The 140,675-nt window shown below is 50.2% G+C and overlaps 4 protein-coding genes and 2 long non-coding RNA genes across 12 annotated transcripts; 2 read left to right on the plus strand and 4 right to left on the minus strand.

The window, feature by feature from the left end:
- Nucleotides 1-9,866: 9,866 nt before the first annotated feature.
- On the minus strand, nt 9,867-43,364 carry LOC109497595. 2 transcript variants are annotated; one of them, XR_002740596.2, is made up of 5 exons: nt 41,783-43,364; nt 38,109-38,279; nt 31,687-31,882; nt 17,755-17,864; nt 9,867-16,139 (listed from the first exon to the last, which is right to left on the minus strand). It is a non-coding gene; the product is annotated as an uncharacterized LOC109497595 (long non-coding RNA). The 2 variants fall into 2 exon arrangements; XR_002740595.2 differs by lacking the exon at nt 41,783-43,364 and adding an exon at nt 38,694-40,055.
- Nucleotides 10,955-14,963, plus strand: LEP (leptin). The gene is given in 2 exon segments (NM_001009850.1): nt 10,955-11,127; nt 12,204-14,963. Coding segments are annotated over 2 exon segments (504 nt in total). The 5' UTR covers nt 10,955-10,983; the 3' UTR covers nt 12,564-14,963.
- Nucleotides 43,365-47,777: 4,413 nt separating the features above from the next.
- Nucleotides 47,778-57,710, plus strand: LOC123384021. The gene is made up of 3 exons (XR_006594516.1): nt 47,778-47,962; nt 48,814-48,944; nt 57,513-57,710. It is a non-coding gene; the product is annotated as an uncharacterized LOC123384021 (long non-coding RNA).
- Nucleotides 57,711-58,899: 1,189 nt separating this feature from the next.
- RBM28 (RNA binding motif protein 28) lies at nt 58,900-89,853 on the minus strand. Of its 2 annotated transcripts, none has more exons than XM_019825765.3 (19): nt 89,612-89,853; nt 85,540-85,698; nt 85,133-85,227; nt 84,635-84,710; nt 84,020-84,112; nt 82,850-82,921; nt 81,873-82,023; nt 81,568-81,731; nt 79,343-79,415; nt 76,406-76,515; nt 73,745-73,818; nt 72,695-72,830; nt 71,603-71,667; nt 69,409-69,567; nt 67,130-67,279; nt 66,743-66,817; nt 63,957-64,213; nt 63,237-63,336; nt 58,900-60,633 (listed from the first exon to the last, which is right to left on the minus strand). In XM_019825765.3, the coding sequence occupies exons 1-19, from the start codon at nt 89,727-89,729 to the stop codon at nt 60,499-60,501; spliced, it is 2,262 nt and encodes a 753-aa protein (XP_019681324.1). In that variant the 5' UTR covers nt 89,730-89,853; the 3' UTR covers nt 58,900-60,498. The 2 variants fall into 2 exon arrangements, with proteins under 2 accessions (XP_019681324.1, XP_011278838.1); XM_011280536.4 differs by having other exon boundaries at nt 81,568-81,710; nt 89,612-89,852.
- A 5,829-nt stretch (nt 89,854-95,682) lies between these two features.
- On the minus strand, nt 95,683-105,885 carry PRRT4 (proline rich transmembrane protein 4). 2 transcript variants are annotated; one of them, XM_023250534.2, is made up of 5 exons: nt 105,611-105,885; nt 103,613-104,334; nt 103,423-103,527; nt 102,954-103,073; nt 95,683-98,054 (listed from the first exon to the last, which is right to left on the minus strand). In XM_023250534.2, the coding sequence occupies exons 2-5, from the start codon at nt 104,256-104,258 to the stop codon at nt 96,229-96,231; spliced, it is 2,697 nt and encodes an 898-aa protein (XP_023106302.2). In that variant the 5' UTR covers nt 104,259-104,334; nt 105,611-105,885; the 3' UTR covers nt 95,683-96,228. The 2 variants fall into 2 exon arrangements, with proteins under 2 accessions (XP_023106302.2, XP_023106303.2); XM_023250535.2 differs by lacking the exon at nt 105,611-105,885 and having other exon boundaries at nt 103,613-105,502.
- A 15,979-nt stretch (nt 105,886-121,864) lies between these two features.
- Nucleotides 121,865-137,853, minus strand: IMPDH1 (inosine monophosphate dehydrogenase 1). Of its 4 annotated transcripts, none has more exons than XM_023250538.2 (16): nt 137,601-137,853; nt 133,367-133,465; nt 131,230-131,278; nt 129,138-129,239; nt 128,935-129,009; nt 128,449-128,655; nt 128,214-128,301; nt 127,215-127,414; nt 126,477-126,567; nt 126,133-126,228; nt 124,733-124,876; nt 124,482-124,626; nt 124,022-124,165; nt 123,808-123,891; nt 123,225-123,241; nt 121,865-122,611 (listed from the first exon to the last, which is right to left on the minus strand). In XM_023250538.2, the coding sequence occupies exons 1-16, from the start codon at nt 137,768-137,770 to the stop codon at nt 122,511-122,513; spliced, it is 1,812 nt and encodes a 603-aa protein (XP_023106306.1). In that variant the 5' UTR covers nt 137,771-137,853; the 3' UTR covers nt 121,865-122,510. The 4 variants fall into 4 exon arrangements, with proteins under 4 accessions (XP_023106306.1, XP_023106305.1, XP_023106308.1 ...); XM_023250537.2 differs by having other exon boundaries at nt 133,367-133,468; XM_023250540.2 differs by lacking the exon at nt 123,225-123,241 and having other exon boundaries at nt 137,601-137,852.
- Nucleotides 137,854-140,675: the final 2,822 nt, after the last annotated feature.

The raw sequence follows: 140,675 nt of genomic DNA on the forward strand, positions 1-140,675 counted from the left end.
GCTCTGTGGTGCATAGTGTCCCTGGGGCTCCATTCGGGAAACTTTTCCTGGGACCCCACATATGCCTGGCACTGTGAAGGCACCAGGACTTAAAAGGAGGATGGCCAGACCCCTGCTTTCCACTGACAGCCCTAGGAGGAAATGGAGGAGCTCACCCAAGCCAACGGGAAGGAAGGGAGTTGGCTGGGAAGGCCACCAGGACAAGCTACTTCAGTGAGGGAGGAAGAGACCCCCCAGTGCAATGGGGCGATTCCACTTGGAGAAGGGCTGGATGAGCAGTCCTGCAGGCCCGCCCATGACTGGCAGGAGCCAACGGGCAGCGTATTCTCTAGTTCAGGGCTTGGCAAACTTTCTCTCTAAAGTGCTGGATAATAAACATTTTAGGCTTTTCAGACCAAGAGGCAACATCAGAGATACGTGGCTGCAAGAGGGGAAAAATTCCCCCCCCCCCCTCAATTTTTTTGGACAAAATTCAAAACTGTATTTATGGTCCCCAAAATGTAAATTTCATATTGTGTCACAGGGCCTTAACTGTTCTTTGTATTATTATTTTTTCAACTCTTTAAAATGCAAAACCCGTTCCTAGCTCAGGGCCATACCAAAGCAGGTGGGAGCAGGATTTGGCCCACCCATGTAACCTGCCAGCTGCCACCTCAGGAGATGGGTTGGTTCTTAATGGAAGGGTTTGATGTCAGAGCCGCACTTTGCGGTGGGGACGGGAACGGGCCGGATCTCGTTGTTGGTGCCTGGGCTCCCGGCCCATCTCTACTTACCAGCTAGGGGTTCTGGGGCAATCACTTAACCACCCTGGACGTCAGTTTCCTCGTCCCCGAAGCCCGACAGAGGCTCTCAGGCTGGGTTTTGTACATTCTCCTGGGTACGTGGGAAATACTGGACTCACGGGCGCGCAGAGCATCCCCAAAGGCTGCGGTGCCCGCTCCTCTTCACAGCCCTCCGGAGAGGGCAGCGCACCCAGTATAGCGCGGGGGCGGGCCCCTCACCACCCAGGTCCGCGGGCCTGAGCACTGGCAGCCGGAGCAGACCCCCATCCTGGGCGGGGGCGCGGGGTGTGCCCCGCGGGGCCGCTCCAGCTAGCACTGGCCTCCCAGGCGCCCGGGGGCCGTCGGGTCGCGCGGCCCGCCCAGCTGTCGGTGCGCCTCCGCTTAGTGGAGGGCGCCGTCCGAGCTCCCGGCCGGCTTAAGGGAGCTCCTCGCCACCACCCTGGCCCCGAGAGGTCGGGATCTCAAGGACTTCCCGCTCCCGCCAGACGTCCCCAGCCTTCCGGGCCGTACCCGAGGGTGCGCGCGTGGCTCCCGGCGCAGCGGATGCCTTCCCTCGAGGCCCCGGACCCGCCGCCGCCCGGCCCTACGGTGTCCAACGCTGCCCGGCAGGGCGGGGCCGGAGCTGGCACTCGGGGTGCGCCCGGGCCTGCCGGCCAGTTGCGCAAGTTGTGCTCGGCGGCTATAAGAGGGACGGGCAGGCATGGAGCCCTGGAGGAATCGCGGTGCCAGCAGCTGCGAGGTAAGGCCCCCGCACGCTTCTTTTCCATTCTCCGCGGGTCTTTCTTGGCAAGCGACCCCACCCCGCCCTTCCCTGAACGCCGGGGGAAACTGAGGCGGGCGAGGGGCAGGGCAGATGCCCTGGTTCTGGCCTGTGGTGGCTTTGTACCAGAGTTCTATCGGGAGAGAAGGCAGCCGGGCAGATCTGGATTCGTGAGCTGTGCCGGTGCCCATGGGGCAGGAATCTGTGCCATGGAGCCAGCCAGGGTCCCAGGAGACTGTCAGAGCAGCCAGCCCCGCTGCTGAGATGCTTGGGAAATTGCCTTGAGCACACCCCCAAAGATCAGGGTACCCTGCCCCCATCTGGAGGCGATAAAGTTGAGGGTGCTGGGGAATTCTGGTATGAGCGTTCAGTTCCTGAAGTCTAGCTTCGCTCTGCGTAGAAGAATTCAGGCATCATTTTCCAGTGGGGGTCTTGATCGCCGAAGTCTGAATGCCAGTGGCTGAGGCGGAGGCCTAGAAACAGGACCACTGCGGAGTAGAGGTGGAGAGAAAACTGTCAGGAAGAACCTAAATATCTCAGAGAAATTGTTCTGAGTCTCACCACATCTGGCCTCAAAGCCAAGCAAATTGCTTTCTTCACGATGGATAAAATTGGGGTATTCTGAGGTTATAGAGCAGCAGCTCACCGGAAGTCCTATGGTATGTTTCTCATTGTTACCACCTCTCTGGTCAATACTGCTAATGCCCATTGTTGGCAGGTGAGACCTACCAGGCCTGCCTATAGTCCGCCTTCTCTCCTGGCTTGGTTTAGATTTCACTGTGGGTGTGATTGCCTTTACATTTCAGTTTCTATAGCTTCAAGATGGTGGCATTTTGGAATTGTGAATCTTTAAATACAGTTAGATCCAAGACAAGTGGCCTGCTTGTCATTTGAGAATAGCAGTTTTGGAAAGGAGGAGATAGAGGATTGATTTCTGCTAGAAGGGTGGTCTTGCGGGCAGAGGGCGGGTCCTTGCAGGCACCACCCCGGGAGCACGACGGCTCCCCTTTGTAGGAACTGACCTCTGTCATCTCTCTTATGTTCATTCTGTAGAGTTCCAAGGTGGGCGGCAGTCAGCTGGGACCGCTGGGAGCGAGGGTACCCAGTCTCTTTCTCACCAGGTTCTGCAGAACGTAGTGCCTGCCATTCTGTGTCCTCAGGAGCAGAGAGGATGCCATGCTGACCATTTCTCTTATTTAGGTAGGGGGAAAAGGCAAGAGAAAAACAGTGGATGTTTTTAGGTTCTTCCCTCTTCAAGTGATTGAGGACATTGGGCTGAGGGGAACATTTCCATGTTGGCCAAAGGAGCGTCCTTCTCATATTTTGTACATCTTATGCCCAAAATAACTCTTCTTGGTATTTGGGGGAAATATTTTCCTCCCCCTCCGTTCCAGGAAATGTCTCCAAGCGCCAAGGACAGAGCCAGGGAGATTGCAATGAATTCCTGCCTCTCGGCCCCAGGCAGATGCCTCTCGTGTCTGAGTGGCCCATGCAGGGTGCGGAGGTGGCCACTTGGGAGAGCCCTCCTCACAGAACGCAGGTCTTTGTCCCCGCTCCAGCCTAGGTGCCGCCCAAGGGAACAGAGAGGAGGGGCTTCAGGGGAGTAGAGTCCTTGTGTGTGTGCATCCTTGAAGAGCATGCATGTGATTTAAAGGAAAGTCGAGCCAAATTGTCCTGCAGTCAGTCAATCAGTAAGCCCTGTCCTCCCCAGCAGCAGGATTCCAGTGGCCATAGCTCTCCATTCTGGCCTGCCAGCCCAGAGCCTTGAAATTCTTCTTTGTCCGCACAGTTGTCTCAGAGAACTAGAAAGAGGTTGTGTCTGCCGAAAAACAGCACACCTGATGCCGGGGCTCATAGAATTCTTTGCACTGATTCCATGTGTGACAACGGATGTGCCTTACTTCTCAGCAAACTGCATTTTACAGTCTTTCCTGCTCAGTTTGTCAGCTGCCTGGAACTGGATCGGTGATCGATGCCCAGGCGGACATCTTACTGATGTCCCTGAAGATTTCATCCCGCATCTGTGTGCACCTTGAGTTTGTTCTCTGGGGAGAAGCGCAGACACAGTGGGAGAAGCCACGGTGGGGAGAGAAAGGAGGGGCAGCAGTCTCTGAGAAGGAAGGGCTGGAGGCCCAGAACGCTTCCTAGGGATTCCTGCTGGGCAAAAGCAAATTCTACGATGTGACTTTAAGATAGGGGCAGGCGAACCACGGTAGAGGTAGTTTAACCTGGTGAGACAGGGAAGATCAGAGATGGGAGGGATTTTGTTTATTCTTTCAACAAATATTTAATGAGCACCTACTCTGTGCCCGGCCCATGGGAGATGCTGGAAAAGTGGCATGCCCACGGCTCCTGCGCCCGACATCACAGCTGATGGAGGCACCCTCTCCCTCGGAGTCTGGAGGCAGCTTCAGACTTCCCTCCACACGGTGCTCCAGGGAGCCGCTAAAAATTGATCAGACTGACACCAGAATTGAAACCAATTTGTAATCCTTGATGGGATCAGATCTAAGGGTGGTGTGTGACGAATGGGAAGAATATAATCCCCACACCCACACCCCGGCTGCTGGTTAAGTACGTTACTGTTTCTCAGACAAGGCTCTTGATTGCAAATAAGAGAAAACCACTCATGCTAGCTCAGTGTGTCAAACAATATACGGCAACCAACATCTGAAAAACCAAACCCTTAGCAGGGCATCACTCATGGTAAGGGGGAATTTTCTTTCTTGATACTTGTTCCTTTTGCGTGTGTGCATCTATATGTCCCTTGGATATAGAAAAATATATTCAGAGGGTTGACATATACTCAAGTGAGTGTAAATAGAAGAGTATCTCACACTGGAGGCTAAGGACAGGGAGGGCCCAGAACCAAGAAGGTCAGGAAACAGAAAGAAGGTCAGGAAGGAGCACAGGCACTGACTGTAACTCACCTGTCAGTGGCTGAATGAACTCTGATCTTTCTCAGCCACTGCATGCACTTGAAGGCAACTGTGGCTACCCCGGAGCTTCTGAGCCCTCAATGGAGACAAACTGGGCTCTCTGAAACCTACTTTAAATTCCTGGGAGAGATGCTAATTGACTTAATCAGGGTTTGGAGGAGGAAGAGGTAAGGAAAGAGAGAAGAGTATTCATGGTCTCTTGCCTATCACTGGTCATGCAAACATGGATTCCAGGGCCTGTGTGTGTGTGTGTGTGTGTGTGTGTGTGTGTTATGAGTAGGGCAGATGCCCCACAGGTGGAATCAAGCCTGGGACATTGCAGCTCTCTAGCCTCACATGCTCTACCCTTCCGCCATATTGAGTCTTCCTGAACCCACCCTAGTTTTCCCCAACTCCACACTGTCGCCTTGGCCTGGAATGCCTTCCTTGTCCTCTTCCCCTTGGGGGAACTCCTGTCCTTAAAGTCTCAGTTCAAATACTGCCTCATTTGCAAAGCTGTCTTCACCTCCCCAGAGTCACCCCCTTCCTCTGTGCTCCCCAAAGTCTATGCTCATAACCTTTATGGGATTGGGTTAAGATGAGTTATTTAAGCTTCTGTCTGTTCCACGGAATTCTGAGTAGCTTAAATAACCAGGATCCAGTCTTCCCTGTCTCTATTCATCCTTTGTTTTTTCCTTGTCCCCAAGTCCCTTCCAACTTGGAATTATGGAGAAAGGAAGGAAGGGAGAGGAAAAGGAAAGGATGGGAGGGAGCCCACAGGAGGAATTTCTGCCGGGAGAAGCACAGACCATCCAAAGCTTTCCCTCATAATTAAAAGCAAATACTACATTATTTGAATTTAATTCACACCAGCACACTAGAAATTATTGAAGAAAGGGGTGTAGAAATCCCAATAGCTGGAGGAGAGAAGAAGGAAGAGAGAAATGTGTGCTGGGCTCCTGCTAACCTCTGACACTTTAAACCAGGAGATGCATGGGACTCAGGATAACTCAAGGCTAGCAGCCTCCGCCAGCAAATTTTTCTGTGACTCTAAGGTCTCCCCATCGCCCCGACTGCTGTCATCAGAAGGCTATAGGCAGCCTGACCTTGGCCCAGCAAACCCTCCAGCCTGTATAAAGAGAAGCACCCCCCTATCTTGACATAACAGGCCCCACATGGTCTGCCTCATCCTCTAGGACCAGAGGGAAGGTGAAGGAGGTCACATGTGGAGGCCATCAGCTTCTTGGGGAAATGGGAGGTGAGCTTGTCTAGGAGGAGAAGGCAGAAGTGGGGGGGGGGCACCTGCAGAGACATAGAGCAGGGCTGGGAGGAGTCCGCTAAGGATGAATACATGTGGGGCCAGCACTCAGGACCTGGCTGAACTCGGAGAGTGGGAAATTATGGGGGGATCGGAGGTGTGGTTATATGAGCCTCTCCTGCTGGCCTTGGAACTGTTTTCTGTGATGACATTCCCTTATCTAGTGCTGCCCTGGGAGGCTCCATTTTCTGGCTTCTCTCTTTTCTTCTCCGATGCACCCATGACAGGGGATGCCAGTAGAGATGACAGGGAGTGGCAGGGTCTTAATTAAAGGAGAGGGAAGGCAGCAGGAGGCAAAAACTAGTGATCAGGAGGCCCAGAGGATGAGCAGAGAAGTGCGGGGTGGGGAGCCAGCAGAGTGGAGGGGAGGCCACTGACCATGCCTCCCCCAATGGTACCCATTTCCTCCACAGGCTCTGCTTGAATAATGGTCAGAGAGAAATAAAAGAGACAGGATGTTGTATCAACATTTCAGCGGCTCATCTTTTAACTAGCAGAAAATGACAGCTCCTAAATGTTCAAAACCGTTTTGGAAACTTCTAGAGGGAAAAGGTTTTGCAGCCCAGGCAGCTGGCTGACATTCGCCTTTCTCCTCCCCATTTCTCTCACCTCAGCTCTCTCCAGCTAGGCACTCCTGGGTCTCCATCTGCGGCCCCGTCCATCTGACTGTGACTCCCAACCCGAACTGTCAGCTGGATGGGTCCCCCTGAGGTCCCACCAGTCGCAACGAGCAAATCGGCAACGTCGCACCTCCCTCCTGCTGCCTTTGCCAATTTCCACCTCCATCCTTCACGTCATCTGGGCTGAAAGCATTAGCCTGGGGACAGTCAGAGCCCCTCACTTCTGCAGAAGAAGCCTAGCCTCCCTACGCGGCACTCGGTGCCCAAGCCCTCCCCACCTCCTGGCCCTTTGCACCTCCCGTGCGGGCTGTGAGCCCCCGTGTCCTCAGCTCATAAGTGTTCTTCAGCCTCTGAGTCCTCGGCCGGGCTGCTCCTCTCCTCCACCTTCACGAACCCAGTTCCTCCTCACTCTTACGGCCCTTAGCAAATGCCACCTCCTCCAAGATGCCTCCTTGATCTCTTAGCTGGAAATGGTGGTGACAACAGCTAACGTGTTGACCATATGCCAGGCAAAGAGCTAGCACTTTACCTACGTTACTTCATGTCGTCCGCCGAACGGCCTCAAGTGGGAGTTACGATTTGTATCATGCCCATTTTACAGCTAAGAGAAATGAGTCTGAGAGAGTTTGGCAAACTTACCCACGGTCCTGTACGCCCACTCAAGCAGAGTTCTGCTGAAGTTCACAGCCCATCCTTGTACACGCGACTCCCTCCCCTCAGTTACCCAAGGCGTGCTCTCTGTTTAAACATTCCTCCTTGCGTTGTAGCTAATTATATAAGCCAGTTGTTCAAGAGCACAGTTTTGTTCTTCACTTTTATCTCAAACAAATAATTCATGTTAATGTTTAACCACATGAAATACTGCGGTATATTCACTGGGCTTCCGGAAAGACCAGGAGTCTTCAGCCGGTCCCTCACTAGTCCTGATTCCTGACTTCCTGTGGCTCCATGCATGTCTTTTTTGTCTTCGAACCTGGTCCACAGTGGACGATTAATACATGTTAGCTGTCAACTGTCAGCTGTCCATTGAGTAATTACTATGTATAAGGTGCTGGGCTCAGTGAAGTTATAGTCGCCGTCTTAAATTATCCCTGCCCTGTCCAGTCCCAAACTGTGCTCTCACCAGCCACCTGTACCACCTTCTTGGACCACAGCCAGACCCCACTCAGGTATTGACACTCAGATGAACCCAGGAAGACTTGATATCCACTCTTTTCTGATGCCCACATCCAGGTGTATAAATTAACTAGCATTAAATTTGGCTGCATTTAGCAGAGACCCACAGCGGCTTAAACAAGACAGAGGTTATGTCTCTCTCACACACACAACACAAGTCCGGGGATGGGCAGTCTGAGGCCAGTATATCACCTTGGCCCCACAAAGTCCTCAGGGAACGGGGTTCCAGCTCCCTACTCCATCATTCATAAGGTGAGGCCCTCGTCCTCATGATCCAAGATGGCGTCAGAATGCCGGCTGCTATATCCGCAATCCAGGCATGGGATGGAGGAAGGGATGAGAAAAGAAGAGGCAAAGGCACATAACCCGAGAGCTGCCACAGAGTACCTCTGCTGAAATTTAATTGGCCAGACTTTTTTTTTTTTAATCTTTATTTTTGAGAGAGCCAGAGACAGAGTGCAAGAGGGGGAGGAACAGAGAGGGAGGGAGACACAGAATCCAAAGCAGGCTCCAAGCTCCGAACTGTCAGCACAGAGCCCCCCTTGGGGCTCGAACTCACGAACCACGAGATCATGACCTGAGCCAAAGTCGGACGCTTAATGGACTGAGCCACCCGGGCACCCCTGATTGGCCAGACTTTAGTGGCGTGGCCAAATCTAGTTGGGAGAAGCTGAGAAATGCTGTATTTATTCTGGATGGCCACATCCCCATCTAAACTTGGATATAAATTACTTGTAAAGAATGGAAGAATAGATATTGGAGACAACTAGCAGTCTCTACTAAAAGGGTTCGGTCTGTTCATGTTTGTGTACGTGCACATGATGTGTGTTATGTGTGTGAGCACGTGTGTTGTGTATACTGGTGGGCCACGTTCTCTCCACCACTTTGATCCCAGATGGGCTTGTTGTGAGTCCTCTGTGGAGCTCCTCTAGATCTGGCCTCTCCTCTTAGGCAGATTGAGCCTCAGCTTCTCAATTCAAGGAACTACAATGTATTTTCTGCATCCACCGAAGCATGTTATCAGTGGTGAGAGAGGGGCTTGTAAAACTGTTTTCCCATTCAGGTGTTACAGGGTGGCCATTATGTGAGAGCGACTATGACCAGAGTTAATCTGGCAATAAATTCTCTTGGGAAGGAGGGTGTCATTAACGCGAGAATCCTAGCAAAGGGTACCCCTCAATCTTGTGCCGCAGGGGAAACGCCCCGAAATACCAGGCACCCTGTTGAGATGACCCAAGGCGAGGAAAATGCTAGATTCAGCGTTGGTTACAGGTAGTGTTGCCCCAGCGTTTTAAGCCCTGCCCAGTAATCACGCAATTCCAAGAAACTGCTGACCTTTCCTACCCCCACCCCACCCCCCACCCACCCTTCAGCACATACACACACAATATGCAGGGGCTTGACGGGTTCATCTCATTTACTCTTTTGAGCCAGTGGGTATTATTCCGTTTTACTAATGAGAATGGGATGCTGTAGGGAAGTTAAGTATTTGCCTAGAGACTCATAGCTAAAAAGGGCAGAGCTGCTGCTGAACCCTCGGGGCCTGACCACTATTCTCTCCAACTTTATTAGGATTTCGTGGAACCCTGTTGGGGGTTAGCGCCACTGAACTCCCTTCCACAAACATTTGGCGCCAAGTGTTTACTCAGGTAATCGGTAGGTAATAGAGGGGGTGTCAACTTCTTAAGAAAGAAAACAAACACAAAAACGCCTGAAGGGCCCCTCCTGAATTACCTAGTATTTTTCATATTTGAAGTTGATTTGGTGGCACAGTCTCATAGCTTCATCCTAGAGCCGGGTATTTGTTTCCAAGGGCCATGGTCTCTGGAGGTGCCTGGGTTGAACATTGGGGTGGTTTGTAATTTGGGGCTCTCTTTAAAGGCTGGAGAAACCTTAGGGTGGGGGGAAGGCACCCCAGGCTTTCTGCGTTAAGCAGAACCCTGACTCTGCCGCTTACCTGTTTGACTTTGGGCAAGTTAACACATCTTCTCGACCTTCGTTTTCCCACGTCTATGAAATTCAGATGAAAAGCATACCTTTGATCAAGCATTATAAAGAAAGAATATATAAACAGCCACTTTTTTCTATTATATTGCCAGCATACGAATTATACTAATATTGCCACCTGTGGACAGAAAATGTACAGTCTATTTTTATCAATACCCAGATGAGGCAGAACATAAAAAGCAGAGATTAACTTTTTGGCCATCTCCAGCACCTTCATGCTAATATTTACTTACATTTGATTATCATTTCAGGCTCATGCACACATACTTAGCATGGATCACAGGCTCGCATACATTTCACTTTATTACCTTTTGTCTTTCGTGTCTCCTTAAAACTGCTGCTTATTCAAGGATCTGCATATTATTAATATTAGAATTCATTGTTCCATGACTTTGAAAGTGTCAAACATTCTGGACGAACATGTTAGATAGTCTCTCCTGCCTCCACCAGCTGTTTTCTGGCCACTGTGCCCACCACTGTCCACTCTTACTGACAGCCGCTCGGTCTTTAATACCCAGCTCAGGTGACACCTCTTCCAGGGAGCTCCCTTTGTACTCCTGTGATATCTTGCACTTGTCCTTCTTGTACGGTTTGTTCTGCCTGTATTGGAATGGACTGCTTCCCTGTTTATCTCTCCTATTAAAGCATAAGCCACCTGAGAGTAGAGAACATCTATTATTCACCACTGTATCCTTGGTGCTCGGTGCTGTATCCGACACATTTGAAGACCTTCCACCAGTGCCGGGTGGGTTCAGGCTCCCAGTGGGAGAGAAAGGAAGTTATAAAGCCAGTGAGAAATGCCATCACAGAGATATCAGCAGGCCGCTGTGGGAGAGTAATGGAGAGGACAAGTAACGTAATCTCTAGTAATAAGGGCAGTAATAGAGTACATTTCACAACACCTTTAAAGCTCTTGCACATGCATTATCTAATTTGATCCTCATAAAAGCCTCGAGGTAGGTATATTGCAGGAGATGGAGGTGGAGGTTTTCGTGGTTATGTGATGTGCTTAAAGTCATGCAGCTATTAAATGGCTGGATTCAGACCAGACCATAAAAGCTGGTTCTTTTCCTCGCAGCATGCAATCAAGTCGAATCGTCACCACCACGTCCATTTGCTCAGGCCCTGGCTTACTGCTCTGTGATCTATCCCACACCGCATCACAGAGTTGGTCAGGTCTTGCCTCCCCAAGGAAATGCATTTCATTAATGTACTTCTAGATAATGAATTGTCTTTGACTCTGAGGAGATGATCACTATGGCACAAAGCGAGTCTCCTTTTTATCCACGTCTGAAAATATGGTTGGTCACAGGGCATATGGGTGTTTTCTGAGATCACCAGCGACTTGCTACGTGTGGCTCCTTCTGTTTGCAGGCCCGAGACGTACATCCTGGGAAGGAAAATGCTTTGTGGACCCTTGTGCCGATTCCTGTGGCTTTGGCCCTATCTGTCCTATGTTGAAGCTGTGCCAATCCGAAAAGTCCAGGATGACACCAAAACCCTCATCAAGACGATTGTCACCAGGATCAATGACATTTCACACACGGTAGGGAGAGCCTGGGAAGACAATAGGTTTGCCCATGGGGGAACCAGGACCTCAGATGTCAGCTGAAGCCTGTGCAGCCACATGCAGGGGCCATGGTGGCCTTGACTCCTCCCTACCTCACAAACAGCCGCTTCCTACATGCGGGCTGTATTTAGAATTAGGAAGACTAAATGTGAATCTCCACACTTTGGTTCTCTATCTGTAAAACCTTAAGCTAGTTCCTCCATGTCTTTAAGGCTTGGTTTCATCAGCTAGCTAGTACAGTCCTCACCCAACTAGATAAACCCTCTCATAGAACCAGACCACAGTGTGCCTTCTTTAAAGGTTTTTCGTTGTGGGTTTGGTAGCCCCCAGTCTTAAAAGCCTGCTTGCTTACCCAGCATGGGGCAATCTAGAGACTTCCACATCTCCTGGACACCATACATGTCTAACAGTGGCCTCGGACAGCTCAGAACCAGAGTCTTGGGCATTTTATGGAGAGCAGCGTGTGAGTGTCCCTGCTTTCACGGTAGCTATCCGACAAGGCCACACGGGGTAGATCCAGGGTGTCCCAGTTTGGGTGGCGCAGAAAGTGAGGGCTGCAGGCCACCCCCTCCTGGTATCCAGCGTTATTGGAGCAGAGGAGTGAGGCAGGGCCGGCCTTGATCCCTGAGGGGCCAGAGGCCTTGGAGGACCTGACTGGGAAGGAGGAGTCCTCTGGGAGTGGAAGGGTGTGAGGCTAGGGAAGGGGCACTCAGGGAGGACCTCAGTGCCTGGGGAAGAGACTTAACTAAGCAGGAATCAGGCCTCATGGCTGGTTCTACAGCAGAGGTCATTTGGAGGAGGGAACGATCTTCAAAGATCCATCTGGAAGGGGAGGGCAGGGTGATTCGGGAAGGACAGGAAGATAGAAGTCCAGGAGATCAGCTTGGAAGCTTGGCAGTCACCGGGGCACAAGAATCAAGGGCCTGGGCCAGGGCGGTGAGGAAGGGGAGAGGAGGCAGCCAAGAGAGCGGGCCTCCACATTCATGGGAAAGGCGAGAGCCTTGCAGAACCAACTTCTCTGAGCCCCTGCTCTCCCTTTTCCTCTCGCACAGCAGTCTGTCTCCTCCAAACAGAGAGTCGCTGGTCTTGACTTCATTCCTGGGCTCCACCCTGTCCTGAGTTTGTCCAAGATGGACCAGACATTGGCCATCTACCAACAGATCCTCACCGGTCTGCCTTCTAGAAACGTGGTCCAAATATCTAATGACCTAGAGAACCTCCGGGACCTTCTCCACCTGCTGGCTTCCTCCAAGAACTGTCCCTTGCCCCGGGCCAGGGGCCTGGAGACCCTCGAGAGCCTGGGCGGTGCCCTGGAAGCCTCACTCTACTCCACGGAGGTGGTGGCCCTGAGCAGGCTGCAGGCTTCTCTACAGGACATGCTTTGGCGGCTGGACCTCAGCCCTGGGTGCTGAGGCCTGGAAGACCTCTCGTCCCAAAGTCGAGGAGAGAACCCATGGCTCCCAGGTGTCTTCAGCAGAGAGCCTGTGTGGGTGTCCTTTATCCAGGCCCCAGGCCATTAGTCTCTCACACCTTTGAGCCACTCTTCCAAAGGCATAAGCCTTCAAGGCACGAAACCAAAGATAGAATGCATGATTCTGTGCTCACCGGGAAGGGAGACCCACCCGGCAATGAACCGGACCTGAGGATCTCACAAAAGCCTTCCTTCCTGTGCCACCTCCCCTCTCACCGCATGCTTCAGCGTGACCTGGGGTGATTTCAGGAGGCACCCGCTGAGCCTTTGGACCATCAAGCGAGGTTCTGTCTGAGAATTCTGAGAACACCATGACGGTTACATCCACATAGCTGCAAACTCCCAAGCAACACATTATTTATTCTGCGTTTTATCCTGGATGGATCCGAAGCAAAACAGCAGCTTTTCCAGGCTCTTTGGGGCCAGCCAGGGCTAGGGATGCTGCTTCCAGCCCCGCTGGTGGGCCTGGCTAAGGCAAACCCATTTCTATGTGACTTGAGGGCTCTCAAGTTAGTTCTTTGGTAACTGGTTTTGTTTCTACCGTGACTGATGTGAAATTACAGTGTTTGCAATGGCATTGCCCTGAGCAGATCTCCAAGGACCAGGTTCTTCCAAAAAGAAGATGAATTTTGTCAAGTGTGATATATAGATGTGTGCACCTGGAGGTGGGGGAACGTGTTAGTGGGAAGGGGAAGGATCAGAATGTATTTTCTGAATTACATTTGTGTGATGGGCTCTTCGGATGGGGTGGAGTCATTTTCTCATCTCTGCAGCCACTTAGTGTGGTTTTCTGGAAAATAACAAAGGAGATGACTCCTTTGGGAGGGGGGGGTTGTGGGGTTTTGGCAGCCACCTATGGAGGGAGGCTGGGGACTGTCTATTGGGACAGTTGTGAGCTCTGGCCTTCTCCAATTGCGAGAGAGAGGTCTTTCTTATCAGGGAGTGAGGATCCCTCACTGGAGACCATGATCCCCAGAGCAGGGGTCCTTGGAATGGCCCTTGGAATGGTCTGGGGATGATCCCACACTGGATTTATTACATGGCAGTACCCCTACTTGGGATTTGCATGCCAAATTGTGGTTCTCATCAGACTGGCCCACCCAAAGCACGACCATGTTTCCTACCCATTTGGTGTGGATTTTTATTCCAGTGGGAAGGTCTGTGGGCTTTGGCGGGTGGTCCCAAAACTTGGGCCAGCAATGCTGAGTGCCAGGACTCCCGGGCCGGGCTGCCAGGAGCGCCTTTCCCACTAGAGGTCATGGTTGGTGGGATGAATGAACAAGGAGGCTTGGGTTTTCCACCGTCCTGCCACTGTTATGAGGCCATCACGTGACCGGGGGTGGCTCTGTCCAAGGAAATTCGAATCAAAGCTATCAACGTTCAGACTGAGCACCTACTTCGCGCTCAGCCCTGATTGGTGCTATGGGCTAGAGAAGCTCACCAAGTAAACGTTAAAATCCAGTCTTGCCCTCAGGGACCTTGCATTCCCGATGGTAAAAACTTTACACAGCAGCGCTAAGGCTGGCCTTTCACCATGGTAACCAAGCTGCTAAAAGAGCGAGCTCCTGAGCAGGTGGGAAATGCTGGGCGGAGGGTGGCAGTCCTCAGGGGCCCACTGGCTAACCCTGCTTGCACTTGGTAGCATTTTTGCTTTTCAGGGCCCGGCAGCATTAATTACCGTGTAGCCACATCCCTTTGAAGCAGCTTGGCTGACAATTTAAAAATGAGAACATGCCTGAGACCATAACAGCTGATAGGTAGCTGGGCCAAGACTAGAGCTCAGGTCCTCTGGCTCCCCAGAGTGTCCCCGCAGCCAGGTCGTGCTCCCCGGAGGTACAAATAGGCACTGGGCAAGGGAGACAAGGAGTGATTGCTGGGAGCGAGGAGCTGGAGGCAACTTTGCAGGAGGTGAGGGATGTGAATTGCCTGGAGGGTGGAGGCTGTTTTGTTGGCGCTGAGACACCAGGGTGAAGGCAAGTGCAGCCAGTTACAAAGAAAGGCAGACAAAGGACAGACGAGAGGGAAAGGGACACCTGGAAGAGGCCTTCTGCGGCAAAGAAGTTTGATATCGAAAGGGTTAAGAGTTGAAAGTTCCAGAGCAGAGCGATTCATGAGATGGACAGAGTAAGGCCCGTTCTGGAGAATACGACCTAGATAATCACTACCACCCAGTCAGGCTGGGATCTTTTAAGCCTTTCATTCACCAAAACCGGGCACTGTGGCTTATTCTCAGAGTGTAAAAGTTCTAAAATGTAAATGATTGTCTTTTTTTTGTAACTTCAAAAAATTTTTTTGGTTGTTAAAAAAAAAAAAAATCCAAATAAATTAACTTTGCCCCCTGGTCTTTGTTCTGTGTCACCCTTTGTGGAGGGGCTTTAGAAGAGCTATTGTGGGTGACAGGCCACGGCCTGGCTGGCCTCCAACCCCCACTGGGTTCAGCTCTGCCCGGGCTTGGCCACAGCCGGCCGCCAGTTATTCAGGCTAAAGGATTCCCCCAAAGCACAGAGCTGGCAAAATGAGCACATTCTGTGGGTCTGCAAATCAGCCTTGAGAAGCGCCAAATTGTTTTTTAAGCAAAAAAGAACGACAACAACAACAACAAAGCTGTAAGCAAACAAACAACGTGCGGCCTAACAGCAGACCCAAGCAGGTGCATCGACCCTGGGAAAGACAGGACTCCTCTTGTTCCGGGCGCAGAGCACAATCGTCTCTGCGGTGCAGCTAGAACGTGACAGTTCCAACCCAGGGAGGACTGGAGGTGGGGGTGGGGGGCTGGCCCATCCAATAATCACTTCCATGGGCAATTTCAAAGTATAGTTGACAGCGGCCAGTCCTTTTCCTGAGTACTCGTTTAAGTGGTGGAGGAAAGGGAGACAGAGCTGCAGAATGAGGAGAAACCACAGCTGGGGGCGGGTATCGGATAAGGCGGGAACGGCCTAAATGGGTCACTTGGCAACTCGGGAAGTGGCTGGCCTCTGTACCCGTGAAGACTCCTGTAGTTGCAAGTGACGGAAACCCAACGCAAACCAACTTAAACATAGAAGGATTTGGGGCCCACATTGCTTAGAAGTCCAGCATGGTCTCTTACAAGACTTTCCTCTGCACTCATCCCCAAGGACCTAGAAAGGTACCAATACCGTGACCTCTCCAGTCCCTGCCTGCCTGAGGTGGGTAGCAGGGGCTTGGGGACAATGGGTTTGCCCCTTGGTGGCCATCTGGGACTGTCTGAGATGTCTTGTTTCTGAGTAGGCACGAGCCTTAGTAGCTCCCCGAAGTGGTCTGGAAGGCAGCCCGCAGTAACAGGGGTCTCGGAGCAGAGGCCTGGAAATGTCGTTCCCTTCTCGGTGAGGTGGCTCCCAGGGTCAGAGTGGAAGGGTATGTTCTTCAAGTATCCTTCCAGAACCTTTCCCATCCTCGGGCATTCTCTTGCTCTCCCGCCGAGGCTGAGCTCACATCTCCCAAACAGCTGGCAGCGTCTGACCACGTCCAACCTTCAAAGGCAGGTCTTTTGCAGAGTCTGGTGAGAAAGAAGTCAGGTCAACCCAGCAGGACCTTTCAGAAGAACCCCATCTCAGATTCGTGCACAGCAGCATACAACCAAAAACATGACGCCCCGTTTCCCCTCAAAGAATTTAGAGTCGTTCATTCCAGGCTTTTACCATCAAGATCTGAGTCTAGTGCTGACTACCCAGAGTCACTGATTAGTTCACTGGTACACTGTCACCCTCAGCTCTTTGGGGTCCTTCCCCAGGAATGCACTATCTCAGACCTGAGATGGTTGAGTCAAGGATGGAAAGAAGGTGATGGAGCCTCCACGCCCAGCCCTCATCTCAACCCCAGCTCCCAGCACAGAGGGTGCCTAACCCTTAGGCCAGTTACTTAATCCCTCTTAGCCTCAGTTTGTCATCTGTACAATGGGAATGTAATATAGCACCTTCATCAGAGGTCTTTAGAAGATAGGACGATAAAATATTTGGGAAGCGATTAGCCCCATGGGTGAGGTACAAAAAGCAGTCAAAAAATCATGTTGTTGTTATCGGTACTAATGAGTCAAGGAAGCAAAAGGAGTGAGAATTGCTTTCGCGGACAGCCCTCCTTGAGATAGTCACAGCTTTGGTAGGGATGCCCGGGCACAGGGCTCCCCTGTGGCTCCTTAGGAAGCCCTCTCAGCCCCCACGGGGCAGCCAGAAGGTGAGGGGGAGAGGGAAGGTCCCCGTGGAGCAAATCTCAACCAGTGAGGAATGGGGGTCTGTGGATAAATCCCCCAGCCTCCCACCCTCCGGAGGGGCAATTTTAAGGGGCAATCTGTAGGACTGGGGCCTGGGTGCACACACCAGTCACATCCAAGGGGCATTCCTGATTGGCTTTTCCCCTTGCCTGGCCCCGCTGTCCCTGCTCCTCGCTCCTGCTTCCTAGCGTCACCTCCTAAATACGCCTCCTGCACCAGAACCCTGGTCTCCAGCGCTGCTTGTGGAGCAACACAGATCAGGCAACTACAGAGCAAATGGAGATAGATTTGGATGCTGGGAGAACTGTGAAGCCAGACTCCAGAGAGGTGTAGGAACCACACGCCAGAACTCAGAGAACCGTCCCTAGGAGCCCAAGGGAGAAAAGGAGAGAGGGTTCCTGAGGAGAAAGGAAATCCACTTGGGGAAAGTTTGACACGGGAAAGAAAGCGAGGACAGGAAAAGGAATCTACTAAATGGAAGAATTACAAGATTAATAAGGAAGGGAAGGGAAGGGGAAGGGGGAGGGAGGGGGGAGGAAAGAGGGGAGCAGAGGAAGGAAGGAAGGGAATGAAAAGAGAAGAAATAAATATAAAGTTAACATTGCCAGGGTCACCTGGGTGGCTCAGTCGGTTGAGGGTCCGACTTCGGTTCAGGTCATGGTCTCACAGTTCATGAGTTCAAGCCCCGGGTCAAGCTCTGCGCTGACAGCTCAAAGCCTGGAGCCTGCTTCGGATTCTGTGTCTCCCTCTCTTTGTCTCTCTGCCCTTCCCCCACTCGCACTCTGTCTCTCCCTCAAAAATAAACATTAAAAAGCAAACAAAAAACGTTGCCTGTCTTAGTGCATGTGGGCCGGCTAGAACCGAATACCTGAGGCTGGGTGGCTTGTAAACAACAGAAATTTACTTCTCACAGTTCCGGAGGCTGGAGCTTCAAGATCAAGGTGCCAGCAGCTTCCATGTCTGGTGAGCACCTGCTTCCTGGTTCGCAGACCACATCTGTGACTGTGTCCTCACCTGGTGGAAGGGGCAAGGGAGCTCTCTGAGGTCTCTCCTATAGGGCACTAATCTCCTTCATGAGAGCTCCACCCTTACCCTAAGCACTTTCCAAAGGCCCCGCCTCCTAACACCTAACCTTGGAGGTTAGGATTTAACATGAATTCTGGGGTGACACAAATATTCAATCTGTGGCATTGCTTTACGATCGCTGATTGGAGGAAAGATTAGGTCAAATCAAGGGAGTCTCAACCACTGACTATTTCTTGCATAAAATGTCTTCTTACAATAAAGGGACCTAATATTAGCATTTCTTCCTTCTACTGAGTTCCCATAGCCCTTGGTCACTCAGCGCAGCTCACGGGGAATCCTTTCTGTTGAGGTCTCACCCCTACACCCTTCCCTGCCCCTGACTGTAAGCCTGTGCGGACAGAGTCGCCTCGTCCCGGGCCTGGCTGTTGTGTGCGGCTCAGTACAGGCCCCCCGCTCTTACTTGGTGACCAAAGGAACTGAGACGCCTATAGTAACAAGCCTGTTATATCAGGTCAGCAAATTCTATAAAAAGCCTGAAAACAGCCCTACCATGAAAGGGTAAACTTCTTAAAATTCTGCTTACTCTTGGGGTGCCTGGGTGGCTCAGTTAGTTAAGCATCTGACTTTGGCTCAGGTCATGATCTCATGGCTCATGAGTTCGAGCCCCATGTCGGGCTCTGTGCTGACAGTTCAGAGCCTGGAGCCTGCTTCAGATTCTGTGTCTCCCTCTCTCTCTGCCTCTTCTCCGCTTGTTCTCTGTCTCTCTCTCTCTCAAAAATAAATAAAGACATTAAAAAAATAAAAATAAATTCTGCTCACTCCTAACTTGCTCAACAAACTTCTTCCTTTTTAGTTCGAAGATACCGTCCGTAAAAGACAACGTGAGACAATGATGGAAATCTGAGCAGGAATTCTATTTTAGATGATGAAAGGGATTATTATTAATTTTATTAGCTGCGGTGATGGCATGGTGGTTCATTATTTTTCAATGCTTCCTTACTCATTAGAAATTCAAACAGAGGGGTGCCTGGGTGGCTCAGCCGGTTGAGCGTCTGATTTTGGCTCAGGTCATGATCTCATGGCTCATGAGTTCAAGCCCTGTGTCAGGCTCTGTGCTGACAGCTAAGAGCCTGGAGCCTGCTTCAGATTCTGCATCTCTCTCTCTCTGTCCCTCCCCTGCTTATTCTCTCTCTTTCTCTCTCTCTCTCTCTCTCTCTCAAAAAAAAAAAATAAACATTAAAAAAATCTCTAAAAAAAAGAAATTATACATATATATATATATATATATATATATATATATATATATAGGGTTAGATAAACAAGGTCAATACCGTGTTGATAATTGTTAAAACTGGGTAATAGGTACACAAGACTTTATTACAGCAAACTCTCTACTTTGGGGCAGGATTTCCAGATCAACACTTTAGGGTAAGGTGCAGTCCAGCCTGGCCCCTCCACGGGTGGAAGCAGGAGGGGGTGAAGGGAAGAGGGAGAAGGAGAATACGATGTGGAGCTGAGTTGTATTTAACTTCACATTTGATTTCACTGCCTGGCAGATGTCCCAGGGCCTGGGGGGCTATGACAGACTGTCAGTGTGGGTGTGAAACAGCGAACTAAAACAGAGATTTAACAAATCAAACAAGGAGACAGTGGTGAGAGCCAGCTGCAAGATATTGGAGAGGCAAATCCTGATGCTTATAAGAAAAAGCCGAAGGAGTGGAAATTAGACCCTCGGGCGTTGCCCTAGCTCTGCTGGGCCTTGGGGTGCCCCATGGAAGCCACGGAACTCCCCTTCTCCCTCCCCAACAGGGAATCGTGGTGTCCCCACCCCATGGCTGTCCCTCTGTATTAAATACAAAGTATAAGGTGAGAAGCCCTGAGACCATTCGTGAAGGATAATGGGATTCCTGTGTCTTTTCCCCAGCTTAAGTTATTGTAATAAAAAAACACTTCATTCCTACCTTCAAAACCTTGTCCCCGGGGCTCTGGATCTGGCTGCAGCCTAGAGCAGGGTCATCCCTTTTCTCCCCTGGCTTATGGCAGACCCGCCCGGTGTAGGAGCAAATCTCTATTCCTCTCCACCCAGCCACCCGCACACCTGCTACAGAAACTTCAGGAGATTCGGAGGGTTCAGAGCGGGGCAGGCCAAGGGACCTACTCAGAGGGAGAGTGAGGCTTCCCCCTTTGGGTCTAAGCCAGAGCCCTTGGCACTGAATGCTATTGAACCTCAGACAGGCCCTTCCTGTCAAAGGCCAGTGTTTCATCTCAGGCAGATGTCCCCGAGGAATATCACAGACCAGAAAACCAACCCTGAGATCGCCTCGACTGTCCCATCCTATTTTTGGCCGTAATTCCTGAGGAAACACCAACCCTCGTAGTTTCAACTTTTCTGTTTATAAAATCTGTGTATTTATCTGAGGGAAAACTAGCAGGTGCAGCACGAGTGAAGCTCCCCACCCCCACCCTGCCAGGCCTGAGACAGTGACAGAAGGGGACACCCCTGCTCCCTTCCACACTTGGGCTTGGACCTCCCATAGGACTCAAAATCTGGACCTGGTCTCCACAGGCCAGTAATTATTTGGAGATCACGGCAACGGCCCAGAACCCCCCTCCTTACTTCAGGATGGAGAGATTTGTGACCTTTCATTCCTTACAAGAGCAAGGCAGTGTGTTTGTTATTTGTCCCACATACTGGATGATGGCTTAGAGATTTGGCCCAAGACTTGCCCAAAAGCTCGTATCTGCGGATTAGAACCTGAGCCTCCAGACTCGCCAGACCCAGAGGGATATAAGTGTCTATCTATCCCCCACCCCACCCAAGCCCACACCCACGTACGGATTTCCGGGTATCTTCTGTTTGCTGTCCCACCGCCTTCCCTCCCCATCAGAGGGACAGCCGTCTGGAAAAACACTCGCTGGCCACGTCACTGTCCTAATGTGAAGAGCTCGCAGTGTGGGTTGCTTGTGCACAGACACACACGGCGTGGAAGCAGACGCCTGTGCAGAGGGCTCCAGGGTTCACCCTCCGTGTGCTTACCTTCCACCAGCACTCCTGAAGCTCCCCGCGTTAGTCACCTGTCCTGTTACTTTTCCTGGGCAAGGAGCCCTTTAAACACAGATCAGAAGGAGCACCTGGGTGGCTCAGTCAGTTGAGCATACAGCTTTTGATTTTGGCTCAGGTCGTGATCTCCTGGTTTGTGGGATCAAGCCCTGAGTCGGGCTCTGAGCTGACAGTACAGAGCCTGCTTGGGATTCTCTCTCTCTCTCTCTCTCTGCCCCACCCCTGCTCCTACTTGCACTCTCTCCCTCTCAAAATAAATCAAAAGCTTTAAACAAAATCGCAGACCAGAAAACCAACGCTTGGGGCTCCTGGGCAGCTCAGTTGGTTGAGCGTCTGACTTTGGCTCAGATCATGATCTCGCAGTTCGTGAGTTCAAGCCCCACATGGGGCTTTGTGCTGACAGCTCAGAGCCTGGAGCCTGTTTTGGGTTCTGTGTCTCCCTCTCTCTCTGCCACTCCCCTGCTCACACTCTGTGTGTGTGTCTCTCTCTCAAAAATAAATAACTTTTAAAAAAAGTTTAAAGAAAAAAGAAAACCAACCCTCACCCGTCTACGTCCCCTCACTTGTATATATTTTATTTACACATTTGTTAACATCTCCCTCCTACCTCCACCCACCCCACCCCACCCAACACATACAAGCCCCTGACAGGCAAGGATGCTCTTTGGGTCTGTTTTCTTTTCTTTTAATGTTTATTTATTTTGAGAGAGATAGCATGAATAGGGGAGGGACAGAGAGAGGGAGAGAATCCCAAGAAGACTCCAAGCTATCATCAGCCAAGAGCCAGGTGTGGGGCTCGATCTCATGAAGCATGAGATCATGACCTAAACCGAAATCAAGAATCAAACACTTAACCCACGGAGCCACCTAGGTGCCCTGGGTCTGTTTTATTTTCTACTCTATCTCTAGCACATTGGCCAGATCCTGGCCCAGAGTAAGTACAAAACAATTATTTGTTGGCTGAATGGGTATCCGACTTCAAGAGCTGAATGCACATATACGCTTTGCATTTGGGCCATTAAATTTAAGAACAGAAGAACACCCATGAGGGGAGGCAGAATTCTGGGCAGTCTGTCTACTTAGATGATCCCAAGACAGATATGGTTGCTAAAGCCTTGCCGTGTGGACAATGCTGGAGGAAGATTGGAGGTCAATAGGTAGAATTTAGCAGAAGGCAAATTCGGGCTTAAACTCACAGTTGGAGCTGCCCTACCATAGGGGTATGGGCGAACTTTTGCAGGGAAGCATCCCATGAGTCATGACTTTTAGTCTCCATTCCCTTAAGTAGTCTCCTTCCACATGACTCAGAGCCTGGCCATGTGACTTGCTTTGCCCAATGGGATAATTACCATTCCATTGCCAACCATTCCGGTTGTATTAAGCATATTTTTTTATTGTTTATTTAGTTTTTTATTTTTGATTAATGTTTATTTATTTAAAAATTTTTAATGTTTATTTTTGAGAGAGAGAGAGAGAGAGAGAGAGAGTGCAAGCAGGGCAGTGGCAGAGAGAGAAGGAGACACAGAATCTGAAGCAGGCTTCAGGCTCTGAGCTGTCAGCACAGAACCTGACGCGGGGTTCAAACCCACAGACCCGTGAGATCATGACCTGAGCCGAAGTCGGACACTTAGACTGAGCCACCCAGGTGCCCCTATTTTTTTGTTTTGTTTTGGTTTTGGTTTTGGTTTGGTTTTGAGAAAGAGAGAGAGAGCGCACAAGCAGGGGAAAGGCAGAGAGAGGGAGACACAGCAGGCTCCAGGCTCTGAGCTGTCAGCACGGAGCCCGACGTGGGGCCCGAACCCACGCACTGCAAGATCATGACCTGTGCTGAAGTTGGATGCCCAATGGACTGAGCCCCCCAGGCGCTCCTAAGCATGTTTTTAACTATCTGTATTTTCTGATGCTTTGACATTTAGGGGCCTTGTTGACGCTAGAGGGACTGCACCCTCCATGGTTAGCTAATGCCCAGAGATAACAAACAACTCTGCAGGGAGCATTCCTCCCAAATGCAAACTAACCAATCAGCCACCACCTCTGCTGGGCTCTCACACTCAGGGCCACAACCCCCTGCTCTAATCACCCCAGGGCCAGGTAGCAAATAACTAGAGCTAGCCCCTGTGCCTTAAAATCTGCCAAGATCATTCAAACTGGCCAATCCTAAACCTGCTTTCCCTGCCTGGCCTTGCTTTTCTGGTGTGGTTAAACCAGTGCCCAAATCATGTCCATAGGAATCATTCTCTAACTCTCAGTTTTGCTTCCTTCAAAATTGGGGCCATTCTTAGGTGGTGGCAATGGTGACCACCAAAAACTCCAGGCTTCTGCTCTGCAGCTTGGCAACTCCCCAAAGAAGAGAACTTCTCCTTCCTAATTATTCCAGCAAAAGTCTCAGGGCTGACTCTCATTGGCTTAGCTTGGATTACATGCCTCTTGCTGAGCCAATCGCAGTGGCCAGGGGGATACAGTACTCTGGTTGGAGAGATTTGAGTCATCCCAGAAACTGGGGAAGGGCTCAATCCCACTTGGAATGAAAATGGGTAAAGGGTAATTTCCCAAAGGAAAAAAGGGTTCAATTGCCAAAAAGAAAGAGGAATGGATTCTGGGAAGGCAGCAACAACAGACAACCTGTTCAGGAATGCTCTGAGCTTTTCTGTCCTGGCCTCTTTGATAGCCTTCCAGAGCCTTGTTCCAACATGGATTTCTTTCTATGAGAGCAAAGAGAGGGGGGGTTCACTTTGACCCTTTACTTACTCGTGTGAAGAACCAAAACCAGTTACAACTGGCTTTTAACTTCAACCACACAGCGTCAAATTAAAAAATGATGTTTGACCTCAGGCTTTGAAGAGGGCGTGACAATTGTCCTTGGCCCTGAGAACTTCTGAAAAGAATGGAGAATATTTTTTGCTATTGGTTATATTGGATTGGGCCTTGGTATGAAATCACCCAAATTGTCATTGTTCACGTTACGCTTATTCTATTGGTCTCTCTGCTTTGTCTGGGGTCACTCTTTTCCATTGAGAAAATTGGTTCCTTTTCTCCTCCCTTATAATGGAGCTCATGCTCCCAATACTTTATCTTATAAGGCATGGCTGGGTGCTTTACAATAAGCATGATGCCCATAACAATCCTTTACAGTAGAATAACACCTTCCTTCTAGAAAGGACTTTCACTCATTATTGTATTTGATGCCCACAATAACCAGGGTGTAGGAGTGTAGTATTATACTCCTCTTCTTTAGATATGAAAATAGACTCAGAGAGGGCACGTGACTGGCTGAAGGTCACAGAGCCCTGTCGCCTTGGGCAGAAGGAAAATGTTGGCAAGGAATAAACAGGCATTTCTTTAAGGCTTCATTTATTTACCAAGATTAGACTTTATTGCTGCAAAGCTAATCAGGACTAAAACCCCAGAGGAGCTAGTTTGCAGTATGCAAACTACAGTAGCTCAGAAGACCAAAACACAAACAGAGTCACAGGGCCACCCACAGCCATGACTAGAGCCCAGCCCAGCGTGTCTGCCCTTGGGCTCATCCACAAGCAAGTGCAAGAGATGCAGTCCCAGCCCGGCCCCCTGGAGAGCAGTTCTCCATTCAGCACAAGCACCCGGGAGCCTACATCTGTGGCTCGGCTCTTCTGTGGAACTCCTCCGCTCCTACCTAGCGCCTTCTCTCCTCAGACAAACTGGTAGTTGGGCCACAGATGGGACTGAGGCTTTGGTCTACAGAGAGGGAAGGGATACGTCTGGTAGGGCCTGGAATGCTGGAGAGATCTTAAGCCTGAGTACACACTCCAGGCTGATATACTTAGGGTTTCCCTTCCAAGGACTCTCTCCTTCCTTACCCACCTCCTTGCCTTTTCCCTCTGTGCCCATCCTCTGTGCTGAAATCCCAGTCAGAGAGCTAGCTGGCAGTCCTCTTTGGCTTGGTCTTCACACACTCACAAATTCTGCTTGCCACCGAAGAAAAGAAGGGACCCAAGTAGCCAGAGGAGACAGTGTCCCTTTCACGGGAGGAAGAGCCTCTGGGGAACTGGGGGACCCTCCTCCATTCCTTGTCCTGCCTCTGGAAGCTTCCAAGCCATCCTCTCACCCAGACACTCTGGACCCAGAACAGACTGGCCAGAGAGTAAGTGACCCAACCCCAGGGCACTCTGGGAAGCCTACTGTGTTGGCCCCAGACCCCACGACGGGGAGGGTAGTAGATTTCCAGCCTTATCTGAGATGAATGGGACAGGGCTCATCAAAGCCTGCCTGGGCCAGAAAAGAAGGAACCCAGTGAGCTCACTATGCCTTCCCAACATCAGCGAAGATGATCCAGGCTGTACGCTGTTGGGACACTTCTATTCTAGAAGTTTCCGCCAGGTGGCAGAGAAAAATATCAGATGCCAGAAACGTATCCATCTGAAAGGATTTCCCCCACAGGACAAAAAACAAAAAACAAAAAACAATCATACCTTCTCCCAGTTAGAATGTCTGCAATTATGCACCCCCTATAAGTGGAAAAAGGAAGCCAGGACTAATCAGATGACATCACTCTGGGAACCCAATGCATCCCAGCACCAATCTTTTTGAAAAGCTCCATATGGGAAGATACAAATTCAATTTGTCTTGTCTAGGGGAAAAATGAGTTTTAAATATGTTAGATCAGAAATGATATCTTATGTACCAGACATTAGTGATCCAGAACAAACGCCTTGGGAGAAAAATTGCCCTGAAAATTTTAAGTATTCAGGTTGCTAAAGAACTAGGAATTTATGCCGCAGTCCAAGCACAGAAAGTCCACACTGGACACCCACATGTCCCAGACTGGGCCACAGCCTCAGACAGAGCCCTGGTTCCTGAGGACCGGCCTGGCAGTCTCCCTCAGTAACACCTCTGCCCACCTTTCTGGGACCTGCCGCTTCCATGGCTTCCTGTTCAGCTGGGTTGCCAAGGCCCGAAGAACTGGGAAATGCCCTGTGGAGCCAGTCCAAGGCCAGAGCAAGTTGGTAAGGGATGGGGGGAGAGAGAAAAAGAGGCCCAGTTTCCACTGGTTTCCCAAGCCTGGTGGACACCAAAGCTATTAAAAGGCCAGTTTACAAAAGCACTGGAGGGCACTGGTTGTTCTCTTCCAGGACAAGCTGAAGGGACAGAAAGCCCCAGGAAGATCTGGGTTCGAATCCTAGCTCTGCCAGTAGCTGGCTAGTGCCAAGGGTCTTGGACAAGTCTCTTCTTTCTAATCCGTGGTCAATAAAACAAAGAGTTGGCTCTCAATGACACCCAGGTTGTCTTTCAATTCCGTGACAAAGACATTTTTCGTTCTTTCTGCTCTCTCTTTCTTTCAAGAGCCTGTAGAACAGGGTAAGAGCACAGTCTTTGCAATCAGTCTGCATGGGTTTGAATCCAGGCTCAGCTGCTTTCTAATTGTGTGACCTTGAGCAAATAACTTAACCTCTCTGTGCTTCCATTCCTGTTTCTGCAAAACGAAGATGACAGTCTCTGTCTCATAAACGTGTGAAAGGATGAGTTAACTTTCGCAAAGGCCTCTGGGTAGCTCCTAACACGTAGCTGTTCTTTACTGAGCAATTACTGCATGCCAGGCTCCGTACCAGGCATAATAGATACAGAAATAAGCCAGAGAGATACGGTCCTTGCTCTCCAGGATGTTATTGTCTCCTAGCAAAATGTTGCCCAGGAATTTCCTCTCTTATGGTCACTGGTTTGTGTCCCAAAGGGCGGGAGACTCCTGGCATTCTGCCTTTGGCGTGGGGTCGGACAGGGAGTGAGTCCCCCCACAAACCCCCAAAGCACGCACCAGCTGCCCGACATCTCGGCTTTTTTCCTCCCTGCTCCTTTACTGCTTCCCACTCCAGATTCTACTTGCAGTCTGACTTCACAGATAATAGAAATAAATAAAATCTGCAAACGAGCCTTTCTTTCTCCTCCTTCACCCCTTTCTCTCTCGAATCTTCTCCTGTCTCCACTGGCTAGTATTGCATCATGCAGCCTCACGGCCTCGCTCCACTTGCCCCGTTTGGGAACTACAAGATCCCTCGGTGCCTCCCTGCCCTCCTAAGAACACACTCTGGCCTCGCTCTTCCTAGAACCGGATGCAGCCATAAGCTCCTTGGTTAGTGAGGACATCGGCTGTGGGAACATTCGGCTTTGTTTTCCCCCCCCCCCCCCGCCGGACGGGGGGCGGGGGCCGGGGAAATTGCCCAGCTCCTGCACAGTCAGCGGGGAAGGTAATAGGGATTAATCCGGGCGCGGCCAAATGCAGATGTGGCCCCAGCCCAGGAGGGAGGAAGAGCTGTTGCTGTCTCAGGGGCCAGCTGCGGCCCGCAGCGGGGGCCCAGGGACAAGAAGGAGGCACTGGCCCGGAACCGGCAGCCCCAAGGGGTTCCGTGCAGCATCCCGGAGGTCTGGGGCTGCCCTGCCCGGCCCCGCCGGGCCAGGAGGGCTGGTTGATTGATGCCTTTAATAGACATGCTGGGAACTGGCAGGCCGAGTGTTTATGCCCAAATGCACATTGGCTGTTTAAGGAATTCCCAAATCCCTCGCTGGAGACTAGATTATGAAAAACATTTCCAGAGGAATCCTGTGGCCTCCTTGCCACTCTGCTCATCCTGGGCTGCCACTGGGTGGGAGGGTTGGGGGACGAGTGCAAAGGGCAGCCCTTTGGCCAGTCCTGGCAGGTTCTGGTCAGTCTAGGGTAAAGAGAGTTGTAAACATTTCTTGGGTGCCTACTATGTGCCGGACTCTGGAAAAACGAAAACAATGGAGAGGAAAGAGAGGAGCTCACACCCCAATGGACAGACAGCTGCACAGAGGGAAAAGGAGGCTCCCGGAGTTGTGGGAACACACAAAGGTGGCCTTTGGGGTCCTGATGCCCCTGCCATACCCTCCCCACTCCCTCACCGCTTTTCCAGTCACAGCGACTTAATGAAGGGTTCCTTCCATCATGATTTGTTTAAAGAGGAAGTTCTTTTTTTTTTTTTAAGTTGATTTAGTTATTTTGAGAGAGCATGTGCACATGCAGTGGGGAGTGGGGGAGGGGTGGAAAGAGAGAGAGAGAGAGAGAGAGAGAGAGAGAGAGAGAGAGAGAATTCCAAGCAGGGTCCACACATCAGCACCCGACATGGGGCTCGACTTAGGGTTAATCTCACAAACCATGAGACATTACCTGAGCCAAAATCAAGAATTAGATGCTTAACCAACTGAGCCATGAAGGTGCCCCTATAAAGGAAGTTCTTGAAACTTCCAAAGCCTCCAATAGTAAGGGTGTTGGGGCACTATAATGGAAAGTTTTTAGGAATCCTGCCAGATCTGGGGAAGGGGAGGAATCTAGGGGAAGGTCCTCAATAAATCACACACTGGCCTGAGTCAGGATATTTGGGATGTGGTCCATGCCTTGTCACTCTAGCTGGGTGAGTTGGGGCAAGCAACAGAAACTCTCCAGCCTACCCGCTGGGGTTCTGCACTGTTTAGGGGACATGGCAGATGGGACTGGGAAGGGGGAAGCATAGTGGGAGCCTTTTCTGTCTTCAGACCACAGTGATGACACATCCCTTCCTCCCATACCTAGTGTATACTTGCCGCTGAGTTTTGTTTTTTATTTTAAGTGATCTCTACACTCATTTTGGGGCTCAAACTCAGGACCCTGAGATCAAGAGTCCCATGCTCTTTTGAATGAGCCCCCCAGGCACCCTGCTGCTGAGTTTTCTATGGATCACTGTTCACACTCATTTATATGTAAATAGTTGTTGGGGCACCTGGGTGGCTCAGTCGGTTGAGCCACCAACTTCCGCTCAGGTCATGATCTCACAGTTTGTGAGTTGGAGCCCCGCGGCGGGCTCTGTGCCGACAGCTCAGAGCGTGGAGCCTGTTTCAGATTCTGTGTCTCCCTCTCTCTGCCCCTACCCCGCCCATGCTCTGTCTCTCTCTGTCTCTCAAAAATGAATAAACGTTAAAAAAAAATGTAAATAGTTGTTGAAATAATACAATATTTAATGAGGGTAAACAGAAGACAAAAGGCTCTTATGCTTAAGTGTGTGTGTGTGTGTGTGTGTGTGTGTGTGTGTGTAGGGTGGTGTCTTTGTAACTGCCATATTTTGTGACCCTGCATCAGGCATCTGAAAAGGCAGTCTCAGGGCCATCCAAAACAGGCTAGATGGGAGCCAAGTTGCCCTGGGATCTGGGCAGGGGAGGTTATGGGTCTGCGATGCCCAGTTGCCAATCTTTCAAACTGATGTTCCCAGTGCCTGGTGGCCCAGCAAACGCTGGGCCTTCCTCCTACCCCACTGCCATGATGTCTGGGCCACAGGGACTCACATCCTCACCAGACTTCCACCCCCAGGCGAGGTTGACCAGAAGGCCCAGCCTCATCCTCCACCCCTGATGATCAGGAATATGCCCTTAACCTCCTCTGCTATCCCTTCCGTCCAGCCCAGAAACCACCCTGCCTTGGGGCTGACAACATGTGTTCCTGCTCTGCTTCTGGGCTTCTAAGCCCAGCTGAAGGGGGAGGTCAGGAAGCGAAGTCTAAAGTCTGGGGCTCAGGTACAGAGGCTGGGCTCGGGGAGAGCAGCAAAGTTATGTAAGAGGATTAACAAGAATCCTGTGCTGGGAAGCCAGACACAGCCATTCTACCTCGGATGTTGGGTGGCCCTGGACACGTGGGTTCACTTCTCTGGACCTCAGTTTCCTCGTCTGCAAAATCTGCATGCTGGACTCCATTTCTTAGGTCTGCTCTGGATTTACCCCTGTACGAGTCCATAAATAAATGTATCAGGGGGGAAGACACCCAGCCAAGTCATCCAGCAGCCAGTTATATAATTCCGAGCCAACATACCAATATAATGTGTGGAAAACAAATTTTATTTCATGTGCCAACTCAGGTCTGTGGGTAGTGTCTCTCCGGAGTGCTGGGTGAAGAAGGAATCTGAAGCCTTATCCAGCAGGAGACAGGATGGTTTAGGGTTAAAAGCTGGGCTCAGAGACAGCCACCGCTCCCCTTAAGAGCTGTCTGATGTGAGCAAATTACTCAATCTCTCCCAGCTCTGGGCTGGTTGTGATGGTGAAAGAGATAATGCACAGTGAAATCCTCGCATGGGGTAGGCACATAATCAATGCCCCACGCAGATGCATCAGGGCTGTCTGGGGCGGGCATAGGAGGGTCAGGGAGGGAGGTGGGCCAGGACGGAGCCCTGCCCTGTCACAGTATCTCCTTTCTCACACCGCAGTGATCATCCTGGCTGTTCACCCTGTTTCTCCCAGGGGTGAGATTAGGAATCTCCCTGGGATAGAATCAAGTCAGAGGAGACGGCCCATCCCCAAATCCTCATGAAACAACTACGTTGCTCCTTTCTTTTTCTTTCTTAAAATTTGTTTAACATTTAGTTTTGAGAGACAGAGTGAGACAGAGCATGAGTTGGGGAGGGGCAGAGAGAGAGAGAGAGGGAGAGAGAAAGAGCGGGGACACAGAATCTGAAGCAGGCTCCAGGCTCTGAGCTGTCAGCACAGAGCCTGACGTGGGGCTCGACCTCGCAGACCGCAAGATCATGACCTGAGCCAAAGCTGGCCTCCCAACCAACTGACCCAGCCAGGCGCCCCTTTTTTCTTTCTACCCCGGAGGAGATTTATCACTTCCAGAAATGCCTTTGCAGCGCCCCCATCCCGCTCTTCACGGAGCCCACCCTCTCTGCCCCTTTCTAGGGCCAGACGGCAGGAAGTGGGTGGCAGTCTCTGGTCCTCTGACCTTGTCCCGGAGGGGCTCAGGCCTCTCCTTATACAGGTCTTCCTCCAGATCCGGGTCCTGCCCCTGGGCTCCAGAGGTGCGGGTGCTAAACGCACGGCCACCAGACGGGCTCCTTCCCAGATGCTCACTAACGTGCTGGGTCCAGGGAGAGAATTCCACCGGCTCAGCAAATTTCCCTTTGTTGTTGGTTTTGTCTGTTGGCTCCCCTCCCCCTCCCCGCCCCCCCTTTCTCTTTTTCCTTTCTTCCCTTGAGTCAGCAACGCAGAGTCCAGCGAAGCAGATGGGGCGAAGGGGGATAGACGCACCCCCGCGCAGGCCCTCGGGTCCCTTTGCCTCGTCCCAGGCCGGCCCCGTGCTGCAGACACCCGAGCTTCTGGCCCTCTTTCCCGTCCCCGCCCCCACCGCCCCACCCGGAACTGAATGTCGGCCACTAGCAGGGTAGGCAGGTGCCTGTCACCTGGGGTCTAGCTCCCTGCAAAGCCTCCTCCTTTCTCCTTAGCTCGTTGAACCCTGAAGACTCCAGAACCTCTAAGAAGTACTTTACATTGAACTCATTTCAATCTCACTACAAGTCTGTGAGCGATCCTATTATTATAGCACACTGTTGCTGTCAGCAGGCAAACCAAGCAATAATAATAATATAATAATCCGAGCGTGGCAAACCAGCAATTTTTCATCTGAGCATTAAGATTTGAAGGGATATTTGAAAGGCTCCTGCCCACAGAAATATTACCCTACACTCAGGTCTAAAAGTTTACCAGTAGATGTATTTAGCAGGAGTATGTCCCATGCAATATTTCTCTGTTGTTTGTCTGGGATATACTTGTACTAAAAAATGATCTATTGTTTATCTGTAATTCACATTCAACTGGGCACCCCGTATTTTGATTTGCTAAATCTGGCAATCCCCTCCTGCTGGGGCCTGGGAGGTGGGGGGATGGGGGGGGGGAGAAGGGGTGGAAGAGGTGGGAGGCCCCAGGTCACTTCTGTTTCTGCTCCGTTCTACTGATTATACTCACCAGGATCTCTTCTTCTTCCTCCTCCTCCTCCTCCAGCACTACAGCCTGTTGCCAACTTCACAAGCCCCCACCCCGGCTTGCTTGCCCGGCAAGCTTGCCCAGGCGAGCAGCTTGCCCCACAGCTGGCCATCCAGGATGCTGCAAAAAGGATACAGGGTCTTGTCCAAGGTCCTTCCTCTGCAGCCCTAGTTCCATCCTGATGTCAGAGAGGAGAAAGACAAGACAATATAAGAGGATGCAGAGCAAAGCTTCCAGATGTCTGTGCTGAATTACCAATGGACTCTGCCAGAGAGCCAGTAGATTGATACATTCATGCAGCACGTGGTTATGTACCAGGGATACGGGAGTGAACAGCACGGCACATCCTGGTCCTGGATGAGCACACATCTAGCAGAACCAATTTCTAGGTAAGTAACGCCAGGTGACAAAGGTCATGCCGGGAGACAGCACACAGCAGGGTCCCAGTGCACCCAGAGGTCAGGGGGCTGGGGCAGAAAAGGACCCCTCAAAGAAGAGATGAGCTGAAACCCGAGGGCTGAGCCGGAGGTCTCCAGGTAGAGGGTCACAGTGGGTAGCTGGGGGATAGAGTAACAATATTTTTGAAGTTTCCAGAACAAGAGAGAGGCTCTTGGAAATATTATGCTGAGTGAAAAAAGCCAGACACAAAAGGCCACGTATTGTATGATTCTCTTTATATGAAATGTTCAGAATCGGTCAATTCATAAAGAAAAAAAGTAGGGGCACCTGGATGTCTCAGTCAGTGAAGCATCCAACTCCTGATCTCAGCTCAGGTCATGATCTCACGGTTCATGGGATCAAGCCCCCCATTGGGCTCCGTGCTGACAGCAAGGAGCCTGCCTGGGATTCTCTCTCTCCCTCTCTCTGTCCCTCCCCTGCTCTCTCTCTCTCTCTCTCTCTTTCTCAAAATGAATAAATAAACCTTAAAAAAAATAAGAAAGAAAGCAGATTAGTGGTTGCCAGGGCTGGGGGATGAAAATGTCACAGGGTTTAGAGAGAGGTAATGGTTGCACAAACTTGTGGCTATTCTAAAAACTACTTAATTTTACACTTCAAAATGACGACTTGTATGGTATGTGAATTATGTCTCAATTTTTCAAAAAGGGGTTGCGGTGGGAACCTGAGGCCCTTATGAGCAGCTAAATGAAGCCCAGCTCACATGGGACGAAAGGGAGAGGTAGGCCGGGCCAGATCCTTCAAGATCACCTTCAGATGGACTTGATCTGAGGGCTGTGGAAAACCAGGGGAAGGTTTGAAGCTGAGACTGGTCAGCTTGTCACTTTAGAAAGACCCCTCTGGCTGCAGTGTGGAGGGTGCATTGAATGGGGGTCAGAAAGACCAGTTAGAAGGCTGCTGCCATAGTCTAGATGAGGGATCGTGGGGACCTGAACCGGGGCAGCAGGGAAGGAGAGAAGTAGGATTCAAGGGAGAGACAGGCGGAACGACGGGGCTGGGGATGGCTGGATGTGGAGGGAAGGGTGGGAAGAGGAAGGAGTGGGTGTGCCCCAGGGAAACGGATTGGGAACCACTTACCGGGACAGGGAAGCCTGGGGCAAGCCCAAAGGAGGGGATGTCCTGAGAAAAATGGTGTGGTCCACCTTGTGGAACACCACAGGGAGTCAAGCAGGTGAGGACACACAGGCGTCCACTGGATTCAGGGACAGCTCGGTCACAGATGACCCTTGAGGGGACAGGGCTGGACTGATAAGAGACTGAGGCAGATTGAGGAGGATGAATGGAGGAGGAAGAAGCAGAAACTGATTCTTGGAACAGGTTTGTGAAGGGGAGAAGTGAAGCAGGGGTAGAGCTGGCAGGGTGGGAGGGCTAAAGGTGGGAGGGAAGCAACTTGTTTGAATTCTGAGAGCCTGGACAGGTGGCGCTAAAAGCTGTATAGGGTTTCTAAGGAAGTGGGTGGAGCCAGGAGCACTGGCCTCCTTGTGGGAGGAGGGATGGACCGGTTTCTGGTTAGCAAGAGGGAAGAAGAAGGGGCAGAGCTGAGGTGGGTGGTGCCAGGGTTTGTAAGTCCGGAGATGAGGGAAGGGAATCGCCACACGACTTCTATTTTATCGCTGAAGCAGGGGACAAGGTCAAACGTGGAAGTTCTAGGCAAAGGAGAGGGACTGGCCCAGCATATGTCTGAACTGGCTCAGAGAGCCTAATGTTAAACTTCCCAGGATGTTGTGAGCCGGTTATTGAACACAGCTGTTATTAAATTCTAGTAAATCCCCACAAAAATGCTCAACTATTTTTTTTTTTATAAAGGTGCAAAAACATTTTGCTTTTTCAGTGAGTGGTTGCAGTTGGACCTCATCAGAATGAAAAGCTTTTGCTCTGTGAAAAACCTCCTTGAGAGGATGAGAAGACAAGTTACAGACTGGGAGAAGATACTTGCAAACTACGTACCTGACAAGGGACCAGCATCTAGAACATATAAAGAACTCCCAAAACTCAGCAGTGTGAAAACCAAACAGTTCAATGAGAAAAACGGGCAAAAGGCACGAACGGACGTTTCACTGAAGACGGCATACGGATGGCAAATAGCACATCGAAAAAGTGTTCAAGATCATTGGACACTTTGAGAAATGCAAAATGAAACCACAATAAGATAACATTTGAGAAATGCAAAATGAAACCACAATAAGATAACATGGCACACCTACCAGAAAGGCTAAAATGAAAAATAATGGTAACACCAAATGCTGTTAAGGATGTGGAGAGACTGAATCACTCATACATTGCTTCGGGGAATGCAAAATGGTAAAGCCACTCTGGACAAGAGTATGGGAAGTTTCTTACAAAACTAAGGGACGCCTGGGTGGCTCAGTCAGTTAATTGACTCTTGATTTCAACTCATGATCTCATGGTTTGTGGGTTCAAACCCCTCGCCCGGCTCTGTGCTGACAGCATGGAGCCTGCTTGGGATTCTCTCTCTCTCTGCCCCTCCCCTGCTTGTGCACATGCTCGTTCTCTCTCTCTCTCTCTCTCAAAATAAATAAACTTTAAAAATAAAAATACATTAAAAACTGTTCCATACTGTATAATTCCATTGCTATAACATACTTGAAATGACAAAATTAGAAAGATTGTGAGTTTCCAGGGATTGAAGGGTGGGTGGAGGGAGGGCTGCAGCTTTCAGGGGTCCTTGTGATGAAGCTGTTCTGTACTTTGACTGTGGTGGTCACACAAATCTGCACATGTAATAAGACTGCATAGAATTAAATACACAGAAACACAGAGACGTACACAAATAAGTGCGTGCAAAAGTGGCAAAATCTGAGCAAGGCAGAGGGATTGTGTCAATGTCGACTTCCGGGCTGTGATGTGTCCTATTAGAGGTTATCCCTGGGTGAAGGGAGCTCTCTGTGTTATTTCCTAAAACTGCACGCGAATGTACACTTATCACAAAATAAAATGTTTTAAAGATTAAATTATATAAATTACAATGAAATACATTATGTTTGAACCGATGAACACTGGAAACGACTCACTTCCTAATTATTTCACTACTATCTATGCTCCAGAGGCTATTTACATCTATTGTATCTACATGGTCGCTGACTGATGTCCTGCTGGTAGCTTGAAATGGGCCACGGTGGGAGTATTTATAGCGTAAGAATCGGCAGACACCGTAAATCAGGGCTCCCCCCCGCCCCTCGCCACCACAGAGCCCGTTGTTTACTCTGCCAGCACACCACCGGGCCGGCCTGCTTGTTGGAGTGGAATCGTCTTTCCAGGGCACAGAATCAAGGGTTGCCTGGAGACACAAGGATTGCTAGGTGCTGCTGTGGTGGAGCTGAGGGTGGAGACCATGACTTCAAGGTGGCCCAGGCGGCCCAGCGCTGTGGAAAGCTGTTGGCTGCCTTTGTTGACGGTTGGGGCTTTGCCAGGTGCCTGCAAGGGAAGGACAAGATGGAGAGGGAATCTGGGATACAGACAATTCGTGCTTGAAGCTGGAGTGTGGAATCTGACCTGGGAAGGGGGGCAGGTGAAGGCAGTGGGGACTGGGTGATGGGGACGGCGAGAAGGTGTCCGTGGGCCAGAGGTCCCAAAGAGCCTGAGGAGCGGCGGTGTTGCAAGTGACTGAGCATGTAGCCGAAAGGGTGGGGTCTGCAGTCAGGGGGACACAATGGCCGCAGGTGTTATCTCAGGGGGCACGGTACTGGGGATGATGAATGGGCTGGGGCCACTGGATTCCAGTGCACAGCGTGGCCACGGGTGTGGGCTGGAATGGAGGGCAGGGCCCTGAGGATAAGGAGCCCAGGAGTTGGACATTTCCATGGAGGCTGGTGTCTCCAGGGACGATGGCAGGACTTGGGTTAGAGGGAGCATTGGGTGAAGAAGAGGATATGGGGGAGGGAACAACGGAGGGAGAAAAGGACAGAAGGAACAACGGAGGGAGAAAAGGACAGAAGGGATGGAAAAAAAAAGAAAAGTCTTCTTAGGAGAGGCAGGAAGGAGAAACTAATGTGTAGAGCCGGAGGGTGTTTGGGAGCACCATTTAATGATATTAATCGCCTCTATTTTCATTAAAAAGGGCTAAAGGGCTTGGTGGAGAATCTAAATTCCCCCAGGGACCAGACTAAATTCCTGTTTTTGTCATAAGAGTCTGAATGTATCAGATGCTTCAGATTGTGTCCCAAATCACAGGACAAAACATAATCCAGAAAACAAGTGTCCCGTCAGTTCACTGGACCACCCTGCCGGCAGCTCCCAGAGGATGAGTGGCTGCCTCTAGGGCTTGTCTGAGGGAGGAGGCTTCAAAGGCAAAGAGGCATCAACCGGGAGGCAGGAGGTGGGACCAGATTTCAGCTGGCCAAGTCTGATTCCTCCAAGGACCCAAACGGGGACCCAGAAAAACCCCTGTTCAAGCCCTAGGAATGTAAGAATGGTGGGAAGTTTTCTCAAATTGCAGGAACCAGGTCTTTCTTACTCACATATGGATTCGTGCTACCCAGCCCAGTGTCATGTATACGGCAGGTTAGTGGGTGCTCAGTTTTGTAGAATTAAACAGAATTTATGTGAAGGGAGAGCGTTTCCGTGGAAGGGTGGGGGCCTTGTTATGCTTCCCTTCCAGCCAGATTTTAAATTTAAGTTCGGAGAGGGAAGGAAATATTAGCACAATTAACTCTCTGACGGTAGGCTTCCGGCTCTCTCCGTGGAAGTTTTCTTCCCGAAGGAGGAAAGGTGGGAAGAGCCTTCCCTTTGCTTCTCAAATTGCCCCGAGGGCCCTGCTGCTCCAGCAGTCCGTTCAGGTCGCCCTGCTCACGGTGGCCTAGGTCAACTCCGCAGCTAGTGAGGGCCGGGCGCCCAGCTGAGCACTCTCCAAGTAGCTGACCCCGTTTCAACCTCACCACTGCCTCTGGGGTGGAGGGGGGCTGTTGTTACGTGCAGTCTGACAGTCAGGACCTGCAGGCTCAGAAAGGCCCCTGGCTGACTCCTTCTGCCCTCCCAGCCCGAGCCCACTGCCGCTGCCCCCCAGCCCCAGCCCCTGGACTGAAAGTCACAGCAAGTAGCCCTCTCTTCCCCAGCTCAGTGATCCATCCCTCCGGATAAACACCTGCCCCGTCTGTCCCCAAAGCCTGTGCCAAATCACGGTCTTGTTCTGTGTAGGTAGAGGGGAAGGCAGGGGACGGAAAAATCCAGATTCCACTTTGGAAAGAACTTCAATTTGGGGGCAAGGGCAGGGTGGAAGGAGGAGAGAAGCATAGGAAATGATTTAGAAACAGCTGAACTTTGAAAAACAGCAGAAACATCTCTCGGGTGCTGCAGAGGAGTGCATTTTTCAATGAAGCTGTGCCAAGGGACTGAAAAATTGCTTATGAGCACAGGACATTGGCCCAGGGAGCAGTCGAACTGACAGGGTGGACAGAACTGCTAGGAGGGCAGCTTGTTCGGAGGCAGCAAAGGAAACTTGGAGCACATTCATAATCACTGAATTCCAGGAGGTCACCAAGTTCTACAGCCCCTCAATAATGTGACCGCTGCATAGGAGGGAGACCGAATCCGAGGGCCACGGAGTGCTACGGCCACTGAATACTACAGTAACCAAATCCTACACCTCACATAGAAAATTCTGGTATTAGTGCTCCAATAGATTAGGTCCTCCTTGACAATAATGTTTGTTAAAAGAGTAACAGTCTTGAGGCCCCTGAATTCACCAGTTGGTCCACTGTCTGGGGAGCCACAGTAACACGACAGTAGACATAGGTTGGGTCCGAAGGGAGGGGAAAGGGAGAGAAGTCCTCCCTCCAAGCCTGGAAGCCAGCCCACACTCGTCAGACCCGCAACACTAAAATTGCTTGTGCCTATGTTTGGTCAAGGTGGATGTTTGTGGCCAAGAGGGATCTGGGTTGTAACTGTGTTTGGGATTTAGAAAGGAGAAAGTGTGGGGTTTTCGATTTTACCTGTTGGCCATTCTCCTGGGCAGCCAGGGAGCCCTGTTTGCCTGTGACTTTTCCCTGGCAGCTCACGTTGGCCATCCAGAGAGACTCCAGGAGGTGGAAGACGGCTCGGTCTTAGTGTGGTGGCCACAGTCGCAGGAACTCTCCATGGTCAAGGGCCTCTCGGGGAACTGCCTGCAAACACAAGGGACCTTGGCAGGGCCTCCCGTGACACATGCGGTTCTCCTGCAGAGCCTGCATCGCCTCCCGCGCTGCCCCTACCCCCTGTCTCCATGCCTCTCTCTGCCCTCCCCGAGCCTGCCACAGGAGGACAGGACCGGGTTATGTCCCCTCCCCGTGTTCCCAGGCGATTTCACAGAGGGCACGTGACAACTCCTGACAGTTGCCTTGGGCTGAGCGTGGAGAAGGGCAGACAAGAGGCGGTCAGAGGGGGCCGAGGCCCAGTTCTCGTGTGCCTTCCCTTTCCCCCACACCCCTCCATTTGGCCTCACCCAGGGCTCCTGGGGTGGGTCACAGTTGTGAGGGACCCCCTAGGACCCACCGCCAGCACCCCAGTCCCAGAAAGAATTCCTGCCTGCCCTGTGGCACCTTGATTCTCCCCTGTCTGAGGGGTCACTGAGGAGGGGGATGTGGCCGCTGGTCCAGCTGAGGCTCTACAGGAAGAGGACAGCCACATGGCCACGGCCCGAGGTGTGGAGGCACCCCCTGAACTGATTCTTCTGGGCGGCGAAGAGATTCCAGTACTGCCTGAGCCCCCGGGGTTTGCTTTCTTCCTTCCTTTCCTCATCACAGCGATCCCCGTTCATTGCGGAAAGTACGGCAAATGCAGAAAAATGTAAAGAAATGTAAAAACAGTAACGGATGATCCGTAACCCCGAAGCAAGCGCGAGTAAAAGTTGCACAGACTATCTGCAGCCTTCTCTGCTGTCTCCCTTCACGTGCGTGGCTTGTTTCTCTTATCAGCAGGTGATAAGCTGTCCGCTCTGGTGCTAAACGCTCCAAATACTTCGGGATGCTGTTTTAAAGGCTGTACGTGATGGTTAACTCAATCTTGTGTCAGCTCGACCGACCGGGCCGTGGGTTGGCCGGATTACATCTTACTTCTGGGTGCGTCTGTGAGGGTGTTTCCAGAAGAGACTGGCATTTGAATTAATGGGCTCAGTAAAGCCGGTTTTCCCCCCGAAAGTACGTGGGCCTCATCCAATCCACTGAGGGCCTGAAACGAACCAAGGGCAGAGGACGGAAGAACTCGCCCCTTTTCTCTGCCCCGACGTGGAAGCTGGGCATCTCCCCCCGTCTTCTTCTGCCCTCAGACATTTCCCGCCCTCAGCTCCCACAATCGGCTCCCAGGTTCTCGGGCCTTTGGGCTCAGACTGAATTACACCACTGGCTTTTCTGGTCTCCAGCTTGCTGATGGCAGACTGTGGGACTTCTCAGCCTCCATAACCGAATGAGCCAATTCTTCATAATAAATCTCGGTAGATAGAAAATAGATAGTTCTCTTCTCTGGAGAACCCCAGCTAATGCAAAAGCCGTATCATATATCTACCCACGTATTTATTCAACATGAGGTACTGAAACAAAGGGGAAAAAAAGAGAGACAACCCCCAAACGGACTCTTAACTATAGAAAGTAAACAGAGGGCTACCAGAGGGGAGGGGGGATGGGAGAAATAGGTGAAGGGGATAAGAACGCACTTCTCGTGATGAGCGCCGAGAAGTATCTGGAAGTGTTGAATCGGTATATTGTACACCTGAAACTAGAACCACGCTCTATGTTAACCACACTGGAATTAAAGTAAACAAACAAGCAAGCAACTTGCTTGGTCCCCTGGAAGGAACAGACGACACATCACACATAATGATACGGGGGAGGGGCGCCTGGGTGGCTCAGTTGTTAAGCGTCCGACTTCGGCTCAGGTCATGAGCTCACCGTTCATAAGCTTGAGCCCCACGTCGGGCCCTGTGCCGATGGCTCAGAGCCAGGAGCTTGCTTCGGATTCTGTGTCTCCCTCTCTCTCTCTGCCCCTCCCCTGTTCATGCTCTGTCTCTGTCTCTCAAAAATAAATAAACATTGCAAAAAAAAAAATTTTTTTTAAATGATACGGGGGAAGCAGTGAACGCCTAGGAAGGGTGCCCAGTCTCCAGCATGTGTGGTAGATGTGGAAGGCGGAGAGGAGAAAGGCTTCCAGAAAGAAGCTGAGAATCAGCTGGGAGAAGGAGGGAAAAGTGGGCACTCTGGAGAGAAGGTGTGGAAAGGAGAAACAGCGAGTGGGGGGCAAAAACTGAAGATGTGAAGTTTAGTTAGAAGAACAGGAAAATGTGGTCAAGTAAGCATGGCCCCAATTAAGAAGAGCTCTTAGTACTTCCAATAAAGTTGAATCTTTATCCTGCGGCTGATAGGGAGCCATCGTGAGGATGTAAGCAAGGGAGAGAGTGACATGCATGTTAGGGACGCGGCCCCAGCTAAGGACGGAGCTTGAGATGACCCGTCTAGATGGCACCTGTCCAGGGTAAGCAAGGTCTGGCTCACGCAGCGGTGGCAATGGGCAGATCAAGGAGAGGCAGCCTCGAGAATTATTTAGGAGGCAGAATTGGTACAGCGTGGCAATGCCGCGTAGAGGTGAGGGCAAGAGAGAAGTCTACAGCAACCTTGAGGTGCCTAGCTTGGATGATTTGGTAGATCATGATGCCACAAACTGGAACAGATGATGTAGGAAAAGGAGTGAGCTGGAAGGTATTTTAGGTATTTCTATTCCTGCATTAAAAACCTGCTTAAAATGTGGCCTTAAACAACAATTTATTATCTCTCATGATTCTGTGGGTTAAGAAATGGGCTGAGTACGGGGCGCCCGGGTGGCTCAGTCGGTTGAGCGTCCGACTCTTGGTTTCAGCTCGGGTCAATGATCTCACAGTCTGTGAGTTGGAGCCCCACATCAGGATCCACGCTGGTAGCGTGGTGCCTGCTTGGGATTCTCTCTTTCCCGGTCTCTCTGCCCCTCCCCTGCTCATTGTCTCTGTCTCTCTCTCAAAAATAAATAAATAAACTTAATAAGTGAGTAAGTAAATAAAGAAAGAAAGAAATGGGCTGGGTACTTCTGTGTCACACTCTGGGGTCATTCACTTGGCTGCATGGAGCCATTGACTGGGAAGGTCCATGGTCTTACTCACATGCCCAGCCTCTTGGTTCTCCTCCACAGGGCCTCTCTCTCCTCCCACGTGGCTAGCATCTGTCTTCTCCTGCCTTCAGACTCAGAAGAGGACCCAGGAGAACCTACGGTGAAGTTCCATCCCTATTCTGAGTCTGAGGGCCGGAGGAGACCAATGCCTCAGCTGGAAGACAGTGAGGCAGAGAGAAAGAATTCATGGAACGCCTGGGTGGCTCAGTCAGTTAAGCATCTAACTTCCGCTCGGGTCGTGATCTTGTGGTTCCCGAGTTCAAGCCCTGCATTGCGCTCTATGCTGTCAGCACGGAGCCTGCTTTGGATCCTCTGAAGCACTACAGCCACCCACCTCCCATTCCAGATGGAGGACTCGTTTCCCTGCTGGGAGTGCTGGCCGCTCACAGCTGGGTCTCTCTCCAGGAACTGTCCTCCCCCAAAGTTACACCCTCTCAAAGCACAGCCCCCACCCAATGGCTGGAGGATGTGGGGGGCTACCAGAGCCCAGCCCCCTCACCTCTCTTCAGGACAACTCGGAAGGGCCATCCCCGCCGGAGATCTCCCCCTGGGATCAGCTGATGATTCTGTTGTAGCTATGCCTCAGTTCAACTTCTCCTCTGGTCGGTTCCTCTTCCCTCGCTCCCGCTCCCATAGGGATGCTGCTCCCAATCCTTCCCTGTAACTAGACACAAACCTCTGTCAGGATGTGTCCCACCAGCGCACGGAGGCGGAGAAGGAAGAGGCTGAGCTCTGACTGGGCCAGGAAGAGTTAGAGAGGGACTCTGGAATGGAAGCAGAGCCTCCCACAGGCAGCAAGGTTTCTCAGGCTGCAGTCTGAGGGAGAGGTCTACATGGAGCGGGTAGAAGGAGAGGATCCAGGGACAAAACACTGACCTAGCCGATCACTCATGTTAGGAATTTAGGTCGTCTCCAATTTTCATTGTTATAAATAAAAAACATCAGAATACACGTCTTGATACCTAAATGCTTTTGTCCACAGTTCTAGTCAATTTTTTTTTTTTGCCCAGATTTGAGCACTGAAATTGGAAATTACAGAATATAAGCATTCTTGAGGCTACCAGAACTGTCCAAGGCCCCTGTTCACATCGCCCTTACACAGCATTCATTCTCCTTCAGCCAAACTCCTAAATTTATAAGAGACTTGATTTAGGGAAGGTCATTGATTCAGCTAGAGAGTTAATTATTCATTTGAATTGGTTTGTGCAAAAGGCTCCAGAGAGCCTACAAGAATAAATTGAAATGCTATTAGAACTAACAGGCGAATTTAATAAAGTGGCTGCATGCAAAATTCAATAGCTTCCTCATCAACTAGCAACAACCAATTAGAAAATAAAGTGGGGGGGGTGGCAGGGGGTAGAGAGCATAATTACAACAGTAATAACGGTAACAAAATGCTCAGGATTGACTTTAGCAGCAAACATGGGAAACGGGAAAACTACATCTTAAAACTCTGTGAACTTTCCAAAACACACGCTATAATTAATTAGATAGAAAGACATGCTATGTTTCTAAACGGCAAGAGTGAATGTGCTATAGCGTCAACTTGTTGATTTAACACCATCCAATTAAATGTCCAAGGAGGTTGTTGTTTTGTTCTTGTTAAACATGCCACAGTTATTCTAAAGTTTACTCAGAATAAATACACAGGCAGGAATGGCTAAGAACAAACGTGAAAAGGAGCGAAGGAGGAATTTTGCTTCATCAGATATTAAATAGACAATGAAGCTAAAATTGTGAAAATAGCGTAGCCCTGATGCAAGAATTGGCGGATGCCCCCGTGGGTCACGCTCCCAAGCAGAAGCTAGTGTGCAAGGATCTAGTGTCTGATGAAGTCCATGCCACAATCCTGGTGGAAGAGGAAGCATTATTTGGTAAGCGGTGTAGAGACAACTGGCGAACCATCTGGGGGAAAAAAATGATACCTTCTCTCCCACCACACATCCAAATAAATAAAATTCCAGTTGATGAACGCATTAAGCATTGTGATAGGTTGAATTGTATCCCTTGGAAAAACTTTTTATAAATAAAGAAATACATAAATAAATATATCTATGCACACATTTTAATAAAAATTATATCTAATTAAAAATTATAGGGGTGCCTGGGTGGCGCAGTCGGTTAAGCGTCTGACTTCAGCCAGGTCACGATCTCGCGGTCCGGGAGTTCGAGCCCCGTGTCAGGCTCTGGGCTGATGGCTCAGAGCCTGGAGCCTGTTTCCGATTCTGTGTCTCCCTCTCTCTCTGCCCCTGCCCCGTTCATGCTCTGTCTCTCTCTGTCCCAAAAATAAATAAACGTTGAAAAAAAAATTAAAAAAAATTATAATGTAATATAAGACATTAAAATTATATATAATTTATATATTTCTATACATATATATTTTATATATTTCTATTATGTTATATAATATATACATTTCTATTATATATTATATATGTTATATTATGTATATATTTCTATTATATATTCAATATAATATTAGTATATAATTTAATATAACATTAATATATTTAATATAATATTAATAGATTTCTATTATATATATTATATATCCCAACTCCCTGCACCTCAGAATGTGACTTTATTTGGAAACAGGGTCACTGCATATGTAATGAATTAAGATAAGGTCATGCTAGAACATGGTGGGCCTGAATCCAGTATGACTGGTGTCCTTATATGAAGACAGCACGTGAAGTCAGAAGAGATGGGAGTCATATCCTCCCACAAGCCAAGGCACCTTGAGGCTACCAGGAGCTGGAAGAAGCAAGGAAACAGCATTTCTGAGCAAGCATGGCCTGGTCCACCATCCCCTGACTTCTGGCCTCCAGAACTTGAGACAACACATTTCTGTTATCCTAAATCACCCAGTCTGCGGTACTTTGTTACAGCCGCCCAAGGAAACCAACACAAACGGATAAATTAGAACCATTAAAAACATTCACAGAAAATATAGGAGAAAGTTGTATATACTTTTTCAAAAGCAGTAAGGCCTTGATAAGCATAAAAGCAATGGAAACAATTCAAAGGGAAAATCAATACTTTTTATACATTAAAAAACCTTAAACCTACATAAGAAATAGGTTTATCAAAACTAAAAGGTGAACAGCAAATTGGGAGAGTAAACTGCTAGAAAAGGACAAGTGGCCATTATTCTTAATGTATAAGACTCTAAAACCCCAGTAGAAAATTGGGTGAACAACCCCCACAGACATTTCACAAAATGGGCATGACTGTGAACATTAAAAATGTTAATAATCATTAATTTCATTAATAATCAAAGCCACGTCAATTAAAAGGTGGAAATTTGCCTTTCAAATTAATAAATATTTTAGGGGTACCTGGTGGCTCAGTCAGTTAAGCATCTGACCTCGGCTCAGGTCATGATCCCCCGGTTCAAGCCCTGCATCGGGTTCTGAGCTGACAGGGAGCTCAGAGCCTGGGGCCTGCTTTGGATTCTGTGTCTCTCTCTCTTCCCTTCCCCAGCTCACACTCTGTCTGTCTCTCTCTCCCTCAGAAATAAACAAAAAAAAATTTAAAAAAACCAAATTAATAATATTTTATATGACAGTACACTTAGTAAGAGAATAGTAAAAATTGTCCTTCCTCCCATCATATCGTTCAAAGTATAAATTTCTAGTATTCAAAGCATAAAATTCTAAAATTTTTAGAATGCAATCTCTGATACTGGGTATAGAAAGTTTTAAAAACTCATACCCTGGGGTGCCTGGGTGGCTCAGTCGGTTAAGCAGCCGACTTCGGCTCAGATCATGATCTCATGGTCCGTGAGTTCGAGCCCCACGTCGGGCTCTGTGCTGACAGCTCAGAGCCTGGAGCCTCTTTCAGATTCTGTGTCTCCCTCTCTCTGACCCTCCCCCGTTCATGCTCTGTCTCTCTCTGTCTCAAAAATAAATAAGCGTTAAAAAAAATTTTTTTTTAATAAATAAATAAAATCCTTAAATTTTTTTTTTTTTTTTTTTTTTAAATTTTAGAGAGAGAGCCCATGCTCAGTGTGGAGCCTGACATCAGGTTTGATCCCACAATCCTAGGGTCAGGACTTGAGCCAAAATCAAGTGACAGACACTCAACCCACTGAGCCACCCAGGCATCCCAAAAGTTCATACCCTTGGACCAAGTGATTCTCCTTCTAAAAATCTATCTTCAAGAAGCAAGTAAAATTTAGCCAAATATTTATCTACAAAAATGTTCATCACTGCACAATTTATAATAATGATAAATTAGAAACAGCCTCAATATCCAACAAGAGGGGAATCATTGCACAGCGTGTAATGTTAAATTACATAACCATTAAAGGAGGTGATTTCAACTTATTTAATGACATGGATGTATTTATAATAAAAATGTAAAACTAAAAATCTCACTATTACATGTATGTTACAAAACACACACCTGCAGGGGACAACAGGAGATTGAAATGAAACAGAGTATCTTTTCTCCTAAATAGCATGATTTATAGATGGTTTTAGTTTTTTTATTGCGCGAAATATATGTAACATACAATTTGCCATTTTAACCATTTTTAAGTGTATAATTCAGTGGCATTAAGTACATTTACAATGCCATGCAATCATCACTTTCATCCATTTCCAGAACTTTTTCATCATCCACATGCTGAAACTCTATACTCCTTAAACACAAGCTCCCCATTCCTCCTTCCCCCAGTCCCTGGTGACCTCTATTCCAACTTCTGTCTCTATGAGTTTGCCTATTCTAGGTACCTTATGTAAGTGAAATTATACAAATATTCTTCTTTTGTGGCTTATTTCACTTATCGCCATGGACTGAATGTTTATTGCCCGCCCCCCTCGCCATTCATATATTGAAATCCCAATCCCAAGGTGATGGCATTTGGAGGTGCGGCCTCGGGAAGAGAGTGGAGCCCTCATGAACAGGATTAGTGTTCTTATGAAAGAGACCCCAGAGAGTATCATCACCCCTTCTGCCATGTGAAGTGACAGTGACATGATGACCATCAGTGAGAAAGCAGGCTCTCACCAGACATAGAATCTGCAGATGCCATAGTGTTGGACTTCCAGCCTCCAGAGCCACGAGAAATAAGTTTCTGTTGTTTATAAGCCACCCATACGATGGTATTTTGTTACAGCAACCTGAACAGATCATGACAGTTGGCATAGTATTTCCAAGATCCATCCATGTTGTGGCATGTATCAGAATATCATTCCTTTTTTACGGTTGGTTAATATTCCATTATATGTAACTTACATACCACATGCTGTTCATCCATTCATCCATTTGGATGACATTTGTGGACATTTGTGTTGTTTTCCCCTTTAGGCTATTATGAGTAATGCTGCCATTAACATTAGCACACTCGAATGTTTGAGTTCCCGCTTTCAATTATCTTGGGTATATACCTAAGGAGTGAAATTGCTGGATCATATGATAATTCTGTGTTTAACTTTTTGAGGAATGGTTGGTTTTAACTCTTAAAAATTTTCTTCTGCATTTTTCAGATTTTCTCCACTGAGCGTGCATTATTTTTATAATCAGAGGGAAAAAATGAACATATTATTTTCCAATGCCTCCCATTGCTTTTCTTTCTTCTCTTTACACATAAAGCACTGCTCCCATGGAGCCAAGCAAAAGACTGCTCAAATGTCCCCCTTAACTGAGAGCAAGGGCTGCACACATCCACAGAATGACTATTCCAACATGCACCTGGGATTTGTTTTAATCAGGCATGGTAAGATGTCGGGCATGGAGATGTTGCCTGTTTTTTTTTTTTTTTTTTTCATTTTATTGATATATAATTGCCAGATAACATAATGTAAGTGTAAGGTGTGTAGCACGATGATTTGATGCACATATAGATTGCCAAGTGATTACCATAATAAGGTTAGTTCACGCACCTATCGCCTCATATGTTGCCATGACAACTGCCTTTACAAGAATAGCTTATTGCCTACAATTCCCAAGCAGAGGGGTCTGCCGTGCCCCACAGGGAACCAGAGTCATTCAGAAGGCTGAAGGAGCAAGGGGAAAGCGTAGGCACAAGCGTTTCTTGTGATTTCCATGGAAAAGGCAAGGCAAGCCAGTGTGGACAGATTTAGGATTGGCCAGTTTGAATCATTCCAGTGGGCTCTGGGCTAAAGGGGAGGCCCCTCCTTGTTGGGTACCTGGCCCAACAGGTGATTTAGGGCAGGGGGAATACTGACTTGGTGTGAGAGAGGTAGATAAAGGAGGTGGTTTGCATATGAAAAGTGCTCTCAGGCAAGGTGTTTACTATCCCTAGGAATGAGCTAACCCTAGGAGGACCATCAAAGTCCCAAGACCGGCAGAGCATCATAAAATGCAGAAAATAAAAAACACGATTAATGCAGTGATGTGTGTGCAAGATTTCTCTTTAAAGCTGTTTGTAATAGGAAAGATTGGAAGCCAGTGAAATTTCCATATAAGGAAATAAGGAGTTGGTTAAATGTGATGTCACAGTAATGGAATCAAATGCTATGCAGTCGTGAAAAAGAATGGAAGGATCTCCAAGACGTGCCACAAAACGGAAAAAACCCTGGTGCAAAACACCAAGGTCTCCATCATATGGACCCAGGTGCTTGTAAGTGCAGAGAGTATCTCTGGAAGGACGCCCAAGAAATTCTAACACGGGTGCCTCCAGGCAAGGGAACTCACTGGCCTCAGGACCAAGGTTAGGAGGGATAGAGAGGTACCATATCTTTTAATTTTGTGCCATGTGAGTGTGTTGTTTGTATCTAAAAGAATTATATTAAGATTTTTAAGTCATGGGCACCTGGGTGGCTCAGTTGGTTAAGCATCCAACTTCGGCTCAGGTCATGATCTCATGGTTCATGGGTTTGAGCCCCACGCTGGGCTCTGTGCTGACAGCTCAGAGCCTGGAGCCTGCTTCGGATTTTGTGTCTCCCTCTCCGTCTGCCCCTCCCCCGCTCATGCTCTGTCTCTCAAAAATAAACATTAAAAAAAATTTTTTTTAGAGAGAGAGCATGCTTGCACACGAGCAGGGGAGAGGGGCAGAGGGGGAGAGAGAGAGTGAGAGAGAATCTCAAGCAGGCTCTAGGCTCAGTGTGGAGCCCGATGCGGGGCTCAATCCCACAACCCTGGGATCATAACCTGAGCTGAAATCAAGAGTTGAATGCTCAACTGAGTCACCCATGTACCCCTATATTAACATTTTTGTTTTAAAAGAAGTGGGGAAAAGGCTAGAAGTCCTATTATGCCTGTTATAGGTTGATCTGTATCTTCCAGAAAAATATACTGAAGTCCTAACCTCTGGTACCTGTGAATGTGACTTTCTTTGGAAATAGGGTCTTTGAAGATGTAATCAAGTTGTGACAACGTCATTAGGGTGGGGCCTAATCCAATATGACTGGTGTTCTTAGAAGAAGAGAGAAATTTGGACACACACACACACACACACACACACACACACACACAGGAGAATGCCATATGAAGACCAGACTCAAGGAGAAGGTGGCCGAGTAATGTCGAGGGAGAGATTGAAGTGATACATCTTATACCTAGGAATGTCAAGGCCAGGGATTACCAGCAAATGTCAGAAGCTAGAAGAGCCAAAGGGCAGATTCTCCCTCTGAGTCCTCAGAAGGAACCAACCTTGCTAATACCTTGATAGTGGACTTCTAATCTCCAGAATGGTGAGACAATAAATTTCTATAATTTTAAGTCTCCCAGCTTGTGATGCTTTGCTATGGTAGCCTTAGGAAGCTAATATAGACCCTTTCTCAACTCCCCCTGGAAGCCCCAATTTCCTGGTTATAATGCTTGCAAATGCTTTGAAAGAAGCTCAAGGTGGAGGCACAATTTCTGGACATGAACCCTCAAGGACCATGCAAACTCCTTCCAGCCCGAAGCTCTGGCCTCTGGGTTCCTCTCTGTCCCTCCTCCAAGGAGCAGAGCAGGCTGAGAACCTGGGTCCGGACCAAACATCCGGGGGTGAATCGGGGCTTGGATCCTAGAATGTGAGCCCCAAGCTGGCTGGAACTGAATTCTGTTCACTGCCCTCAGCAGCTCCTATAGGACCACCTGGCAGGAAGTCGGTACTCCATGAATAGTCGTTGAGTGAAGGGAGGCGCAGTCTCTCTTGGGTCTCACTTGATCATTAAATAAGCACACTAATCAGCATCCACCTCCTGACCTTATGAGGATTAAAGACGCTAATGCCCCTGAAACCCTTAACAAGATGCCTGGAATATAACAAGAGCTCGGTAAGAAGCAGTTATTAACACTGTTACATTTTGGCAAACAAGGCTGTTCCCTATAGCAAAATTGGCAAGACGGTTTCACCTCACATGCCAACTCATTGTAGTTGTCGGGTGAGTTTGCCTAGACTGTTGTGTTGAAAAGATGCTGAGGTCAAGTCTGGGCTGGGTGGCAGGAGCCAGCTCCTCACCAAGGTAAAACATGGAAACCAGACAGAATGTTCTCCCTGCAGAAGAAGGAAAGGCTGAGGAGGGCAGGTTGCCCTGGGGCAGAGTCTCGCCCACACATCTGGGTCTCCCTGCAGAGGTGGGGCCAGTGCTGTGCTCCTACCCCGGAGGACAGGGTGGGCTCCCTCACCCCGGGCAGGAAAGAGGTGGAAATTAGCCAGTGATCCGGTAGTGGGCAAACCCTTCTAGGACAATCGGCCCTTCTCCTCCTTCCTGTGAATTTACCCAGGGCACTGGGTGCAAAAGACATCATGGAGCCCCTTCTTCCTATGCACCCCAGATACTGCTGGCCCCGACCGAGGACTTCCCCACCCTTCACAATGCTTCTCCAGTCAGTAAACACTAATAGTTCTGCAAAGTGGGCTTTATCGCCTCTACAGATGAGCAAAGGCTGGAGTGTCTGAGTGATGTGTCCAAGGTCACCCTCTTGTCCCTTGGCCTTTATCCCGTGTCACCACAGCCTCCTGGGGAGATGGGCTGTGAACAGGGGCGGAGTGGGCGCTCCAGCGTCAGGGAGGGGCAGCCCCACTCTCTTTCCTTCAGCACCACTGGGGACACACTTGGCTCCGCATGGCTCCCATGGTGCTTCTTACCCTCGGGAACTTGGAATCTCTTGGGAGGAGACTTGGCCTTTCTCTGGCTTTCCTTCGTTTGTCCCTCACTCCACTGGAGCAGGTCAGATTCTTCACTGCCTTCAGGAAAGGGGATACTAGTCCCCTGTTAAAACCCTACATTGCCTACAGCTCACCAAGAGGGTCAAAACCCAGAGGCCCTGTGGCAGGTTTCTGGGAGCCATGTGGGCCCTGCCGCCAAGAACATTGATGTTCCCTGGAACGTTGGGGCACGCTGGCTCACCACTAGGGCCCCCCCCCCCCCCACCGGCGATTGCTCTCACTGCATTCACTTAAATGCCTGCTCTCTACATTTGCCCTGGGAGCTGGTCAGACAGAAGGAAAGACACCGCCCCCCACCCTCCTATAGCTGTACCCCAGCAGAGAGGACAGGCCCAGAAAGAGACTGTCAGTGGCGCCACTGAGGGATCTATTGGTGTTCCAGGTGCACAGAGGGGACAGGTTCAGCTAATTAGCCTAGGTCCAGGATGTATATTCTGAACTATATGGAAACGCATGGGGTGCTTGGTGCAGGTGGGGAGTCTCCTGTTCCAGAAGGTGTGTGAGCAGGCGGCAAAGGGACCTCCTGTCTACCTACACGGATATCCCTTCTGTCTTCATCTGGGCCCTGGGTGTGATAGGGGAAAGGGATGGGATACGCATTTGCTGAATGAGATGATCCTTAGCAGACGCCCGACTGAGTGCTCAGGAATTGTCAGCTGCTATTTTCTGAACCACTGTACTTGATTGAGTGTAGGGCACCTATCGTCTTGCGGAGAGTAAGAGAACAGGAGGTAAAGGGTTCTTCCCCTTCGCCAGCCACATCCACACACAGCTGGCCACAGGGCAGGAGAGCCCGGCAGACGGGGAGCAAGGGTGTGTGATTTCCCGAGCAGCCTCTTCAAGCTTAACATCCCTTTAATAGTCCTCGTTAAGTGCCTGCCCCGCTCACCCCGGAGATTTTCATGACTATGGAAAATAGCCATTATCTGACCTCCAGGGCAATGAAAATATCTGCAGAATTCCAGGAAAGGCTGTTATAAAACCGAGTAGGGCCAATCCACCCTTACAGAAATGCAAAGCCAGGGTAAGGAGGAAATCATAAAGTAAATGTATTCACTGCTCCAACTCTCTTCACCTATTTTGATGTATATGAGTACATTTGGCCTCTGGTAGCATTGGAGAGGAGAGACAGGGAGAGGCAGAGGGAGAGAAACAACAACAAAAATCAGTGATGACTCCCCTCTTTTGCCCTGGAGGGGAACGGAGGTGGTAAAGCAAGGGACTCAACGTTTAAGTTAATAATTTATCATGAAAACTTGGCATTATTGATTCCATGAATGAGGTTTTAAAAGGTTTTGCTGCCATCCAAAGAACATGTGAGAATAAAAATGTCCTTCCCTTTCTTACCACGTAATTTGAAAAAGACAAACCGTTTTTTATCCTAAAAATGTTCGATGTACCTGGCAAAAAGTGTTTTCAAATACAAGACAGCTCCTTAAATAGGCCCCAGAGATAACTTGGGGCCAGGTTGGAGTCCTGCTCTGGTCCCAGCTCAGGTGGCCAGGGGATCTTAGGAGGGGCATCCAGTTGTACCAGCTGTGAGACAGTGGGAGGAACGATTGCCCTTTGATGACCTCAGCCAGGACTGTGGCAAAGGGCACCTGAGGGGAGAGTAGGCAATGGCTCTGAAAAAGCAGCCCCCCCCCCCCCCCCCCCCCCCCGCCACTCAGCCAGCCTTTCAGGGAGAGGAGTGGCACTCCAACCCAGCCCGCGTGGGGGTGGGGGAGTGGGGACAGCGGGTCCTGATGCTGCTCTCCACCTGTCACAGCCGGACCACCTGCCCTCAGGCAAGCTTCTCCAACCACCAGGCCGCCCCCACTCTGCCTCTGGGAAGGGTCAGGAGGCGAAATGAGAAGGAAGATGTTCTCTTTTGTGTTCTTTCTCCCATCAAGGAAAAGCCCCTCAAGTCTCGAGTCTCGGCTGCCCTCTCCCATGGGTGAGGGGGGGTGGCTGAGGTTGATGGGCAAGCCCCAGTCTTGCTTTGCCCACACTCCACTACGACACTGTCAAAACACAAAATTCAACTGAGTAAATCTGAAGATCTAATGGACTTAATTAAGCAATTCACGAATAGCACAGCTCCCATCTAGCTGGGGATGCTGGTAGAGGGGAGCTGCTGTGATGATGCACAAAATGGAAGGTTTTTACAGGAAGGAGTGTGGAGCAAGAAAGTTATTAGCAGAAGAAAAGAAAGGAAAAGAAAGGCAAAGTCACCTCCCCTAAGGTATAAGGGCAGGGGTCTAATTAGGTGGGCTCATCATTTTTCTTTGGGGGATGGAGAGGGCCCATGTAGTGCTTATCAGAAAATCCCTGATTGACAGGCTAAGATTCACATTTCTGGGGGAGACGGAAACTACAATTAGGTTAGGCATTAGCCCGGGTTTGGTGACCTGGCTTAAGTGACACCATCGTGGGCCTGTGGTTTGCCTGGGGTCTGATTAAGCGAGGGAGGCTGCTTCCAGACTTCCAGTGGACATCACCGGCCTGGTAGGAGCCAAAGCACTCCGCCTCTACGTTGTTCTTCATTTCTGGGTGGCGTTACTCAACTCTGAGGGAACACAGGCCTGCTCTGCTCCCCAGAACCCTGCTGCAGAGCCAGTGGTGTGTTATGAGGGCTAGACAACCTCACATACTTGGCAACTGATGGCCACTGGGTTACTGGAGCAGTTACGTTTGTTGGGACGCTTTTAAAAGTTACTGTCTACAATTCTGACACCAACTACAATTCTGCACCCAAGTCCAACGTGTGGATTTCCCCAGACTACGCGATTCTCCGATACCGGTTCAGTCGTCCTGCAATTCAATTCTGACACCATCTACCTGGAGATAACGTCAGATTCCACAGGTTAAAGGGCTCAGTTCTACAAGACTGCCTCCCACCTCCGCCCCCTTTAGATGCTGGTCACAAGCCCAGGTTGTCACCTGTGCTTCTGACCAACTAGCTATAAGATCAGAGGTTCCAGCAAGCGCCCCCCTCACCTTGGGTTTGATTAATTTGCTAGAGTGGCTCATAGAACTTACATTTTACTCACTAGATTGCCAGCTTATTATAAAAGGATAGAACTCAGGAATCGCCAGACAGGAGAAATGCATAGGACATGGCAGGGGGAAAGGATGTGGAGTTTCCATGCCGGCTCCAAGTGTTCTACTCGCCCCTAATCTCCACGTGTTCACCAACCTGGAAGCTCTCCAAAACCCATCATTTTGGGTTTTTATGGATGCTTCATTACGTAGGCCCAAGTGACTAAATCATTGGCCACCGGTGGCTGAACTCAATCTCCAGCCTCTAATCACATGGTTGGTTGTTCTGGGCACCAGCCTTCATCCTTAGGTGCATCCAAAAATCACCTCCTTTTTTTTTTTTTTTAAGTTTATTTATTTATTTTGAGAGGAGGGAGGGGCGGAGAGAGGGAGAGACAGAATTCTAAGCAGACTCTGTGCTGTCAGCATGGAGCCCAACACGGGGCTCCAACTCACAAACTGTGAGATCATGACCTGAGCCCAAACCAAGAACCAGATGCTTAACCAACTGAGCCACCCAGGCACCCCCAAATATCACCTAACAGAAGACACCTTAAATTGCTCTCTTCACAGGAAATTCCAAGGGTTTTAGGAGCTCTGTGCCAGGACCAGGGGGCAAAGACCAAATATATATTTATTATAAATCACAATGTTATCAGAAGGTTGCACCAGCATTCTGTCCTCTCATTACAACAGGAGAACAACGTTCTAGACCTCTCTCTCCGTCTAAGGTGCCAAGTGCCATGACAGGGTCTTCCCCAACATGAGCTAGCATACAAAGAATCTTTTCTGAAGTGGTCTCATCAAGACACAGCATCTGAATATCTTTTGGTTGAAGAGTGATGTGGACAGTAGAGTGTCAATCCAGGAGAGAGGAAAAGGAGGGGAAAATGGAGAGGTTGGGAGTGAGCAGACACTTGAGACTCTGTTTCTTACAGCTAGGTTTTTGTGGAAAGAGCCTTTAACATCCAGCCCTATGCAGGAGGGCGGGGAGTCCCTTGGCAGAGGGGGACAGGAATCAGATGGGTTCTGGCCACAAGGCAGACCAAGCAGCATCTGAGCAGACTGAAGGTCAGACAACAACGCAGGGAAGAGGAGGAGGACAAAAGGAGAGATGGGGAGGAACTGACATTTATTGAGCACCTACTGTAAGGAAGGAGATTGAGCAAAAAGAAAACAAAATGACAAGCTGGGGAGAAGTCACTGCAGCAGATATGTCTGGTTTACCCCTCGTCTTCATCATCCTCGATAACCAATCTCTACGGTCAGCCATGTGCCAAGTCCTGAGGCTGGGATTACAGGAAGCAGGTCCTTGCCATTGGAGGCTCACAAGTCTCCTTGAGGAAGCAAGACCTAAAGATACGACAAGCCATAGTAGCATATGCTCTGTCAGTGGATGCCAACTAGTTAAGTGTCAGAAACTGAGGGAGGGATTGCGGTTCCCTGGTTTGGGGAGGGTCCCCGGGGAGAAATCCGGCTTGAGTTTGGATGCTGGGTAGCACACAAGTGGAAAGGAGGGACAAACTGGTGTGGACAAGAACAGCAAAAAGGACATGGGCGGTGTGTTCAAAGGACTGTGACCAGCAGTTTATTATTCTTGTTCTATCGCTTTGTGTTTTGGGGCCCTTTCACATACGTCACCTCCGGAAATGACTCTCTTGTCCTTCATAAGCCCAGCTAAACCCTGAAACAGATGGCCTTCAGGGAGTTCCACAGAATGAAATGAACTCCTACTATGTGTAAATCATTGTTAAGTATTGCAGAGTATGCAGAAAAGTGTAAAATATAGTCCCTGCCCTCAAGGGCAGAAAGGATTTTCCTTCTGTCAGATGGCCAGTGAAAGAGATTCGGGATGACTCTGCAGCAGTGAAGTCCTATGTCTGATAAATGGCAGCAGGTTCTGGGCAGCATGGACAAGTCCAAGGAAAATTAGATTAGCCATCTATCAATGTTCCACTTGTGGGTGGTCCAAGGTATTCTGGTGTCTCTGCAGTTTTCTTCTCAGAATTAGTTACCGGGCTCAGTCCTGTGTCTTCCATATTCTTCCCCAGGACATTCCTTAAGCACAGAAGCCTGTCTGCAGCCAAACACCAGTTCAGAATCAGAAGCCAGAGTAATTGCAGATGTACCCATAACCCATCCATGGCTGGGCCACTGAGTAACACCCCAATCAATGAGCAGTCTCAGACTCCGCAATTCCTCCTGGTAAGGAAGAGGCATTAGAACAAGAACGAAAGAACCAAAATAAGACCACACATATGGATAACTTCTAAACTGGTCAACCTTGGACAAAGAAGTCTGAAAATCTCTATCTGGCCTGACAGAAACACAAAGCAACCTCATCCTGGCCCTTAAAGCACCAGCTAGGTCTGAGTAAGAGAAAGCACAGGTGAGCACCATCTGAAACTAACTGAAATGCAAATTCATCTTGGGCATCCTCACAGTCAGATGATGGAGCTGCCACGATGGAGCGGGGAAGATTCTAGGAACTTTCCAAGTAGCATGGGCGGAGTTGCTACTTATATGGCAGAAAGGGCAGATGTCTGTCAATCGGTTCTCAAAAAGTGAGTTATGGGGATATAAAGCAGAGAACTAGCCACATGGGTCAGTCAGTAGGCAGAAGACTGAAGATGGCCGGGACTCACTCTGGCATATTTGACCTCCTGCTTCCCCAGATGACTGAGGGCGAAATAGATGGGATCTCTGGGACCTTGAGGGTCTGGGCTCTGAATGTTTGGTTGGAAAAACTCTTTTCAAGGCTAAAACGTACCAAAGGATGTTTGGACGTATTCTGAAGAACGAATTCACATTCAGCCATAAAAAAGAATGAAATCTTGCCATTTGCAGCAACATGGATGGAGCTAGAGAGTATAATGTGAAGTGAAATAAGCCAGTCAGAGAAAGACAAATACTATATGATATCACTCATATGTGAATTCAAGAAGCGAAACAAACGAGCAAAGGAAAAAGAGAGAGAGAGACAAACCAAGACTCTTAACTAAAGAGAACAAACTAATGGTTACCAGAGGGGAGGTGGGTGGGGGGTGGGTGAAAAAGGTGACGGGATTCCGAGTACATTTATCATGATGACGAGCACTGAGTAATGTATAGAATAGGTGAATCACTATATTGTACACCTGAAACAAATGTCACACTATATGTCAGCTATACTGGAATTAAAACTTAAAGAAAAAAAACGAATGAATCCATACACTCTAACTGTAACAGAAGCAGCTGACAGATCTCACTTCAAGACAGCTGAGACATAATGCTAGCTGCAGGCTGACCCTAAACGAAGGGACCGTACATCCTGGGTCAGAGCGGATTCTTCAAGACCACCAAGTAGCCCCCCAAAAGCAAAGAAAGCACACAATCTTGCAACTCTTTATTTAACCAGGCTACCAAGCAGGAAGATGCTACCGAAACCTGCCAGTCTGACTGATGGCATTCGGTCTTGGATGTTAACAAAAGGTTTGTTGTTGTTGTTTAACTACGTACCTCCACCTTCATGTTTAATTCAGAAAGTTCCATTCCATGAAACTTTAGGCCCTGAGGCAAAGAAGTGAGCACAAGTCTTGTGCATTAGTACTCCCAAGGCAAAGGTAAATGGAGCTGCCCAGATAAACCGTGGTAAGGTGTCCCCAAGGACGATACCATATAAGGAATCCGGTTGTTGAGAAAGTGATGACTGGTCCACATATCACTCATATCACTTTTTAAAAGAACTGAGCAATAACTTTCCAAGCAGTTGAACAATGTTTTAAATATACTGGGTTGCTAAAGCTATCAGAAGAAGCATCCAGATCTAAGAGAATAAGGCAAAGCTATATGAATGAACCCCAATTTTTATCTATTCTAAATATGAATTTATACTTTTGAATGTTAATTATATATATTTGCATACCCCCAAAAAGTATCTGGTGAGCAGAGTTGGCAAAGGGAAAATAGGTTAGCTGACCAGCAAGTGGTAGATCTTCTTACAGAATTATACCTTAATTATTATCATACCTATATGATTATTATATTATATACCTATATTATTATTATTATACCTTAATAAAGTATCTTACTCCCTCCACAGTACACAGACCTTCCTAGGACAGAAGTGTGGCCAAGCTATTGTAAGAACATTTCAAACTCGCCAAGTCTCCAGTCTCAAGATAACACTGGAGATACAGCCCCTGTCCTTTTGTTCTCTCCCATGAAAGGTTTAATTAAATATTTCCAGGGTCTCTCCTTTATCCATTTTTAAATCAATAAAGGGCATTTTGACCATTCACTGCAAGATACTGCATTGGCCATATTCCAAGGGTTGCAATGATTCTGAAGAAAGCATCATTTATTACAGCATCAGGTTGGACTAGAGAGTCCAGAACTTTGGACATTTCCAACTCTTCTCTGACCTACTGAGTACTGTTTCTTCCTCTGCCCATTTTTTTTTTTTTTTCATTCAGAAAATATTTACTCATTACCTTTATGTGCCAGGTTCAATTCCAGGTGCTGTTGTCTCCAGGACCAATGAGAGATCAAGTTCCTCTCACAAAGCATACATACTAAGAGAATAAACAAATAATTTCAGATAGACCTGAATGCTAGAACGAGAATAAGCAGAGTAACACAGTTCAGTGATGGGGGCAGGACAGAGGGGAAGAAAAGCCCTTCTTTAGCCAGGAAAGAGCTCCAGGAGGGGTTTACAGCTCAGTTACAGATCTGAGTTGATTAGCAAAAGATCTGAGGGAAAAGCTCTCCAGGTGAAGGGAACAAACACAAAGGCTCTGAGGTGGCAGAGACAAAGGAACTGGAGGAAGGCCTGGCGGGAGAGATGGATAAAGACAAGTAGGGGAGGTGATAGGGGCTCCAGAACTGAGGGCACTGCATGTTACAGGAAGGAGTTAACATTTCAACCAAAGTGAGATGAGAAACCACTGAAGGGTTTTAAGCAGGAGCTACACCATCCCAACCCTGGGGCAGACTTATTGAGGACCACGGGTATGAAGGACACTAAACAGAGAATGAAGAGGTGTTCTCTAGAAAGGGGCCTCAGGGACCAGGGTGAGACATGAAGCACATCTTCAGGTCATCCTGGGGCCAAACATTAATGGGCTGGCCAATCCTTACCACCTCCTCTAGCCCAATCCCCTGGAACTGGAATCCCCTGGCAATATCACGGACTTGCTCTACTCGGACTGTTCCAGACATGGAGCAGCCACACTGAAGTTCTTCTAAAATCTGATTCCTTGTGACTTTTACTCATCTGCTTCCACATATCCTTCTGGGCTCTACTAAAAGCTAATAAGACCCCAAGAATTCCCTTCTCAGGCACGTCAGTACGAGTTTCCTTGAGTTACTCATGTGACTTTTTAAACTTTTTATTATGGAAAATTTCAAATGTCCACAAAATCAGAGCGAATAGATAATCTCCATTTACCTACAACCAGCTTCAACAATAATCAACTCGTGACTCACTGTTTTCCGTCTGACATTTTTATTTCCTTCGCCAACTTGGTCATCACATTTGTCTTACACATGTGCTCTGGCCAACCCAGAGGCCTAGCAGCTGACTCACCAGAGACATCCCATTTCCACTACAACAGCCAAACAGTCCGATTACACGTGTGGCAGCCACACTGTTGCTTCATAATGTGAATTCGGTGGACCCGACTTTCCCACCAGAACTTATGCAGTAGGGTTTTTGAACCCAAGTGAAGGAATTTATGTTTGTTCCCAGTGATTTTCACTTTATCAGGTTTAGCCCGTTCCTCAGGCTATCATGATCTTTTTGGATCTACACTAGTATTTATTCACCATCCCTCCCAGCTTTTGCGATACCTCTAAAATTTTGGAAGTAACCAATCATCTCTATCCTGAGTTTAAAAGAGGAGTATGGGGGCACCTACCTGGGTGGCTCACTTGGTTGAGTGTCCAACTTCGGCTCCGGTCATGATCTCGCGGTTCTGGAGTTCAAGCCCCAGATTGGGCTCACTACTCTCAGTGCAGACCCCACTTCGGATCCTCTGTCTCCCTCTCTCTGACCCTCCCCAAACTGTGCGCTCGCTTGCTCGCACGCGCGCGCGCGCTCTCTCTCTCTCTCGCAAAAATAAAGAAAACATTTTAAAAAAGGAGTATGAATTATAATGAATGAGTTAGAAAAAGAGTAGAGCCAAAAAGGATAAGAGAAAAACTTTACATTCCTTACGCTATAGATAAGAAACCTAAGGCTCAGAGAGTCTGTGTTTGGTTCAAGGCCACCCATTAGGTTAAGGGCAGGACAGGCTCGACCCTAGGCCTCATGCTCAGAGCTCCTTCCATCAGACCTTACCTCTGTAAGTCCTAAGGAGGAAAGAAAATGTGGGTTGTCACCAGCTAGGCTAGTGTCTGTGGGGCACTGCAGACTGATTTCTACTCAACTACTAATAATAACCCACTCATCTGGCAAACAATGATCAGATGTTGCTCTCTGCCAGGACTCACTGCCCTCAGTGACTTTCCCAGTCACTGGGAGAAAGTGGGGGAGAGAGAGACCAATCTCTCAGAGATTAGGCTGGAAATCATTTTTCTCCATTCTTACTTAATGCCTGCAGTATGTGGAACTATGTAACTGAATGAGAGGAAAGTCAAAAACGTTCATTAATTATAAAGGATTCACATCTATTAGAAATGATCATTTGTTATTAAAAAAAGCCACAAAAGATCTCATTTAAAGAAGACCCTTAACAAAATAGACATCTTAAAAATTCACCCCTCAAGAATGCTCTTTACAATTTTTTCCATTTGAGAAACAAAGGACTGAGTAACAGTTATAGACACAATTCACACGGTAACCTGGATAATACACAAGAAGCATCCAAATGTTTTTCTGAGCTTTCTCTTTGTGGTTCACTAATCACCCACCGGGGAGGGCCCAAAGTTCAAACATGCAGAGCCCAGGGGGCCTCTCACCAAAGTGGTGGTGAACTGGGTAGGAAAGGGAGTGTCCTATCAGAGAATAACATGAGGGCGTGGAGGGAGATCTGGGAGCTTTACCAAGAAGTGCACAATCCAGCTTCTTATCCAGTCTGCTACCATCATCAACTATCAAACCATTTGCTCCTCTTCGCAAGAGGTGCTCCTTTCGAAGGTCCCAATAATTTCTGCTTATATTGTTCGACCAGCTGGTTGAAGCGGATTTCAGTCTTATTTCCCTTAGCTTTTCTCCTAGGTGTCTATAAATGAAATAGGGAAAAACAAGATTATGAATTTCAAGCACTGAATATCACCTTACCCTTAACACCACCCAAGAGAGAAAATAAGAAATCCTGTTCACCACAAGAGGTGAACTTCCAGAGAGTGACCCTTAGAAAATGCAAAATGAATTGTCCACTGGCAAGAAACCAGACCAGGAATGCCTAAGAGAAGGGCCCCTCTAAAACACTGCAGGTGCTCCTGAGCTCTAGCCCTTAGATGCTCACGTGAGTCTTCTTGCAAAAGAGTCAGCCCAGAGTCTAGACCTTCTCGCTGGCCCTTTCCCTTAACAAGAATACTACTTATGGGATTTCAGAGACAGAGCTCCATAAGATAGTACAACATGGATCAGACTTCCCAGAGACAGATTCCTTGAGGAGGAGAAGCTAATGCTTCCTTTGCCCTTGAAACTTAACAGAAAGGGACTAGGGAAGGAGAAAAGAATGCTTGACCTCAGATGTTCAAGAATGTAGAACAACCATTTTCTACTAAAAGAAACTAGGGCTGCTTGGGAAAATGGCTAATGCCAGGACCAGGGGAAAAATTATGTAAGATGAGCTGCAACATCGGGTTGTACCAGAAAGCAAGGACACTACCACAGACAGGCTCATATCAGAAAGCATCGAGAGCCACCCTGAAGGGCCTTCTGCTGGCCTAAGATGGGACAAGAATAATAACTATATTTGACTGAAACGTATCAAGTATACAAAAACTTACGAATCTATAATACTAAAAAATCTCACTGGTAGGGCACCAAATCACTACTCTGAAAATGGACAAAGAGAAATGAAATCAAGCATTTATCCTGCCTTTCCAACACAAACGGTATTGCATGGTAACCAAATAGTTGACAAGGGAAAATTCTTTTCTCTAAAGTTCTACTAAAACAATGTAGAAAAACTGAGGAAAAACAAAAACAAAAACAAAACCCTAAAAAACCACCATCTGGAACCCATATTGAAATCACAGATCTAGATAGCAATCATCAGTATGTGCTAAAACCATCAGGTGAGAAGCTGATGGGAACTTTACAAACAGACGACAGGCAGACAACCCCTAAGCTTACAGATCTACTGATCAACCCCTGAGCATCACTAAACATGGGGCAACCAGACATTATGTGCCTTAGGGTGTCAACGCACCAGAAAGCACCCAGCACTACCCATGAAATACTCTTGCCAAGAAAAGTGAACTTGAGGGGCACCGGCTGGCTCAGTTGGTGGAGCGTATGACTCTTGATCTTGGGGTTGTGCCTTCCAGCCCCATGTTGGGTGTAGAGATTACTTAAAAGTAAATAAAATCTGGGGCGCCTGGGTGGCGCAGTCGGTTAAGCGTCCGACTTCAGCCAGGTCATGATCTTGCGGTCCGTGAGTTCGAGCCCCGCGTCGGGCTCTGGGCTGATGGCTCAGAGCCTGGAGCCTGTTTCCGATTCTGTGTCTCCCTCTCTCTCTGCCCCTCCCCCGTTCGTGCTGTCTCTCTCTGTCCCAAAAATAAATAAACGTTGAAAAAAAAAAAATTAAAAATAAATAAATAAATAAATAAATAAATAAAATCTTTCAAAAAAAAAAAAGAAAATGGAACTTGACTCTAATCAAGCCGGTACATCTAGCTACCAGTTTACAGGCACTACATGGTTATCACAGGAACAAGTTAAATGATACCACAAGGAAGCAAGCAGCTAAAGTTAAAACGTAATACATTCTAAAGGGCAAATGACTCAGTCTCTCCAAGGAATTATCAGCATGGAAAAAGGGAGGTGATAAGGAAGAGTATTATAGGGGGAAAAAAAGATTTAAGAGATATAAAAACCAAATGCAATGTGTGGACTCTTTCTGGACCTTGATTTGTACTAGCCAACTATAACAGAACGTTTTTGAGGCAACTGGGGGCATTTTAATATGGGCTGCATATTAAATGATATTAAGGGCTGCCTATTAATTTCATTAAATATGATAATGGCATCATATATGTATATTTTTAAGGCCTGGTAAGTTAGAGATGCATTCTGAGGTATTTTTCTGAGCAATATACCTCATTTTCTTATAAGGCATATTTATATGCGAAGCAGTTTGCTTTAATATGTTGTGGCCAGGGGACAGTATGTATGAGGAATAAGTAAAATAAGATAATTGTTGAAATAGAGTAACTGATACACTTGGTCCTCTCCACTATTTTATTTATAATATTTATTTATTTTTTATTTATTCATTTTTCAACATTTTAAAGTGCTCTCTATACCCAATGTGGGGCTCGAACTCACAACCCTGAGATCAAGAGTCAGCCAGGTGCCCCTATTTTTTTAACTTTAATTTTTTTTTTTTTAAGTAATCTCTATACCCAACATGGGACTCAAACTCACGACCCCAAGGTCAAGAGTTGCATGCTCTTCTGAGTTAGCCAGGTGTCCCAGATTCTCTCCACTTTGAAAACTATTTACCTCAACATCCTCTATAAAGCTGTAGTCCTGCATGTAGCTGCAATCCAGAAGCCCTTTCTTTTTGCTTAACTAATCAGGGCACAAAAGTGGCTGCCAGCCCCGGGCAGAGCTATGCTATACCAAAGCCCGGTGCCCTACAGAACTCACCTGCTTGGAAGGTAATTTCTGCTTCTCTTGCTTCTGCTGGTTTATCTGGGGCTTTGGCTTTTTGGGAGGGAGAGACTTCACTTTGCCTTTGTCCCGGAGCCTGAAATAAGAGGTCAAGTAAGTGTCACTCTGAGTTCTTCCTCTAACTGGCACCTCTGAGGCTGTCTAAGCCAGAAGATAAAATTCCTTTTTTAACACTGGCTCTAAGTCCATGACAAGTCATTCTAAAAAAGAATACTGTAACAGAATATCCTAAGGCTCAACATTTTGTATTTGTTCTTGTTTCAGCTTAAAACCTCACAGGATCCTCAAAAACCTTCACTTATTTAACAAATATTTTGTAAAGACTGACTTTTGTGGATAGCACTAATCTGTTGCCTCAAATAGGATCTGCAAGATAACCTTGAGTAGGTGGGCCTCAGCCAACAGAGACAGCCCTGCGGATGGGAGGAGGCTCTTCAGAAGAGGGAAAAAGGCACGAAGGCCTGCCCTAGAAGGCTGCCCCGAGGTCTCCTCTGCTAGTGCTTCTTCCAGCCTCCCGGTGGTCCAAGAGCACATCTCTGCTAGTGTAGGGATGCCTGCACACGAACCCCTCATGGAGGACTGACACGTACTAAACATCCCTTTCATCCAAACAAAAGCTACAATAAGAAAGCATTAAGTGAGAACAAACCCTTTTAGAAGCCACCCACTGCTCTAGGCCACAGTCCTGCATCTCACCTGATTTTGGGGCCTCGGTGTGAGGGGAGCACCAGGACCTTCCTTCTCTTCTTTCCATCAGGCAGCTCCACCTGCTCCACTTCAGCCTTGGTCTGGAACCCCGTCCACGAGGTAGAATGCACCTTTCCCTTCTGCTCCAGGGCGGCCTTGCTTTGTTCCTGTGTGTGGTTTTGAGCGGCTTTCCGCTGCCGGTCTTTTCCAAGCACTGGCTGTTCCTGCTGGGGCTCACCAGTTGCAGGCTTGGATTTCACTTTTTGCTACATAAAACAAGAGACTGCCATCAGGTTTCTGGATGAGGCTTATTTGCTGGAAACACTCAGCAGAAAAGGAGCTTTATGTGAGCGTAGTGAAAGCAGGGGAGTTTTTCCCCTGAATAGTTACAAATTATAGGAAAGTGAATACATAGTAACAGATGGTTACCAGTTTGGGGGACATGAAACCACTACTTCCCTCCCCATATGCAGAGACAGGGGAAAGTACATGTATGTCCAAGACTCAAAAGCCAGTAGGAACATGCCAGTAGCATGGGACAATTACCAAAGGTGTAACACGTGTGTGAGAGGAATCCCAGAGGGAGAAGAAATATTTGAAGTAACCGGGCTGAAAGTTTTCCAAACTTAGTGACAGATACTAAACCACAGATCCAGGAAGCTCAGCCAAATATATACCAGTAACTCAACACCCAGGCACATCATACAAAACTGCAGAAAATTAAAAACCAAGTGAAAATCTGGAAAGTAGCTGTGGGGAGGGGGAGGGTAGAGAATACCTTACCTACAGAGGATTACACTGAACTCTTCAGAAACCATGTAAGAAAGAAGAGAACACAGAAATATTTAAAGTTTGGGCGGGGGGCGGGGGGAAGTCACCAACTTAGAATTCTGTATCTAGTATAATTATCATTCAAAAGTGAAGGAGAAATAAAGATTTTTTCAAAAAAAGAAATAAAAACCACACACACACACACACACACACACACACACACCCCAAAAAACTAAAGGAAGGAATCTGTCACCAGGGGACCTATCTTGCAAGAAAGGCTAAGTGAATTTCTTCAAAGGAGGAAGATGACCTAGGTCAGAAACTCAAATCTACATAACGAAAGGAAGAACACTAGAGAAGGAATAAATGAAGATGCGGAAAAGATGCGATGAGAAGGAAGGCATAAGGTGTTACAGATTTATGTTGCACTGTAGTAGAAGAAGAAAAAGCAGATTCACATGAAATTGGTGTAATAATTGACACAACAAAGATCTGCTATGAGCCTGTATTGTGCCAGTGTCAGTTTCTAAGGTAAGGGTCCAGAGGGAAAGAACAGTGTTTCCCTTTCAGTACTTTCAGCCTAGTGGAGACAAGAGACACACAAACAAAGCAAAGTGAAAAACTAAAGATTTAGGGAAGTTCACGAAAGTACAAGTAAGGACGTCTTACCTCTTCTGAGAGAGGTAGAAAAATGCTAGAGGAAGCACATTTGATCTGAACATGAAAACTGTGTAGAAGTATTCTTGAGCCAAGGGAAAGGGGCAATTTTACACAAAGAGCAGTATGTACACAAGTATAGGCAACAAAAGAGCCATCTGAGTAGTTTTCTAAGTCACTAGCTTCAGAATCACTCCACAGCAACAGCTTACAGCAGTAAATAAGTCTACATCTAGAACAACAAAGCTGCCTTGAACAAGAACCAGATCCCAGGTTTTCCGACCCAAGACCACCGTATTAACCACCGAAACTGCTCTTCTATTGGTCAGTCCACCATACAAAGCACAAAGAGTACAAATATTTGGTATATAAGCAAGTTAAGATATGCCATCAATGGAGGCTGTAGGAGTTATGGTATCAAGAATAACCTGGCCTCCTACGCCCTGGGGCAAGATGGGTAAGAAAATGAGTGCTGACTGTGTGCTGACCATGCACTGTTACCACTTAATCCCTGGCAATCATGCGAGGTAGATGCTGTTGACCCTATTTTACAAACGAAACTGGAGCTGAGAAAGGTACTAACTTGCTAAGGAACTCAGAGGAAGAGCCTGAGCCCGACCATGACCGTAAGTATTCCTGTGCTTGTTCTTTCCTTGACACCACACTGGCTTAAAAACAACACTAAAACACTATCAGGCATCACACTTCTGGAGCCATCTAAGAATTCTGGAAGAGATAGATGAAATCTACAGCAACGTAAAACTTTCATCTGGGCCACTGCCTCTGACATGTACCATCACCAAACACTGTACTGGCATTGCTCATCGCTAATAATATCAGCCTGATTCTCCTCTCTCCTTCCTTTCCCTCCTGTGGAGCTATCACAGGATAGGCTAGCAGAGGAGAAGATGGCCTGAGAGTTCTAGGGAACTAAGAGTGAAGGGTAACAAAGAACCGATTCAGGTAGAGAGAGCTATTTCAAGGGTGCAGAACCACAAACTGAACAAAACAGGAGTTTAAATATATTGTTTTAACTAAAATCGTTTTTTTTTTAAGCTTATTTATTTATTTTGAAAGACAGAAAGTGTGCACGCGAGTAGGGGAGGGGCAGAGAGAGAGGAGGAGAGAATCCCAAGAGAGAATCTGCACTGTTGGTGCAGAGCCTGATGCAGGGCTTGAACTCACAAACCGATCATGACCTGAGCTGAAATCAAGAGTTGGACACTTAACCAACTGAGCCAAGGTGTCCCTGAAATAAATCGTTTTAACTGAACTGTACACTTAAAAATAGTAAATTTTGTGTTATGTGTATCTGACCACAATTAAAAACAAACAAACAAAAACAGAAAAACATTTCAGTGCTGTACCAGGCTGCGCTGAATCCTCAGTTCCTTTATTTTAAGTTTCCTTCGATCTTCCAAAGAGAACTCCACTATCGGTCTCTGTGTCAAAAGGAAAATGTCATTCAATAGATTTCTTAATTTCTGAGTGCAATGACCTAAGCTGTCCTCCACTACTCCCCTCTCTCCTGCTCACTTACTCTACTTAAAGGTAGGGGGCCAGTTCTGCAAGCAGGCTGTCCAATTTAGATTTCAATTCCTTCTAATCATCAGCTGAATGACTGCTATTCCCTCCACCGACTGGCTACTCTTCCCCACCACACACAAGTCAGAGGACACTGGACATAAAGGAGAGAAATGGTTTTCTGCAAATGGCCCTCAGAGGATCAGGTCTCCCCACAGGAAAAGGCTCACCTTCAGAGGCCCAAAGATCTCGGGATTGTTGTTGATGTGGCGAAGGGCTGTCAGGGCATGCTCGTGCTCCTGGAACTCTGCAAAGGCGTAGCCCAGGGACTGACCCTTAACCTTTCCATGCGCTCCTTTGAGATCTCGCATCACCCTACACTAAGAGTACAGCAAGAAAACAAAAATCCTTGATTACAGGATAAGAACATGAACAGATTCACTAAGTAATCAGGTTACTGGAACAGAATCCTGATCTATATCACCATCACAACAGTCATACTGGAAAATATACTTACCAGTGTCTGTCTTAATAGAATACACCTACTAGAAAGCACAAAACCAATTAAATAGATACCTTCTGGCTTTCTAAGAGTTTACAGAGACCAACGAAAACCTATATATAAGCACGTAAATAAAACAAACTTCCTCCCCCCAAAATTATGACAGCTAACTGCTAATAATACATATAAGTTGAGAGGTTTATAGAACTTTAAACTATACAAGTTATCACTAAGGATGAAGCACCATCCATAGATCTCATCACTGAAGAAACCACTGAAAAAGGAAATTACTGAAGAAGGGAAAGAAGGCCTGATGGCTTTAGTTAAGAAATATATTCAGGTGTGGGGAAGAACCTGCCTAACATATAACCTAGAAAAACAGGAAGAAGCTTCAGCTGGCTTTGCTCAGAGCTCAGATTGTCTCTGGTGTGATGTTTCCTTAAATCCTTTACTTAAATGTAACAAGCATCCTGGGGCATTGAAGATACCATATCATAGCAGTCTATCTTAGGATACTGTTTATACGCTATTACTCCTAGAAGCTGTAGTTACCACATAATGGAGAAATGTATGTATTAAGGACATGTGGATGCTGCATTTGGTATACTTCTGGTACTTCTCTGTCCCTAGAGCTGTGCCATGTACTGTAGAGAAACCAAGAAAAGCATAAAATGAGGTTCTTGTCCTCAAGAAGCTTATAATCTTGCTGACATACTATACCTTCATGAGGTGAGCATATGAAAGAATTAAAGAGAAAATTCAATACAGTGCAAACACTGTAAACTCCTAAATTTTCCTAACTGATGATGTACAGGCACTTACTAAGTATTGTGGATGCTGATATGAGAAATTTCACAAGTGACCCCTACACCAGTAACACTTTGAACAGTTTTACTAAGAGCAGTGTCAGATATGTGCTGATATGTTCACATTCTCTCATGTAATTCCCCAAATGCCAATGCCATACATTTTAAGAGATTTTCCAGGATTAGGAAAACAGCTTATAGTCACCAATCAGAGCAAAGCAGATTTCTAATACTGGCTACGTTACTTATTCAATAGGTACTGATGAGAGATGACTATGTTCCAGGTACTCTGCCAAGGACTAGGAACAGTGGGATACCTACTCTCCAAGAGCTCAGTGTGGTCGGGAGAAATGACTGGCAGACAATTACAGGACAGTGTAATAGTAAGTGCTGTGACAAAGGGTTACAGAGGGTACTGTGGGGGCAGGGGAACAGTGTCTGCACTCACTGTGTAATCAAGTCTTGGTCTGAATCCAGTGTTTGTCTAATACAACTGTTGAAGACCCGTGTGGCTCTGTGTGCTTACCACATACCACTGAGGACTCTTTTTATACAGTACGGGCCTAAATGGCAGTAAAATGTTCTTCTAAAGACCAAACTACACAGATTATTTTCTCTGCAAAAAAATTAACATTATAGCACCTGCTATGATGCTGAGCACATAGCAAGCATGCAAATTAATTCATGAGGCAGACACTTCCTCGCATTCTGCTGCAACTTGGACAGTGTGTGTGAAAGGCCGTTCTTTTTTTTTTTAAGACTGTCATTTAAAGTTTTTCTTTATTTTGAGAGAGAGAGAGAGAGAGAGAGAGAGAGAGAGAGAGAGAGAGAGAGAAGGGGCATGAGGGAGGGGCAGACAGAAAGAGAGGGAGAAGGCACATGGGGGTGGGGCGGGGGGCGAGAATCCCAACCAGGCTCTGCGCTGTCACCACAGAACCTGACTCAGGGCTCAATCCCATGAACTGTGAGATCATGACCTGAGCCAAAATCAAGAGTCAGACACTTAACCAACTGAGCCACCCAGGTGCCTCTGAAAGGCAGTTCTAAGAGAAAATAAACAAGCAAACGTGAAAACTGCCTTAACTGTTGACAACGTGTCCAAAAAAACGCTGTCAATCTGCTAGCACCACAGTCTGAAATAAATGCTCAAAACGACCCATGATGAGTACTGAAGTTGCGGGTGGGCAGGGCCAACTCTCACCTCCTTGAGGCGCACCCCTTTTTCCCCTCGTGTGGCATTCAGCAGCAGCTTTCTGAGCTCTTTGTCATCTACAGCCTTTGGGAGGTTGTGCAGGCAGAGCCTGGTCTGGGAGACAAAGATATTCTGGTCCTTGAGTTTCTGATGTTTCAGCAGCTCAAACTGAAAGAACAATAAACTGTTAACAATACAATCTACCTTTTAAAAATGCAGGTTCCTAATTCTCCAAAAGGAACAAACTGTGACCAACCCCCCCCCCCCAAATCCAATAACCACGCATACAGAAAAAAGAAAGGAAATCGCCCACCCGCAGCCTTATGATGTGTAGCTTAGGGAAAGACAGGTTCAAAGAGGCCAGAGGGTGGGTATGTGGTAAGATCACGGGCTCTGGATTCAGACTAAATTAGAAATCCATCCTAACTGGCGAAGTTACATGAAATTTTTTAAGCCTCAGTTTTTCCCCCTACAAAGTGGAACTGAAGATCAAAATACCAATCTCTCAGCACTGATGTGAGGCTGAAATGAAGTAATACACAAGAAGTCCCAAACTCAAAAGCTGGCCTAAAGCAAATAATACATAATCCTGTGGTTAACGTCTATGCCCAGTCCTTATCTGTCCACCAACTCAAACTACTTTTCTAGTTTTTCCAAAAGGATGTGGAATTTATTTACAGAATACTTGCTAGAATGTTGTCTCGACTCTGCCACCTTGAGGCAGAAGACTGCCTATGATCACAGAGATGAATTCTGCTTCTAGAGCACTGGCCTCAAGGATGTTGCACCAGTCCCAGGGGTCCACTCTCCAAAGTGAGAGGATAACATTCTTTTCCTGCTTTGTTTTTAAAATTAGGTTAGTAGATGGGGGCGCCTGGTTGACTCAGTCGGTTAAGCGTCCAACTTGGGCTCAGGTCATAATCTCACTGTTTGTGGGTTTGAGCCCCACGTCAGGCTCTGTGCTGACAGCTCAGAGCCTGGAGCCTGCTTCAGATTCTGTGTCTCCCTCTCTCTGCCCCTCCCTAGCTCCTGATCTCTTTCTTTTTCTGTCAAAAATAAATAACATTAAAAATATTTTTTTAATTAGATTAGTAGAAAAAAAGTTTTAAATTAAATTTTTTCTTTAATCAAGTCTCATTTCTGCTGTTCCTTATTTGGTAAAGGTCCTAACAAATTACAAAATGATCAGTCTCTGAAAATGAATATTAAAGGGTTATTCGAAGTGGCTCACATGCCTACGTTCAACAGTCTTAAAAGAAACAACTGTGAATTATGATGCATATAATCCAGTGAGTTTTTTGCTAGAAAAAATCATTCTAAGGGAAAATTAAACGTGTCACTATCACATTGTGATAGGCAATGTGATAAAGGGCATATAATGCCCCCCAAACACCATGGTTTCCAGATGTTCACTACTAAAAAAGTTGTGAACATGAGTCTAGAAACTGTACACTGAAAAAACACACTGCCTCTTGGTGTCATTATATTCTCATCTCTGTTCTCCCTCTCTGTACCTTCAGACTCCAAAGCTAATTGTCTTTTTTTTTTAAACATTTATTTATTTTTGAGACAGCAGATACAGTGTGATTGGGGGAGGGGCAGAGAGAAGGAGACACAGAATCCGAAGCAGGCTCCAGGCTCTGAGCTGTCAGCACAGAGCCCGACACAGGGCTCGAACTCACAGACAGGGAGATCATGACCTGAGCTGAAATCAAGAGTTGGCCACCTACCCAGTGAGGCACCAGGCACCCCCTAATATGATTTTTCTAATCTGAACATAACCTCCTACCAAAAAAGGACATCTTAACTCTTCCAAGAACCCCATCTACCTCTTTCCCTACTAACTCCAGCCTATTCTCATCTTCCTTTCTTACATCATTCTGTATTTACACTGACACCTAATCATACACAGCCTTGGCCTTCATGCTGTAGAAAGCATATTATATGGCCAACACTTACTGCTGGGCATCGGGAAATTACACAAGAAGACCCAGTCCTTATAATGGCATACAATACTCATGTATTATGTTCAGTGTTGGCTTCTTTGCTGTTTCATCTGTATGTTTTCCTCTAACAAGAGCATAAGCAGGGTCTGTGACTGATGCTTAGCTCTCTGATAAGCACCTCCAGCATTCAACAGTTATCATTTACTGATTTGTACGAAGTCATGCAGATCCCGTAGGCTGGCGCCTAATCTACCCACCCGTTCTCTTTTGGCCATATCAGCGGCGCTCACACCCTCAGCAGCCTTAGTCCCAGCACGAATCACTGCAGAAAGAGGGAAAAAGGCCAAGACATCAGCAAGGGAATTTTCACTGAGCAACAAGAGGAATGTGATTTGAATGATGCAAGCTCTTTGTACAGGCCCAGAGGACTCTGCTGGCCAGGACATAGTGGCATTTGGGTAGGTCCAGATATAGGCTACAGGGCTAAGTTCTCAGCTCTGAGCTGCTCTCAAGGACTAAAAACTGAACATTTTGTGAATTTGTTCCTTTTCTCCTTCCCTCCCCTCAAAAACTTCATGTGCACGCCCGAAGTCTAGTGGAAAGGCCTAGAGGAAGGTCTGAAAGGAAGTACATTTTAGATATTTGGAATACAAAACCGCTCTACTTGTAACCTGCCCTTGGAATTTTACTGTCCCTCATGTACTAAGTACTGTACTTAGTACTGCCAGTAGAAAGCAGTGAGTTAAGCCAACCCGAAAACAGCAATATGGCCATAAGAGGCCTAGAACTGAAGGCTAACAGCCTTACATCACCAGTCCAGGCTGTGCAGCTGTGCAGCAGGTGGGCTGACAAATACTGCATGACCTAGAGGAAGGGATTTTTTTTTTAATTGAAGCTAATTTCTGATTATCTTTCTGACATTAAAGGAAAGGTACTGAGCACACAATTTATATTCATAATCCAAAAAAGCAATAATTTTAGTGATAATTTTCAACTCCTTCAGGAAAATTATCAGAACTCATGACAAGAAGCAAAGGCAATTTGAATTTTTCCTCCCTCTTTGCCCTGCTAATCCTCTGATCTAAAGGTCTAAAAGCTAGCAGGCAGACAAGAGATGGGCGAAGTCTTCCTAACAGAAAGCTACATCTGCTAAAGTGGAATAATATAATGCTGTTATATTATAAGCTATAGTGTTATATTATAAGCTAAAGTGGAATAATATAATGCTGGTAAGGAGGACATGTGGGTTTTCAATTTGAAACATGCCCCCAAACATCCTACTGCTGCTCACTGCCACTGCACAGGGCCAGCTACTCAAGCCTGGTTCACAGCTCCCTCCCACTACTCACAGCCTTCTCTGGCCAGGTAAAGGTTCCGGGTTCCAGTTGGCTTCTTCACCTTCTTTGTCTGGAGCTTTGCAGCCTCGTCACGCGTCACGGCCAAGTCGATTCTGAGCAGTCGGCCATCCAGTTTAAGCCCACCGCCCTGTAACAGACCGCAACTCTCTCTCTTAAAATTCATAATGGGTAGAAATTAAGCACCTAACAAGGAATGCCAAGGAAAGGGAAAACAGCAAACCCCAATTATGCTGTGGAACCCAACCCCTAGGATGTTTTAGCCCAGGCGGGTGCAGGTGGACCACTGAGTCTAATACTTAGTATAGCTGTGCAAAAGGCCACGTGTAGGGGTGCCTGGCTGGCACGGTCGGTAGAGCATGTGACTCTTGATTGCAGGGCTGTGAGTTCAAGCCCCACGGTGGGTGTGGAGCCTACTTAATTTAAAAAAAAAAAAAAAAAAAAAAGCCACGTGTACACTTAGGGCAGTTAGCAGTAATTTATTTTATAGGAGTTGATTAGTACCAAAGTAGGCCCGAATTAAAGAAAATGATCTTTAAATTCTAAAGAAAGCTAACAAAATGGTAGTGTTAACTCTACTTAAGAGAATTTAAGAGATAATGGCAATACAGGATAATTTATCTCAGAACAATTTATACTGGGCTATAGAACACACAGAAAAATTCTCCATCACCCATACATTTTCTCTCATTTACTCCACTTCATAGATGACCTTAATCCCTTCTTGTCCCATCAGCCTAGGATAGAGGCTGACGTACAGACAGTAATCAATAAACATTAGATACATTTTTAACGTGTTTCCTTACTTATAAAATAGGTATAATAATTTTACTTACGTTACATACCCCCGTAGAAGTGATATAAGGATTAAATAAGGTAATACATATAAAGCTCAGTGTCTAACACACACTAAGTTCTCAGTAAGTGTTGGCCTTATCTTATTACATTATTGACAGTAATCATCAAGCTGTATGTGAACAGCAGACTCTGGCCTTTGGAGCCATTATCCCCTAAATTATGGAGTAAAAGAAATGTCCTCCTTACCTCAGTCTCTGGAGAAGCAGCTTCAAGGCATTTCTGCGCCGCTTCTTGCGTCATGAACTGGGCAAATGCACAACCTGCACAGAGACAAAATTAAGTCACATGCCAAACTCCCCTGGCCCACCAGGGTGCCAAAGATAACACCACACATGGCGGCAACCTGAGACGAAGTGGACAAGACTCCCATCTTGTTAGGGTGCTACGAGACAGGCACCGTGTCGGGCACTGAAGGTTCAAAGGCAGACAAAAGAGGACAGGTGCTTATCATGAAATTTTACTATTACTTCATCATCTTTTCCAATGCTTCTTAGAACTTCAGTCTCACCATCGCTCTCCTTAGTAAGAAAAAGCCACAAGATATGGTAGAGAAATTCCACTCGATTCAGCATCACTTACTGTTTGCCTTTTAGAGGAGTAAAAAATGAGGCAGGAACCACTTAACCTGAAATTAATTACATATCTCACTGTCATCAAAGCTACGTGGGAGACATCAGATATGGGCAGACTGACCTCTTGGAGTTAAAGTCCCTGGCCTCTATCGCATGAATACAGCAGTGAACCAGAAAGCCATAAGCTCAATTCCTGACTCATACTCTAGAATTTGCAAAGGCACACCTCTGACTGGTTAGACGCAGGGCCAATCAACCCATCCTAATTTCTGCTACTGATAAAAAGCAGTTTTTATAAGCAAAGAAAAAAAGTTCACCTGATAGTAGACTCCAAAAAAGAAATACAAGTCTCATAATATTTTGCTAGTATTCCTTTATACAAATTTAAATATTCCCTGATCTATGAAAAAAATGTCAAACTTCCTAGAGCTACTGGGGCACTGATTGATGTTTTGCCCCCTACAAGAATGAATGGCAGCAGACTGACACAACACATGTGGCAGGCCGACCCAAAAGTCACCATCTAGGTGAGGTCTTCCCTGCCTCCTCCAGGCAGAGCCAAGTACCCCCCGCCCTCGTCCCCCTCCGTCCTCCAATCACATCTCTCTATTACAGCACTGGTCAGGTGGCATTATCTCAAACAGAATGAGTGTCTCAGGAGTAAGGCCCACGTTTCTTGGCTGTTTCTATATTGCTAGCACCTATCATAGTGTCTGGCATTAACAGACACTCAATAGAAGAAACGAACGATACAGAAAAAAAGGAAGGAAGATGGAGGAAAATGTTTCTAATAGGCAGAATAGCTTATTCATCCAATTTGAAGAAAATGTGTACTTCTCTCTGAATGGGTAAGAATTTTATTACTGGAATTCCCAGGGTCAGTATTGGGTTTAGACTTAACACTTTCCTAAAGTCTAAATTTTTAGCTCTCCTAGATAGCAAAATGGGATGCTGACAGAGATAAATGGTAGGAGAAGGCCAAGACTGTGTGAGTAGGCAAAAAAATTTAGTATGAGCTAGAAAAAGACAACACATTAAAAAAATAATGAAAACTATGCTTACTAAGATTATTAACTCTGAGCTAATATTAATAGACCAAGAAAGAGACTGAGCAAGTTAAGTATTGACCACATTCTGAAAATACCAACCCAATACACTACTGAGCTCAAAAAGAAACAAAAGATATCATCAAAGTAAAGCAATATCCTACAGTACTTGGAACATTCTATGCAATTCTAGTCATCTGTTTTTAGAAAAACATACTGGAAATGGAGAAGGTCCAAGAAGTATAGTTGAATATTAAGAGTTGAAAGCACCTTAAGTGATTACTCTAGTTGAACCCATTCATTTTACAGATAAGAAAATGAAGCCCGCAGTGGTTAAACAATTTGCCAAAAATCACCCAGCTGGTCTATGGCTCAGCTACAATTAGATCCCTAATCTCCAGGAAGCAGTTCAGTTTTCTTTCCATCATACTGCCCTATTTATATCTTTTTGGCTAAGCAAAAACCAAAACCAATCAGGTTTCATCAATTTGGAAAGTAAGGTTTAGAATAGAGGTTCTGTGAATCCTTAAGTAGATTCCAGAGAGCCCGCAAACCCTCAGAAGTGGCATTTTTCTGGAGACAGGGTTCATAGCTTTTGCTAGATCTCAAAGGAATCAAGAATCAGAATGAATTAAGAACTCACTGCTTTAGGAGAATGATTGCAGTTGATGAAATCAAAGATCATGAATAGGCTGTAAAGATGCTGCTTACCTAACAACAGTATACTAAAAGGAATTGTGGCCAATCCTTAAAGTTCAAAGGAAATAGCTTCAGGAAAAAAATCTAAGGCAGCAGTCCTGCCATACACAGTTTTCCTTCTGACTATTGCTGCTGCAACAAAATTTCTGTTAGCTTCCATCTCTAACAAAAGCAACTGAAAAAGATCCCAGTAATTTCAAGCAATGTGGAATGATTAATACCCATGAGATGCTATCACATTTGAAATTCAAAGGAGAACAACAAATGGAATTCATTACCCTAAAGTAAATAAGCAAGGGCTTAAAAAGCTTAGACAAAATTGTGGCTGGCAGCACCATTAAAGATGCTGAGTGTGATATCTTAGAAGACAACCTCAGAATGTCCTTGGTGCTTCTATGGGCCACAGAAACCCGGGCTGGGTGGACCGCAGACCCCTCAGAATGGCACACGTTGTGCTCTCATGTAACCTAGTCAGTGCCCATGGCAGCAGTCTCAACCTTTTTAGGACCTGCCAAGCTGACAGCAAATACCTTTAGAATGCTCTGTGTCTGGATGTAAGACGACACGGACGTATTTGAGATCTCCAAATTGCTGGAGGAGCTCCCCGAGTTCTTCTTCCTCTGAGTCAAAAGACAGGTTTCTATGGAAGACAGGTCACAAGAAAAGCCAATTACAAAAGTGAGATCCTGTGTTCTAGTACAAGGTAAGACACCAACTGAAGTGGCACTCTTGCTCACGGCCACCCTCTCTTGTTCGGGAATAGCACCAATGCACAGGGGCGGCCTCCACCAGCCTAGCCTCTGCTGTGTGATTCTGTCCCTCAGCCATTATTGACTGGCCTTTCTGCGTCCATCAGATTCTCTCCCCCAGGAATTTAAAACTTGAACAGGCATATAAAAAGACCAGAAGCGAAGATGTAGATTCATTTCAAAATAGTAGTACTCAACCCAAAGGAAACTCCTGGGAAGCCGAAATCTGAAAATATTCTATAGATTGATCTGGGTGGTGGTTACATGGACATATATGTATGAAAAATGTCACTGCACTGTACGCCTAGATTAATGCACTTCACAGAATATATGTTATACCTTAAGAAGGAATAAAAAAAAAAGGCAGTGTCCCCAGAGAAAAAAACCCCAGCCTCCTACAACTAGGGCCCCAAACATCCCAGATTTTCATCTCCTTAAGGTTTGTTTTTTTGACACCTTTGATTCTGTGAGCCACCCATGTTCATCCAACAAACAGACTTTTTCACTTAAATTGACCAAAATTAGTTTCTCTTACTACAACCAAAAGAGCAGGCTAATAAGAAAAGTCAAGATACACGTGTGTGTATCTAGCTCTCTCAATTACTCACTTCCCCCCTTGCATTGCTGTGAAAACTAGGTTTCAGTTAAAACTATATAAAAGTCAGAAAATCCTAAAAACAAAAAACAACAAACAAACAAAATCCTTCAAATAATAACTCAAAAGCAAAACATGGAAAAGTTTACTAGCTACATGCAAAACAAGAAAAGAATAAGTATTTCTCTCGACGTAATTAAAAAATGTTGGAAGATTTTGTTCTACTAAATTTCAATACATTCTAAAGATCCTTCATTTTCCCAGCTATGAACATCCTTCCAGGGTAAAAACAAACAAACAGTCCCAAATACATATCTATAATTTTACTTCTCTTAGACTCAGTTAACAACCCCATAAACAATTCCATCTTATGAAGTAATCGAGACAAAAAAATGATGTTCTGCAATAAGACATATCCCAGCCACGTTATTTTTTCTAATTTGCATCATGGGTAGTTTTCTCTCTCCCACCTCTTAACTTTCCTCAGTTTTGTTGTTTTTTTTTTTTTTTTTTAATTTTTTTAACGTGTTATTTATTTTTGAGACAGGGAAAGACAGAGCATGAACAGGGGAGGGTCAGAGAGAGGGAGACACAGAATCTGAAACAGGCTCCAGGCTCTGAGCTGTCAGCACAGAGCCCAACACGGGGCTCGAACTCACGGACCGCGAGATCATGACCTGAGCCGAAGTCGGCCGCTTAACCGACTGAGCCACCAGGCGCCCCCCTCAGTTTTTTATTAATTAAAAGATGTAGGAATGTTAAGAAATGGTATCCTTGGGATTGAGGTCACAGGCTCTTAAGTGTGACAGTTCTTCCTTCCTATCAGACAGAATCCTCTACAAACACAAAATTATTTATATGGCCAATTCCAAACAGTAAAAACAACTATGGAGAGACACTGTGTTAAGGCAGAAAATGGGCTACAGCATGGCTTGTACAGGTTAAACCCACCTTTATAAATAGCTATGATGTGGGCATGTGTGTGGGTGTTCTCTGAGTAATAATTAAGGTTAATATTTTTGGGTGTGTTTTTGCTCACTTATTTCCTCAATTTCCCACAATAAGCACAAATTACTTGTGTATAAAAACAATCTTAAAAGACTACAGGAAGGGGCTCCTGGGTGACTCAGTTGGGTATGCGTCCAACTTCGGCTCAGGTCACGATCTCATGAGCCCCACATCGGGCTCTATGCTGACAGTGCGGAGCCTGCTTGGGATTCTCGCTCTCTCTCCCTCTCTTTGCCCCTCCCCCGCACGCCACACACCCTATCTCAAAATAAATAAAACTTAAAAAAAAAAAAAAACTTTACAGGCAGAAAGAACACACATCTTTAAAATATGACCCAAACAGCCCTAGTCCATTGGCACTTAAGAAAAGACAAGAAGGCATGCCTGAGGTATACTGAAGACAGCCTGACTCTGTGAAAAGGCCAATCTACCACAGACTAAAACGGCAATGGCAACATAAAATAAAACCTATTTCCACCTGACTCCCTCCTTAAGTTTCCCTGGAAACAGACGGGATGCCTTATTCTATTCTGGATAAAGGTGAGTTGGCAAGAAGACAGAAATTACTGGAGACAAGTGATGTCACCTCTCCCCAGTACTTCCCCTAAAACAAAGGCCAGAAGCAAAATGTTTCTAACAGTTGAAGAACTGATTTGTTCCAAATGATGCCACCCAAATTACAAAGAATGAAATGTAAATGAGGATAAAATATGAAGATCCCTGCTATTTATCTATTTATCTTCTGTATATAGTTCTGGTTCTCATAAATTCTCACTGTTGGCTATACTCCTAGGGCCCGATATATTAACGGTCTTAGAGGCATCTGATTTTCTGGCTTACCTAGAAGAACTAGTACAAAAAAAAAAAAAAAAAAAGAGTGGGGCACCTGGCTGGCTCAGTTGGTAGACCATGCAACCCTTGATCTCAGGGTTGTGCGTTCAAGCCCCACGGTGGGTGTAGAGATTACTCAAAAATAAAATCTTTAAAAAAAATGGAGAGACAGAGAAAGAAAGAAAGAAAGAAAGAAAGAAAGAAAGAAAGAAAGAAAGAAAGAAAGAAAGAAAGAAATCTGTGCAGACAACATAAACAGCAGTTCTCAAGGTACAAAAGCATACCTGATAAAAACGGTCTTCCCTTCATTCACATCAGAGGGTAACTTCCTCTTCTTTTTCTTTGAGACTTGTACATCTAAAGTAAAAAAAAAAAAAACATAACAAACTGAAAAAGACTTAGTGCCACCCACATGACAAGGGGTTACTCCACAGATATATAAAAATCTTGCATAAACGAATAAGAAAAAATCTAGTTAAAAGTGAACAAAGAATATACAACAAAACACTTGAAAAGATGCTCAAACTTACTCTCATAGCACAAGAAATAAGATGCTATTTTTCATTCCAACAGATTAGCAGAAACCAAAAAAACTAATGAAATCCAATGTGGTAAGGGTGTGGGGAAAAAGACATCCACACATACTATCGTGACTGTATAAACATTTAGAATATTTGAAGAGAAAAAAATACACATTCACATACACAAGGATACACTATATTGGATGTGTGTGCTCACACACATTTTTCCTTACAAAGGTATTAAATAGATACACAAGAAACATTTAATATCGGGTGTCTCCAGAGAGGGGCCCTAAGTGGCTGGGTACAAGGGAGACTCACTGATTTTAAAAATAGACATATATGCTTACATATACATAGAAAACTTCTGAAACAATGTGAAAGAAACAACAGTGGTTACTCTGAGGGACTCTTGGGGGATTGGTGAGAAACTTTTTTTTCAATTTGAGAGAGCATATGCATGAGTGGAGGAGGATACAGAGGGAGGAAGAGAGGGACAAGGGGACGGGGAGAGGGAGAGAGGGGGAAAGGGGTTGAGGGAGAAGGAGAGGAGAGATGGGGAGAGGGAGAGAGAAAGAGAGGGAAAGGGAGGAAAGGAGGAGAGGGAGAGAGTGGGAGAGAAGGGGGGAGAGAGGGGGAGAGGGAGAGAGAGAACTTCAAGCAGGCTGCATACTCAACATAGAGCCCAATGTGGGGCTCAATCCCACGACCCTGGGATGATGACTCGAGCTGAAATCAAGAGTCGGATGCTCACCCAACTGAGCCACCCAGGTGTCCCAAGAACATTTTACTTTCTATATTACACTCTTCTGCACTTTCTTTTTTAATTTTCTGCATTATGTATTGGCCCAGTAATTTTTTCAAGGTAAAGAGTGGTACGAGATAGATGAACATGGCTGTTGAATGCAAGGTCTCATAGTCCCCTCAGTATACAAGCTTCTTTGATTCTAATGTGTCTACCATTCTCTCCTCATGGAAAAAGCTTATTTCCTCAATTTTTTATATGGCCAAACCAATATGCCAGACTTAACCTAAGGAACCAGTTATTGGCCATTCCTTATTCTGTAATGACCTGTCCTCCTTCAATAAACAAGTTGAGTTTCACCCAACATTCTTTATACAGGTACCAACAGGGTTTGATTACAGTTTTACAAAATGCCCCAAGAGGCCCTTTATCCCCATCTTAACTCCTAAAAGTTGTCTAAAATCCACCTCAGTGTTAGGACACAATATCCTGCTGATCCAGTTATTCACTCACCTTGGATAAGCAAGAGACGTAGTACCTCAGCATTAAGCCAGGTTTTAAGTTCCCTGGGAATCTTCACCCTCAAACATCATGCCAAACGTATTTAAAAATCAAAACAAGAACCTTTAGAAGGATTATCAGGTATCCTTTTTAGCACATCTGACAGAACATAAGTTAGGATCCTATTTAAAAAGAGGCCTGTGAGGGGCACCTGGGTGGCGCAGTCGGTTAAGCGTCCGACTTCAGCCAGGTCACGATCTCGCGGTCCGGGAGTTCGAGCCCCGCGTCGGGCTCTGGGCTGATGGCTCAGAGCCTGGAGCCTGTTTCCGATTCTGTGTCTCCCTCTCTCTCTGCCCCTCCCCCGTTCATGCTCTGTCTCTCTGTCCCAAAAATAAATAAACGTTAAAAAAAAAAAAAAATTTTAAAAAGAGGCCTGTGCTGAACTGCTGCACATTTCTCAGTGACTGATTTCACTTTATTAAAAAAAAATTTTTTTTTAATGTTTATTTTTGAGAGAGAGTGAGAGACAAAGCGTGAGGCAGGGGCAGAGAGAGGAAGACAGAATCCAAAGCAGGCTCCCGGCCCCTGAGCTGTCAGCACGGAGCCTGACGCGGGGCTTGAACTCAAGGACCATGGGATCGTGACCCGAGCCCAAGTCGGACACTTAACCAATTGAGCCACCCAGGCGCCCCTCGGTAACTGATTTTCAGTGCAAAGTCGTCTACAAAGATCCCAGGCAAACCTTCATCCTCTTGCTGTTCACTGTCGGTGTCACTCTGAGCCAGTTCGTCTCCATCATCGACGCTATCGCTTTCCTCCGGGTCGCTGTCCTCGTCAGAATGATCCTCCTCGCCGCTCTCTACAGTTGGGGCCTTCTTGATGGCTCTGCAATGGCACAGTTCAGAACTGACAGGGTTAGGATCTAATCCTATCCAACTTCATGACACGCGTCACCACTGCGGTGATGGGGGCAGGGAAGACATCACGCTCCTCCCAGAGACCATCCTAAATCTTCCTCCATTAGCTCCAACGAGCTGAGCTGCTTACTTCTTTGGAATTTGTGTAGGCTCGGTCACCCTTGCTTCTTCATTGTCCTCCCCCTCCTCCTCCTCCTCTTCTTCCTCTTCTGCACCATCCTCTTCTTCCCTGCCATTCTCTTTACTTAATTCCTGATGTTTAGGTCCAAGCCTCTTCTCACCTACACACGGAAGTAAAGAAAATTAGGAATTCACTTAGTATCCAAAACAAGGTTATTTGGACAAGAGTAACTAACACCCCAAGTTCCTAGTTCCTCAGGACTAGGGCTAGGACCTTAGGTGCCATTTTCCCCCAGTATTTTTCTTACTGTATATGAGAGAAAGCACGAGGGAAAGAAGCTAAAACAACAAGAACCCCTCATCACAAAGACTGCCTGGAAGCCTGTCCCATTCATCAGAAGCCTGAGGGAAAATCAGACTCAGAAGGAGAAAAGCAGCCACTGAGGCTCCACAAACAGCCTGCCATCATGCACCACGGCCGGCAGGGTGCTCGCTGTGGAGCCCAGGCACCAACTTTAGTCTCGGTGAGCTCTGTTCTCTGAGCTCCTGGTGGCTTAAAAGCCAACTGTTTTCTAAGTAAAACTTAAGTGGTAAGTCTCCCTATTCATAATATTCCATCACCCTCTATTATGAGAAGTTGGGAGAAGAGAGCCAGCAGAGGGGAAAATGAACTCAGGCCCCACTCCTCACTCCCGTTCACACCCAGGGGTGGGCTTAGATTCAAATGATCCTATGTTTTGAGACGAGATCACCAGATGGCACAACACGAATCGATAAACCGCTCTACGCTCATTTCTGAGCCTGTAGAATTCAGAGTTTTTCTTAATCCTCAGTCTCATTCTTTCCGTTCATCTTGTGCTTTTGGTATCTTTCACCCAAAATTCTGACAGACTAGCAGGTTCCCTTATAATTTTACCGTAGGTAGAGTTGTTTCCATACTCACCTCAGGACATACAATCCCTCCTGCCCACCACCACTCCATCTTACCTGGTGCAGAGGCAGACTGTGTGTTTTTATATTTATCCTTTGCCACGGCCCAATCCACAGCCACTGTCCGCCCTGTCAGACAGAAAAGTAGCGTCAGAAGGTCCTCCTCTTTTTAACATCTCTTATAAATGACTTCCTATTCATCAAAGACATCACCAAAGATGGCCCAAGTCCTGCCAACCAGTCAGAAAGATGGAACCAAAGCAGACAAAGAAACTGCCGATTCAGAGAATGTTCGTCCTAAAATAAAGCTGAGTAGCCTATCCTTTTTAAACCTTAAGCTTTTATTTTTTGTGTGATGGTTGTTTATTTTTGAGAAAAAGAAACATAGAGTACAAGCAGGGGAGGACCAGAGAGAGAGGGAGACACAGAATCCGAAGCAGGCTCCAGGCTCTGAGCTGTCAGCACAGAGCCCAATGCGGGGCTCAAACTCAAGAACTATGCGATGATGACCTGAGCTGAAGTCAGACATTTAACTGACTGAGCCACCCAGGTGCCCCTAAACTTTAAGCTTTTTATCAACAAGCAGTTATTTCACCTTTCTATACAACCACCGCACCTGGGATGAGAGAGTAAAAAAGAAAGAAAGAATGCGAACAGTGCTTACAGTTAGACAAGTTTCCAGTTAGACTAAGCAAGAGGCAAAACAAATATCTGGAATAATCTGCAATCTACACAGAAGTTACCAAGTCTGTCAGAATTTTGGGTGAAAGATACCCAAAGCACAAGATTAGCAGAAAGTTACCAAGTCTCTAAGCCAAGCCCTTCTTTAGTACCTGGTAAATGAACACCCCGAGTGGCCTCACAGTCCGTTTAACAGCCCACAGGTGCTGAATAGTGATCATGACACAGAGGGAGAAATCTGCAAATCCCACATCCCCTAGACAGCAACCAGCATCTATCAGTGATTATTTCAGGGACATTTTTTCCATTAAGGATTTAAATGCACACTCATAACCAAATAAAGACAAGTGAATAATGTCATGGGTTCTTTCAAGTTGAACCCTAAGATCAAGCACTAGGAATATTTCACCAAAACAGCTTCTATATTAGCAGTAAGACTCACAACAAATCAAACACCTTTTGAAAATGTAGAAAGTGGGTTACTGTGCTAATTCCACTCAAACACCAGAAATATCTGGGTGAACGGTATGGGTATAAAAAACTTACCTTTTATCTCTTTCATGTTCATGCTTTTGAGAGCTTTTCCTGCTTCTAGGAGGTTTTTGAACTGGACAAAAGCAAAACCACGCATCTTTCCATCTGTGTGCAGGATGTACAAAGAAGTTAGAGGCAGCAGGTGAGGAGCCAACAAACACCAAGAAGGACACTACAGCAACCAGGGCTGGAAAGATGGCCCAAGTCCTGCCAACCAGTCAGCCCCGAAGCAATAGCTAATGTCCTCCTGCTGAGTATACCCTGGCTCAAGCTTGGGGAGAGCAACGCATTTCCCTAAACTGTAACTTGTCTTCTAAAACCAGTTCTAATCTAACTAAAAATGCCATCCAGGAAATAAGCACTATTTTTGAGTTTTTGCTGTGTCAAGCACGGTGCCTGATACTATATATATATATGTGTGTGTGTGTGTATATATATATATATGTATATATATATATCTAATAGGAGATATATATAATATCTCCTATCATCTGGGGCTCACAGAGAGTATGACGTGAACCTTGTATTTCTATTTCAAATAGTGGTTAGTTCAAGGGTGAAATGGAAAAAGACCATTATGTTACGTCATCTTAATCTAACTCACAACAAATGATGGCGCGCTAGTACCTGGCTTCCTGGGGATGCTTACTTCCAGAACAGCTCCATATTGAGCAAACACCGTTCTCAGGTCATCTTCTGAACACTGACACCAAAAGTGCAGAAAAAGAGATATTATCACAGAAAATAAACATGAAACATCAACCATTAAATTAGCCCATGACAAAGAGCTTGCATATTTTTACTCTTTTACTTTTGAGACTAGGACATAAAACATCTCTGAACAGAAGCCACCTTGCTTTGTACCTAATAGACAAAGAGAACAGATATCAGAGAGCTCTTCCTCCCTCCTCCCTATCTCAGCAGTAGTGTCCCAAAAGGAAGGCATCTTCACACTTACTATCCTTAATTAGTCCTTATTTATACAGGCCCATTTTCTGTATTCAACAAGGCTACGACTCATTCCCAGAAGGAATTATGTCCAATTAGACCATCCTGGTGAAGAGTTCAACCAATGAGCACCAACAGCCTTCAGAACAGGTAGTGTTAGTTTTCTCTGTCACTCACCTTAAAGCTTAGGTTCCGAATAATTAACCTGGCTTTCTTATCAGCCACTTTGGGTTTTTTTGGCTTCAGCTCCTTCTTTGGGGACTCTGAATTTTCTAAAAAATAAGAGGCAACAGAATAAGTCTGTGATCCCAAACCACTCACCTCTAGGCCCAGAACATCACAGGAAAGAAGCTACTAGCAAAAGATGACATTTCCCACAGGACTAAGTATGGCAACACCCAGGACCACCAGATTTCCAAAGTTAGAGTTAAATAAAAGACAAAAATGAGTAATAAAATACATTAGATGATTTTGGACATCAAAGGGAAATTTAGGAAGTTTTCAAAGCAGAAGCTATCCCCCCAACCACCCACCTCTTCTTCCTCACCCTAAGGGAAAATTCCTTTAAGTTACTAGAAACTCACCATTTTCCCCCTTTTCCTTGGACTTCTTCCTCAGTTTCTTCTTGGCAACAGTCACATTGATCTTACAGCCTTCAAAGGTGGTAATCTCCTTGAGGGCCCTCTGAACATCTTCCAGCATAGAAAAAGTGACATAGCCAAAGCCTCGACATGCCTTACTTCCTGAACAGTAGGGGAAAGGGACAGAACTGTAAGCCAAGAGCCCTAAACCATTAAATTGGCAATGCCCTAAACTAGCAGATACTGTCAGGCCATCCCATTTATTAGTTTGCCAAAATTCTCAGGAGGGACAAAAATAAGATTGGCATCCGTGGCCCCTTCCCCACTTTGCTCAGAAATTGTCAGGCTTCCTCTTCTAATTTGGTGCCTTCACTGTTAGCCTCTCTTCTTCTTCCTTTTCTGATCATCTTGAGAATATGGAGGGCCCATGATATCTATTACATCCCCAGTGAAGAACTCAACCTCAAAGAGAATGGAACATCACCAGAGAAGGTGGGAAAGGGAAGTATGGCAGCTTTGAAAACTACAATATAATTATGCAGATCAGAAATTAATGCCTGAGGCCCTGACAAAAGAACCTCAATAAACAATAAGCATTGCTTTGGGAGCCTGCAAATACTATTACCATTATTACCAAGCCTTAGCAATCAATATCAAATCTAACCTTTTTCAAACTAGCTGTAAATCTCTTAACTCACTTTTATCTTCAGAACCACACTAAGGTAGGTAAAGTGAATACTATCATCCCTTCTTTCCAAATAAATAACTTAAGATGGAGGAAAGTAAGTGAACTGGCTAACGCACCAGAGTGTTAGTAGCTGAATGAATTCCTCATGACTAGCCCCATGTTCTTTCCATGGGACTCCACCAATATAAAGGCGAATATAAAGAGAAGAATATTAGGACCAACCAGACGAATAGTTGCAAATGAAAACTGTAACCCACCTTTGCCCTTTCTGGTTTGCTTTTTCTTGATAACATTTTTATGTACTAAAATGTTAAGTCATTTACTGCATCAAAAAGGAAAAAGACAGACCGAGTAGTCCGCCTATGACCCAAAGAAGAAATACATGCTCTGCTTCTTTTTGAACTACACTCGAACCTACTTCAAGGTAGAAGCCCTCAAACACAGGATGTTGATCCACATATACTGGTTAAAGCTGACACTGCATTAGGAAAGCATACTGTGATTTGGAGATTGGTGTCTTTTTTCTTAGGACTCCTTCTCACAAAAGCCTGCCCACTCAAAGTCAGAAAATTAGAACAAGAAAAATCAGGGCTCTTCCTGATCAAAGACAAAGCAGCTGAAATGTAAAGCAGTTCAGTACCAAAATAAAAGTATGTGCTCACAACATATTTGCACAAAGCATCATATTTTACAACCATCCTGTAAAATTATTATTCCCATCTTAAAGAGGTGAAGTCACCTCTACTAAGACCTCATCCCACCCATCCCCAACCCCCACTCCTTATTCCCATCCCATTAAGTACAACACTCTTTCCAACACATCTTGCCTATCTGGACAGGAAAATACTATTTTAAACAGGAGATAAAGCTTTGTATTTCTTAAGATTTAGACCACATACACAGAATACAAGGTAAGGTTATACTCTAAATTCTGAGGACACAAAAGAGAATTCCCATTCAATGTTCTGTTCTTCCCTGGGACAGAACCACCAAGCACTGGACAGTTTGACAACCACAGTAATGAATGTAACTTATAGTAGAACCCAGTACACATATGCCTTTTTTATATAAAACCAAAGGGATGCCTGGCTAGGTCAGCTGGTGGAGCGTGTGACTCTTGATCTTGGGGTTGTTAAGTTCGAGCCCCACACTGGGTGTAGAGATTACTTAAAAATAAAATCCTAAAAACAAAAACAAAAAAGTTTTATGAATACTAACCCTTTACCACGTATAGATAGATACACTCTATTTAAAAAAATTATTGACCCACTCAAGACCCACTGATGAGGAATGATCTGCAGTTGAAGAAACACTGCTGTGGAGCCCTCTCATCTCTCACTCACCCATATCTATGCTTAAAATGACAAAGAACCAGGCAGGTGTCATAGCTTGTAGAGCAATCAGAGCCATGTCGACAATCCTAACTCTAACCTCTGTTACTAACAAAATAGAAGTTAATGATGGAGGATTATTAGCACAGAAGTTAGCCTGTCTACTCACATACTCAGATACCACAGGGGGAAACAGGGATCCTCGGAATGCCAGTTTCCACCAGTTGTTCTGCTGCGAGGCAAAGAAGCAGCCACTTACAGAGACAGACTGATGACTTAGAAGGGAGTGAAATTTAACATCAGGTGCCTATCAAGTATCCCCTGAAGTCTAGGTTAAGAAGAAGGAATGCTTCTACAATTAAAACCCTCACAATTCTTCCTCCTTCCAATACATGCCAACCCTTTCTCCTAGTGATGTGATGAGCAGCACCCAGAGTATAAGCCATGTAGCAGTATTCCACAAATAAGCAAATATCCCCAGTGGCTCAAGCCAAAAATCTTGGGAGTCAGACTTAACTCCTCTTTTTCTCATACCCCACATCTCACCCATCAGCAAATCCTCTCGGTTCTACCTTTGAAAATATCCGTATTCCAATCACTTTTTACCACCTCCACTGTTACCATCCTGGTCCAACACACCATATTTCTTACCTGGATTGCAAGAGGCTAATGTCTGGTCTCCCTGCTTTTGTCCTTTTCTCCAAGGGCGGCCTCAGAGGATCTTTCAAAATGTAAGCCAGATCATACTTACTGCTCCCTATCCAAAACTAGTAGTTTCTGGTATCAGAGTAAAAGCCAAAGTCCTCCAAAATCTTTGCAATAGGTCCTACATGATCTGGTACCCTAGAATCTCATCTCCTGAATTCTCTTACCTTCACTCACTTATTCTGTCATCCTGTTCTTGCTGCTATTTCTTCAATATACCAGGAGTAGTCCTCTTTAGTATCCTTGAGCTTAGTGTTTCCTCTGCCTAGACTCCTCCTCCCGGACAGACACATGTTCACTCCTTCATCTCAGGCAGGCCTTCCCTGGCTACTCTATAGACAACTGTCATTTCTCACCGCCCAACCCTCCCCCCACACACACACACACGCTCACCAACACAGAGACTCCTTATCCTTATTTTTCTCCTTCGTATTTACCACCATTATCACTATATATATATATATATATATATACACATATATATATATATTTTAATGTTTATTTATTTTTGAGAGAGACAGCACAGCAGAGGCAGAGAGCGAGGGAGCCAGAATCCAAAGCAGGCTCCAAGCTCTGAGCTGCCAAGCACAGAGCCCAACTCGGGGCTCGAACCCTCCAACAGTGAGATCATGACCTGAGCCAAAGTCAGACGCTTAACCGACTGAGCCACCCAGGCGCCTGTATCACTATACGTTTTGCCTATTTGTTTATTGGCTGTCTTCTCCATCTTGAAGACTTAAGAGCAAGTTTTTTGGCTTGGTTTGGGGCACTGCTGTATCCTAATGACCTACCATAGTGCCCAGTACACAGCAGACATTCGAAAAATATTTACTGAATAAATGAGTAAATGAATAACATACTAGTTAGGAGCTTCGGGTCTCATGATCAAATTCTGGATCCATTACTTACAAGCTGTATGAACTTAAACTAAAGTTACCAAATTTTCCCAAGCCCCAGACTCTTGTCTGTAAAATGAGGTTAAGACTGTCCACCCAAGACTGTTGAGAAAATTAAACGAGATTAACACGAGTGGAATTCAGCACCGTGCCTGGCACTCAGTTGACTCTCAACAAGGTTCATTAAAATTAACTCTTACATTGTTACCAAATGAGACAGCATGTGTGAGCGCGCATACTAAACGGAAAGCGCTTTGTAAACCTAAGGCAATGCCTTGACTTTCAGAATCGGGCCTCTATGGACTCTTCCAGAGCCGAGTCAGTTTAAAAAAGAAGCTCAATCCCCCTTCCCTTCTCATTGGGGCCGGTCAAGAATTCTACGGCTCGCTGATGTCCTCGCCGGGATCCCGCTCCCAGGAACCCCAGCCCTAGCCTCAGCAGCCCCGCCCCCTTACCTTTCTCAGTCACCACGAAGCACTGCTTCACCGGCCCCACTTGACTGAACAGCTCCTCCAGCTGCTCACTGCGGGCCGAGGGCGGCAGACGGCCTACAAACAGGGTCAGCCCCGCCATGAGGCTGGGAAACGAAGGCGCGCGAGACCACAAGCAAACCAGGCCCGCGCACGCGAGTCACGGAGCCGGCTTTAGCAGGCCGACCACGCCAACCTGCCCGGAGATTCCGGAAGTGCTCGTCATTCAAAAGAGTCCGGAGGAAAACATGGTGGGAAGGGAGAAAAAACGTTCCGGAATGAAGGAAAAAAAAAAAAAAAAAAAAAAAAAAGGTGCCGCCCAGGAGCGGAGCTTCTTGAGCGGGTCTCCACCCCTAGTCCCAGTACTTTCGCCCCGTCCCCTACACCCTGGGCTACTGTAGGGAACAGGAGTCGCTAGCTCCTACCCAGTTTATTTATTTTGTTGTTGTTGTTGTTGTTGTAGCTCCTACCCAGTTTATTTATTTTGTTGTTGTTGTTGTTGTTTTTTAAGAGAGAGAGACAGAGTGTGAGCATGGGAGGGCAGAGAGAGAGGAGACACAGAATAGGAAGCAGGCTCCAGGCTCTGAGCTGTCAGCACAGAGCCCTACACGGGGCTCGAACTCACAAACCATGAGATCATGACCTGAGCTGAAGTCTGACTCTCAACCGACTGAGCAACCCAGGCGTCCCTCTCCTACCCAGTTTAAAATCTCACTTCCAGGATTATGGATCCCAAAGTACCACGGCAGGCAGAGGAAGTCGTTTTTTTTGCTCGAGGCCTTACATATATTGGCTATTTAATAAATACTTTCTTTAGGGGCACCTGGGTGGCTCAGTCGGTTGAGCATCCGACTTCAGCTCAGGTCATGATCTCTCATGTTTGTGAGTTTGAGCCCCGCTTCGGGCTCTGTGCTGACAGCTCAGAGCCTGGAGCCTGCTTTGGATTCTGTGTCCCCCCGCCCCTCACCTGCTTGTGCTCTGTCTCTCTCTCCCTCAAAAATAAATAAACATTAAAAATTTAAAAATAAATAAATGCTTTCTTTAGTGCCACCACAGACTCCCAGATTATGTGTAAAAAATGCAACCAGAATGCACATAGATGCACACATCAAACACATTATTCGAACAATTCTCATATTCTCAGAGAATATGAGACATCTGTCACACTATAACAGACAACTATAACTGTGCCAATGACAAACAAAATATAGCTGCCAAAGCGCACACACACACAGATCACACACAATCATTCTTTCAATAAATATTTACTGAGCTCCTACTATGTGCCAGGCACTAGGATACAATTGGTGAGCTAAAAAAAAAAAAAAAAGAGAGAGAGAGAGAGTCCCTGCTCTCATAGAGAAGCAAGTCTAGTAGGGGTAGACAGACATTCATTTAAAAACTTTACAAATAGGGGCGCCTGGGTGGCGCAGTCGGTTAAGCGTCCGACTTCAGCCAGGTCACAATCTCGCGGTCCGTGAGTTCGAGCCCCGCGTCAGGCTCTGGGCTGATGGCTCGGAGCCTGGAGCCTGTTTCCGATTCTGTGTCGCCCTCTCTCTCTGCCCCTCCCCCGTTCATGCTCTGTCTCTCTCTGTCCCAAAAATAAATAAACGTTGAAAAAAAATTAAAAAAAAAAACTTTACAAATAAATCATAGCATGCACGCTACAAGATAACATGGGAACACACCCAAAGCAAACATAACACATACACATAGACCCAGAAGGCAGGTCCTCCCAGAGACAGGAGAAGACCTTCCCTCGGGTCAGCTTATGGGTCAGACCCAAGGCTGAGGGATCTTACTGACCAGTGGGAGATCTGGGTGCCCCTAGAACCTGGAAGGCAGAGACTATTTGCCATTTCACTGGGTTCGGGAACCAACCTGTGTGCAAGACTGCAGTACCCTGCAGGACATCCAGCTGAGAAAATGCACTTTTTCAATAATGATTTTTATTTTATTTTATTTTTTAATGTTTATTTATTTTGGGGGGGGAGGGGCAGACAGAGAGGGGAGACAGAGGATCCAAAGTGGGCTCCGCGCTGACAGCAGAAAGCCTGATGCGGGGCTGGAACCCATGAACTGGGAGCATGACCTGAGCCAAATTCGAACGCTTCGCTTAACCCGCAGAGCCACCCAGGCACCCCTCAGTAATTACTTTTAAGTGGTATAATCTGAACACACGGTAGGTAGAAAATTCAAAAAGTACAGTGAAAAGTAAGTTTCCCTTTCTCTTCAAACCTCATTGCTTTCAATACATTTTGGATAGATGGGATGACTGATTGATGGTAATGGCAGGGTGGGGGGAGGGGAGAACACTTAACTTTAGATTTATGAAGCTATGGGGTGCCTGGGTGGCTCAGTCGGTTGAGCGCCCGACTTCAGCTCAGGTCATGATCTCACAGTTCCTGAGTTCAAGCCCCACATTGGGCTCTGTGCTGACAGCTCAGAGCCTGGAGCCTGCTTCGGATTCTGTGTCTCCCTCTGTCTCTCTACCCCTCCCCCGCTCATGCTCTGTCTCTGTCTCAAAAATAAATAAACATAAAAAAAAAAACTAAAAAAAAAAGATTTATGAAGCCCCAGCTCCAAGTAAATAGTGTATGCTCAAAAGAAAACACCAGTTATTTTTAAACACATAACTCAAGAGACGAAGTACTCAAATACAAAACAGATTTTTAAGGCTTGTGGGGTTAATCCTATCCAGGATGAACAGAAACAAATAGACGAAGAAGTAAGGTGGGTCATTGAAATAAAGTTGGTTTGGGATTCCACATTCCTCCCTCTTCTTTTCTCCTCCTCTTTTGCCCACTCACCACTTTAGAAATCAAAATTCTATCCCCAAAAACTAAACAGGGCTCTAGCTATAGGGAAGCCTTCCCAGGGCTGGCTGCAGTATACACAGGGTAAAGAACCCTTAGAGGGCTGTTCCAACATCCCTTTGGGCTACCCCTACAGTGCTGTTTTATTATTTTAATCTTTTTTTTTTAAGTTTATTTATTTTTTAAATTTTTTTTTGAACGTTTATTTATTTTTGGGACAGAGAGAGACAGAGCATGAACGGAGGAGGGGCAGAGAGAGAGAGGGAGACACAGAATCGGAAACAGGCTCCAGGCTCTGAGCCATCAGCCCAGAGCCCGACGCGGGGCTCGAACTCACGGACCGCGAGATCGTGACCTGGCTGAAGTCGGACGCTTAACCGACTGCGCCACCCAGGCGCCCCAAGTTTATTTATTTTTGAGAGACAGAGAAGAGAGAAACACAGAATCCAAAGCAGGCTCCAAGCTGTCGGCACAGAGCTCAACGCGGGGCTCGAACCCACAAACCACCGCAGGATCACGACTCAAGCCGAAGCGGGCACCCAACCGCCTGAGCCACCCAGGCGCCCCCCTACAGTGCTGTTTTAAATGAGTGTTGTCTCACTCAGACCATCCTTAGAGAACAAAACAAAACTGTGTGCCTGTGCCCAACAGGGGGCAGCAGCCACTCACTCACAATGCGGAGGACTTCTCTGTCCCCAAAGGAGGACATCGATTTCAGATACCCAGTTTCCGACCTGCCCCCCCCCCCCCCATCTCGGGCTTCCAGCCTCAACCTCAGCCCCTCCCCTCCTACCCATTCACATCTGGGAGGCCACGTGGTGCTTCAGTCAGGAATATTTGCTCATCCATCTACCCAGGACACACGCAGGGTTCTTTATTAAATAGCAGGAATTGTGGTGCCCTGCACCACATCAGCAACGTGGCTTCCAGGGGAAATAAATTGTTGGCTTCTCTCTCATCCATCACTGTGCAGGAGCCCGGAAAGGAAGGAAGAAAGGCCTGGGCTGTGCTCTCTCCCAGCCAGCCTCTCCCAGGCCCCATCCCTCTGGTTCCCTTCCCCCTTGCAAGCCAAACCTTCATACAATTCCACTTACTTCTTGTTCTTAGCACCTCTCACAGCTGTAGTTAGTGCTATTGTAATTATTTATGATTGGCTCTTTTATTTAATATTTTATTTTTAAATCATCTCTACACCCAACGTGGGGCTTGAACTCAAAATCTCAAGATTAAGAGTCACATGCCCTACCGACTGAGCCACCCAGGTGCCCTTACGATTAGTTCTTCAATGTCTGCCTTCCCCCAAAGGCCCTCAGGTTCGTAAGTTCCGGGCTGGTGTCCACCTCGTTCACCTCTGTCTCTTCAGCACCTAGCACGTTGTAAGCATTCAATAAAATGTTTTAAAGACATTGAGTAGACAAGGGTGAGTCTGTCTCTCAGTCCCCTGCAGTGCTGAGAATTGAAGCTGAAGGGTGTACGCATTAGGATCTACCTGGGCTCCTCTGGGAAACCTGCTTTGGGTAAGGGCTGAGGCATGGGACAAAAGGGAAGCATTGTCTCACCAAAGTATTGGCCTCTACACAAAGTCGAAGGGTTGGGGTCATTCTTGCTGAGGAAAAGCAAAGAAGTTGGAGCTGGTGAACACTGAGCTATATCCCTCCTCCTTGTCTCACCAGCCCCATTCAGAGCCTCCAGACAGAAAAGGAGTGGGTGTATGGAGGGGGGAGAGACAGATAGACAGGCCAACAGACTGACTGGGGGTATGTGGGCTTGGACTGCTCTATCAGAGCGCGTGTGCATGAACTCCGGGGTCCCCTGGTGGGTAGAGTGAATGAGCAGGCTGGCAAGCGTTAGGGCGAGGAAGAGGTGGCCGAGAGTCGAGTGTGAGCAGAGGCAGATGGGATAGAAAGGGAGCAATTTATCCGAGCAGCGAGCACTTCTTGCATGAGACAAAGCAGCTCCGATGCTGGGTCCGCTACGGGCGGCTACGACAGCAGTGAGAAATGCCTGTAATTAGGAGGCTGGCAGTTCTCTGGGCCTCAGCCCAGAGTGACTATGCAGCAAGAATTTCTGAGCCAAGTTGAGCCAGGTGATGGAGGAGACACGGTCAACACCACTCTAGTTCCATCCCCCACGGTGCCTGCCCCACCCTCTTCTCATTGTCTGCCCTACTATGACCCTCACTCTCCCCAAACATCACTGACTCTTCCTTCCTCTGAGGTCCCAGACCCTGGACACGCCCCTCAGGCAAGACAGATCTTCACGTGCAAGGAGGGAAGTACATTAATTCTTCCACTAGTGCGTGGACCTGGTCTGGTGAGGGCCCACCCCTCCGGGCCTCTCTGCTTTCCTTCTGGGTCCCCCACCTTCCTTCTCGGATTCCCAAGAGTTGATGGGCAGACTTGGAAGAAAAAACGCTCCCATTCCTGTTTTTCCACTTCAAGCCCGATATGTTGTGCCCCTCTAGGTTTCCGTGAGATGTGCGAGACGTCTGCCAGAGCACCGACAGATTTTCACTTTCAAACCTAATCTTACGACCCTGTTTGGGCGCCACTCCGAACTTCCTGCGTTTTAGCCAAATGACAAATGCACTCTGCAGAGCGCAGAGCCAAATGCTCTGAACAAGGGAGGGGTTACAGAGTGCCTGGTGGCCAGGGTCTCTGCACGGTGAGTTCTGCTTTGGTGAGTAGGACGGGGCAGGGGTTTGGGAAAGGCAGGCTTTCTTCAGGGAGGCTCTGCACCTGTGGGAGATGAGTGCCAGGGAAGAGGGTTTGTGAGTCCGACCTTGAAGAGGCCCTATTGGTAGGTGGAGCAGGTAGTTTCCTCTGTGAATCCAGAAATCCTCTGTAACATGGCAGGGAGATGGCTGGGGATCCCAGATCAAAGTGATCCAGCCCTTGACGTATCATTTCCGTGAAGGACTTTACCACCAACTGGTCACCACAACCTGCAGCCAGGCTCCTAGGAATGCAGACACTTCCACCAATGACCGTGGAGTTCCCGCCTCACCTCTCAAGGCCGGTTTCATCTCTGACAAGCCACTTCCCAAAGAGTCAGAGGGCCTTCCAGGGGTCACCCCCAGGACCCTCACTCATTCCAGCTACAGGACAATACTTGCAGTCAGGAAGGAGGGTCCCTGGGGTCTGAGATGAACTCACCGCACCCCAACACCACTTCTCTTCCTGAACTGATGGAACCGCGGCTGCTGTTGCCTCATCTAAGCTTTTCCAAGAAGATCAGACCTTTCTCTGAAAATATTTTATTGATAAATTAACTCTGAAAGCGTTCACCTCCCACCCAACTGCTGTAGAGTCTCCTAGATGAGCTATGGACCCTTCTATGGGGAAGGATCACATGGAGGACAGGGAGGCTCACTCATACAGGAATGGGATTCCTGGGTATGGCAGAGGTGGGTTTGGGGACTGAAGCCGGTCTCGAGGTCCTCTGAGGACAGCCCCTCTCACTCAGCACCAGAGTGGGGAGTGGTGGTCAGGAGTGGAGCACCTTGGGGCTTTATTGCTGGTGAATGCCAAGGAAAGTGGGACCCCTGCCAGCCTAGAATTGCAGCAGAGGGCATCAGAGCCCAGGGCTCCAGAGGAGGTGGCACTAATTCCCAATCAACAGAGCCTGGCTGCTGACCCACCCACCCAGGGACCCCTGGATGGAGAAGGAAGCGGGTAGAGGTATCTGAGCCAGGCAGGATTGAGGAAGGGTTACAGTGTGCAGGTCTCGGGCAAAGCAGGCGCCAGGAGGGGGCGTAGGCTGGTGCACCTGGGGGGGGGCGCCTCTTCACAGGTCTATGGTGTCGCTGCCCACGCTCAGCTCGTCGATCTGTCGGCAGGCGTCCAGGAATTGCTCCTGCAGCAAAGCTTCTGCGGCCTGCAGCTCAAGAGTAGGCTCTGGGGAGTCGCGGGAGGGTGGGGACAGGGCCTGGTAAGAGCCTGAGCCCGGGAGGCTAGGGCTGCTTCCCGAGGGCCGCGGGGGACTGAGGACGCAGACCAGCGGACAGCGTGGAGGCCTGTCGGGGCTGGAGCATAGCAGCATGGACGAGCTGTCCCTCGAAAGTCCGCACAGTGAGCCGGAAGAGGCGCTGCTGCCCGCGGGCCAGGCCCCGGGAGAGGGGAGCTCCTGCGGTGCGGGAGAGCCAAGGGCCTCCTCAGACCTCTCATTGGGTCCGGCCCCGGTCTTCGCCCCCAACGAGGCGGTGCGGTAGAGGCCCAGCCCAGGCAAGGCTTCCCCGTAGGCAGGGCCCTGGAAAAGGCCGGGAGTGAGCAGGGCCTCGCTGCAGAGGGCCTCCTCAATGCTGCGCCGCAGGTTGATTGGGGAGGGCGGGCGGAAATCCACGGTGTAATCGCTGCAGGGGGAGGAGGCCGGAGAAGGGGCCGGGTTGGCCGCCGCGCCTTCGAAGCCCCGGCAGCCGCCTCCCTGGAGTAGGAGGTCGGGGCCCGGCCCCGCCAGGGCGCACAGCTGCAGCAGCTCCGCGTCGCCACGCGCGATGGCGCCACCCAGGGGCTCCTTGTCGGGGGGCCCGGTGACCCAGCCCCCGGGCAGCAGCGGGGCCGCGTGGCCCGGGGACAGGCGGAAGAGCTTGGCCCAGCAGCGCGGCGGCACACGGGGGCTGCAGAGCGCCGGGTAGAGGCCCAGCAGCGCCAACGGGAGCGCGACGCCCACCTCGCCCAAGCGCAGGCCTAGCTGGAAGGCCCACCAGGGCCAGGGTCCCTCCAGGCCAGGTTGGCCGCCATAGCCCAGGGCGTGCAGCACTTCGTAGCCCTGCAGGGCTCCGCTCAGCAGCCCGAAGGTGCCCGCCACCGGGGCTGTGCGGGCCGCGCGCCGCCAGGACTCGCGCGGGGCGAAGGGGCTGCGCGCCTGCGGCAGAGGGGTGGCGCCCTTGAAACCAGACCCTCCCAGGGGCGCTCCGGCCCGCCGCCGCCTTCCCCCCCAGCAGGAGAGCGCCAGCAGGAGCCCAGAAAGGAGGGCGGCGAGGAAGGCGTGCAGTCCGCGGGAGGCGAGCCGCAGGGGCCGCAGCGGGCGGTGGGCCGCGCTCCCGAGGGCGGCGGCGGCCGCCAGCCCCAGCCCCAGGAGCAGGAGCGCGGCCAGCCCGGCGGGACACCGCGGCGGGCGCGGCCGGGCCAGCAGCAGGCAGGCCAGGCCCAGGCCGGCGGCCAGGCAGGGCAGCGGAAGGTCCTGCAGCAGCAGCCAGGCGAGCGGGGGCAGCCGGTCGCGGTGCCCATAGGCGTCGTAGAAGAGCGGGAAGGCCCGCGTGGTCCCGGCCGACAGCAGGAGCAGGTCCAGCAGCGCCAGGCAGGGGGCGCCTGGCGGGCAGCGCCAGGGCAAAAGGGCTAGGGCCAGCAGCGCCAGCAGGGCCACTAGGCCGAAGAGCGTGCCTACCCCGTACACGTGGGCCTCCCAGGCCAGCCCCCAGCGAGCTCTGGCCTCTGCCCAGTCGGCCTCCAGGGTCAGGAAGAAGAGGGCCCTCGGGGCCACAGGAGGCTGCCCCTCGCGTTCAGGCAATTCTCCCACGCTGCAGGACCCTGGCCCACACTCTGGCTGCACGGAAGGCTTCCCAAGGCTGGCAGGAGAGGGGTCATCCGGGCCAGAGGTGGGCCTGGTGGGGTCTGTGGGCAAAGAACGTTTGTCTGAGGCAATTATGCAGCCCTCCTCCTCCCCTCCCCACAGCCGGTGACCTGTATACCAGTCAGAGTCTCATAGCATCTACGACACCCTTGTCTGAAACACAAGGCTCACCCTCTCAGCTGCTCGCCTTCCCCTCCCCATCAAACTCCTCACACAACACTTTCAGCTCTCATCCCTTCCCCCCATCCCTAACCCACCCCCCACCCCCGCCCCCTGCTTTGTTCGTTTCCCTTCATCACTCTGTGATTCTACTGAAAAGAGTTTTTAAGAAGCCACAGAACTTTACAACCGGAAGGACCTGGAGAAGCCCCCTCTAGTTCAACCCTCTGACCTGGAGAAGCCCCCTCTAGTTCAACCCTCTGACGAGAAAGAAAGCTTGATGAGAACAAAGATTTTTGTTTGCTTTGCTCACATCTGAATCTCCACGCCTAAAATGGTATCTGGCCCAGAGTTGGCACTGAGCAGATATTCGCTGAATAAATGAATCCTCTTTTTGCCCCATGAAAACACCGAGGCTCTACAGAGAAGCAAAGTGACTTGTCCAAGGTCACAGATCGGCAGAGCTGCCACTAGAATCCAGATTGAAGCACCAGTCTGAGCCTCTTCTCGTGATTCCAGAGTTTTTTCATGACACTGATTTGCTTACCTCTTGTTCTGTGCCCCTGACTCCCAACTCCCACCTTGGTGCTAAAAGAAGCTTCCCTTGCCCCTTTTCAACTGCCTCCCCCTTTCTGTCTCTTCAGGAATAGCCCCTACACACATATGCATGCAGGCAGCAGGGGGAGAGGTAAGACATTCCGGTCCCCAGCACCTGAGGAGAACACAACCTTTCCCATCCACAGGCCTTCCTGTCTGCCATACCCCCAACCCTTGGCTTACTCATGGCCATCGTCCCCATCCTGACTCAATCACAAAGCCATTGGTCTAAGACTCTTAATATATAAGCCACTTCAGTTCTCCATTTTATAGGTGACATTGAGATGGACTCCCCGGGGGGGTCTCAAGGCTACCCTTGAACTCCCAGGAAGGAACCACTGGGAAGATCATAGTGGGCTAAGGTGCCATCTTCGTGAGTGAGCCCCTCAGGTGCCCTAGGGTTTGCTAACTTAGGCCCCTAGCCCCACTCTGTGCACCAACACCTTCCCCACCCTCCCTGGGGAAAGGGAAGTCAAGTCAAAGAGGGTGAGGAGTAAGATCCCTAATTTACTTTCCCGGAGCAAGAGAAGAGTTGGAAAGAGATCCAAGGATTCTTCCCACGGCCAAGCAGCAAAAGAAGATGCTTCAGGCTGAACCTCTCCCTACTCCACCTAGCAAGCTCAGCAGAAGGGCAGCTGCAAACACTATGGAGGGAGAAACATGGTGGTGAAGGATGGAGACACCCTGGTGAGGAGGGGAAGGTGCACAGGAGGCAGATGCAGAATGAGGGAGGGCGGGTCTTCTGACAGCCAGACCCCTGCCCCAGCAGCCTGGCCGTGCTCCAGCCTTGCCCCAGCTGTACAATATAGGAAGACCCCAGGTGCACTCCCACCCCCAGGCACTGCCAGCTCAGGCTGGGAACATGCAAAACACAGCAATCCTGAGGACAAGGAAAAGGAGTGAGGGGGGCAGAAAGCAGCTCTGGAGAGAGAGGAGGGGAAGACAGAATCAGACAACTGGGGAGGGCAGAGAGGGAGCAGCCAAAAATTAAATATACACAGCTTGCTGCCTACTGCAAATGGCAGTATGTGCCCTGGTTCCTGTTCCATCACATTCCTCAAGTCTGAATTGGGGAAGAGCACCTATTGCATAAGGCTGTTAGGAGGATAAATGGACGACGTGTCCAAAGCTCCTCCGAGTGCCTGGTGCATAATAAGCATTCGAGATGTGATCGTTGTTGGTATCATCATTATCAGCTAATGTTTATCACCGATCAGTCATCGGTTTGTGTCCGCGGGAGTATGACTATTTCTGGCCTCAAACTAGTTCTTGATTTAACTAACGAAAGGCCGAAAGGCCGCTGTCTCTCAGCACGTCCTAAACTTGCTTAGGAAGACCACTGTTAGTCAAATGAGCAAACATCAACACATCGTTTCACTGTGCGAACCCCTGGAAGAACACCATTTGGATGGACTGACCACCCCTGAGTGCCTAATGAAGACACAGACAAGAATTAAAAGGGGAACCATTCAGCTGGGATGGCTTGCTCCTCAGGGGTAGGCATCAGTCCCACATGAACAGGATCAAATACTTGCACCTCCTCCTTCAACCCCCTTCCTTCGTCCTCTCAGATGCTCTTGCCCAACCACTTCTGGAAAGTGGATGAGTTCGCCTGGCGTTTCCTCGGCTTTAGCAGGCTCTGCAGAAAGGCAATGAGACTGTGCCCGGGAGCCCCACCGCCTGAGCCAGCCTGGCACCCCTCACGGCCTCCTCTTTGCTCACTGTGCAGACAAGTACAGCTCTCAGAGGTCTGTCCTACCTCACCTTCCTCTAGGCTCCACTTCTTACCCAAGGGCCAAAAGAAACCCCATCTGTCACCTCTGTCCCAAAGCACTGTGGCAAGAAGAGCAAGTATTGAACATTACTGAGAAGCCAGAAGAAAATCAAAAGCAGAAAACAGGCAAAGTGTAGGCGTAGCTCAGGTGTCAGAGGAGGGAGTTCTGAACTAGGAGCATTCCTTCCTTGGGAGACTGGGCATACCCTGTGTACCCGGGGTTGGGCCATGTTGTAGGCAGGGACAGGCAGAGAGTACCCAGCTTCTGTCTTTGGAGAGTCCATTTGAGCTCATCCCCTGTTTTCCCACTTGAGGCTTGCCCAGAAAGAGCCCTCGGTCTCCCCCAGAGGAGTCCAGAAGATAGTGACTTCCTAGATCCCTCTCTGGAGGAGCCCTCTCTTACAAGGTAGTCCCACTCTGGCCCTGTGGCCCCTCTTGACCTCAGGGGCAAGAAAGGAGACAGGATGTCAATGTGAGTAATTGGGAAGGTCACAGCTGGCTGGGATGGAGTCAGGGAGAGGGGCCTGCTCGATTTATGGAAAAGTCAGGCCTGATTATCTACCAGCTGCCCAGATCAAAGGGCTGGGGAATCTCTCTCTCCCAATAGAAGCTGTGGTCCATTCAGCGGCCTGGCCCCATTCCTCTCCCCACCCCCACCTCTCGGATCATAGAAGATTGATCCTCTTTGTAAGGGTCACTGGCATTTGAAATATTGGACAACTGTAAAGGGCACAGATGGCAGCCAATCAGAATAGATGTCGGCCAGGGTGTCCGGGGAGTGGAGGGGAGCCAGTGCTCAGGGGGCTAAGGCCAGTGGGTACTTATCAACTGGTAGGAAAGTCTTGTGATATGTTAATGACCTGCACAACTTCTTCCAGCTGCATGCTGGTTCTGTCCAAGGTGAAGGGGACCCAATTCAAAAGAGAGGTCCTAGAGTCAAAGGTTAACCACACCTAGGTTAGAAAGATCCCAGAGGAGACAGGGACTCCCCTTGTCCCCTAATACACTGCTGGCTTGAGCAAGGCCCCTTGGCCTTCTCTTCAAGGGGCCTGTCGCCCTCCTGGGTTTATCTGAGAGAACTAGCCAGGAAGAGGCCGAGTTCCTGCAGCCGTCAGTAAGGAGGGGGGAGGGGGTGGGGCAGCGAGCTGCGCTTCCTCTGACACTGTCCAGACTCATTAAACCTGCCTGGCCAGCACTGTCACCGAGGCTGACAGACCGCCAGCCAGCATCCTTCCCCCCGGGGCCACAGAGCCTGCCCCCCACCCCACAGCAGGTCTCTGGATGGGGAGGGGACAGCAGCCTCCTCGCCCACATGCAGTGACTGCTCCGGAGTGAGCTACAGCCAGGTGCTGTGTTAAGTCCGGAACTGGAAGAAGCTGGGGGACCAGTGCTTTCCACTGCGGAGCTGGTTCCTACTGTGAAGGGCTGAGCGGATTCACAGCTATAGTAAATGCTTTGCAGAACAAGGCTGGGCCTAGGGGTCCCTCTTCGTGGCTCCCTTGGCCTCACCTACCGGAGCCTGAGAGTGCTCTCTGCCCTGTGGGTCATGGTGGCCATCACATCTTGGCGCCAAGGTTGCGGGGTCAGAGAGGTAGGCTCCGGAGGTGCATCTGGGATGCAGCAAAGGCAGAACCAAGGTTAACAGCTACTATTTAAGAAACTTCAACTTCATGCCCAGCCTCATGCCAGGAGCTTACATGCTCTGGAAGCTTCACAATAACAAGATAGGTACTATTATTAAGCCCTAGATACTCGAGCAAATTTAGGCTCAGGAAGAGTTAATAACTTTCCCGAGGTCACCCAGCCAGCTGGTCAGTGAACTGGGATTCTAAGCCAAGTCTCAAGATTCCAGAGCCCCTAGTCTTTCCTCTGCACCACCAGCCTGTCTGGGTGCATGTTCTGAAAGACTCCTTTAAATAAGGGTGGCGTCTGTCTGCTGAAGGTCTTCTCTTCACTGTCTTCCCAATGAGGGGCCCAGTTCTGCCCATATCTGACAACATGTCATGTCAGATCAGATGGCAAAGGAGAGAGCCCCAAGGTTGGGGCGCGGGGTGGGGTGGGGGGGTGGAGAGGCAGGCCAGGCAGACTGGAGTGAAGGGTGGAGTTGGTACTGAGGCTGTGGGAAATCATGAAGGAGTCCCTGTGTCTGTCTGCCTCTGATACATTTGTCTACATCCTGCGCTGCCTGTGGTTGCAAAACTCCCGGAGGACCATTACTTAACTCTGTGTGGGACCGTCCCCAGCAACACTTGTTCTCAGACCATTAATATGTATCGCCATGGTGACGATGAAGAGAACGGTGATTATGATTATGATGACAACGAAATAAAAGAGCCCCAGAACGCCAGTGAGTGGCTAGCATGTAGTAACTGCTAAATAAATGTCACGTGCAAGTGAACTGGACACTTACCTAGTGATGCTGTTGCAACCGTGACAGACCTTAGGGAAGCAGCTGGGTCCAAAGGGCCTGAGCTTGGGAGCTTTCTCTCCAGGGGGGTGGGGGGTGGGGACACAGTGGTGCCAAAGAACCCTGCAAAAGGAGCACGTGGGGTTCAAGCACTGTCCTGCCAGCCAGTCTTGGCAGTTGGGGCTTTGGAGAAAATCCTGTCCTTCCCCAGATCTTGCCCCAAGGGAGCCAACGTATACCGAACAGGAATTGTAGCCACGTGTACGCTGGGAGCTAAGCTTCAAGGACCAAATCAGACTCAGTATGGCAAAGAGGGCATTTCCCCATAGGAGCAGTGGCCCGTGTCCCAGGCCCGGGGGGGATAAGCAACACAGAGTCAAAGAAGACAGGGAGGTCTGATTAGGCCCCTAGCACAGTGCCTGGCACGTAGAAGTGTGCCCTAAGTGTTTGTTGCAACAAAATAAACACTCACCTGGAGAATCGGAAACTCTAGAGGCAGAGCTTGGGGATCGAGTGGGGCCTAGAGGGCTTGGGCCTGAGAAGTTCCGCAGCGGGGACAGAGTAGTGCCGAAGAACCCTGCAAAAGGAGCCCGGGCTGAAGCTTCCTCCTACCTGCCAGGCTGCCCGGCAGGGGCTCTTCTCCAGATGGGGTAGGTACTCACCAAAGGGTCCCAGGCGCCCAGCAATCTCTGCCAGGCTGGCCCGCAGGCTGGGCAGCAGGGGCAGCGTTCGATGCCCGAGCGTGGGGGCTGCGCCTGCTCTCAGTGCCATGTCAAACTTCAGCTCCAGCTCGCTCTGGCGGAGCCTGGGAGCACTGGATGGAGGTGCCGTAGCTGTCAGAGCAGTGTCCCAGGTGACAGTGCCCATCCCGGGCTGATAGGGAGCAGTGGGCCGGTCAGTGGGCCCAGAGAGGGGGAATGTGGACTCTGGAGACTGGGAGGAGGCCCAGGGCGTAGAGCTGTCTTCAGCAGAGCCCCACTCCGGGGGGGAGTTCCCAAGGGAGCCCACCAGCAGTTCCCAAATGGGGTCGGTCCTCAGCCCCCTGGCCACCTCTTCCTCTGGCTCCCGGCTGGGCCCAGGAGAGAGCGGCTGGGTCTCTGTGACAGAGATCCCCCAGGCAGCAGCAGGTCCCCGAAGGTGGAATTTGAAGTTAAGTCCCAGGTTGAGAGACAGCATAGAGGCCTCACTCTGAGGTGGTGGGGTCAAAGTGGTGAGAGGGACACCCGAGACGGAGGAGACAGGCTGGGGGCCCACAGGAACAGCAAGCAGGACCCAGCAGAACAGCCCCAGACAGCCATGCCCTGCCATGGCCCCACCTGGCCTTGGGTGGTGGCCTCAGTGGGCAGGGGGCTCAGTTCTTCAGCACCTTTTGAGCTTGAAGATCCTGGAGAGAGGAGAGGCGCTATGAGCGCTCGCTACCTAGGATCAGATGCCCCAGAGAGAGGTTGCTGATCACAGAGAAGCAGGTGGTGGGGACAGGACGCAAAGGGCTCTGCCCAAGGAGAGTTGCCAGCTCCTCCCTCCATTCAGGCCCAGAACAGATCTCTTCCCTGCGGTTCCCCTTCTCTTCTAGCTAAAGCCCCTCTCCCCAAACCCCTGCTCCCCAACCTGCTCAATCTGGGGGCTGGGGCCTAAAGGCAATCAGCCGCCCTCATCCTCCCTGATAGCTGAGGGGGGGCACTCAGACTTCCCAACTCAGATCCTTTCCCTCCCTCTCTTCTGTCTCGCCTCCTGTCCTCCCTCAGATATTTATTGAGGCCTACTACGTGCCAAGCACCCTTCTGCTAGTACAACTGTGAGCAAGCAACACTCATGGAGAAGCCTCACGCTGCTCCCACCTCCCCACCCTGGGCTCCAACCTGAGATGTTGGCACCCTCTCTCACTCAGACCCCAAGGAACACAGGGCCCTGGGAGGGGCAAAGCGCAGAGCCCAGCGATCAGGCTGAGGTGGAGAAGGCAGCCAGGCTCCCGCCAGAGAGGCAGGGTGCCCTGGTCTGGCAGAAGCTGTCCCTTCGGCCTTTCTCCTCTTTCTTGGGGCTTGGCCTGCTCCCTTCCCCTTAACCCTAGAAGTATTTGGGGGGAGGGGCAGCTTGGCCAGCTCCGGCTTCCCGGGGAAGATGGCCAGGCAGGCAAGCCCCGCAAGGGGCTGCTGCAGCCGCGTCCTACCTCCTCCCTGAATACCCCCTCCATGAACACACATCTGGTGGGGGAAGGGGAGGGTGAGCCAGGGATACACGTGCACCCGGCCCCCTTACATCACACACAGCCACACCTAGCACCCGTGACACACTCACCCTTCACACACCCCTGCACACACACGTGTGCACACACCCACATCCGATTCTGCCAAGCCCCCTCCCTCTTAACACGGGTTCAGACCCAAGCTCTGTGAGCTCCCAGCCTCCTCTCTCTCTCTCTCTCCCTCTCTCTCTCTCTCTCACACACACACACACACGCACACACACGCCTCTCACAGACACGCACAGTGTATACAGTCACACAGAGAGGCACACACACCCCTACACACACATTCACACACTCCGTGCAGACACATCACACACCTTCGTCCCCCTACACACCCACCGCCCCTCGAAGGCTCGCTCGCTCTCTCGCTCACGCTGCTCTCGCCCTCTCTCTCCCCCTGCCCGGACCCGCCGACCTGTTCCTCTCGCTCCCTCCCGCAGGCGGGTCTCCTCTGCCAAGTCCCCCGAGAACCGGAGGTCGCGGCGGCCCAGGCGCCCAGCTGGACAACGCTCCGCCGAGTCTCGCCCGTTCTCTCGGTCGCGCCCGACGCCCCCTCGGCGAGTCCCGGCGACCGCGGCTACGCCGCCACACTGCCCCCGGTCCGGCTCGGCCCTGCCGGCGACCCGCAGCGCGGTCCCCCGCGGCCGGCCCGGTCCGGCCCTGCGCCCCGCGCTCCCTCCCCGCGGCGCCGCCTCCTGGCTGCGAGCCCCCCGCTCCCCGGCAGAGCCGCCCGCGCCGGGCTCCGCGGCAGCCGCGCTCTGACCGCCCTCCCTCCCTCCGCCAGCTTCCCTCGATCCCGCCCCTCCCTCCCTCTCCCCTCCCCCTCCCCCTCCCCCCCTCCCACCCGCGGCCCGCCCCCTACCCCGGCCGGCAGGCGGGCGCGCACCGCAGCGCCCAGCGCCGCCGCCTCTGTGCCCGACGCCCCGACGCGCGCTCATTCACCCGGCGCCGCCAATCGGCCGCGGCGAGCGCGGGAGCCTCGCTCTCGGCCCGGCGCCGGCCGCCGCACACTCCCTGGGCGGCCCAGCACACACATCCGCACGCCCTCCTTCCCCGGGAAACACAGCCTTGGGCCGAAGCCCCGCGCGCGCACACGCGTGCACACACACACACACACACACACACACACACACACACATGCGCGCGCGCGCGTACGCGGCAGCCTGCCCCAGGACGGCACCCGGGGCCGGAAGAACCACGGCGTTTGTTCAGCCGTGAGTAGAAGTGTAATATCTCATTAGTCCTCACCACAATCCTCTGGGTGTCCCCATTTCACAGATCGGTAAATTAAGGCTCAGCAAAGTACCGAATTTGCCCAAGATTACACAGCTTGTCAGGGACCTCGTACCCAGTCTCTCTGCTGCCCTCTCTACAACCTGGTTGGTGGCTTTGGACAGTTGTACCGCTACGCGGGAGTGCCGGCAACACTTCACAGGTGAACTGCAGGATGTCAATCAGTGTGTACCCTTTTTTTTAAAAAACTGATCTCCCCCCAAATACTCAAGAGTTTCAGAAATGTATGCCAGCAAGAATGCTGAGCCTAAACTGCATGTGAGGCGTGGATTATAACTTTTTTCCGGCAAGAGATGAAAGGAGAACAGTGAAGTCAAGAGTGTGCAGCTTCAGGAATGTGAAAGCCCAGGCCAAGGCCAACCCAGTGTTGAAGATGACAAATGAGCAGAGTGGTCGCTGTGGATACTTTATGGACCCTATTATACTGTCCCAGCGACTGATTTAAGTAGTTCCAGCTCTTCTGTTTGTATTATCTTGGGTCTCTAAATCCCTCCAAGTGTTCCTCCAAAAATGCTAGTATTTAGGGGCGCCCGCTGGCTCTGCCGGGAGAGCATGCGGCTCTTGCTCTCGGGGTTGTGAGTTTGAGCCCCACGTTGGGTGTGGAGATGACTTGAAAATAAAATATTTTAAAAATGCTGAAACAAAATAAAAATAAATACTGGTATTTAAAAGTATCAAGAGAACATAAAACAGGGGGCTCCTTGCAACCCATAAAGCTGTCCTTCAAAATCCAGACATCCCGTTGTGTTCCAAGCATTTGTGCTGGATGCTTTAAGAATATCCTCACTTATTCCTTATCACAAGCCAGAGAGAGAAAAATTATTGTCACTGTGCTATGGCCTTGGATGTGACCCTGACCCCTTTTCCATCTCCCCCTCCCCTGCTGCACTGTAAGTTTGGGGAGGGGCTGCTGAAAGAGTTACCTAGGGCAGGTTCTGTCTCAGTCGCAGAGATCTCACATAGAGAGCTCACATAGTCATAAAGAGCTCACATAGAGAGATGCCCGGGTTAGGTGCTCAATGAATATTAGATGAGTAAATAACAAACAAATGAATAATTCTGGGGTCCTTTGGACCATGGGTTGTGTTTCGGAAAGGCACCTAGGGCTCACCTTCTCATCACAGAATCCCTTCAATTGGTGTAAGATAAAATCAGGCAACCCACGGATCCCTTTTCCAGGGGATGCCTACGATGAAGGCTGGTATTTCTTCTGGGTCGCTAAACATAACATTGCGAAGGGCATTCCCTGGATGCATCCTCTGGGATCGCTATAGGATCCCTGTTTTAGTAGGGATCCTCCCCCCAAGCCCTTTAGGGGCTGCCTGAAGGCTGCATACTGGGATCCAGCCTCTAGTTTTCTCTCATATACTTAATAAAAGTTATCCTGCTAGAGACACTTCCCTTGAATCCTCCTCATAGAAGGGCTCATTTCCTGCTAATCGTGTTCACTTAAAGACTTCTAAATGGAAAGACAGAAATAAACACACCCCAGAACATTAAAACAGCAATCTTCCATGACCAAGTAGGGTTATTCCCAGGAATTATATTTTAAAAAATATATTGAAAAGGGAAGTTAGGGTTTTGGGTTAAGATGGTGATTAAATGCATATATCTAATTTCACTCCCTCCCAAAACCCCACTAAAATTTCAATAAAGAAATTTTTATATCAAGAGATAAACCCTGAAGGGTGGAGAGAACAGGAAAACAGACAACAGCCACAGAATATTTGAAGCAGGATGGCAGACAGCCATGCGGTTACTGACTTATCAGCCCTGAGGAAAAAGACATCTCAACTGGCAGTGGGGAAAATGGAGCCAACTTGATTTACATTGCAAGGTTCTCAGAAGGCACACAAACTCCCAACCAAGGTCCCTCTGGAACTGTGGAAGAGTTTGCTAAAATAAAGGCCATGGTGAAAAGCAGTTAAATCCCTAGATTTCTTCCCTAACTCCAAGCCAGGGGACAAGTCCCTCCCCATCCCAGCCATGGTCTGGAAGATTTTCCTCTGAGGATGGTAAGATAGAGAGGGTAATTGGGGGCGCCTAGGTGGCTCAGTCAGTTAAGCGTCCGCCTTCAGTTCATGGCACGATCTCACAGTTCATGAGTTCGAGCCCCGCATTGGGCTCTCTGCTGTCAGCACAGAGCCAGCTTCAGATCCTCTGTCTCCCTCTCACTCTACCCCTCTGCAGCTCTCTCTCTCTCTCCCAAAAATAAACATTAAAACATTAAAAAAAAAAAAAAGAGCGTATCTGGATTGGAGAAGCTTCAAATGCAGTTGTGAACAGAGATACCATACTGAAAATACTAAAAACAAGGGGATTAAGTGACCATGTCCTATGGCACAGAACCCTAGCCTTCTACTGTTGGGGTCCCAAAGTGCTCGGAGTAGGACCTTTGCTGTTTAGGCAGGAAACTGGAAGATTCTACTCTGGGGTATTTCACCAGCCCTAGAGGGAAGACCTAAAGATACTAACATAGAGGTTTCCCCCCAAGCAACCCAGCTGTGTCACCCTACAGTGGCAAATCCAGCCTGTGAGTTGGCTCAGAGTTTTTGACTAGCCCTCTAGCCCTCCACAACCTTAATCGTGGCCAAACATTCCCAGACATGCAGGAAATTTTCTAATGCAAAGAGAGAGACAAAACAAACAATAAGAGAAGTAACTTGCAGGAAACAGGTTATACAGAGAGAAGAAAGGGTCCAAAAAGCCCATTTTTAATATCCCTAGAGAGATAAGACAAGGTAGTACATCTATGAAACAAGAACAATATGCTATACAAAGGAACACCCAGAATATAGCAAGAGCAACAATTGTGTCTCGAAAAATAAAATCATGACAGCAGAAACAAAACGTCAGTAGAAAGATAGGAACATAAAGTTGACTAAATCTCCCTAGAAACCAAGCAAGCATACTAAGAAAATAAAACAAAAGAGTAAAACATTACAGGACAATTGCAGGAGTTCAACATCAAAATAACAGAAGCTCCAATAAGAAAAAAGAAAGGTGAGGGGGTGGTGCCTGGGTGGCTCAGTCATTTAAACATCTGACTCTTGATTTTGGCTGGGGTCATGATTTCGCAGTTCTTGAGTTCAAGCCCTGCGGAGGGCTCTGCTCTGTGAAGCCTGCTTGGGATTCTCTCTCCTTCTCTCTGCCCCTCCCCCCACTTGCACTGTCTCTGTCTCTGTCAAAAATAAATAAACTTTTTTTTATTTTATTTTTTTTAATTTTTTTTCAACATTTTTATTTATTTTTGGGACAGAGAGAGACAGAGCATGAACGGGGGAGGGGCAGAGAGAGAGGGAGACACAGAATCGGAAACAGGCTCCAGGCTCTGAGTCATCAGCCCAGAGCCCGACGCGGGGCTCGAACTCACGGACCGCGAGATCGTGACCTGGCTGAAGTCGGACGCTTAACCGACTGCGCCACCCAGGCGCCCCAATAAACTTTTTTTTTAAAAAGGAAAAAAACAAGGGGCGCCTGGGTGGCTCGGTCGGTTAAGCTCCTGACTTGAGCTCAGGTCTTGATCTCACGGCCCGTGAGTTTGAGCCCCACGTCAGGCTCTGTGCTGACAGCTCAGAGCCTGGAGCCTGTTTCCGATTCTGTGTCTCCCTCTCTCTCTGCCCCTCCCCTGTTCATGCTCTGTCTCTCTCTGCCTCAAAAATAAATAAATGTTAAAAAAATTTTAAAAAAAAAAAGGAAAAAACAACCCAGGAAAATGGAAGAGAAGATATTCCTCAATGAACTAATTTGAGGAAATTTTCCAGAACAGAAGGACGTGAGTTGCCAGGTCATTAAAGGTGTGTCCACTAAGACCCAACACTACAGATGGAAATAAACTCCCACCAAGGCAAATTAAAGAGAAGCATCTAGAAACTTCCAAAACAAAGTAACATACAAAGGATTAGATACCAGAAAGGCTTTGGATTTCTCAACAGCAATGCTAGAACTTAGGGTGACCTTGCCCACTGACATTTCCAGAAAAGGTTCTGGTAAACTCTCAGAGAAGCCAAAGCCACACCAAGAACCAGAGGCTCTGCTCGGCATCCCTCTTCCTGGAAGTCTCCACCTAGTACAAAACCATCCTGTCCTTTACCAGCTAGGTCATTCTTGCTTCTCGGCATTTTTTTAGGAATACGCACAAACGTGGTGAAGGCATAAACGAAAGCTGCGTGGGGCAGCCCTCCCCTAGGAGGTCAGAGCTTCTTCCCGGGCGTCCAGAAGGCCAGTGCCTGCAGGTGACTGCCGGCTCTCTCCAGGAGACGCGAAGAATGTAGAAGTGAATGGAAGGAACAGCGGTGAAGGGAAGGAGGCCTGAGGAACAGAGATGGGGACCAAGGGGTCCTACCCTGCTCTGGTCCCCATCCTTCTTTCCTCCTGCCACCGGCTCCTAGGCTAGGGGAGCTGAGGCAGGCTGGCAGAGGGTCCCTCCAGTGAGTTCCTGCATTTCATCTCTTTGTGTCTTTAGCTCTTGGGGATTAGGGTGGAGAGGGCAGGGGTCAGGGAGGTCTGCTGCACACATTATGTTGTAATTTAAAAAAAAAAAAAAGAAAGAAAGAAAGAGAGGACCGGTGCTTTAATCTTTTGACAAGGACAGCTGCTCCCAGGAGTCTGCTTGGTGGGTCTCTATCTCCTTGTTTCTGCAGCCCTTAGACTTAACTCAACCTTACTGTGCTCCAGTGTATCAGATTCCTCATTTGTAAAATGGCGATAATAGTAGCCCTTCCCTCACAGAGTCACTGAGACCACTAAGTGAGTTAGTATCTATGAAGTGCTTTGAACACAGATGTACCGTAGAAGCGTTTGCTGCCGTGTTACTATGGTGTTAGGGTTCCAGGAGTGACAAATAAAGCCGCTGGGTGGGGGGGCTAGGGGAGGGGGATGGAGGCGGAGAAGTCTGGGGGCAGGGGACCGAAGAGATCGCGGGGTGATGGGGAAACAGGGGCAGCGGGGACAAGGGGGAGATGAAGGTGTCTGGGGGAGGAGGATTCCTACCAGGGGATGGGCCACAAGGGCCGCACTAGCCAGCAGGTAGAGGTAAAGAGGCTGTGGCTGGGAGGAGCTGTGATACCATCTGTAAGCTTGATCTGTTTAAGTTTTATAGGGCAGAGTAGGCCCCAGGGAAAAGTGTCCTGATTCTCACATCCCTGTGAAAAAGCACACGCCCTGCTTAGAGCAGAGGTCCCCTACTCTGGACCACCCAGGCGCAGGATGGGGGGTGGTGCTGAGCGGACAGGTCCATGGCCGAGCTGGGGGCTCAGCGGCAAGCCCCTCCTCCCACACATGTGGGGGGGGGGCGGGCAGACTCAGCCAGGCTTTGGTGTTGGACAGCCTGAAGCCTTCCCACAACTGCCAGGGGGACTCAGCTGTTTCCCCCGCAGCAGGGGGAGCGGCCACCCTGAGCCCCTGCTGCCCGTGACCCTCCCCCTTCCCTGGTTGTGTCCCCATCCTTCGCGGGCTCGGAGGACAGAGAGGAACAGCCGAGGGGCCTGTGGGGTGGGGGTGGAGGGCGCTGGAGGCCACACCAGAGCCGCTACGTTGGCACCCACGTGAGGCCCGGTGAGGGTGCCGCGGGAGGGGGGCACCCCCTTCCAGCAGAAGAGAAGCCAGCAGCCCCAGCACAGGCCCCCTGCGCTAGCTCTCCTCAGCGGGCTTCCCTCACCCCTGCCGCCGGCGAGGGCTGGGAAGGAACCTTAAAGCAATCTCTGTTCCTCATCTCAGCCCTCCTCCCTGCTTCCTGAGACGCGATGCCTTGGTTATGTAAATGGCAGGATGACCAAATGGCAAAGTTGATGCTGGGGACACTCAAAAACCCACCTCGCCTCCCAGAGGGCCTGGGCTGGGCAGGGAATGAGGGAGGGGACGTTCTCTGTGTCTGGGCTGCTGGGAGAGAAGAGAGGAACCCTTCTGGACACCTTCCGGTCCTTTCTCTCCCTCACCCGCCCCTCCTATCCTCTCTCCTGGGCAGGGAGCGGGGAGTTCGCTACCAGGGTGCAGACTGTGGGTACAGAGGCTTGTGTTCTACCTGTGTCTGCCCTCTGCGCCCTGCGCCCACCACGGGCATAGCCCCTGATCGGCTGCCTGCGGGAACTCCTCGGGAGAACCTTTCCAGGAAGAAGGGCACAGGTGAAGGGGACAAACCGGAAACACTATTGCTTCGGGCTATTGGAGCAGATTGCTTAAAACACACTTCTGATCTTACAAGGTGAAAGCAACCGTTCCTCGAATTCTATCCTCAATTCTGACACCCTAACGAGGATGTGTCTGAATCAGTCTCACTCGGGAACCAGAAGACCCGTGTTCCGGTCCTGTCTTGGGCAGAGCTGTGAAGAATGTTCCATGGCTTCTCTCAGGACTGGGCCACTGCTGATAGGAGGGTGAGGTCATGTGTGCAAAGGGCGATGGCAGGAAGAGCTTGGAGGACGGGGCCACTGGGAGGCCTGGAAGGTGATAAGGGGACCCAGAGGTGAGGAGAGCCTGCTTCATTCTTCCTGGTCCCCCTGAGGAAGGCTGTGCTCCTCCCCAAAAGGACCAGACTGCTAAGAGTAAGGAAGCTCCTCACAGGCATTGTGTGCGTAGGAGGCAGGGTGGGGGGTGACATGGGAGGGAGGGCAGACAATGATATATTCTAAGAACTCAGAAGCATTGAATCATTGAAAGGATGCAGGGGAGAAGGGGATAAAGGTGGCTGCTCTAGAGCCATGCTAATTCAGGGTGCTCCATTGACCAGCCCCTCTTCCCAGCACGTCCTCACAGCCTCTCCGCCCCCACCCCCCTGCCGCCATGGCCCCTGGTGCTGAGTGAACTCTGGTAACAGGCTGGTTCAGAGAAGGAAGCCCAGAAAAGGGGGCTGGGGGCAGACCCTAGAGCAGGATTTCTTGATCCTTAGAAATCGAGCCCCTTCTGAGAATCTAGTGGAAATTCTGCTCCCTCTGCCCAGAAAAATGAACAGACACACAATCTTGGCACACACAGCAGGGGGGTCATAGGTCCTCCGGAGCCCATCCCTGAACCCCAGTCCACAAATCCGATCTTTCCTTCTGTCTCAGCATTGCCCAGGTACTTATTCCTCAGTGCCCCACGCCAGGGCCCCAAGGGCAGAGACACAACCCCTGCCTCAGGGAGCTTGCAGGCCAGATCAGGATGCAAACCCCAGGGACTTGGAGCCCAAGCAGAGGGCTTCCTGGAGGAGGCGCTCGTTTCCAGGCTGAGGAGACAGCCTTGGGATCACAGCAAACCCACAGGCTCCGGAGTTAGTCAGGCCCTTCATCTGTAGAGTGGGGACCTACGCCCACCTCACAGGGATGGTGAGAGATAATATTGATGGTGTTTAGCATGGGGTAGAACGAGGCTCATCATAAACGTGCTGTAAATACTCCCTCAGCTGGGGAGGAAGTGAGCATCCTGGCTAGGTGTGGAAAGTTGAATAACGGCCCTCCAAAGATGTCCACATCCTAATCTCTAGGATCTGTGAAGATGTCACCTTACGTGGCAAAAGGGACTTTGCAGGCGGGACTATGTTAAGGGTTGGAGGTGGGAGATTATCCCGGATTATCCTAGTGGGCCCAATGGAATCATAAGAATCCTTAGAAGAGGGAAACAGGAGGGTCAGAGTCAGCGCAGATGGGAAAATGGAAGCAAAGGTCAGACAGACGATGAGCGGCTGCTTTGAAGCTGGAGGAAGTTGCCACGAGCCAAAGAATTCAGGCAGCCTCTAGAAGGTGGACAAGACAAGATAAAGGGGTGTCCTCTCAAGCCCCTAGAAGGAGCACTGCCTGGAGGGTCTATTTTCGATTTCCAACCCCCACAAATATAAGATGATAAATCTGCGTCGTTCTGAGCTAAGTTTGTGGTAATTTGTTACAGCAGCAACAGTAAACTAATACGCTAAGCCTTGCCAGAAGAGGCCAGGGCCCGCTGGGGAGAAGTTACGGCACAAAGGGAGTTCGGAGGGGAGTTTCTGCAGCTGGGCAGGGCGAGGAGTGAGCCTGTGATGGGAGGGGAGGGCCGGGCATGGAGTGCTCAGCCTGTGATCTCACCCTTGGCCAGCCACAGCTGCCCTGGCATCCGGACGCCTGTCAGCCTGGGGTTACATGCCTCACTGGGCCAGAAAGGGATCCCTGTGTAGCCAGGCCCCAGGCAAGGGTGGGGGTGTGGCAGAGAAGGCTGGTGCCAGGGGAGGGAGCCCAATCAGCCCTGGGGCTGCAGAGGCCACACGAGTGGAGGGAGGAGGCCAGCAGGGGCTGGCGAGGTGCCCTGTCACCCAGGGCCCCACCAGCTCGGTCCTGCTCTGCTTCTCTCCTGAGGGGCATGAGCATTCCCTTCCTCTCTCCTTTTTCCTCCTTCATCCCTGGGGTCTCCTGGGCTCCCCCCGGGAGAGAGGGAGGGGTAGGGAATTTGGGGCTAGGCAGCAAATGGTTGGGTCACAACTGGCTCAGTGGCGGACTAGCTGGGCGACCTTGGGCAAATCACTTGGCCTCTCTGAGCCTCCTTTCTCCTCCAGAAATGAGGATGAAAATAAGACATTAATTATTTTTGTATTAAATGACCCCATGCATGAAAACACAGTCCCCAGCATAGAGTAAACCCTATCTTTGCCTCCTCTGCTTGCTGGCCTCAGTGACGTATGTTAGGTGAGGAATGTTTTACAGTTTCTTTCGTTCTATTCAAACAAGTATGGATGAGCAACACCGTTTTTGATGAGGAAGACATACAAGGGAAAACAGACTATCTGCCCATAAACGGAGAGCGCGCGATGTGTTACGGAAAACAACGAGGCAGGGAAAGGAAGTGCCAGGGATTGAGGTAGGGGAGTGGTTTGCAGTTTTGTGCAGGGGCCAGGGAAGGTCTGTCTAACCAGGTGCTGCTGGAGCGGAGACCTGAGGGCAGTGGAGGAGTGAGCCGCGTGGGCATCTGGGGGAAGCAGAGGGAACAGGCCTGGTGGGAGCACTGGAGGACAGCAAGGAGGCCAGTGTGGTTAGGACAGAGCTGGCGAAGGGAAACAGATAGACAACAAGGTCTGACGTAGCGGGGCTAGGTGGTGAAGGGCCTTGTAGGCCACGGTAAAGACTGGATTTTACTTTTACTCCAGGGAAGCCACTGGAGGGTTTGGAGCAGAAAATGATATGCTTCGGCTTACGTTTTAGTTATTTTTTATTAAAATTTTTTTTTCAACGTTTTTTATTTATTTTTGGGACAGAGAGAGACAGAGCGTGAACGGGGGAGGAGCAGAGAGAGAGGGAGACACAGAATCGGAAACAGGCTCCAGGCTCTGAGCCATCAGCCCAGAGCCCGACGCGGGGCTCGAACTCACGGACCACGAGATCGTGACCTGGCTGAAGTCGGACGCTTAACCGACTGCACCACCCAGGCGCCCCTTAGTTATTTTTTAAAAAGAGTTTTGTTATTTATTTGTTTATGTTTGGAGAAAGTGAGAGCAGGGGAGAGGCAGAGAGAGAGAGAGGGAAAGAGAGAATCCCAAGCAGGCTCTGCACCAGCAGCCTGGAGCCTGACGTGGGGCCCAACCCCCCGAAACCGTCAGATCGTGACCTGAGACGAAACCAAAAGGGGGACCCTCAACCGAGCCCCCCCGGCGCCCCTGCTCCGGCTAACATTTTAAAAGAACCACCTTGGTTGTGCTGTGAGAAGGTTCTAGTTGGGAAGCAACCCGGGGGCGGAGGGGTAAGAAGCCCGAGCTCCCTGCAGTAACCGATGCAAGAGATGATCGTGGCCCAGACCAACCGTTGCTGGGGGGGAGACTGGAAGAAGCAACCAGACTGACGACACATTGATGGAGTCTCGCCGACGGGATTTGCTGATGGATTTAACACAAAATGTGAGAGAAAGGGGAGTCAAGGGTGGGTCCGGGATTTTTTGTTTTCGTTTTATCAGAGCAACGAGAAGGACGGAACTGATATTTTTTGACACGGGGTAGCTTTAAGGGGGACCAGGTCTGGGACGATGGTGGGGAAGTGTGATGGTTAATTTTACGGGCCAACCTCACTGGGCCACAGGGTGCCCAGAGAGTTGGTCACACACTATTCTGGGTGTGTCTGTGAGGGTGTTTCTGGGTGAGATTAACTTTTGAATCCGTAGACTGAGTAAAGCACATTTTCCTCCCCAATGTGAGTGGGCCTCATCCAATCCATTGAAGGTCTGAATAGAACAAAAAGGCTGAGTAAGAGAGAATTTGCTCTCTCTGCCTGCCTGACTGTCTTCGAGCTGGGACACTGGTCTTCTCCGGCTTTGGGACGTAGACTCGGACTGGGTTGCCCTCCTGGTTGTCAGAAGTAAATGTTTGCGGTTATGTTCCGCGTGAGATCCTACTTAATATCTCATGGAGACGTGGAGCAAGCCGGTAAGTGAGATCGTGAGGGAGTGAGAGTAGATTAGATCTTTGGACTGGATTTGAATCCTCCAAATCTGTCCCTTGACCCAGTTCAAGCCGGCCTTCTCTACACAACTGCTGAAACGGAAACCTTTCCTGCACTGTCCGGGGCCCCAGCCGCATCCTTGGAGAGCACTCCTGTCCTTGGTTTCTCTAGAAAGTTCACATAAGCTCCAGAATTCCTAACCCCCCTCCCCTCCAACTCTGTGGTCCTCCAACAGAGGGGAGCCTCACTGCAAGGTCAGGGGTGAGCGGAGGGGGTGCCCCACCCAGGCCAGGCAAAGGGGGGTCGCACTGCAAGGGGCAGATTCATCTTTGGCTCTCTTCATCCACGCCTAGTGCTCCTGGTCCCCCAGCAGGCCTCACCCCCAAGCCCCTCACACCAGCTTCCCTTAGGGGCTGGGACACCACACCCACCAGGAGGGAGGGTGGAATGGATGGCAGGATGTCCAGGCAGGCCCAGCTTCCTAACTGAGCTCACCTCTTATCATTTGGTGACTTGGGAAGTCACTGTCTCTCTGAGCCTCATTTTCCCCGTCCACAATAAAGGCCTATGTGCTGCTCCTGCCTTATGGGATTGCTGAGAATAAGATGCACCTACCACAGTGACTGGTGCTTGGTAATAAACCGCCGTGGAAAGCAGGTCTTTTAGACTCTGTTACCCACTCCCAGCCGGCTTCTCTCCTTTCGGAGTGATTATTTTACTCCTGTGTTCCTCCTGTCCTTCAGAAGCCAAATTTTACCACGGACATGGGCAACCAGGGAATGGTTGCCAAGGGCAGGGCTTTGGGAAAGGCTGCCTGTTGCCTAGGAAACTGCCCCACTCCAGGGTCCCTGGGGTTGCCCAGGTCGATGGGTACTGGCGCCACCTGCTGGATTCAGTGCCACACTGCTCTTAAAGCACTCGACCGAGGGATTCCCTTCTTCCGCAAGCAGGGAAGGCGCTCTGCCCCTGCTCTCCTCCCCCCAGTATCTCCACCATGAAAAGTCCGTCCCTCCTTTGCGTCCCTGGATATTCCCAGAGACCAGAGGCACAGAAAGGAGTTAGAAGCACCGTGGACCATGGGAGGGGTGGAAGCAGCATCCTTCCCCACAGAGAAGGCCCGAGGGCTGATTCCCCGTAGTGTCGGATCCAAATGAAGTTCCTCCCCTTAATTGATTTCCGGGAGCCTGGAACATATTTCGTTCCCCACTAGCCTTTCCACAGGGAAAGAGCAGCAGGGAGGGAGAGGTTAAAGTTGGGGGTGGGAAAGTGACGTGCAGGGTCATGGCAAGGTCCCTACACAACAACAGCTTCTGGCTCCCTCTTCCTTCCCAGCCGCTCTACCCCTGGTGACCTTCGTCCTGATTTCCCTTTTCTGGAGAACCTTCCCACCCACCTTGCCAGCTTGTCAGAGGAGACCCCTGTGGCTTCAGACCAAGCCCAGGGGGCAGAAGAGAAGCAGAAACCTGCTCTGAGAGACCAAGTCTGCTGAGTTGGATGCAGGCAGCCCCTGATGCACATTTGCCCTGATGTGTGGGGTCAAAACACAGGAGGCTGTTGGCTGCGGTGGGGGTGGGGGGATCTTCCATCACGAGTAGAGAAACTAAGGCACCCAGAGAGGGAAAGGCTGATCTCTACGTGTGCCAGGCTAGTACTGCACCCTGTTACCATACCATTCCTCCTCCCCGACACTAGCTGGGATGCGGGGTACAGCTCACTTGGGAGCCAGACACCCTGGCTCTCAGCCCAGAGACTACTGTTGCCAGTGGGCTTAAGAGGGGGTGGGGCAGGAGGTTGGGACCAAGGGTCTTGGGTCCCCAACCCTATCTTCCCTGCATATCTGAGCTGGAAGTAAGGGAAAGGAGGCTGGTGAAGGTGACCCCGACACCCTGCAGGTGAGGGGCCCTGTCCTGAGGACAACAGGTACAGGAAGCGGGGTTTTGGAGCTGGGACCTGGTAGGTGTTGCCCGGGGTTGCATGCTTTGACCCTGGCTCTGCCTCTGACCAGACACCCTGCTCAGCTGGAGGTGGAGGGTCGCTGGGGGAAGGGCATGAGGTGGAAAGAACTGGCCCCCTAGCCCCAATAAGGGAGGGGTCTATGTGAAAAGTGGGAGGGGACACAGATCCGGAGAGGTTGGGGTCAGAGCCTGGCTCTTACAAGCTAGGAGGAGTCCTGACGGAACAAAAAGCTTTAGTGTGAGGGTGGAGGGAGGAGCTGCCTCTCCCCCCATGGCTCATCCCTCTTCCTCTCTAGACCCCACTCCTGATGTGAGGAGATGGGACGGAGGGGGAATTGAGGGTAGCTGGGTCGTGCATAGCTGGGGTGCTGACCCCTCTCCAGGTTGGCTGCCTACCCACTTCCTGATTGGCACTAGAACCACAGAAGCTCAAAGAACCCTCAGAGGGCTAGCCTGGCCCCTCCCGAGCTGCCAGGTCAAGCCATCTGAGCGCCCTTGCTCTCAGCCTGCAGATGTGGGGGGGGGGGGGGGGGGAGGGGAAGGTGGGGCCAGAGTCAAGGGCCACTGGCCACCTCTCCATCTGTCCTCCAGGGTGGGCCACCCATGGCTGCGCTGCTACCCACCAACTCTCTGACTCCATTCCCCTGTAGTGCAAGCCGTGCCTCCCAGGGTCCCCCGGGCTTCTGCCAACTGTGTCCGCTCCTGCCCTGGCTAGACCAAGTACCTGCAGCTCTCCCTGGCCCGTGGCTTTGATGTGCTGGCCACGGAGAGTGTGCCGAGCCACCTCCTGTGGGTAGCAGGGCAGGCTGCCTGGGGGCTGGCGTTGTTGGGGGGGACTGGGACGCTGGCCGGCTGCCTGCTGGTGGTGCACGCCCTCTCCCTGCGTGGCTAAACCCCCGTGCAGATGCTGCGACCCGCGAGCCAGGACCTGGGGCGCCGGAGCAGCGTGGCCTGGTGCCTGCGTGACCACACCTTCCATAGCCTGGTGGCAGCCAGCCTGGACTACATGGATAGGCGAGTGTGCCTGGGTGAGGGTGAGGGGGTGCCTGGGCCACCCGCACCAGGCGGGAACAAGTGGACACGTTCTGCTGACCCTGGGGTCTATGACCTGCATCTGTCCCAAATGTGGCTCTGGACTGCCTCTGAATGTCCATCTGATGTGGCCTTCCTACCCAGAGCGACTGTGCTTTTGTCCCAGCCGGGGCCTCCCCTACTGTGGCCGAATTATACAACCCAGAGCGAGCGTGTTGTCTGGGGCCAGCCCGGCGCGCGTTCGTCTCCAGCCTCCATTCCTTCGGGGAGCGTGAGGGCAAGTAGGACGCGGGAAGCCGGATTTACTGAGCACCGCAACCTTCCGTGCACTTCTCGCATCATCCCTGCAGCGCGGGCATGAGGTAGACGCTATGCTGTGTCATCTGAAACTCTTCTTTGGCAAGTCTCAGAAATCGCGTAATTGGATTCCCAGATTTCCTCAACAGTGATTCGCTAACTTGGGTCTTGTCAGAATCACCGGGGCCCAGAGGCCCAGAAAGCATCCTGCTTCAGTGAGCCTGGGCTCGTTTTATTTTTAGTTCCCCGGGGGATTCTGACACACACCGAATTTAAGGACCATTGTGCTTGAACTTCCTCTAGAAGAGCCAAATTAAGGCTAACATACCTCAAGTAATGCAAAGGTCATTATTACAAGGTAACCCATTGTATTGGTCAGCTCTAATGGACCCCTTAGGTCTAGCTCAAAAGGAAAATGCTCCCTTTGAACCACTCACACCCTTGATGCTGAGCGGCTCTGTATTTCTCCAAAAACCCTTAGATCTTATCCATCTCCGTTGCCGGTCAAGCTGATTGTTATACGGTTTTTGTAAAGCAATGTGCGAGACAAGCTATGAAACATGGCCTCGTTGTGGTCCATCCCTTCTCGGTTTTTACCGTCCCCTGGTATCCGCGCATCCTTCTCCCACCGAGCTGTGTCACCTCGGACTCTGAGGTGCTCACTGAGGCCGCAGACGCCAGGGTGCAAGGCCTCCAGGGACGCTGAATGACCCAGTCACTTTGCAACAGCCCCTGGAGCAGTCAGTGAACTAGCTCTGAACCTACCCAACGGTCCTGCCTTCCAGGTCTTCCCTTCTCATCCCTGAAGATGCCACAAAACTGGAAAATGCCACAGTGGAAGGCTGGCCCCAGCCCAAGGGGCTCTTTCAGGAAGGGCCTGGGAGAGGGTAGGTACTGGCATGGCATGCCAAGAGTAGCCTGAGGCAAGCCCCCCACCCCCAGCAGTCACGGGGATGTTTCCGGCTGTTCTCCACCCACAAACTAGCGCCTCCTACAGCCTTTGCTCATTCCTGCCACTGGAGCATTGAGGCCATCTTCTTTGCTCCTGCTCCTGAGTGATGTCTGCACCTTGCTGGCACAGCTGTGGGCCCAATGACCAGCCATAACAACAGAGGCAGAGGAAGGCAATGTGAATGTCCCAGGACCCCCAACCCTAGGGATATTCAGCAGCCCGTGTGTCCCTGCTGTCCCCATCAGGAGGGGTTTGAGGCTAGGACACGGGTCCTGAGCAGCAGACGAACAGTGGGAGCTAACCCACTCTACCTGGTACCCCATGTGTCTCAGCTGGTGACACTGCAGGCCCTGGGCTCAGCGGTCAGGGCCACGGCCGTGCTCTACTTCTGCCCGTGTCCAGGCTGCACCGTCCGGCATCACCAGGCTGTAGCGGGTACTTTCGGGCAGCCACAGCGAGGCTCCCGATGCCCGTCTTCTACAACCACGACCACCCCTCTGCCACGCTGCCTGTGTGGGCTGCTGTCCACGGGTAGCAGTGAGCGTGCCGGTGTAGGCACAGGCCTGGGAGACCTCCCGTCACGCGGCCCACCTGCGCCAGTACCCCCTGGAGCACCGCCAATGCCCTCCTCACCTTCCTGGGGAGGCTGGGCCTGGTGCCCCTGCCCCCCCCCCCCGGCCCAGCTCTGATGGGGGCTCTGGGCTGCAGCTCACCACCAGGACAGGGGCCAACTGCCCAGTGGACGAGGGGCAGAAACAGGATGGCAGAGGTATTGAGACCTCTTGATTTATTCAGGTTATTTAATATACAATGACGCAACTGTGACCCCAAAGTGTGCAAAGTTAAAGCCTCCGACTGCAGCTGAGAGGAGAGGGCAGGAACGGTACACCTGGGGATGGCGGGGAGCCAGGAATGACGGGCAGCCTCCTCCCCAGGGCCAGGAACAGGGGGAGTGGCCTGAGGAGCAGGGCCTGGGGAGCCTAGGGCCAGGGGAAGGGGGCAGAGACCTCCCTCTGGCCTAGGTCAGGAGCCCAGAAGTGCCACATGGCGGAGCGGGCAGCAGCCCAGGAAGGGGCCAGAGGCAGGGCCAGGAGAGCACCATTTCTGGGGTGGGGAGTGGGGAGGGAGGTGCCCTACAGAAGCCAGGAGGGGCCACCTGCCCCAGGGGTGGGAGCCAGGCCGGAGCAGGCTGCAGCGAGAAAGACCTGAGGCAGGCACAGGGCCTGAGAGCCCAGGCTGGCTAGGCTCAGGGGGACTGGAGGAGGGGGGGTCCGGGGGGCCCCCAGGGCATCCGAGCCCCAGGAACAGTCCTGACTCTGCAGGGGAGGGCCGGGAGGGGCCGCAGACCCTCAGGGGCTCCCCTCCTCTCTCCCTGGAAAGGAGCTGGGGAATCCGTAGTGCAAATCTATGGACCACTCAGTTATGGAGGGAGGCTGTGCTCAAAGGGGCATCCTGGGGTGCACCCCCTCCGCTGCCCCGGCTTCCAACACCGTCCTCAGTACAGCCGCTTCTCGTAACTGTGGGGACAAGGCAAGAGGGGAGCCAAGAGTGGGTGTCTGGACCCTGCCCTCTTCCCAGATTCCCTTGCCATTAGGCCTTGGGCTGCCAGGGTGGCCCCACGTGGGGGGGCCGGAGGGGGAAAGAGCAGGCCCTGTGCCTCTGTCTTCCCCAGGCCAAGGCTCCTCAAAGAACCATGCCAGGTCCAGAGACAGCCATGCTCCTTCTGGCCACAGCTACAGCTGAGTAGACTGTCCTCAATGCTGGGGGTGGAGACAGAGCTCAAGAAGGCACAGCCCAGTCTCCTGGAGCAAGCTCAGAGCAGGCCGAACCTCTGCTGCCCGTGTCTCTGCCCCACCCCTGCACACACCGTGGCCTAGGCCCCTTGCGGTCACTGGGTCCAATCCAAGACGGGGAAGCCTCAGGCCCGCGGTCAGGGACATCTCTCTGCACCTCCGCCGGAGGAGGGGCTACTGTCGGCTGCCCCCAGCACGGTGCTAGCCCTAGGGTCCCTGTCCCACGATTACACCCCAGTGCCCCCCTCAACCCAGTGCCCCCCACCCCGAGCCCAGGTCCCACCCACACTGCCCCTGCTCTACTCTACACTTGGCCCCGGGCAGCGCGGTTACTTACACGGCAGAAAGGTATAGCTACGGGAGGATGGGGCAGAAAGAGACACAGGTTAGATGCCCGCCTATGCCTGGGGGGCCAGGCCCTCTCGACCAGGGCGGGGATGCATGCCTGCAACTTGCTGCCAACTAGCACTGCTCCCGCCCACGGTGGCCCCGGCACCGGCCCTGGCATCTGTCTCTCTGCCCTTCCCGCCGGAGGGCTCGCGCCCCCAGCCTCCACCAGCCTGCTCGATGCTGCCACCAGCAAGAGCCCAGCACCACCAGCCCCTGCCACCAGCCACCAAGCTTCTGAGCAAGCAAGGGACTGGGAGCCCGGGAGGGGCTAGCAGCCGCGTCTCCCATGCCCTGCTCGGGGAGATGCCCGAGGGGAGGGGAGGGGCCTTGTCCGCGTAGGGGCTAAAGGACAGGGTTCAAGGGTGGGCTAGGCCCTGCAGGACAGGGTGATGGGGTCATCCTGCAGCAGCATCCATCCCTGGAGCAGATGGCCCACGGGATCCCTGAAACCTCAGCTTGGCCTCTGAACCACGGCCCCACCTGCCCGACCCAGTGCCAGCCAGATGGGGCAAGGAGGCCACCACACTTACGAGTGCAGGCCATGGACGCCACCCTCGATCTGAGCCGACATGGTCCGCTTCTCAAACTTGAGCTCCCCTGAATACATCATGGACCTGAGGGCGGGTAGGTGGAGCAGGTCAGGGACACCACAGGAAGAAAGAGAGAGGAAGCAGGGAGGAGCCAGGAGCCTCCCAGGTGTCCCCCCACCAGTGCCCCGTCCCGCCCACTCCAAGTCCCACTCACCGCAGGACTGACAGGCTACGGGCACCGATATCCTGGCAGCCGTGCTGGATACCTGCTATGAGGTAGGGCACGAACTTCTGAATGGAGCCTTTGTCCTGGATGGAGCCTGAGACCCCCTGTGCGATCTTCACCTTGTCCCCCTCACTGCATGGAGGGCGAAGAGACTGAGCCAAGCCGCCCATGATTCAGGGGAGCCCACCCCACCCCCCTCGAGGGTACCAACCCAGAAGTCCCCCCCCCACCCCGAAAGCAGCCACTCCCCGGCTGCCGTGTAAAAGAGCCTGCGTTCTGAGTCAGATGGCCCGGGGGCAACCCCACGTCCGCTGCCTGTACCCTGTGCCTCGGTTTCCAGAACTATAATAGGGGGGACTGGGCACCGTCTTGGGAACTCAACGGCGGTGGGGGAGGCTGAAGGGTTACGGGCCGATCTGCCTGGGGGCAGGGTTCAGAAGCAGGGCACCTGAAGTATCGTTTCTGGCTGCTGCTGCTCTTCTCCATGGCATCCAACGAGCCCATGCCCCGGTATTTCTTGAGCCTCACCCCATCCGAGAAGAAGTACTCGCCAGGGGCCTCCGTGGTGGCGGCGAGCAGGGAGCCCATCATCACTGTGGTGGTCGAGGGTTAGTGCCTCTGGCCCCATAGATCTCCTACTGCCCTCGCCCGGCTCCCAGCCCCCCACCAGCCCGCCCAATCGCCAGCAGACCCCCTCACCTGTGGAGGCTCCAAGGGCCAGGGCTTTGACCACATGACCCACGGTCTGGATGCCACCATCAGCGATGACCGGCACCCCAAAGCGCCGGGCATACTCGGCCACCTTGTACACAGCAGTGCCCTGGGGCCGACCGCAGGCCATCACTGCGGGAGGGTACACAAGTCAGAGGTGCCAGCGGCAACACAGGAGCCAGGGGTGGGCCCCTTTCTCCTTGTGCCCGACCTCTGGGAAAAGGGACAGGGCTGGATGGTATGTCTGAGGCACAAGACGGGTGGCAGCAAATAACACAGGGTGACTGTCACTCCAGGGACCCCTCCACCCATCACAGCACTGTGCGGGATTCCGAGGGGGGTGTGCCAGTACTGGCCTTCCGAGTATAGCGCCCGCACCCCAGACTGGTGCGTCCCCAGCATCAACCTCTCTCATTTGCAAAGCCTGATACCAGGGTTGGGTGCTCACAGCCTCCTTGGGGATACTGGGTTGCATTTCTTTGAGTTTAGTTGTCCAAAGCCTTCAAGTACAAGGTTTTGCGTGGGAATTCTAAGGAACTAGGACTTATTGAGGGCTGGAGATAGAGAAGAGGCCTTCTCTCCAAGTACCCGTTGTTTGTCTTGACCCTGTTGCATCCCAAGATTTAGAACAGTGCCTGACACATAGTAGGTGCTCAATTAATATTTAAGTTACTGAGGAAAGGCCCACGTTTTACCACAGCGGTCAGCTAAGGCGAAGGGTAGAAGCTGAAAAGCAGAGGCCCTAAAGACCAAATGGGTCACTCAGTGTTCTAGAGAAATGATTCTCACTACAGGGGCCGGATACATCCCCTCAGGTCAAGCCAGGACCCACAAGTCAGACACCAGGCTCCAGGGAGCAGCCCTCAACCACACAGGGACACGCGTCAGGGTCTCACACTGCCCCACTTCATGCTCAGGAGCGCACCCCGCAAAAGGGCTTTGTGACTGAATGGATCCCCCTCTCCCACTGTTGCCACGTGGCCATAAGGGCGTGTATGTCTTTTCACAGGCAGGGACGTGCTGTCTCCACGCCTTAAGCATCTGCCCGTCACAGAGCTGGTCCAAACTCTGAGCTGGCTTCCAGCAAGCACCTCAGAGAAGTATTCACACCAGCCTCGGACCTCCAGATTGGGCCTTCCTGACCAGAATCTGAGAAGCAGGCTGGCACACACCCGAAACTCGCAGCAACCTTATCTTCCACCAGCCTCCCCCGGGTCAGTGGGCCGGACGGGCAGAGTCCGAGCCCAGGTCAGCCCCGAACCCACCATCCTGGGAAGGGGCCTGGCGCAGCAGGCATTTACCACGCGTCTGTGCAACAAGAGGGGGCCCCCAGCGCCCGTGGAGGGCCAGTGGGGTGTTCTGATTGGCATCACTCTCCTGACACCTACCTTCTTGGGTGATGCAGATGGAGCCACAGCCCATCCCCACACGCAGCCCGTCCACACCAGCATCGATCAAGTTCTTGGCCTGAGCTGCTGTCACCACTGGGGGTGGAGGGGACGGTTTGGAGGAGCGGGGAAAAGAGGAACAGTGTGAGGATGGGATGCCCCTGGCTTGCCCTGGGGCTGCCTGGGACCCCAGTCTAGCCCCCCAACCCAGGGTGACCACGCCCATTCATTCAGCCCCCTGTGCCCGTGCAGGCGCGATGCTGTCACCTAGGGATGCTGAAGGCCAGAGAGGTTACACAGTGAGGGGGCAAGGGCTGGGGGCTGACAGGGGACCCTGCACTCACCATTCCCCCCAATCACCTGGAGCTGGGGGTACTTCTGCTTGATGTAGTGCACCATGGCGATCTGATACACAGAGTTCCCTTGGGAGGAGTCCTGTGAGAAGGGGGACGGGAAAGCTTAGGCTTCGATGGCTAACAGTCCTCACGGGGGGAGGCGGGGATCACGAATGAAAAACTCCTGAAATTGTATGAAAAATGTCATGAGAAAGCTCTTCCCCTGCCCCCACCGGGGAAAACACTTGACGACTCTCAGCAGACCGAGTCTCAAAGAGGCCTGCTTTCCCCAGAAGGTTGAGCACCACTGGTTCACAGGCTCAGAGCAAGGCCCCATCGTACCCACGGTGTGGACTGGTCCTCGCAGCAAGGAGATGTTGCCTGGGGCTACATCCCATTCCCACCACTCACTACCAGACGAAATTACTGAATTGCTTCAACCCTGGCTTCTTCGTCTGACAACGAGACCTGGTATCGTACCTCGGGGAGCTGTTGTAAGGTTACATGAGTTCATCTACATAAAGGTCTTGCAGGATCTGGCAAGCAGGAGGCTCTCGAAGAACGTGAGCTAGAAGTGTTAGGGTCAGCTTACGCGTGCAGGGGGCCCTCAGAGGGGACTAACAGTTTGTTCTGAGCCGTCGGAGTACCAGTGACCCTCCTAATTCCGATTCCAAGCTGAGGGGCAAACCTGAGTCTTCATAAGCTCCTACTCTACGAAACCACCCTGCTCCAGGGCAGTGCCCGTACCAGCACAATGACGTCGGCGCCTGCCTGGGTGAGCAGGTCCAAGCGGTACTTGTCATCCTCACGGGTGCCCACGGCCGCCCCGCACAGCAGCTGCTTGTGGGAATCCTTGGAGGCCAGAGGGTAATCCCTGTTCTTCTTCAGGTCAGTGCGGGCAATGATGGCCACGAGCTCATCACGATCATTGACAATGGGCAGCTTCCCTGGCGAGGAATGCAGAGGTTAGGCGAAGGAGCAGGCCTCTCAGGGCGGGGGTGGGAGTAGGGGACAGTGAGGTCAAAACAGACCAGGCTAGAGATCCCACTGAAGTATCCAAACCAGCCACTAGGGGACAGCACCCGCCCAGGAAATGCTCCTAGGGACCTGGACGTCTTCCCAAGGAACAGGAAGCAAAGAAACCTCGCAGCCAAGTAGGTGCCGGAGCTCTTCCTGCCCTGTGGCCTAACCAGACTGGGTGGGTGGCCCCTGAGCACTGGCAGCCTTTCACCTGCTAGGCCACAGGCCACAGTGGTCGAAAACTCCTAACCAGGGCACAAATGTGAGGCTGTCCTGCAAGGAGGAACATGTGCCCTCCCCAATACCGCCCCTAAGAAACAATCCACTATGAGCCACGGAAGCAGTTCCCAGTGTCTCCCACGGGGACCTGATGAATATTATGTCAGCAGCCCCAATGTCAAATAAATTTAATTACAGGACTTCTCAGGGCCTTCAGTAAGCTGACACACAATTTCTTATGGAATAAGGGGGTTAGAAAGCAGCATGTTTCAGACTTTTTTTTGTGTGCGTGATGAGCATTTCACAGGACCGGCTATTTGGGGAGACATACTGTGGAGACGCTGAATAAGGACGTCAGGATTCATGCTCCAGGCTGGGATTGTCTGAACTTTCCCAAGGCCCAGCCTGGTTGCTGGGACAACCTGCAAAGCTCTAAGGAGACAGGGGGCCTGGGGTACAGGGAGCAAGTCTGGGGGGGTCTTGAGCTTTCTGCTTACTCCCAGGTACCTTTCTTGCTGCGTTGCAGGATCTCATTTGCCTCTTTCAATGTCACACCCGCCGGAGCCACCACCAGCTCATTCCGCGTAGTCATCACCTGTGGAGCCAGGAACATTTGCCTGCGGGTTGGCAGGTGAGAGAGAAGGGAGCCAGGCCTCCCTCTGGTCCCTGGTCACAGGAACCAGCGTGAGGCCCCAAGATGTCAGCCATGCCCCAGCCACACTCCTCCCTGCCCTGGAGGTACCTCACTAAGGAGGGTGGTGTGGTCCTTCTCGGCAAGAAAGTCAATGTCTCGGGAGGTTACGATGCCCACCAGCTTGCTGCCCATGGTGCCTGTCTCAGTGATAGGGATGCCCGAAAAGCCATGCCGGATCTTGGCCTCCAACACGTCGCCCACAGTGTGTGAGGGGCTTAGCACTACGGGGTCTGTGATGAATCCCTGTTCAAATTTCTGTGGGTAAAGACAGGGGAAGGAAAAGGCTAGAAGTCGTCGAGGTGGTACACAGCCACACCACAGAGAAGCCAGGGCCCTTAATGGGGAGAGAGGGTGGTGGGAAGATGAGGGCTGGGCCCCGTGTCCCCACCGTGGAGACGAGCAGACAAGACCCCACGGCCGGCCGTCGGCCAGGGGATGCACCAGCCTGCAGGGCTGGCGTGGGAGGGTAGGAGGATCTCTACGGAGGCGGCGGCCAGGTCGCATCTTCTTTCTGGGGACAGGCCTGGTACTTGCCTTGACCTTCCGCACCTCATTGGCCTGGAACTCCGGGGTGCAGTTGTGGTGAATGAAACCAATACCGCCCATCAGCTGGGGGTGGAAGGGAAGCATGATCAGAGCCAGGGGCCCACACTCTCACGCTGCAAACCTCCCTTCTGAATCCAGCCCACCCTGTTCGGTTCCCCAACCCTGGGTCCCCACCCAGGTGTCTGACTCACAGCCATCGCAATGGCCATGTCAGCTTCTGTCACAGTGTCCATTGGGGAGGAGATCAGCGGTGTCTTCAGGGTGATCTTCCGAGTCAGGGCTGAAGTCAGGTCCTGAGAATAGAGGCAGGGTCTAGGTGAAGAGTTTTACCATTCACTCAACAAACATTTATTGAGCCCCTATGGGCACCCAGCACCAGGACAGGCCTGCAGCTATAGAACTGAACAACGCAGGTGAGGTCCCTGCTATCCCTCCTGGAGGTTACATTCTACTTGGAAAGAAAGGTGACAAACACGAAAAACACATAGGAGATTATCTCAGTCAGGATAAAGGCTCCAAAGAAAGACAACAAAGAAAAGTGGCCACCGGAAGAAGGATGTGGTGGTCAAAGCCTCTTTCTTGGGATGTGAAAGTGAGAACCAATCAAAGTCAAAGTCTGAGGGGCTGTCGTCGCAGGCAGAGGGAGCTGTGTGTGACACCTGCCTCTGGTTCCAAGTCTTTCTGAGGTGTATTTAAGAAAGAAAAAGGCTAGTGCGGTAGGGAGAAAAGGGAGGGGCGGGAGCTAAGGGGTGAGGATGTGTCGCCTTGAAGGCCACAGAGCGGAGCTTAGATTTGACTCCGAGATGAGAAGCCACTGGGGGGGGCGGTGAGGGTCTCAGGCAGAAGAGAGACACGATCTGATTTATGTTTTAAAGAGGTCACTTAAGGCTCCAATGTGGAGAATGGACTCTACGTGACGAGGCCTGAGGCAGGGAGGCCACCGAGAAGGCTGCTGGACAGGGCCAGGTGGGGCCAGGACAGGGCCAGGAGGAGAAGGCACGGGAAGTCTATCAGGCATCCAGGAAAGTAAGTGACTAAGGGTCTGCCACTCGGAGAGCGGTCAGGGCTGCAAATACACATTTGGGAAGAATCTGCCTCTGAGATTCAGGCCAACAGCTTGTGGATCCTAGCCCCCAATGCACTCACAGGCTTTGGCATATAATTTTTGGAGATCCATAGGCCCTTGAAGCCCATCCACAGATCCTGGTTCAGAACCATGGCCCTGCAGTCTAGAAAACTCCCCCGTCTCCTCCTTCCCCCACTGTACCACAGGGCAAGAGCCACAGCCTTCCTGACACAGGCCGTAGGATGGGGACATCCTGAATGGCCAGTGGGGAGACTTTTCCATCCCTTTCTTCCTCGCACCCCACTCAGGCCTGGCACAAAGCCAGAGAGCTTGGTAAACTTTGTTAAACTGAACAGCTGAACCAAGACTTCCTGGATGCTGTCAAAAAAGACATATCCAGAATAGCCCGAATTTCCCCCTAAAAATCTGTCTGCGTCAGCCCTGGCAAGCAGGCTGGACATGAGTTTCCCCAACATAAAAGCGATCCAGGTACACTCAGGCCCTTTGGTCTTTCATGAGAATCAGACCTAAATAAATGTCGATAACAGCAACAAAGGAAACTATTTTCTCAATGTGCACAAGTTCATCACAGAATAAGCTAACTTTTCCATGAAATGACTTCTACTCATCAGCACTTAACCCTTGGCTTCTGTGATTTTGTCACATACTAACTGTGTAAAGGACATTGTTCATTCACTTGGCTCCTCACTCATCACTTGGCCCCTCCAATAAAGCGAGGCACTGTGTTTCCTTGTATTTGTCCAAAATCTAATTCTTTCAAATCCTCTCGCCAATTCCTGTGCATTATGGATCCACAAACAAGTCTGTCCGCCTCATCCAAAGTCGCCATAATTTTACTGGCTTCTGTCATGTCCTTGCTCAGCATTTCAGACAAAATCCAATCCTTCCTGTCTAAGGTAATAAGGCCGCCACACCCACGCCCATCTTCTCTCGGGCCTTTTGGAACCTCACCGCGGGCGCTGTCAGGGACAGCCCTCCCGCTCTGTGCCTGGCCCACCACTCAGCGTACCCCTGAATCCCCACACCTGCCTCTGCCCCATTAGACATAACCCACTGCACTGTGCCAGTTTCTCTGGCGGAAATAAAGGCTACGTTCCCAAGAAAAGTCTCCCCCGCACCCCGCCCCTGAGCATGAAATCACCTCTTCTGCCACACACATAGTCCCTCTCCCCCAGGTCAGCAGAAGAGATACTCACCACCTCATCAGCTATGAAGTCTATGAATCCTGGGAGAATCAGGAAGTCGCTGTGAAGACAGAAAAGTGAGTGTTATTGGGTGGGGAGGGGTACCCGAAAGGGCCAGGGCCTGCCATGCCAGGGGAGGCAGCATGGAGGTGGGAAGAGGGGCAGAAAGACTGGAGCCCTCCGATCCCTGCCGTTCCCTGGTCAGGGCTGAAGCACCCTCATGCCCCCCCAACTAGCATCTTGCTGACTCCGGCCCAGAGACCCAGAGCCAAAGCCAGCAGAACGTCTGTGGATCTGGGGTGCCACCAAGGCAGTTGGCCCCAAATGTCTATTGCCCTCAGGGCTAAGAGTTCATCGAGGGGCACAGAAGTTCCTGTAACGACACACGTAGCAGATACAGGGCCTGCCCTTGAAAACTTCTCAATCTTCATAGGGGGAGACAGTAAGTAAACATAGAATGAACCCGAAAACAATTTACTGGTGCAGCATGGCATGGACACCACAGAGCACGGGACACGCTGCACAGCCCGGTGCCAGGGCTGCTGAGTCACACAGGGTTCAGAACAGTGTGGAGGGACCCCAGGGGGCTGAGCGTGAGGCAGGTTCTGACAGAGCAGGCACTCCACGCTAGTTGAACTGGAGCGACCTACAGACACGGCCCGGGATGCGGAAAGGAAGGAGGGGGCTTACAGTTGTTAGGACCAGGATGCTGGGGCCCTTGCCAAAGTATGACAGCTGCCAACCCCAGGGTGGGCCACGGTCAGAGCAAACCCCAGAAGGGGAACGCAGGCCTGCATGGGTATGGTAAGGTGCCGTGCCATAGGCCCTATGGGCTCAGTCGGCCTGAAATCACAGGGCCTTCACGGACTCACCCAAAAGCAAATGCTCCACACTTTAGGAACACTCCTAACTGGACTAAGCAAAGAAACGGCACCCCAAATGCAGGAACGAAAAGCTAGAGGGTGGACGGGAGGGGTGGGGTCTTTAACCTGCCCCAGACCTAGTCTGCCCCAGACCTAGTCTTCCTAGAAGACTCCAGTGAATGATATAGCAAAGAGACACTTTCTCCTCCTTCATCAAAGACCATCAAACGAATAAAAACCCCTAACTGCCCCTGCCCTTGGCAGCCTTTCTGTCGAGTGAAGAGGCCTCTGTGGCTCACTGAGAGGCAGGACAAGAAACGCGGGAGTCAAGGCCCTTGACATTTTCTAAGTATTATACCCATCCCTCACCTGGCCCATGCCTTAGCCCAGGCAAGAGGAGCCACTGAGGAGTGACTGGGAATCCTGGGGTCTAGGGAAACGGCCTGTCAAGCAGGAACACTTACAGGCAAAGGCAGGGACTGGCAGGAGACAGGGCAGAGATGCTTTCGGGTCGCCAGCATCCCTCCTCCTCCTGGTCCCAGGTTCTGATGCTCTTTCCTGGCATGGACACAGTCCTGCAGCCAGGAGGAGAGCTGGTGCCAGGCCCGCAGCCCGCAGGACAACTGGCCCAGAGCCCACGGAAAAGCAAACTAAGCCAGGGGCAAACAGATAGGTCGCACCCTCCTCCAAAATCCCATATGGGGTGGGCTTGGGGTGGTAGTCACATAATACTAATGTCCCCGGGGGCACTAGTGCTAACCTATGGGCAAGCAGGGGCACAAGTGGAAGGCTGGATGGGTCCCTGGGAACAAGGAGCCATCCCAACTGCCCAGCTGGGCCTCTCCTGGAGGCAACACCCAAGCAGCTGCCTTAACTGCACTCCAGGGTCCCTTCTGCTCTCATGTGACGCTGGGAGCCAGAGGGTGTCCTGGACCAAGGTCTGGAAAAAGTCTCTCCGTAACTCCCACATCTCCAGTTCCTACACACCCCAAGTCCCCTCCACGGGGCCAAGATGCCCAAGAGAGGAGGAAGGGGGCAAGCCGGACCCGGATCCGGCCATAAACGGGGCAAAGCACCGAGGGCCCGTGATGTCGCTGTGCCACGTCCGTCTGCTCTCAGCGCGGGCCTCCTTCCTTCCCTTGCCCAGCCCCCTCACCACCCCCCCCCCCAGTCACTCGAATCGGGCGTCACCGAGGGGGGAACCGTGCACGTGCGGCGCCAGGGCCGGGGGATCGCGGCGCGTTGGTGAGTGCACCGGTGTGGGGCCGAGGCCCCCCGGGGCTTACTTGTAGGTGAGGCCGTCGGCGTTGGCGAAGAGCTGCTGCGCGGTGAGTCCATCCTCGGGCACGTAGCCGGTGCCGCCGCTGATCAGGTAGTCCGCCATGCTGCTGGGAGACACCGCGACCCGACATAAACACCCGCGCGGGCCGCCCCGCTGCTGTTGCTGCTTTCGCTGCTGTCGCCGCCGCCGCCGCCGCCGCCGCTGCTGCTGACGCCGCGCCGCGGCCACGCTGCCGCCGCGGGCCAGGCGGGCCGGGGGCGGGGGCTGCGGCAGCGGCAAGGCGGGCCCGGGGCGCCGCCCTCTCCTCCCGCCCCTCCCCCCGGGAGACCGCCGCCTCCGCCCCGCACCGCACAAAGGCCCGGCGGAGCCCGGCCCAGACGCCGCCGCCGCCCGCAGTGGCACAGCGGCCCCGCGTACCGGGCGGGGGAGGGAGCGTGGATCCAGCGGGGGAGGGGACTGAACCAGGCCGGGACACGCCCCCTCCACCAGTTTTCGTCCCGCCTCCTAGGCCCCCCGCAGCGCCCCCTTTGCCTCCCCCCCCCATTCGCTCCCTACCTGGGTGGCCGATACCTGACGCCCTCCCGCCCCCCCCCCAGCCTTCTGGCCCCCGCAGACCTGAGTCTCTCCCTGTCCTACTCCCCACTTCCAGGGTACCTCTAACACGGTTTGCCTTTACCCAATACTAAGGGCCAGACTCTGATCAGGGCTTGGAGCCCTGAGAAACTGGTTTGGGCTCCCAGCTCCCCAACACACAGGAGTTTGTGGTTGTGCCCTCCCAGCAGTGTGGGTTCCCATCTCCCCCAGCATCATTCCTAGGGGGCGGGTATTCTTAACAATGACACTCCCTGACCTTTAGGAGGCCTTGAAGCCCTCTGCCGTTTATAAGGCATTTTTCATAAATGATCACATTTACTCTACAATCCATTAACTGACAATTATTAGGTATTCCCACTTCGCAGATGCAAAACCTTCAGTTCAGAAAGCAAGGAAGGATGAGTACTGCCTCTGATTCCTGATCCAATGCCTCCGTCTGCCATCCCTATCCCCAGCTCAGAAAGTGGTGTGTATATCAGGGTTTTAAGCCCACAGAAGAAAGTTTGTTTTTATTTGGGAGCGTAGTGTGATAGGATGGTGAGGGAGGATCACAGGCCTGGCTTAGGCAAGTATGCACACAAATTAGGACAGAGGCTATGGAGGTTTTGAGGATTTCCCAAAGCAGAAGTTTGGTGGCCCTGTGGGCCCAGCAAGACCCAGATTTCTACATGGGGGCACTAAGATTTGGTAGCAAATTGATTCACATGGGGAGAGGAGGGGTGGCAGGGGGGCAGACCCTTCCCTCTGTGTGACCGGAACTGCTCACACTACTCCCTGACCAAAAGCTAGAGAGCAGACCCCCAACCCAAATTCCAGGGTACCCTCCCTCCTCCTCCTGTGGTCCCCACAGCTTAGTTCTAGGTAAGGGAAGAGAAAGGCAGGGCAGGGACACAGTCCTCCCCCTGGCAAGGTGGCTGTCTGTGGTGCTCCCTCCCTCTCTCCCCAGCCCTGGGAGGCTGGATTTGTTTACCTCTCCGCAGTTTGGTGGCAGCCAGGCCCAGGGGAGGCTCCCTAGGACGCCCAGCCTCCCCCAGTGACACCCCGGGACCCTGCCAGGAAAATACAGACTGTTCCATCTGTATGCAGAGGGGAGGGGGACCTTCCCACAGAGCTAGGGCGATGAGGCCCATGAGGCTAGTGCTGGAGGAGACACACAGATTCCAGTGTCCTCTTTCCTCTTACTGTGAGGGATGAAAACATCACAGACCCCCCTCCCCCAAGCTTCCCTGCCCACCAGTGGAGCCCTGAGGAGGGCTCCTGATGGGGATTTCTGAAGGCGCTCTGAAGGGAGGGAGTGGGCCTGCCAGAGTTCTCTGCTGAGTAGGGGTTGGGGCCAGCTTGCCTCTTCTGGCTTCTCAGCACTCATGGACTCAGCCTGAGGGCCCATGCCCTATGGGGGCACCTGAGGGGCACAGCACTAGGACCTCTCATTGGCCATCTGGAGGCAGAGCAGTGAGACAAGCCAGAGAAAGGACCCTAGCCATTCAAAGCTACTCTGGGGCATTTTTCTAGCTGCAGAAAAGCCATTGCAAGCACAGAACACAGCTTCTCCTGTGGTCTCTCTAGATCTCTAAGGGACCTGCTCTGGGGCACTATGCTCTACAGCAAGGATCAGGAATGGATACGGTACTATTCAGGATTCCACCAGAGCTGGGGCCCAGGACGGCAGGTGGATTCTGCCATCTCAGATGACCTTAATGTGACATCGGCCCCAGCCCAGAACTTGGACCCAGGGGAGGAGGCTGCCAGGCTGAGTTATGGGGAGGGTCATTTTCCCAGTGATGACAGACCTTATGGTTCTACTCCCCTTCTGCTGCCTCACACCCCCTCCTGCTTTGACCTGTGTCAGGGCTCCTCATTACTCTAAGCTGCTGGGCTCAGCCCTGGGTTAGGCTGTCCTTTTCCAGAGACTGTTAATCCATCCCCGTGGCTTTCCTCCTCCCTCTTCCTGATCTTCCCCAGCTGCTTCCTCCATGGGGAGGAGACACCGAGGCAACCAGTGGGCCTTGTCAGCCTGAGGAAGGGCTTTTGGTCCCCGGAGGCTCCCCACCTAGCAGCTGTGAGGCCAGGAGGGCAGAGGAGCAGGCCTAAGCCCCTTCTTCAGAAGGGCCGTGGGGAAACAGTGCCCAGGCTGGGAGCCTGGAGATCTCTGTCTAGGGCTGTTTGAAGGGACAAGAATTCAAAACAATTTTGAGGGAAGGGTGGACATGAGGAGAAGAGGTAACAACAACAATGTTACAGCACTGTTGAGCTGGGACAGGGGACATGGCTTGGCCAAGTTCAAGCCAGGGAACAGTAACACCGGCCTCAAACTCAGGACCCAGGATTTCTTATCCAACCCTGTCCTCTTCCCACAGCTCTAAGCTAGTGATAGCAGATAGAGGTCTAGGCAGCAGGTTTGGAATCTCATTACACCACCTGGCTGGGGCTCAGGTGTTACACAGGTTCTTTCCAGACTGGCGGGGGCGGGGGGGGGGGGGGGATGGCCCCTTTGTGCACAAGTACAATCTGGAGAAGGAATGCTACTTCGTGGCCCCAGCCTGAGCTCTGAAATGATCCTTTTGCAATACCTGTTCTAACCAAGGCACTGCCTCCATCAAGTGCCCAAGTGCCCCAGCCTGCTCCCTCAACCTTGTCTGGCCTCTCCCTATCTATCACCCTGGACCCTGCACCCTAGAAGCTGGGTTTCCTGGATGCGGGGAAGGATAAGGCTGCCTGAACCTGAGTCAACTCTAGAGAGGCAGCCTGTGAGGGCAGGAGGGGCCAGGCTTCACCCAGCAGCCCCTTAAGCCTTTAAAAGTTCTTACATAAGCTGCCAGCCCCTGTGCCGAGCTGCAGGGCTAATTCCCCCAGACCCCCCCCCCCCAAACCGAGCTTCCAGGTCACCTCCCCAAGCTGCTGAGCACCAACAGATGGGGCAGAGAAAGAAGTCCAAATCCTCTGGACCGGAAGGACAGTGGGATTGCCTTTCAAGCTGTGATACAATCCAGAGATTAACCACTGTCTCCTTTTCAGCCGGTCTCCCCCGGGGCCCAGCTCAACACCCCCACTCTTCCTTCAGTGACTCTTACAGACCCCAGCAGGCTAAGGGCAGGAGGGGGTCCTGAATCTTAGAAGAAACCCTGAGGTGAGCTGCACTGGCAGCCTCGTCAGACCTCAGCGAATGGTGAGGAGGGGACAAGTGTCCTCACCCGGCTCTGAGGATGCATCCATCTGGACACCTACACCTGCCAGTAAGACTCTGGAGATAGCTCTGGGAGGAAACAACTAAAGGAGGAGTAAACAGTTTTGGACAGGGACTCCAACAAGCACTGTTTGAACCCCAGGAGTTGGAGCCACTTGGACCAGGTATCGTCGGGTGGTGTAGTGGAGGTCCGATACAGAGCTAAGATTTTACGGAGCGCTTTCCTGACCTGCTCCCGTATGCAGCGCGGCACCGAACCCTTTGCCCTGCGCCTGCCCGCATCCCCCAACCAAAGCCAGGTGCGTGGCGTCGGAACCCGGTTTCAGGAAGTTAGGGGTTGAGGAGGTTAGAGGGCAAGGGTGCTGGGGCCTGCCCTTCCCCTCCCCGGCAGCGTCGCCCGGTTCCCGGAGCCGCCGCGCCCGCCCCGGACGCGCCCCGCGCGCTCTGCCCTGGGCGTCACCTCTCGGGCTCGTAGCCGGCCTGCAGCAGACGGGCGCTGTACCGCTGCGCCGCCGTCTCATGTCCGGGGTGTTGCCGGGCTCCGGGCTCCGGAACAGCGGCGGCTCCCCCTCCCTGCAGCGGCAGCGGGAGTAGCCCCGACCCCGCTAGAGGAGCCAGCGGCCCCTCCATGCGGAGGCCGCTGCTCCGGGCGGGCGGGAGCCTCTCCGCCTGGAGGCTCCCCGGGCCCCCGCTGGGGAGTGAGCGCCGCCCAGGCGGGTGCCGGGGAGGGGACTGGGCCTCAGGGGGTGGGGCCTGAGAGTCGGGGGCGGTGCTTGAGTGCCGGGGGTGGGGCATCTAGGGAGAGGGAGGTGCGGCCCTGGCAAGGTGTTCGGACTCAGCCTGTCTCTCCCGTCCTGGGATCAGTGAGGGGATACCGGGAGATGACCGTGGAACTGCAAAGGAACCCGCCCCCACTATCACTTTTCCCGCCGTCTGGACCGTCAAGGTTCTCCCGGCTCCTTCTAAGAAAAACCAGAAGAGGAAGGGAGCCGAGCGTCTCCAAAGACCAATGGAATGATCCTTTGGGGCGCCTCCTACCGGCCATCCGCAGACCTACCTCAGCTAGGACAAGATAAATGGGGGGAATTATCAGGCTCCGTTTGCCTACTGCCCCCTTTACCTATTCAACAGACTCCCTAACACTGGAGGAAAATAGGTTTTCCTCAACTCTTAACTGCCACTGCCGGAGGAAGGAACAGATTAGGCTTCAATCTCCTTAAGGAAAAGGGCCTTGTCTGCCCTCGTTTGGGGTATCCCATAACCAGGGAGTGGGGCTGACCACACAGGTGTTCAAACTTGTTCATTTCCTGACTAGAAAACATCACTTTTCCTCTTTCACCATTGTTATTATTCTTGTCGACAATGATCAAGCATCTAGCAAAGATGGCAAAGAGCCCTTGCCCTCAGGCAATTTCTTTGAGGAGACAGAGTAGATAGAAAATAAACACTTGACAATTCTTATACCATACACTTTAAAAAAAATCTGACAATCTGAGGGAGCAAATGGTAAATACTGAATGACTGGGGGTGTTTAAAATGTATTTCAAGAAGGCAGAGTTATGGATCAGACTTTTCAGCAACTATTTCACAAAGGAAATTGAATTTACGCCGTGGTAGGATATTTCATTTTATCCTGCCTGGTATCTTTTCCTATACATGTACACAGATCGACTCCCCAGATTTAGGATTAAAACACAGTTTCTCTGATGCTTGGCCACACACGAAATCCTGTTACCATAAATGCCATTACAGACAATATTTTTGCTATTGACTGTTTGTGTCCCCTCAAAAGTCCTATCTTGAAACCTAATCCCCATTGTGATGGTATTTGGAGGTGGTACCTTTGGGAGGTGATTAGATCACAGGATTAATGCCTTGTAAAAGAAACCCCCAGGGGTGCCTGGGTGGCTCAGTCCCTTAAGCGCCCAACTTCAGTCAGGTCATGATCTCATGGTTCATGGGTTTGAGCCCCACGTAGGACTCTGTGCTGGCCGCTCAGAGCCTGGAGCCTGCTTCAGATTCCATGTCTCCCTCGCTCTCTGCCCCTCCCCCCTCTCTCTCATAAAATGAATAAAGATTAAAATTTTTTTTTTAAATTTTTTTCAACATTTATTTATTTTTGGGACAGAGAGAGACAGAGCATGAACGGGGGAGGGGCAGAGAGAGAGAGAGACACAGAATCGGAAACAGGCTCCAGGCTCTGAGCCATCAGCCCAGAGCCTGACGCGGGGCTTGAACTCACGGACCGCGAGATCGTGACCTGGCTGAAGTCGGACGCTTAACCGACTGCGCCACCCAGGCGCCCCTAAAAAATTTTTTTAAATAACATAAAATAAAATAAAAGAGACCCCAGAAAGCTCCCCCACCCCTTCTGCCCTGAGAGGACACAGCATCTATGAACCAAGAAACAAGCTCTCACCAGACATCAAATCTACCATTGCCTTGATCTTGGACTTCCCAGCTTCCAGACTGTGAGAAATAAGCATTTGTTGTTTAATAATATGCAGGAACAATGGTTAGTGTAAACTAAGCTGTGGCTAAGTTCTGAACTCTTGACTCACTGCTCAATGCAATATATTATAATTTCTATTGCATATTCATTCAACAAATGTTTACTGGGCACTTCCCCTGTACCAAATCACATGGTCATTGTCTCCGCTCTTGTGAGCCTTAGAGGCCACTGGGACAGACAGACAAACGGGCAAGGAGACTAACGGTGTGAGAGGGGCTCTGACAGGGAGGAGACCCTTCTACACAGCCAGACTTCTGGACGCACACAGAACATAGCCAGTTGTTCTGAGAAGGAAATGAGTCAGGCTTCACTTCAAAGGCCACTGGAAGTAGGCAGTATGATAAATAAATGACACGCATATACAGGATAAGTAGCCCGGAGCAGTGATCGAGATCTGGCCTCTCACTACAGGGTAGTTCTGTCTTTTCTCCAGAGCTGCTGGCTACAATGAGATTTTCTAGCAAACTATTCATTAAAACAATCACTTTTGATAGGATAACCCGAGGGCATCAGCATTTCATATGAAGGGGTTTTACCTGCAGTAATGTCTAGACCAGTGGTTCTCACTGAGATGTTTGGCAATGTGTAGGGACATTTTGGATTGTTACGACTAAGGGAGGAAAGGGTGTATTGCTGGCATCTAGAGGGTAGAGGCCAGAGATGCCGTGAAACATCCTGCAGTGCACAGGACAGAGTTATCAAGTCCCAAGGTCAATAGTGCCGTTATTGAGAGAAACACTGGTCTAGAGGAACTGTTTGAAGAAGCCGGAACTAAAGCAAAACTACTTAATCTTCCTAAGCCAGCAGGACGATGGGTGTTTCAGTCGTTTGTCTATGAAAGATCTATGTATCCTCATTGGGCCTGTTTCCTCATCTGAGAAATGAGAGTGTTGTTGGATTAGATCTTGCAGAAAGCCCTTTCCAGCTTGCAACAAAGGATATGAGCCAAATACTTAAAGGATTAAGAGGCAACTAACATGGGGCCGTAAGATTAAGGGGTGATGGCCAGTCCAGGTGCTAGTC

The sequence above is a fragment of the Felis catus genome, chromosome A2, assembly GCF_018350175.1.
Source record: "Felis catus isolate Fca126 chromosome A2, F.catus_Fca126_mat1.0, whole genome shotgun sequence".
Taxonomy (NCBI): domain Eukaryota; kingdom Metazoa; phylum Chordata; class Mammalia; order Carnivora; family Felidae; genus Felis; species Felis catus.

Coding starts and splice junctions, on each gene's coding strand:
- IMPDH1 (XM_023250537.2), bottom strand. CDS start 137,770: ATGGAGGGGCCGCTGGCTCCTCTAGCGGGGTCGGGGCTACTCCCGCTG. Junction 126,568..127,214: donor GCGCCGACGTCATTGTGCTG/GTACGGGCACTG, acceptor CCCTTCTCACAG/GACTCCTCCCAAGGGAACTC. Junction 123,892..124,021: donor CGTAGCCTGTCAGTCCTGCG/GTGAGTGGGACT, acceptor ACCCGCCCTCAG/GTCCATGATGTATTCAGGGG.
- PRRT4 (XM_023250534.2), bottom strand. CDS start 104,258: ATGGCAGGGCATGGCTGTCTGGGGCTGTTCTGCTGGGTCCTGCTTGCT. Junction 103,074..103,422: donor TAGAGTTTCCGATTCTCCAG/GTGAGTGTTTAT, acceptor CTCCTTTTGCAG/GGTTCTTTGGCACCACTGTG. Junction 98,055..102,953: donor GGTTGCAACAGCATCACTAG/GTAAGTGTCCAG, acceptor CTTTGCCCACAG/ACCCCACCAGGCCCACCTCT.
- RBM28 (XM_019825765.3), bottom strand. CDS start 89,729: ATGGCGGGGCTGACCCTGTTTGTAGGCCGTCTGCCGCCCTCGGCCCGC. Junction 76,516..79,342: donor GGGAAGACCGTTTTTATCAG/GTATGCTTTTGT, acceptor TGTCTTCCATAG/AAACCTGTCTTTTGACTCAG. Junction 64,214..66,742: donor TGAGGATTCAGCGCAGCCTG/GTACAGCACTGA, acceptor TGTTTTATGTAG/CAAAAAGTGAAATCCAAGCC.